The following is a 121,896-nucleotide window of genomic DNA, read 5'->3' on the forward strand; positions in this document are numbered from 1 at the left end:
AATTGATTACAACTAGGAGACACGCACTTATTACGCGGAGGATGAGTTAAAAGTGAAATGTTTTGCAGCATATGAAGAACACCAGAGACGGGTTTAGTGCAGGGGCTTCAAACTTCTGAAGTAGCGTTGGAGTACAGGTACACAGAGCACAGTTCACCAGAATCCCTGTGGGCAGATTCAGTCTGCAGACATAAAAAATCAGATTACCAGTTGACAATCCATGACTTTGATTGGTTTAAGTAGAAACAAATTAAAAAGCTACACCAGTAATAAGAAAGAAACAGGCCATTTAAATATGCAGGTTACTTTGTGTGGGGCAATGCTGCAAATGTTCATGTAGCTAGAAATGAAGACATTTTTTTTTCATTTGGCTAAATATATGATTATGCAACTTCAGTTGGAATCTGCAACTTAGAAACAAGTCACAAAAATGTACTTGGTTGCCATATTGTTTTTAACACTCTAGCTGTTTCCAGTCTTCATGCTAAGCTACGCTAGGATAAACTCCTGACTCCAGAGAACATAGTAAAGAGCATGATCTACATATTCATGTGGGTTTGTTGCAAAGAGGTTGGATATTGTGAGCATCTAGCAGGAAAATGCTGTTTAAACATGGACCGAGTAGCAGCTTTTCCATTTTCAGAGTGGATCAAATACCAACCGTATATTTAGATTTTGGTAGAGTTCACCTTTATTTGTCCTCCCATAAATAACATCAGTCTTTGCACGACTGTAATATCGTTGTTGAACTCAACTGCTCGTTAAACCAAGAAAGTTTTCCTGCTTTACAGAGTATCCAGAGTTACAGATATGTGTAACACACAAGAGACACAAGCTGAGGTTATAGTTACACCACCAGTGCTTAAAATAGCTTAGTGTGCAAAATTATGCTCACTGCCATAATCATATTCATATGAAACTCTGCGTTGCGACATGTAAGTTCTTACTACAGCTACAGAAGAATTGTGTGTGTGCGTGTGAGCGTGCGTGTCCATGTGGAAAAATACCAGTAAACTATATTTTTAGAATTTGATTTCATTTAATTTTTATTTCTAAAACACATCCCAGCAGCCGAGGCAAGTGAAAGGTGAAAGAAGAGGAGGCGTTCTGAAGCTAGTGTTTGTTAAGTTTATTAATCATAAGCTCATACAGTACGGCATGACAACACCTGTTGCTAAGTAAGTCACCTACAGTGTACGGCTGAAGCCCACGGCTTAAAATACCCCAGTATCTCTTTTTCAACTTTCTGTCTTTTGCTATTGTACATGTGACCTTTATGTTAACGTATAAATGTCTCAGATATATTACATTCTAGGCCTGTAATAAGACTTTTGTACCCACTGAGTGAACTTTAATCAGCAGTGAAGCGTTGACAGTATTTACTTTCTCCTGCTGTTTCCATCCAGAAATGCAGATTGGTAAATGCCTTGGCCTTCTCCCCGTCTCCTCTCTGTCTTCAGGTTGCTGTGGGAGGAACATGTGCGTCGGTGCAATGTTTGATTATCAAGTCTCTCTGGGGATGTGTGTGTGCGTGTGTGACAGTGTGGCCACATGTAGCTTTAATGAGCCCCAGTGGTGGCTCTCCAGTGGGCCTGTCTATTGATTATTAGCCTGCTGTCCACACTCTAATTTCCAACAAGCAAGAATCCTGTGTGTGTGTGTGTGCGTGTGTGCGTGTGTGTGTGTGTGTGTGTGTGTGTGTGTGTGTGTGTGTGTGTGTGTTAGTGTGTGTGTGTGTGTGTGTGTGTGTGTGTGTGTGTGTGTGTGTGTGTGTGTGTGTGTGTGTGTGTGTGTGTGTGTGATGATGCTACATCTAGCTGGGTGTTCAGAGCGTGCAGTCTGATGTGGAAAGCTAAGGGTTGATGTGTGATGCATGTGGGGAGCCAGCAGGCTGCCGCTACTTATTAGGATGTTTAAACTCAGAAAGGCAAAGGTTAGGAAGTTGTGGGGACGCCACGCTGGTTCGGTGGGCTAAGGCTGGCTTTAACTTTAACACGGATCACGGTGCCGTCGTGTAGACTAGACCCGCCTTCCTGAGGCTCACTGATGTGTTTCCTGCAGGCCAGAAACAAACCGATGCTTGCATCAGGAGACCTGAAGCTTGGGATGAGCGTGTGTTGGGTAGAGACGGGCTCAAGTTACTCTCCTGCTTTGTTTTATGTACATTTCAATGCTGTCTGATATCATACATGGAATTCCACAACTGGAGTAGGCTTCAGAAAAATTCATGCAATGTTCTGTTCTGACTCCATGGTTTATTGAACCACATTCAGAGGGTTGAGGTGGGGCTTCCCACCTACAAGTTGCCTTTTGAATGTAGACCCGAAGCAACATCATACAACGTTAAATACTACCAGGACACTGTCCACTTCCATAGGCAAGCTTCTACATTCATAAGGACTGTCTGGCTGTTCTGTTTATCCCACTGCTTTAATGCATTCATATTGACAAAGAGATACTTGCAAGTCAGAGTCTGGGAAAAATATGCGCCATTACGTCTGCTCAGTGTGTAAAGCCCAGATGTAGGCAGGTGTGTACGCACATCTGCACACACACTAGGCGCTGTTGCTCACACACACACACACACACACACACACACACATACACACACACACACACACACACACACACACACACACACACACACACACACACACACACACACACACACACACATGCACGCGATGCACCAGATTTCTATGACAATTAAAACGGCTGTGGTGAAAACAGGAGGGCGTTCGCACAGCGGGAGGCTAATGTGGATCCCTGCATGCACGGCCAGGTGGCTACAGTACATCCTCCCCCTTAGCCGCCCACGTGTGTGTGTGTGTGTGTGTGTGTGTGTGTGTGTGTGTGTGTGTGTGTGTGTGTGTGTGTGTGTGATGGGGAGATATCAGCAGAACATGCGGAACCGAGATGAACTGTGTCGTCCTGTTGTAAGGGATGCCCAGGATGAGCATCTTTAGCTTCTGTATATATCATAAAACAACAATAATTATAATGCATCTATGCAAAAAATATGGTCCCTAATGTTCACTCAAATTGTGATTGTTCACCAAAGGTTGTGAGACACGTTAAAATGAAAATGAAAAACTGCAAAATGACAAAATGAAAATCTTTATTTCTATGTCATTAAACCCAGTTTAATGCCAGGTCTTCATTGGGATCTCTCACTCCCATCCCTCTTATTAGACCTGGCTGCTGTTATCAAGACAATTTATATGCTTATGGAGCGAGCAGATTCCTCGGAGTGATTGGCGAAGGCGAAGGTTGAGGCTCTCCGCTGTCCGTGACCTGCGCCTCACTCGGTCCCTGGAGCTTCTGTGGATCACTCAGTCCTCCTGGATGGTCCATTGCCCTCCGAGCTTATAGAGGACAGTGAAGTGGAACCTAAAGCCCGTTAAAGCTGAGTGATAAACCTCCTTCCATTTCATCCTGCCACACTTTAGCATTCCAGTAGAGCAGCAGAGCCAACTTTATCTGCTGTGTGCCCGAGCCAAGCTATCAGGAAGTGGACTAAATGCACTTTTCACATTCCTTATATTATATAATATATACCATACATGTTATCATGATCATTTGAAAATGATCAGTACCACCAAGCTTTAAAAAAGACATTCTTTGTAAATACTGTATATTTAGGTAAATAAATAATAATTATTTTTACTCTGTTCTGTCCTGACACCGAAGCTTTCATCCTTTCATTGGAAGGATGATGGAGGGTTGATCATTGTGAGATGTCACATGTTCTCCATGATACAGTATAACTATTGCTCCACTGAACGTCGTAACATTTTCATTTTAAATTGGCCATTAAATTAAAGTACAATGAACTATATATGTTTCACCAAAATGTAACTACCAGGCTGTTATTTATGAAGGAACAAATACATACTGTGTATATTTAAGCCAAGTAGTGCTGTCCCCTAAAATTAAAGTTGTGCTAATCTTTGGATCTACGTAAACATTTCTGATGTGCTTTAGTCATTTACAGTACATCCTTAATAATGTGTGGAGTGACTAAGATTTGCCGATGGTGTGTGTGTGTGTGTGTGTGTGTGTGTGTGTGTGTGTGTGTGTGTGTGTGTGTGTGCGTGTGTGTGTGTGTGTGTGTGGGATGACTTCATTCACCCACAGGAATCGCTGATGCCTCCTCAGCGTTTGGTAACTGGTCTCCGGCAGGCCTCTCAGGGCCCTCTGTGGGTGTTGACTCAGAGCCTGCGTTGCTGAATAAGCAGTGATCTAATAAAGCCACAGTGCACGACCCGATCAGCTCCGTGATTCATTTCCTGCTCACTCGCTGTCATTGGGAGCCGTACTGCGGAAGCACCGGCATATTAACCAGGACGAGCTCCATTTGACCCAGCAGGAAGTGACTGGACCTGTGTTCAAAGGGCAGGGGTTGAAATGTAATGAATAGTAGCACGTGTGACAAGAAGAAAACAAGAGCGTAACTGACTCTCATAAAATAAACAAACTATTTATGAAAAACACAAAAACATCTGCATGGGTCGAGTTTGTCAAACGTCAAAGCTGGAAAAGCTGCTTGAGGACTTGTGTGGTTTTGCCACGCGTGTCTTTCTTAAAATTTGTACAAAAAGTAAATGATCGATGAGAAACCGCTTCCTTTTGTCAGGTTTTCGTTCTTGGTTTTATTTTAAAAGGACTTTTCTGTTTTTGATTCCAGTTTCCGGTTTTACTTTGTAGCACTTCCGTTTCTGATCACACACCAGCAGTTCCCGCTTCACTCCCGGTCCGCATTACACTCACCTGTTTTGTATAAGTAATCAACTCCTTGCATTTAGCCACCATCTGTCACATTAGTTCTCCGCCAGATCGTTGTTTTGTGTGTTCCTGTCGTAGTCCCGTCCGTTTATCTAGTCCTGCCGCAAATCGTGTATTCTGTATTGTTACTCCTGACTTTCGTGAATGACTCTGCCTGAACTGACCTCGCCTATCTGAAATAAACCACCCTTAATCACCGTCTACCTGTGTACGCTGTGCATTTGGGTCCTCATCCGAGCGCCTCCCGTGACAGAACGATCTGGCCAGACTTTGACCCAGCCAGCGCCCCGCCTTCACCCCGGTCAGTCGCCGCTGTCTCTCCTTTGTTTCCCTCTCTGTTCGGCTCCGTGTACAAGCCGCTCACCAGAGCAATGGATCTCGTTTGCCTAAGTTTACCGGAGGACATCCGTGGCGATCTCCAGGGCTTAGCCAGGAGATATGCGGAAGCACCCAGCCCCCAGGTTCGGCTCTCCGTGGTAGAACTGGCCATCGAGATACTGGAGGACGAATACTGGTGGCGTGAGTACCCCGGAGTGCAAGCGTATTTCGATGGGCTCCGACTAACGCGGAGGGACTTGACACGCGCTCTGCGCGTATCGCCTGGCCGCGCCTCCGTCGCCGCTCCGGCGGTTCCCGTTCCTGACGCCGCTCCGGCGGTTCCTGTTCCTGACGCCGCTCCGGCGGTTCCCGTTCCTGTCGCCGCTCCGGCGGTTCCCGTTCCTGACGCCGCGCCGGCGGCTCCAACCCAAGCTCCAGACGCCGCCGGTTCGGTTCACCACACGGACCCCGCTACAGAGACCCAGCCCCTGCCGCTCTCAGCGCCTCAGACGACGGTCAGCCGCAGGCGCCCCAGACGATGTCGGCGAGGGCACGGTTCCGGGGTCCAGGGCCCAGAGACCTCGGTCGCGGGGACCGAGCAGCCCTCTTCTCCGGCGGAAGAGTCCCTTGGTTTTCCGACTGACTGTGTTCCGTTTATAGCAGGCATCCCAGATGGCGTCGCACGGCAGATCCACCTCCACTGTTCTCCTCCGGTTACGTTCCTCTTCGCCCACCTCATGAACACCGCCGAGTCGGCAGCAGACCAGGGCACGAGAGAACAATTGTTTGAGGAGGCTGCCGCTCTCGTCCTGAGGGAACCGGTCCTGCGCGAGGTTCTGCAACTCCCAGGTCTGCGGTCAGCAGCCACACCAGACCCTGCTCCTCAGTCAGGTCAGTCAAACCATGCTCAGTCTCCAGTCCAGCCGCGCGCTGTTCAGTCTCCAGTCCAGCCGCGCGGTTCAGTCTCCAGTCCAGCCGCGCGCTGTTCAGTCTCCAGTCCAGCCGCGCGCTGTTCAGTCTCCAGTCCAGCCGCGCGCTGTTCAGTCTCCAGTCCAGCCGTGTTCCGTTCAGTCTCCAGCTCAGCCGTGTTCCGTTCAGTCTCCAGCTCAGCCGTGTTCCGTTCAGTCTCCAGCTCAGCCGCGTTCCGTTCAGTCTCCAGTCCAGCCGCGCGCTGTTCAGTCTCCAGTCCAGCCGCACTCTGTTCAGTCTCCAGTCCAGCCGCGCCCTGTTCAGTCTCCAGTCCAGCCGCGCCCTGTTCAGTCTGCAGTCCAGCCGCGCCCTGTTCAGCCTTCAGTCCCGCCGAGCCCAGCTCTGGTCCCGTTTCAGTCGAGCCCAGCTCAGGTCCCGTTTCAGTCGAGCCCAGCTCAGGCCCCGTTCCAGTCGAGCCCCGTCCAGGTTCCCGTCCAGTCGAGCCCCGTCCAGGTTCCCGTCCAGTCGAGCCCCGTCCAGGTTCCCGTCCAATCGCGCCCCGTCCAGGTTCCCGTCCCGTCGAGCCCAGTCCAGGTTCCCGTCCCGTCGAGCCCAGTCCAGGTTCCCGTCCCGTCGAGTCCAGTCCAGGTTCCCGTCCCGTCGAGTCCTGTCCCAGTTCAGTCGAGTCCTGTCCCAGTTCAGTCGAGTCCTGTCCCAGTTCAGTCCAGTCACGCTCCTGTCCCAGTTCAGTCCAGTCACGCTCCTGTCCCAGTCCAGTCCAGTCACGCTCCTGTCCCAGTCCAGTCCAGTCACGCTCCTGTTCCAGTCCAGTCCAGCCACGCGCAGGTCTTGTCCCAGTCAGAGGACACCACCTGTCGAACGGGTGCTATGCACACCCGATCAGGCCCGACGTCTGCTCCGTCGAGCTCGGCGGTTGCAAGCAGCCAAGCCGGCTCCGGAGCAGACGCCGTCTCAGTCGCTGCCGGCTCTAGTGAGGAGCCTGAGGGCAGCGCCGCCGGCTCTAGTGGGGGGCCTGAGGGTAGCGCCGCCGGCTCTAGTGGGGAGCCTGAGAGCAGCGCCGCCGGCTCTAGTAAGGACGCCGCTCCTGTCCTTGTCGGCCATGTTGAGGCCGTTCCTGTCCCTGTCGGCCATGTTGAGGCCGTTCCTGTTCCTGTCGGCCATGTTGAGGCCGTTCCTGTTCCTGTCGGCCATGTAGAGGCCGTTCCTGTTCCTGTCGGCCATGTAGAGGTCGTTCCAGTCCCTGTCGGCCATGTAGAGGTCGTTCCAGTTCCTGTCCCAGTCCCTGTCGGCCATGTTGCGGCCGTTCCAGTTCCTGTCCCTGTCGGCCATGTTGCGGCCGTTCCAGTCCCTGTCCCTGTTCCTGTCGGCCATGTTGCGGCCGTTCTAGTTCCTGTCCCTGTTCCTGTCGGCCATGTTGCGGCCGTTCCAGTCCCTGTCCCTGTTCCTGTCGGCCATGTTGCGGCCGTTCTAGTTCCTGTCCCTGTTCCTGTCGGCCATGTTGCGGCCGTTCCAGTCCCTGTTCCTGTCGGCCATGTTGCTGCCATTCCTGTCAATCTCGGAGTGGCAGTCCCGGCGGACCTCCAGGAGGAGGTCGCGCCAGCCGTAGTCCCGGCGGACCTCCAGGAGGGGGTCGCGCCGGCCGCAGTCCCGGCGGACCTCCAGGAGGGGGTCGCGCCGGCCGCAGTCCCGGCGGACCTCCAGGAGGGGGTCGCGCCGGCCGCAGTCCCGGCGGACCTCCAGGAGGGGGTCGCGCCTGCCGCAGTCCCGGCGGACCTCCAGGAGGGGGTCGCGCCGGCCGCAGTCCCGGCGGACCTCCAGGCGAGGGTCGCGCCCGTCGCAGTCCCGGCGGACCTCCAGGCGGGGGTCGCGCCCGTCGTAGCTCCTGCCGACCTCCAGGGGGGGGTCGTTCCCGTCGCAGCTCCCGCTGCACCTGCATCGGTTCCTGACGGCCCGGCTCCGGCTGCACCTGCATCGGTTCCTGACGGCCTGGCTCCGGCCGCACCTGCATCGGTTCCTGGCGGCCCGGCTCCGGCCGCACCTGCATCGGTTCCTGGCGGTCCGGCCGCACCTGCATCGGTTCCTGGCGGTCCGGCGCTGACCGCGTTTCCACGTCTGTTCTCGCCTCGGCAGCTGGACTGTTGGCCTTGCCCTCGGCGCTTCCTGCCATTTGGGTGACGCTGCCTCCTTCGGCGCCGTCCGCCTCGACCCCGCCACAGTCACGGCCGTTCGCCTGGGGTACGTCCCCTCCTGCCGCGACGATGGCGCGGTCTCTGCCGTCGTCGTCCGCCGCGATACTGGGATCCCCGGAGCATCTCCGTCGGGGAGGGGGCTGGGCTCAGCTCTGCTCGCCAGCCGTCGTGGTGGACTCTCCTGCCACCACCCTCGTGAGGGACCCCTGGACTCTGTTCTCCCTGTCATGGACTTTCGGCCCGGGTTATGAACTCCCGATTTGACCCTCCTCCAGTCCTCCCTCCGCCCACCCTGCTTGTTTGTTTTGTGGGGGTGGGTTTCGGTCCCTCCTCCGGTGACCACCCTCCGCCCGCCCTGGGTTGGGGGGGGGAACTTCTGTGGGCGCCGTGGAAGACGCCCTAGAGGGAGGGGTACTGTCAGGTTTTCGTTCTTGGTTTTATTTTGAAAGGACTTTTCTGTTTTTGATTCCAGTTTCCGGTTTTACTTTGTAGCACTTCCGTTTCTGATCACACACCAGCAGTTCCCGCTTCACTCCCGGTCCGCATTACACTCACCTTTTTTGTATCAGTAATCAACTCCTTGCATTTAACCACCACCTGTCACATTAGTTCTCCGCCAGATCGTTGTTTTGTGTGTTCCTGTCATAGTCCCGTCCGTTTATCTAGTCCTGCCGCAAATCATGTATTCTGTATTGTTACTCCTGACTTTCGTGAATGACTCTGCCTGAACTGACCTCGCCTATCTGGAATAAACCACCCTTAATCACCGTCTACCTGTGTACGCTGTGCATTTGGGTCCTCATCCGAGCGCCTCCCGTGACACCTTTGCTCGGAACGCTAACGTTAATTACCCTGTGTTGAGTTTGCGGATGCTTTTTGCTGAAGCTTTGACTAAACATAGTCAGTTTCAACCAATAGTAGCAACTGAGGATGAAGCTATTACTGTACATACTGTATGCAAGATTTGCTTCAAAAACATAAATTAAAAATCACATTGTTGTTCACCTCAGTTGCATCGGTGACTCAGAGGAAATGTCTGGACTTACTGTTTATTTCTGTTTGTTGAAAACACTGATTTAAAAAAAAAAAGAAAAAACATATATGAATGTGGATGGTTCCTTCTCTGACGGCAGCAGCCTGGAGGGCTTAGAGGAGGATAGGAAGGAGAGGAGAAAATGAGGAAGAGGAAAGGAAAGAAGATTAGGAATCCAGGAGGCAAGACATAAGCTACAGCCTGCTCTACCTTCCTCTCCTTCTTCACTTTATAAATAATTCAAAGCGTGGCACCCCCCAGTGTTGTGAAGTGTTTTTTAATGGCCGTGCTAATTGCAATAAACAGGAGTGGTGTTTGAGCCCTCTAACAGGCACAACACTCCTAATTAGCTTGGCTCGGCCTGATGGGACACTGAGAGAGTAGGGGGAGTGAAAAGAGAGCACTGTGACAGACGGAGGGACCGAGAGAGGGAGGTTAGATTGAAGGAGGACAAAGGGAACGGAAGAGGGAGGATGGAGAGACGGCGCTTTGGAGAGACACTTGTAGACAAGAGGAGGTGAAAGGAGAAAGCAGGGAACACTGACGAGAGGACGAGCAACATATAGAGGAGAGGGAGACGATGAGGGTTGAAGAGCGGGCGCTAAAATAAAGAGAGAGAAGAAGTAGGAGCCAAGGGACCGAGAGGAGGAGAGGTACAGTAGAGGAGGAGCCCATGAAAGGAAGCGGCCGCGAGAGGACGAGGATGTGAAGGACAGAATCATCACCCCGCCGTTATCTGAGGGCGGCTGGTCAAAAACCGACGCAGGGTGAATAGAAAAAGGGCTCATACATGCTATACAATGGTAGGATTTGGATGAGCGCTTGAATCAAGCGTATCTAAGCTGCACATACAGTAGCTACTCCTCATTCTTAATTTGCTGCGAGATGCGTTTTCATGTTTGAATTGGCTTGAGCTTCTCCATCGACAGCGTAGATGTCGGTCCAGACCAGTTGCGCTGCTATAGATGTAGATGCTGCACAGCTGCTCCTCTCGCTTCCTCCCTCAGTGTGCAGCACTAACGCACCACTGCCGTGCATGTCATTAACTTCCCATCTCTACAGGACTCCACGTTGAAGCAGACGACCTCCGTTCTACTTGAACCAGGGAGTTTTTTCCCTCCGTTGTTGCCTGGTGCTTGTTCAACTTGCATATAAACAGTACTCCATACAACTGCACTTTTGTGTTCTGCAAGGTCTTAAATCCTACTTTATGATGTGCATTGAGGTTTGTTGTGAATGTCTGCAGTATAAATAAGTGGTTCTCAGGGAACCACAACTTGCTGCCACATGAGCAGCCAAGTTTTTGTCTGTTTACAACAGAAGGCCATGGTAGTGGTTACCAATTAGACAATCGTGTGGTGAATTATGTTAAAGTAAATAGGTGGAGATGCACTAGAAGCTGTTTCATGAGATGGAGGAAATGTGGATTCAGTTAAAGTTTAACCATTTTAGCCCAGCACCAGAGCCTCTACTCTCCTCCCGAAGCAGAAGATGGCCGTCCACCCTCAGCCTGGCCAAGCTACTATGCTAACGTTGTTGCTTGTTCCATAGGCTCACAACGTGGCACTTTAGCACATGCTTGGCAGTGATACACCTGAAATGTCCGCGCTCTCACACATGACAAAAGAACACCCAAACTCTTTGATACAGAGCGTGATGCACTTCAGGCTAATGACGTCTGAAAGTTCTCCTGTCATTTCATGTGCTCTGCCAGCTCCCTGTTTTGCATCGGATCTGGGCAGGTAGCGTCGCATGGCTTTTTGGCTGAGTGTTTGAAGCCAGACTTTGATGTTTGGCAATCAATGCAGCCTTGAAACTGAAGGTGACCAACTAATGTGTGCAGATGAAAAGCTGGAAAGTCCACTTAGGCTGCATTCATGTCATATTGACTTTAGCGTAAATGCAACCTGAGAGAAAGTTCACACCAACTTTTTTTGGTGGGTGGACTCCCAGCCACAGCATCTGAAGGCACACGGAGGCAGGTGGGAGTTTCAAAGCAGCCACAACGAGCAAACATATCATAGGTTTTTAGAGAAAAATTCAGGATTTAATCAGGGCAGACCAATGTTTCTGGCCTCAGGCCTACTGTACAGGTATAGTACTGACTTTTTCCCAACCCAAAATAGTTTGAAAAGGAGCCACAGCCTGTGTCAAACTCCATCTGGTACCTCTCCTCAACCCGGTTGGCTTTGGACCCTGGCAACACGGCTCAGAACACCCCTGCACCGCATTAAGGCGCGTGTTCTTCTCTACAGGTGCATGTTTCTAGACCATATATTTTTTAGTTTCATATCTTATTAATATTTTATATCTAATTTCAAGTCATTTGATTTCTAATTTATGAGTCATTGCACGGGGAAATCAGTGATGGATAAATTAAATGCGCCCCGGTTGCTTGTGAATCACTGATCTGACACCAAAATCACCCATAATGCAATAATTATGCATAGGTGCCCAACACACATGAAAATAGCTTGTGAAGAAATATCAATATGAAGACAAGACTGACAGCAGATAATGTAATGTTGGACTCACTTACTGTATGCAGACTTCATGAACAGATCATATCATTTATTGTAGCTTTATAAATAATACATGAATATGTATTACATTCAACCAATACTGATGTGGGTGATCACCACACACTATGCCAGTTATCCTGCTGAAAATATCAATATTCCAATACTCAGATAGATGTGTGGATAATGTTTCTCTGTGTCTTTTTCCCCAGTACACCACAGACATTAAACATGGCTGGTCCCCTGGATGTGGGACTGCAGCATTTTGTTTTCCTAAATAATTAACCAGCCTTGTTAAACGTCACTGCAGTGTGCGGTTCCCTCTCTCTCTTTCTCCCTCTGTGTTTGCAAGATAGGCTGAACAACAACAGAGTCAGCCATAATGAGTCCTTCTAAGAGGATGAAGGGGGAGGAGTCAGGGAGGCAAGAAGGGGGCACAATGATGGACGAAAAGGAAATGAGGAGGACGGAGGATAGGAACCACAAAAGTGAAAACAAGGAGGAAATTTCATGGTTTAAGGAAGGAAGGAAGGAAGGAAGGAAGGAAGGAAGGAAGGAAGGAAGGAAGGAAGGAAGGAAGGAAGGAAGGAAGGAAGAGGACAATGTGATGTTAGGAAATTGAGAACTGAAAAGTGTGATGGACAAATAGAAGGGGTTTGTGAGTGAAGAAGCAGGAGGTTCTGTCGCATGAGATCCTGGTTCCTTCGCTAGTGCTGTTCTGTGGTTTGATGATTTCTAATATAAAATGCATTGGGAGTCTGACGCACCTGATGCACCACTAACCCAACTCCATGTGTGTGCACATCTGCCCCCCCCCCCACACCCCCACCCCGCCGTCCCGTCCTCGTCAGCACCCGCCTTCTTAACCGCCCTTGAGCAAAGCACTCAACCTCGCGTCTGAAAGGAAACCGAGATCCGCTGTGAAGTCGGATGAAAACGAATGAACAAAGCGGAAGGTCAAGTAAAAGGGAGGGCTGAGGAAATGAAAACCTTTGAACATTATTTCACTATTTTGATGGATGTCACGATATAATGATAAGTGAATCCTATTTTTAAAAGGTTGATTGTGCAATTAAAGAGATTTACAGTGAAACGCAGACATGGGGAGACGCGCGAGCACAGCAAGCAGGGAGGGGGAACAAATACCAGTGACATTATGTTAATATGGTGGAGTACGGCTGGATACACAGGCAGCAGGTGGACGAGTGGATTGGCCTTAGATGCTGTCAAGCCCAGAGCTAATACAGTAGGAGGACGGGGCAAGTGGGCACACGTGCAGTGCCTCCAGCCCCCGTGCTGGTGCCTCACCTTATTAACTCCTGCCTCTGTGGCTACGATCGCGGCATAAAATAAAACGTCCCTCGTCCTTTGGAGCTTTCGCCGTGACTCGTGTGGCCGGCAATTAGCGAGTGACTCGCACCTCATTCGAACCACACCGGCACTGAATTGCACTTCTGAACCCATTCGAACAGACTCTGGTCCTGTTGTTTTGCGTCGCTGGTCTGTCTGACTGCAGCAGAGTATGGAGTATTTATATTTTAACTATTTGGGGTCAGTTCATCAATCATCCTAACGAACATGTTGTATTACTTTGTCTAAGAGGGTGTAGCGATCAGTGTGGGCCATCACAGTCAAGCTCTCTTATTATCCTGCTGCTCTTTGTGAGACACAACTCACTAATCCTGATAATGGACGTGGGCTCAAAGAGGAGCGACAGTAGGTGGGCTCACTGTTGAACCGCATCGTCAGTGCGATGCCCATAAGCAGAAACACAGAGACCGAACGTTTTTCATTTCAGTTTGCACCTCACGCATTCTGCTGTACGTCAGGCAGGAGCAGAGGACAGAGCCGTTACTACTGTAGGCCTTCGCTCGCACTGTAGCGACCAGGCGTTGTGCATGAGACGCTCGCTGGGATGAACTTATCAATGAGAAGCGGTTAATTGCCAGTCATTTACTCACAGCAATCTGTTGCAGAGCGCTCGTCCTCACGTTGATACAGTTTACACAGTGGAAGCCACAGTGACTTTGAACATGGCACACATTATGTTATTATTATGTAAGAGTGAACAAGCAGGCTTCATGCTGCAGATACATAATTAAATACATATAAATATAACTTTTTATTCAGTCAAAGTCCAGGTTTTATCTTGTGTTCATAAATATATATTCTGCAAGGACAAGAACAAACAGTAACAGTCTGTGAGTGCAGCTATTTAAGCTGAACATATCTGGAAACACTTCATTATTATGATATTGTCTCTGCAGGGGGTGTTACTAAATTAAATATGTAGCAATCATTTCTGTTATTGGAGCATTTTAAAAAGGACTTTCTAGCACATTTGACTTCATATAACATTTAAACATTTCAAACTAAGCTGGTAACTAAATGAGTGGAATAATTTTGCACCCTGACCCCATTGACGCAGTTCCACACCTGGAGGCCTCCCAGTACAACCAGTCTGACCTGCTGGCCAGGGAGCAGGTACTACAGGTGATGCTCAGGTCGCGGATCCGGTCTCTGGGGAATTAGCTGCACTACCTTACTTTACTAACCACAAGGTAACAATACAGAACTATAGACTGTAAACTATAAAATCACATGAAATAATAAGTGATGATGCTTTACTGAGCTTTTTTATTATGCACATAACTGTAACATTGACTGTGTTTCTGATGTTTGTACAGTACCGTGAGAGGACGTGTCCAGTTCATTGTGTTCGGTGCCAGAACCACTGCTGAGAGCAGCTGGATGTGGACTCAACATGTTTGCATGTCTTCTGTGTCTTCACTCATTATCTCAGCACTCCAGCCTCGTATCACGCCTCGCTCCGGGTCCCCATTCATCTTATTTCTCACTAATTGATTAATAAAGCCTGCTTTGGTTTGTTTCTGCCAATGTCTGGGACTTAATTCGATTTCGTAGGCGACAAGGTGAGTCTCTGAAAGCTGTTGATAATTACACCCACTTTTAATTGAGTCCTGTCATTTCAACTCGTCTGTGTTGTAAAAAGCAGGTTATAAATTATTATGGACAGCTGCTGTCACATCTGTGTTGTGGTTTGTGTGCGTCCCTTACTTTTGTCCTGCTACACACTCAGAGAAAAGTACAATTTCCTATCTCATGTGCAGCTGTATTAGCAGCGATGACATTTGGGGCAAAGTAAAGTGGCTTGAACCATCTGTTTATCCATATTTCCAAGCCCACACTCACACAAGGCAAAAATCAATTATGAATAAACTTACTGTACTGTATGTATTGATGTTCTATTTTCTTTCCTTCAGTAATCACATGTGCAGATCCGTGTCCATATCCAGAAATCAAATTTCACCTCCATTGTAAGTAAAACATCCAAAACACATTAACGAGCCAAACTGTCCCTTCTTTAATCGTTTGACTCTCTAGAGCTCCAACAAATGCACCGTTTCTCCACAATGGTCCTGCACAGCAAGCAATGACGTACGTGCAGTAGCAGAAAAAACTCTCGGACTGAGCAAAATTTTGTTCTATTAAAGCAGCGTGTCGAATGCTGAGGAGAGTTTTTAGCGAACAGATTGCATCTTTGGATGATGTCCACTTATAATTGAGCGAGAACTCTTTCTAAATCACCATTTTTTTGTACAGGATCTACAAGGGGATATCCTCAGGGATCAGGACTGATTTCCATGGACACGTCTTAGTATGACTAATTGCGAGTCTAATTTGCTTTAAGCCTGCAGTGGTGGTAGAACCTTTACTTTTAGGAACACGGAGTTCATTCTAAGTAGATGTTATCATGTACAAACTGTTCCCTAGTTAAACTAAAACCTCTGCTGAGCAAATTATCTATTTTAATCTATTCCGTGCCCCCTCTCCATTCTACTGTAATACGCAGTTAGTAGGTGGACGGTTTAGAAAGACATTCAAAGGGCAGGCATTTTTCTTTAAAATTCACACAATAATGGCGTCACAGCGGTTCCTTTATTATTCCTAATTAACATTTCCACAGCTCTCAGGCTAAAATGCGTTGTTTTGGTCATTTTTCCGTCACCTGTTTAACTTTTGTTGCTTTAGGCAGTAGGCAACACGTAAACGTTGAGAGATCCATACCTTCAAGAGAATATTTAGCCCTGCACTTTGCTTCGTTTACACACAGAACCGACGCTTCCATCACGGTCGCGCCAACAGCGACTGTGAAGCAAAACCGACAACTCCTCATCCGCTGTCTGACAGGATGTGAGCGGTGGTTTCAGATCGCCGGTTGGGTTTTCCTCTGCGAAACGTATGTACTGCCTCGGTTTGTCGTGCTTCATGGTCTATGAGACGCTCTAATCTCCATCAGAATATAGACGGGCCCAACGACTGCACACCTGCTCAGAATCAAAACAGTTGTCTCTCCGTTTTGCCAAATACATTTAGGCCCATTGTGCTCACGCGTGTCTGAATAGCATCATCATTATGCGAGCATGTAAGCGGATGATGAAAACAATGAGATATTTCAGAGGCGGGGGGGTAAAACACTAACACAAATATGAAACTGTTTGTGTGAAGAGAAAAAAAAAACTTTGCCCTTCAACAGAAAAGCCCCTCTGGCCCACATACGGTCCTAATTAGAAGGCAAAGCTTTTTGACAGTAAATTGATTTTTAATTGTTCATTCCCTGCACACAACCAGGTGGCCAAACTCCCCCATTTAATCTTTCTCTCTCCCTCTCTTTAAGTGGAACATGTTTGGAGCTGCCTGCCACCGTTAGCAGCAATTTCCTGAACAAGAGCAATTCATTCCGCATTAGACAGAGAGGATAGATGGAGAGGAGGTGGCGGTGGTGGGAGAGGGTGAGGGGAGGGGGAGCAAAAAAAAAACACTGGAAACTGACAAACACAAGAGTTGGGCCATAATTGTCAGTAATGCTTTTCTACTTTAGTCATTTTGGACTTGGTACAGGGCAAACAGGCAGCGTGAATGTTTTCCATTTGCTTGGATTCTTTTTTTTCCTTCTGTCTTAGTGAGAAGCCACTCAGGCCTGTGTGGCCTAATGGCCGTGACAGTGTGTAAAAGCAGTTTGACAGCGCTGATCTACGTAAGCCATTGTTGGAGGAGGCCTGGGGATTGGCTGATCTGATTATTATGCTGCCTGTGGCTCTGCATAGATCCTGATGCTGCGCCAGCTATCGTATGAGCGGGGAACACGGGGAGCGCGTTACACCAATATATCCATTTGTCAATACTGATCTTTCCTCAGGAATAGGCTGTAGGAACGTCCAGCTCGCGGATGATGAGGCTTTTACAGTCGCATCAAGAGGTGGTCAATATGTTTATTATTGCTGTTATACACCGTGCGTCTGATCAAACCGTTTCATCATTGCGCTCTGGGAGGATTTTACTACACAAACCTGTAATAAAAACCTGCTTCACAATATTGCACTGGCCCAGTCAATAAAGACCGTATAGATCACTTCTGTTGTATATTCTCAGATAAAAAAATACGTTTATAGATTTGTTCCCAGTCCATAAAACCAGTGTGTGTAATGAATTACCGAAAATGGGAGGCACCAGTTAAACCAGGCTATATTCAGCAAATCAGGTTTATTTTCCAGAAATGTCAAAGCAGGTTTAAAATTAGTCTGAACTGTACAAAGGTATAGTACCTTTCAGCTAATTTAGTCCTGACCTGTGTCTCATGACTGATAAATCTTAGGGCAGTTATGCTTCTGGTGTTTTGCACACAATTACAAACCATACATTCATTGTGACACTGAAGCATAGTTTAGGGTTTATCCTCAGGGGAAAGTTAAATGAAAGGCAGGTTTAAGGTCAGCTATGAGCAGTTCTTGTAATCTCAACTACTGTAGGAAAAGCAGATTTATTTAACTACAGTACCACATCCTAGAATTATAATATACTGTACTGTAGTTAAAAGGAATATGTAATATATACAATATACTGTATATAATATTATTGTGCTAAAACACCAAAATATCTCAAATATTAGATACGGGGCGACACCACCAAATCCAGATGTGATTCCACACCTGTGGAGAGGAAACCTTCGTCTTTATAGAGGAAGAACCCTCCAGCAGAACCAGGCTCAGTGTAGACAACTGGTTGGGGTAAGAGAATTGAGAAGAGAATACCCTCGACAGAACACATGATGCTACCTTTACATGAGGACCGAGAGGGAGAAACACAAGTACTGGAAAAAAAGTTAGTCACATGTAGATCATGTAGTTCTCCAGGGTCAAGTTTCAATAAAGGTGTGACCACAGCCACCTTTAAAGTGCGGTAAGTAGGCTGTTAGTTAGAGATTGGTTTAATTTAACATGGACACACTGATTAAAGGTATAATTTCTTATGTTTGATTAACGGTATACTTGAGTGTTACAAGCGTGTGTTACGACCCTAAACAATACTGATTAGATAAGGTTGAATAAAGATGGAGAAGTAGACCTTCACAACAAAGCTCGGTAGCAGGAAGTGACGCTTACCACAGGCAGAGAAGCATCACGATCACCATCAGAGGCACAAAAAAGCCAAATGTCTCTATTCGAATCTTTGCGCCCGAGAGACTCGAGAGCGCTCCCCGCCTCCTTCTCCATCCTCCATCTCCTCCTCGTAGTCTGGCCTCCCTGCTTTCACTGTGAAAGAAAAAGCAGCCACAATGAGGCTTGGAGGACGTGAAGCTTTATTTTTAAAAATCAATCAGACAGACAAACTGGTATGAAATGGCAGGGAGATAATGCGATGGTGTGGCGTGGTGACCTTTAAACACGGCCTGCCGCTAGATACCAACCTCTGAAAAACCCTGACCTTTGTAGAACCATTACAGAAGCCTCTGATCTGAAAGGTGGGGGGACGAAACCCACGCACACGCATCATTTGCACATGCACACACACATTACGCGCAAGCGTGTGCGCCTGCACGCATGGCGACGGACACGCGTGTTGCGGCGCCGCGCGCGGATCGATACGTTTGCGCACAGACGCATGGAGACAATTAACGCAGGCGCAACGAGCGGGAGCCCAATCAGACCGACACACGCACACCAACACACCGATGCGCAGACACACTCAGCCGCCTTCCTGTTTGGCGGCAAAGGCCAGATGTGATAATGGCTTCCTGTATGTTAATGCTCTCGCTGCTCTTTCAATATTCCGCTCAGGCTCCACTCGCATCGTTTTGAATTGCAAAATGCCAAAAGTGGAACGACACATTGTTTGTAATGCCATTGGCAGTGTGCGTTTAGAGAAAGTACAGAGAAAAAATATCCCACGGAGTGTTTGAATAGCTAATTATGTGCTGTGTGTGTTTGTGCGTGCGTGCGTGTGTGTGCGCGCGTGCATGCGCTGAATGCAGACCGAGCAATCTGACTCAGGCAAGTGGAAGACAAGCAGTAATTGTTGCCGTAGAGGAGAGGATGGATCAATAGGTATAGATTATATTCTGTCCATTTAGGAATAATTGGTGATGTTTGAGCGAGTGGTGTGATGACACATGGACACGGGCGAGCGGGGAAGTAAAACAGCATCGATTCCCCAACAACATGCACAATTTGGTTTGGTCAGCTCAGTAGATGTGGCACAACTTGATCAGCTGCTGTTTTGCATCGTTGGAATCAGCCATTCCCAGTTTGAAATGTCCCCCTCAAATAATCGAGCATATTATTCCCATTACTGATGTTACTCAAAATGCTTTAATGCTCCAGTCCAGATCAAGTGACCACGCTGCTACAGTAGCTTAGTTTATTTCCTTCCATGTATCTTCATTGGGCAGGAAAGAAGGAAAAGGTACAAGTGTCCCATATATTCTGTGATTCGTGAATAGCTCCTCTTGATTACGATGCAGGGTGAGGTCTGGAGACACAGGTCGACCAGGACTCAAACCTCCAACGTAAGAGGGACCAGGTGAAACCGAAATGTAGTAGTTCGACATGAAAACAATCTCCAGATGACATCATCAGGACAGGATTTCAACTAAATGAGCAGAGCTGTATTTATGAAGGAACGTATAGTACCAATGATATACAGCAGCAAAACAGCACATTCTCAAAAAAGGTTCAATAACATTGACTGCAACTGTATTAAATAATGGTATGTGTGTCTAATGGCCAGTAGAGAAAGAATGAGCTGGCAGCCATCTTGTTGAAGTTTTAGCTACACTACAAACCACTGGCCACTGAGTTGGCTTTAAGTGAAGCTACATAACACACAGCAGGTCACTGATTCACTTTGCAGTTACACCAATGACACGCCCACATTTATAGGTCTCCTAAACAACGATCACCCATGAACAAATTGGAGGGATAATTTCTCTAGTAAATAACTGCCACAGAAAAAGCCTGACGGCCCCATGTGTGGTGATGTGAGGAAGGTTGTTGTATATGTTGACATGTGACACATACACTGTTACGTTGTTGCACTATCTGAGTGTGGATGGTTTTACCAGATGAAAATACTACCTGTCTAAGCTTTTTTTTGTCAAAGGAATAAATTCTCTCCTCCCGTGTGGAGAACCTTTTTTTTAAATACCCCCCCCTGATGTTTTCCTTCGTCTTTCGGGATGTGGAGTGAAGGAATGGAGACTGTGTGAGGCAGCAGCTGTGCTGATGAACATGGGGAGAGGAGTGCAGCCTGTGATCACTGGCCAGGATGGGTCTATCAGGGACAGAAGGGGGGGGGGGCACTGAGGCGTGAAACACAGCATGGCTTGTGCAACAGTGACATCTCTTGGTTCATTATCTGCCGGTGGAGCTGGGGCTGTCTGTCAGTGCAGCCCGGGGGCCAACCCCGCTGCAGTAAATAAAAATGATGGTAACATCATGCAAATGAGCGATCCATCTGTGCGCGGCAGCATCAGAGCGCCAGGGACGGCACTCGCCAGTTGCATTCTGACGGCGATTTGTGTTCAAGGCTGAGGGTGCGATAAGAAGAGGATGTGTTGTGTTGTTTTAGGCGCAGTGGGCCGGTTGGGCATGTAATGAGCTTTTACAGGTGTGCAGAGTCAGTCAGCTAATAAAAGCCTACACTTGGAAATATGGAATTTGAGCTTATTGGTTGTCTCACATCGTATTTTTTACTGTACATCTCACTCACATATTTGAATAAGGTCATAAGGTCTCTGCTTTGCAGGCCTACACAGAACCCAGCATCTCATGAGAAAACAGCAACAAGACGTCGTTGACATTTACTGATCTTCTCTGCTGTGACTCTGCTGTTGGTAGGAAAGGAACTGATCAGGATCATCTGCTGGGAGCACCACACTTTTACACCGTATCATGTTTTCACTGTGCTTGTAGATGATGCATGTTACCATGGTTACTAAATGCTTTTGAATACTGTTTACAGTTTACTCCACATTCAGATCGTGCCTGCACTTTGACATTTCCCTTAATAGGAACATATTAAGTGGCGGCCAATCTTTACAATTCCTGCTTAGATCACACTTTTAAGTATCAGAGATGTTACATAGTGTTTAGTGGTTTTATATACAGACATCAGGAGTGGAACCTCATTATTGAGACATTTCCTAATTTTCCATGATCCTCTGTTAGACAGTTACATGAACCAGGCCAACAGTCACAGCAGGATTGAACAGAACCTCTGCACAAGAAGAATTTAATAATTAAATTTCCATATACTGTAATACTACATTTGAACTATTTTCCCATTTCTGTATATCTGGCTTTCAGCACAGTCACAATTCTCCATGATTCCATCTGGATTGGTGGAAACTGTGAAGAAGCGCTGGAGTCTGCATTTCTCTAGCGCCAGACGGGCTTCAGTTGAACTGTGAAGGGAGTGATTTCTGCTGAGTCTTCCGCATTTGCGCCCTCTGGATTCCAGATCCTGAGAGCAACCTGTTTGATTCTCTGCTAAAATAAAAGCCTAGATTAACCGAGCCTATCATTTCACTTCACCTCAACCAGCGTTTAACCACAGTATACGTATATTTGTCTTTCTGCATTGAGTTTGAATGTTCTCCCTGTGCCTGTTTTCTCCAGCTTCCCCAGTTTCTATAGTCCAGACACTCAGATGCTGACCGGACTTTCTGGGAGTGAGTGAGTGACTGTGCTGTATGTGGTCCTGTGATGGACTGGCGACCTGTCCAGGGTAAACCCTCACTTTTGTCCGAATGACAGCTGTGATCTGCTCCAGCGTATCTGTGACCCCTAGGAGGCCTAAGTGGTGGAGGATGAGTGAGTGACTGAGACAAGTCACTCACTCAAGTGTCGGCCTTAGTACTTTATTAGACTTGGTATATTGTATAAGCAAGATTTGTGGAAACTGATGTTATCTCTCCCTCTGTAGCATGAAACAGAGATGATTCATTCAATTAGCCAAAAAAAGACAGGCAGGATTTATTTGGATAAAGGTTCAGCACTGCATAAGATTCCATGTAGATGTTTTCTGGAGGGTTCGTTTGGTACCAACACATGGGTCATTTATTCATGCAAATGTTACAAATCCAAATTTTAACTTGATATTAACATGATGTGGCCACTAAAAAGGCACAATTTTAAAAATGTATATGTAGTATATGGGCTTGATTATATTCTAAGCATATATTGTTTCTCTGAATTCCGTCATTGCGTTCAGTAGCTTTTACTGGGCTTTTACTTTGAAACGCTCTGGAGGAAGTGTTGTCGTCACATCGCCGTTGCTGCTGCTCTGAAGTTGTGCTGGAAGTTTCACCTCCCATGTCTGTCCGATGATCTCCGTCCTTTTAGGAAGTTTGCGAGTGAGATGAGCGAACAGACGGTCCCTGCGGACTTACCGGAACACATGTTGGACCTGGACGAGGACGACGACCTGGAGGTTTTCAGCAAGGTACTGTAAAGCAAAGCTCCACGACAACAAGCGAGTGTGAAGCGCTCGTCCGTCTCCTCTCAATGATCCGACGGCCTCCTCCTCCTCCCGTTCGTCCTCGCTACGTGGATCTCACCGTGTCGCTCGTAAAGCGACTTGAGCCCCAGCTTGTGGAAGGAACACGTTTGCGTGTTCGTTTCGGCGCGTGCACACGTAGAGAAGGAAGTGGGGCGAAAGGTTGTGGGTCAGCTGATGAGCCGACCTTAGAACCTGTCATTAAACGCAACGCAACAGAGACAAAACCCCCGTCCATTTCAAGCTAAACTCAACTATAGGCTCCATTGATCTCGTAACGTTTCAACTCTAACCCAATTTAGTTACTTTGAAGCGATCAGTTGAACATACGTGGACATACTTTGGTGGAATTAGTGGGTTTTGTTGATTTATGTAGGTGCAGAGTTAGGCTATTACACTCCGAGATTTAAAAAAGTTTTCGAGGATTGTTTTCCTGTGTCTTATAGCACACGCAGATTGAAGACCACCTTGTGTTGGGACTTTTGTCTATTCAGTTTGGTGCGACCTTACTCAGCCTGCGAGAAAGTGTGTGGATCAGGGCCGATCACCCACAAACGCTGTAGGAAATTATTTTAATGACGCTGGCTGCTTTTTAATAATTCAGACTGCCGTTCATGTCACAAACGTCCAGTATGACTTGTAAACCATTGAGCCACGATTTGTTGTTTTATTTTGAAACACTGAAAAATCTAAATAATCCGAGATTTACGTGAAACCTGAACCGGAAGATGTTTCAGGAAGTTGCCAGGTAGGGAGGGCGTGGCTGACTGGCCACGTGACTGCGTGCTGTCAATAAATATTCTTTCATATTTCCCAAACACTTCTTGGTGTGGGTTTCTGAAACTAGAGGATTTATCATTGGCAGTGAATAGAATGAGTGGCTTCCATATGCTACAGTGCGAGTTTATTTTTAATTTACAACCATTAAAAACATTATTTCCTAGATTTTCTATCAATTATTTGAGAAAATATCTCTGGGTGTCTTTATTATCAGCCTGATGAGCATGAGTGACAGTAATGTCAGGGTGAAATGAGCCATTAGTGCCTCTATTGGAAATGCATCAAACTACACAATCCTTCACCACACGTGTGCAGAGTTATAAAACCAGACTGGGCTACTGGTTTAGTACAGAATAAAGCCTTCAGCTTCCAGCCTGCTAAGCTGTCTGCTACTTCCAGTCTGGAAGGTGACTTTCTTCCTCCTCCTGCAGCTCGACGTCCCTGCAGCCGCTTTAACCGAGTGCGGTTGGAAAACGCGTTGGTCCTTTCCTTCTTTCTCTCCTCCTGAAGTCACTTCCAGCCACAGGTGCCTCCTCAGACGGACATGTGTCTGCTGCTGGAACTAAACAGGTCCTAGAAAGGTTACCTCGGTGCTACTCAGTGTCATGACATTTACAGAAATGCACCGTTTCTTTATGTTTACTTGGCAAAGTGAGATACAAGCAGACGCTCGTGTGGAAAAAGGTAATTCAGCAGCTTTTAGTAAGTATTAAAAACGAACTTCTGTCCAACTAGTGACTCAATTTGGGGAATATGGTTATTGGAAGAACCAAAATCTAAACCTCTGTACAGTGAGTTAACGTAGGTAACCATAGCAACATCACTGATGGAATGTGCTTCGGACAGTTTAGTTTTATCTCTGCTGTGAAACCTTCTGTTACAAAATGGCCTCAACAAGCGAGGCCATTTTCATCCGAGTTTTGCCCGAAGCTTCCTGTTTGCACTAAAGCTGAACTGAATGATGAGTGCATTTAATTTGGATACATTTGCCTGAGGGGCCTTTCGAAGCCATGTATAGCTTTAAACAGCTTTGGTGACAGCTCCGCTCTGGTGCGCTCCGGTCTGACGGCTGCAGACAGGTAGAGGCTGCTGCTGCTGCTGCTGCTGCTGCTGCTGCTGCTGCTGCTGCTGCTGCTGCTGCTGCTGCTGCTGCTGCTGCTGCTGAGGCCTTTTGCAGCGGGCGGCGTCGGCCCGTCACGCGGTCCGGCCGTGGATGTTCCGGCCGGTGCCTGCGCCGTGCGCTCAGCTGACAGCTGCATAGTCACGGCGCGTCTGTTGTCATTGTGCTGTGGCACGAGGCGGCACGAGGGGGTGGGGTGGGGGTGAGGCCGTCGGCTCTCTGCTGACCAACGCAGCTTCTCAGCCGGAGCGATGGTGTTTGTGCCGTTATGCCGTTTTCATAACGTGGCTCATTTGAATGTAAAAACTGTAGATGTCATAAACGTCAAATTTGGATATACTGTACCAAACATGGGTCCTCTCTGTCTCTGTTCCCATGGCTCTTCCTGGTTATTCCTGTATATGTAAAAATAAGCCTTGACCTTTGACCTCCGCTCTATTGGTGACGCCTTCTCTATGAATCCAGGAAACCTCTCGTTTAATTCCTTTCACCAGAGCACATTCAGCGCCGTCGAGTACTTTGCCCCACACACCGTCTGGATGGGTTCACACAGTGTAAATGCGCCCACAGGGCCCAGATGGCTTCCAGGGCTGGTCAGATATTCATGGTGTTCACAGAACAGCTAGTGCTATAAAAGAATTGTCATGTGATGTTTACAGTGTAGACGTTGTCCAGTTGTGTTCTCCATTCCATTATGTTAAGCTACTGTATAGAGTGCAATTTTCAGGGTACTAACGTACGGTAAACCTGATTTTAGGAATATTCAATGCCTTAATTCTGCATTGATTTGGTGCAATAGTTCTGTGTGAGACAGTAAAAGTAAAGTAACATGCTTTTTCAACTGCAAACTTGTTTCCTTTGTTTTTCTTCCATCAGAAGTAAACCACAGATTAACACAACCGCCTGGAAAGTCACCAAAAGACTCAGACGCACTCTTTCACCAATTAGTGCCCGTGAAACCATTGCCTCTGTCGACACACGTCTGGAACACAGTTGTTCATAAAGTGGCGGTTGTTGTTCCGTAGCAATTAAAGCGTGTGCAGTGTGTTGAAACCACCGGGCTTTAGCGGCGTAGATGGTTGGATTTAGTTACTTCACGCAGAGCTCAACTGGCTGGTTTCCCCCGTTGCAGCCGTCGTTCCTTGGCAGTCAGTTTAATGGACACACTCTGCAGTGGCTGGTGTCAAACGAGTCTATTTCCTGAAATGTTGACTTCCCGCTTTAACTTGAGCTGACATCGAAACTCAAAGTTTGGGCAAGTTTGGACTCTAATCAAATCAGTGGGTGAATGATGGCTTGGTTCTCTTCGGTCCAGAACACGTCCCTGGTGGACGGGAACCCTGTGCCCAACTCTCCCGGCTCCATGGTCAACCAGTACAGACTGGAGGAGGATGACGAGCAGCAGCACGATGCCAACGCCAAGGACCTCTTCATCACCGTCGACAACCCAGAGAGCCACGTCACTGCCATCGAGACCTACATCTTGTACAGTGTCGTAACCAAGGTGACGCCCTCTCATCGTCATGCACGTGAGCTCGACGTGTCCGAGCAGTGACGTTAGCGCTAGAATCACCTGTTGAGATTCTCCCTAGACCACGCGGAGCGAGTTCGACTCCTGCGAGTACGAGGTACGCCGGCGCTACCAGGACTTCCTCTGGCTCCGAAGCAAACTGGAGGAGAACCACCCGACGCTCATCATCCACGTATGCATCTCTTCCCTCTACAGGAGACCAGAGCGCTTCACAGGTCACACGCGCTCGCATTTCGTAGCTCTCTGGCTAATTGCTAAGTTTGGGTCCTTCCTCAGCCGCTGCCTGAGAAGTTTGTGATGAAGGGCATGATGGATCGCTTCAACAGTGATTTCGTCGAGTCCAGGAGGAAATCTCTGCACCACTTCCTCGTCAAGATTTCTGAGCACCCCATCCTGTCCTACAGCGAGCACCTCAAAGTCTTCCTCACTGCACAGGTGGTTTACGCAGAAATGAGGCGACGGTGTTTCCCTGGTGCATTTTACTTAACTCTCGAAGATGTGCGATTCTGCAGGATCTGACACCCCACAAGAGGCAGGGTACGAGCTTCCTGAGCTGGATGGGGGAGACCATGAGGTCGGTGGCCAACTCGGTGCGAGGACTGAGGAGCCGACCGGAGGAGGTCGTTCGCATGCAGGAGTACGTGGAAGACTTCAGCAGCAAAATCAGCTGCGTGGACAAAGTCGCCCAGAGGATCATTAAAGAGCAGAGAGGTACCACTGCACAGCTTAAAGATGCCGCGATACAGGCTGCGTTCAAGAGAAATCACACTCTTAGGGTTATTGTGGTGTAATGTTGGCTTTTAACGCATCCTTTGCGTTTCCAGAGTATCTGGAGGAACTCAAGCAGTACGGCCCCATCTACGCGCAGTGGGCCGGGCTGGAGGAGGACCTGGCCGACCCGCTCAGGGGTGTGGCCGGCTGCGTTGAACAGTGCCGCAAAGAATCCGAGGAGCAGATCCAGCATCTGTCGGGGGAGCTGGTTCCGGTCCTGCACGAGTACGTCCTGTGTGCTGAGACACTGAAGGTGAGTCCGGAGACAACATGTCTGATATTTACACGCTTTATGCATTTAAGTTTTTTTCCTGTGCTTCTAAAACTGTGGATCAACAAAGTAATAAATGAAAATCCGTTAATCCAAACTGTTAAGCCAACATTATTTCACACTCCCCCAACTAGCTCCTCCCAGGATACGTATAGGTCACAGCGCTGACTTTTGATTGACAGATTAACTCTGCGTAAAGGTCAAACAAAGATTTGTATAAAACCAAACAGACACTGCGAGAAATACCACTTCATGGCAAGTCATTATGGTTATGAATTCAATTTAGTTTTTGTGTTTTTATTTTATAAACGTGCACCACGTTCCAGTTGTTTGTTGATCCAGGGTTGTTGGTTCGACTCCCAGCTCCCCTGATCTCTGGCCACAGGTGGACACTCAAACCCGAACCCTTGGTGCTTTTAGGAAGCTAATTATTATTAAAATTGTTTATATAAACAACACGAGTGCACTGATGGTGAGATCAAGATGTGACTTTACTGAAGAAACTCTTCACGTGTTCATCACAGGCGGTGCTGAGACGTAGAGACAACATCCAGGCAGAGTTTGAAGCCAAGGATGAGATTCTAGCAACCAAAAAAGTTGACCAAGAAGCAGTAAGTACATTTTTTTTACATCCCACACACTTTGACAGAAAATCAGACACACACACACCCCTTCTCCGTTCCCGTTTGTGTGTCCTCCCATCCAATCCTCCAAGAGATTATGTGTAATAAAGTGAAGCATGAAGTGGGGCCTCTCTCACAGGGCCACCCTCAACTTATATTGGGGAGGAAAGAGGCTTCCTGGGAGGATTATCTAAATATCCCAGCTTGTTGACTGCAAGTCAGTCTTCAGCTCAGTGGGAATAGGAGCAGTCAATATTATTTCTCACTGTAAGCCCAGCAGCTAATCGTGGAGTAATGAAAATTCCCGGTATCATTTTTAGACAGCGACTCGCTTCAAAATGTCAGCAGACAAAGAATGAAGACGTGAAATTAGGCAAGCAAAGGACACAGCTATTTTTTAACACCTAACTCTGTGTGTGTGTGTGTGTGTGTGTGTGTGTGTGTGTGTGTGTGTGTGTGTGTGTGTGTGTGTGTGTGTGTGTGTGTGTGTGTGTGTGTGTGTGTGTGTGTGTGTGTGTGTGTGTGTGTGTGTGTGTGTGTTGTATCTGATATCAAAATCCATCTGTGGGATTTTAATTAAGAAGAAGGACTGAGATATTCCCCCACAGACTTGTATTATATCCCGGCTTTAATTAGCCACTTGTGTGTGTGAGTGTGTGCGCGGACATCGTTAATTCAGTCCTCCAGCTTCATATCAGTCTGCACTAATGAGAGGTGGGGAGAAAAAATCAAATGGATTCTTTTGTTACTGTTTTTCAGTGCGCTTGTTGTCAAAGAAGTGATGCGGCCACATGCTGAGCTGAATGAGCACCCAGGAAAAGCATGTGTTATTTCATTTACACTCGCCTTTGAGTTATTAATTTCTCAAATTAGGGAGGCCAACACTGTTAGTGGATAAATATAGTAATAGGGGACAATGTTTTTTTTAGTGAGCACGAGTCTGGGTTGGTCGGTCGTGCTGCTGTTCCTGTGGCACTTAGTCATAGCACTGTTTGTACACAAACGTCTGCTGTCTGTTCAGTCATAGCTGGAAGCCACTGTACCAACGACTAGAACCCAAAGAATGTGACGTCTTTTGTCACCGTTTGTGCGGCAGTGCACGTATTTGTAGCCGATGACAATGTTATCAGATCTGGATGAATGGCCATGAATACAAGCAGTCATGCAGGAAAGTGAGCAGAGGTTTCCAGCCATAATGTGCATTTCAAAACAGTATAGAAAATTGTCTGTGTAAACTTTAACATGAGCTTTTATTTGGAAAATTTAGTTTTTATTGAGGCATTAAAAAAAGATTCAATGACACATCTTAGCCACAAGGGGGCGATGTTGCTTTCATTTAAAAAGTTGTATGCCTGTTTGACTTCAGGCAATGAAGTATCAGTGCCACCACTGATCGAAATGATTTATTAATAATTTTGACATTTTTTTATTTCTATTTATTTTAGTAAATTACATTCACAGTAGTTTTCATAAAACAAATATTTCTCCGACTGTGTGCGTGTGTGCGTGCGTGCGTGCGTGCGTGCGTGCGCGCGTGTACTAGACATGAAACCCCAGCAGGCTCTGGGGCAACAGACCTTTGAACAAACAGTTTGTCTGATTACGTTTGTTTGTGCTGCTTCTGCACCACGGTGCCGTCAAAGTGAGCAAGAGTTGTCCTGATTTGTTCTCTCTGATGTTGGGTTGTTGATTTGTGTGTTTGACGGGCAGATGCGGGACGAGGTGGATGCTCTGGCCGACCGGGTGGAGCTAGCCAACAATGCCCTGAAAGGGGACTGGTCCCACTGGAAGAACAGCATGAGAGCGGACCTCAAATCAGCCTTTATTTCCACTGCTGAGAAGAACGTGGACTACTATGAGAAGGTGCGTTCAAGTGTCTGTTCTGGGGGTTGACTCCATGCTCTTTTGCCGTACAGTGTGTCTGATGTTTGGGTGTGTGCGTAATAAATACTCTGGAATCACAGGTGTGTGTGTGTGTGACTCGCACACAAGCAATAAACTAAAGCCACTCTCTTTATTTGAGGGAAAAGTAAAACGCAATAAAACAGGGATGAAGCACTGCTGTTCTCATACCAGTGTTCAAACACACGTGCAGCCTCATTCGCAAGCATTGGACAAGTAAAATTCAATTCACTCGTGTTCAGTGTGCATTGAGGACGTTTGAGGTCAAGAGGTGAATATTCCTCCCACAGTCCAAATACACAGTGAAGTTATTGGTGACTTGCTTAGTTTCCCTTAGGTGAAATTGCTTTGGCTGCACTTTGTACACAAACTGTCTGTTGTACATCATATGAATATACTTTTTTGCATTATTATAAAATACAAAGGAGGAAAACAGCAAATACTGTAGAGTCTTCCCAAAATCACTGCATCCTTTCTCACTGTTTAAAGAGCGAGATGGGACGAAGAGAAAGACCAGCTCCAGTTGCAGTGGAGACAATCCCACACTGTGTATGCAGATTAACGAGCAGGCAGCCCAGCAGAGACAACGGTTAATTACATGCAGAGAAAGAACAATGGGGGAAGCTGGGAGGAGGGAGCACAGCGGAGTGAGACAAAGCAATAATCATCCAGTCCGTTCAAGGTGTTGGTAGGAAGCTGCGCGCCACAGAAACCTGCCTCCCTCTGCTTCGGAGGCGGCACTGGAGTTCAGCCAGCAGAGGGTGGCAGCGCGTTAGGTTTAATTCTCCACCTCAAACTGCTTTTCAGAAGCCCTGTTTGTTCTGGGGGGCATCGCTGCTCGTCGGTGTAATGAGGTGAGCGGCATCCCGACGCCTGCCAGCATGAAGCCCCAGAGACCGTTGTGTCTTTGTGGGTTTGGTCCTTTCTCTTTAAATATATTTCTTAGCTTTATATTAGTCCAAAAGTGACTCCACCAGTGTTTGTGTGTGTTTGGCTGGACATGGGTTTACAGTGAGGGTAATAATAGCGGTTGTGCGTGTCCTTGTCATGTTTGGGTTCCTCTCAGCAGGGGCAGGCCATCTCTCCTGGCCTCTGCCCACAGCAGCGCTGACAAAAACGCTCATCACCACCACGGTGGCCCCCGGCGAAGCAGCGCGATGCAGCGAACGAGCACCAGCTGTGTGTGTGTGTGTGTGTGTGTGTGTGTGTGTGTGTGTGTGTGTGTGTGTGTGTGTGTGTGTGTGTGTGTGTGTGTGTGTGTGTGTGTGTGTGTGTGTGTGTGTGTGTGCGCGCGCTTGTAGAAGCCGCCAAAGGCCACTTGACCTCGGAATGTGAAATCATTTCTAATACAGTCATAGTGGAAACATAAGCTGGAGCCGCAGCGTTCAGACACAGGTTGGCCCTCATTGGCTGAAATGAAGCAAAGCTGCTTTTTGTGCACAATGACTTATACAACACATTTTTTCTTCCTGCATTTGAATATACTAAAAATGCTTTTAATCTCTAAAGATGCTCCCAATTAGAAGTTGAAAAGAGGTGTGTGTGTGTCTGTGTGTGTGTGTAGTGTGTGTGTGTAGTGTGTTTACACAGATTGCCTTCTTGTCTTATGGAGGATTAATTAAAAATAAACACAAAACAGGGCTGGGAGCTGTTCTTCAAGCTTAAGATGTTTCTCTACATGAAATTCTAAAAGCATAAATGTTTCTAATCCAAACCCTGTTCCTCGAAAAGTTGCCATGTCTTTTGAAATCCAACCCTTTACTGTATACACACAAACGGATCCCACACGGATAGAGCAAACGTCGCACGTTTGAATTCTGTGAAGATGATTTTATGAATTCGTTTTCAGTCACTGGAGCCTGTGCACGCGTGAGGTTTGCTTCCCCTCCACCTGTATTAATTACACCCTCAAACACCTGCTGGGTTCTGACACGCTTCTACGTCCTTGGAGAATTGATTCCAGCTGCATAATACCTGCTGTTTCCAAAATGTAGTCGGAAGATTAGCATGTTAGGAACTACAATGCACCGTATTAAGTTTCGTAGGTGGACTCTTGGATTATGTGTGGAGTTCCACACAAAGTAATTGACATCCAATTTGTTAATGATGCAGACGTCCTTTATCGTCTGTACCTCTTCTTCGCGCCCTGCTGGAGTCGATCCCAGCTCTACTGGGCTGCAGGTGGAGCTGGGGAAGACGCCGCCTACATTATGTACCAGGCTAAAGCTCAGGTCATACTTTGCATAGAGGGGTGTTTGCAATTTAAATGATCACTTTCCTGCCCGCAGTCATGTTGTGAGTCATCAGACTCACGAGCAGCTAAAGGAAGACGATGTTAAAGGCGTGTGGTCAATGAATTCCAACCAGAGCAGCCTTCAAATTTGCATTAGAAACAAAACATGCCCATTGCTTTGTATCGTTTCCTCCTTTAGGCAAACATTAGTCGTCTCCTGCTGTGAGCACGTTATGACATTCTGACTGATCGCTCGCTGCAAAATATCAAATCCAGATTAATCTGTTACAAGCAGAATGTTTGAAAAATCAGCCAAACTAAAGTCACTTGATTTGCTAATGTCCTATAACCCGTCATTACGTGTAGTAAAGTATGCTTTTATGAAATAAATTAATTTAAAGCTGTGACAGTGGTAGGAGAGGCTTGGAAAGTAAGTGCACTAGGACGAGCAGGAAGAACATTCGCAGCTAATTTGGTTAATCGGCAAAGGATCATTAATGTGATGGTTATAAAAAGAGAGACTGAGATCGTATAAAACTCCCTAACTCTGAAATCAACTGACGTAGGAGTTGTAAAGGCATGGGCCTTCAGCGGGCTGGGGTGGTAATGCCCCAAGATGACCTCAGACGACCTTCTCGCCACAGGAGCTGCAGAGGACGGTCATATTCTCCCCCCCACGTGTTAATGAAGTGTTTTCTTCCTCCTCAAATAAGCCTGGAGTCTATTATTAAGACAAGCGACGGTCACATCGCATTACGTTCCTCGTAGTGACTCACTGCAGAGCTGAGCTCAGTGTTGCACAACAGCCCGGACCGGTGGCGCTGTCCTCGGCTTCCGCCGCTCGGCCCGACCGCACCGCACCGTCCGTGCTGCCATTGTTATTCGGGTGCGGAGCCGGGCTTGTGCGCGCCCACGGGGCACGTGAATGATTTATCAGGGTGGAGCGGAGAAATGGCCTATGAGGATCTAATAAGACGGCGCACCTGGGAGGGTTCCTGCCACCGAGCTGCACACGAGGGGCAGGAAATGGGAGACAGGGACACATAAAGAAAAGGGCCGGAGAATAATGATGTCTGCGGGTGGAAACAATAATAATGTGGCGCCGGCCGGCCGGCTAGCGGGGGTTGATCAATCTCCGCCTCGGTTGATGCCTTTTCGGCCGTTTGAGTTTGTGTCTGGTGGGGTAATGTTCCACGCCCCATCGCACACCTGATGACGGAGCTGAAAGGAAACAATAGTGTTACACACGTCTAAGCCGGTACGCGAGCAGCTTTGCTTTACGCAAACGGAGAAATGCCTCTCAGTGGAGATTTAAAGAATCGTTGCATCGGTGGCTAATGAATGCGTCAGTAAAGAGAGCGAGTTGCGTTGTGGAACCTCCCATTGGGGCACTTGTTCCCATGTGACCTGCACCATTAGCTCAGAGCGAGGGAGGAGCCGGCAATGAAAGCGCAGCAGCGGCCTGTGGTCGAGGTGTGGAGCGGTTTGGACCAGAGGGCCCTGAACGCCTCCGTCCCTGTAGGTCACAGCGGCGCTGGGGCCTCACGCGCCAGGCCCCGTGTTCTCACAGTCAGTGTGCGGCCTTGCAGAGGAGACGGTAGCCTTCATGTGTCCCTATGGGCTGGTCCTTCAGCCACTTCAGCGCGTTAGACAATGGAGACACAACATGATCCTCATGGTAGCGTTGCAGAAATGTGTCCAGTGATGCACCAGCGCAGCATGTGTTGTTACAGTCATGTGCTTCAGCTGCTCAGTTCATGTGTACGTGGGGAAATCCTGAATGTTGGGAGTTCCTCTCTCTCTCTCTCTCTCTCTCTGATAATCCTTTGCCGTCCTTCCTTATGAATATCCTCCTGCTGCTAGAGACGCGCCGCATGCACAGCTGCGTGTGGAGTTTAAGCCGTGCTGCGAGGCCATTGCTGCGCGTGGGAGCAGCAGAACAGGGATGCGCTGGTGCCGTAGCGAGATACGAGAGAGGAAACAGCCAGTGGTTGTACTCAGCCGTTGATGGGGTTCAGGCTGAACACCAGCCAAACCCACGGCAACGATCAGCGCTGGGCCTGAGCTCGTTCGCCCCATCGGGTTCAAGCGTGAGCCCAGATCACACCGGCACCAGGCCTCAGTCATCATCGCTGACCAGCACACGTCAGCACAGGCTCAAGGCTTCCCCACATGTACTCTGTGAGTTAGCTAAGAGTCACAACTGCTGGCTGCACAATCACCGTGTAGATGCAGAGCAGTGATGAGCTGTGTTCCGCTCTCTCGTTCTTCCCCTCTATTGCCATGGTTACCTCATAGCAGCAGGGACTTTGCTTTGCCGGGGCTCAAACAGAAACGTGTCACCGTCATTTGCTGCTGTTGTGGGCAGCGATGGCACGTTTGGACAGCTGTTGCACTGTATTGCAGCAACATGTCACAGACCGGCGTCTTTTATAATTGAGACATTTCCCGTTGTAACAATGAGACACTGTGACTTCATTGTTAGTTGATTACATTTTGTAATCTCAGAGGAGGTGGTAATGGATTCAGATCAACAGCTCGGGATTATGGCCAAGAGTAAAACCTGACAGTGATTGGGCCGTTATGAAAAAAGTGGGTGTGGCTTAAATCCCCTTGATCTGAAACTAAATGGAAACATTTGGCAAACGATTGTCATAGACTTTCCATTGATTCAAAAGACACCGATTAGTGCAGCAAGTGGCCGGCATGAAACTTTAATGGAGCCGAATGGCTTTTTAAACCTGCCTCCGGGTGGAACAGATAGAAACACTCAGACCTTTGTTACCCTCAGGGTCAAACATGGACCCTGCAGAAGAGGCTCTGTGAGCTTTGTGGCTGATGGGAACAATCCTTTTATAAATGTGTTGCTTGTCCCTTCTCACCCTGTTGAAATGGAAAAGGACGAGATTGAGATGGAGGTTTTTACAGTAGCAGCGCTATCAACATCTGTACACATGTTAATGAATGTGTGTGTGGATCGTGACAGGAGATAATGCATCTTTTCCAGCTGAAGAGAATTCCTCTGTGTGTGTGTGTGTGTGTGTGTGTGTGTGTGTGTGTGTGTGTGTGTGTGTGTGTGTGTGTGTGTGTGTGTGTGTGTGTGTGTGTGTGTGTGTGTGTACATGTGTACGCTGCCATCTGTGTGTGCTTGCCCTGATTTCCTGTGTTTACCTGTTCGGCACCAGTGAAGCCTAGAGGATGGCCGTCAGCTGATTAGGCTTCTGCTTTTCTGATGATCCTCATAATTAGAGCTTGTTTGTCTGCTTGACCCAGTGTGTGTGTGTGTGTGTGTACCTTTGTAATTAGATGGTGCATGTATTTGCATTTTTCATTTTAATTTCAAATACATAAAATTCTAATCCTCGTGCACTTACTTCATAGTTTGAATGTTGACACATTTCAGACTGATTTAGATGATAACATGTAGACAAGACATGACTGGAGGAGAGATTGGATCACACTAGATTGGATTCAAGTGGAAATAGTTGAGAGGCTTCTCCAGCAGAAGCTGGGCACATTTAGCTGCATCGTTATGACATATCATAAAACATTATGTAGAAACCAGCCTCACTCAGTGAAAACCTCAGCGCAGCTCTTTTTTCCATGTAAACTAGAAATGAATGAATCCAGTTTTTCTTTCCAGTTCTATTTGTTCCCAGATTAATGCGCATCGGTTTCCTTGTCTCCCGGCTCTGTGTGTCGTCCTCCTTAAAGAAAGCTCTGCTGAGTCGGCAGCCTGTTAAATCCAGGCTTCTTGGACAGATTTAGTGCTCCACTGGAACATCTGAATCTGCTCTGTTAGAGGCGTCCTTTATGCTGCGCCTGCTTCTGGAGCCAAACGTACAGTAGGAGATCTTCCAAGCGGTGCCGCATGAAGAACAGCTGGTGCCGTCCACGCTTCATGTTGTTCCTCGCTGCGTTTAATCACTGTTTACATGGAACCAAAATAGGCGTTTTTCAGGAGAATCAAGGTCTCAGCAGGTGTGAGCATGTATGTGTGAAGGCGGGTCCTTGGGTCCTCATGGTCACGTTCACGCTCCTCATCTCAGCGGCGCTCCATCATCATAATCTGATCATAGGAAGACATAGTCCTATGTTTGGTGTGAAGTGAGCAACGGGTCACGTAAGGAGCTCGCTCTGGTTAAAATCTATCTCATGAGACTACTTTGTTTTCTATCACTATAGTTCTCAAGTTATAAATTTAATACGTGTCCTACCTGTTTTTTTGACGTTTTGATCAGTGACATTTCTGCATCCTAAAATCATTTCTGTGACCAACTCTCCCGCCGTCCAAGGTTCTGTGGGTGCCGCTGAGAGGAATTGGCTGTTAAACGGAGCGCCGGCGAGCCGAGCCCCTGACTTATTACCACCTCCAAACAAACCGCCGTTGCCTTGGAAAAAGCGTCGGCGCCTTATTGATGCGTGTTGACAGAGTTCACAGATTGGCTTTTGAGTGTGTCCGTGCCCGTCGCTGTGTGCTTGTCATTTCCACTCTCTGTTTGCATGGATTGCAGCCTCCACCGCTGTCGACTTAACTGCTTTTATGCCATAAAAGTGTGATACGCTTTGTTAAGTCTTCTTCCACACAAACGCATGCGCGCGCGCACACACGTATACACACACACACACACGCACACTGGGACTTCTCGGGCGCCTCTGTCACTGCAATAATGTGTCTTCACTGAGACAGAAAGAGGGAGACGGATGAAAATGGAGCATAAAGAGAAGTGCTTGCTTAGACATTTGGGAAAGTTCCTGGAACACACACACGCACAACTTTTTTATATTGGTTAGAAAAATATAGTATTGTACAAAGCTTATTTGAATTTACTGTAATGCAGCAGTAGATCTCAGAAGATAAACCTGCCAAAGTACTGGTTTGAGCTGATCTTGTGTAAAATACGGGTCTGACAGCACCTCACTTTGTGTCTAAACCCTTTTTTCTTATTGGAACGTGACCGACAGGTGTGTCACACCGGAAGCAATAGCAGCTGACAGCAAATGTATGGTGCGACGTGCAAAGAAAGACCCTAAAGCAGCGGTCAGTCACAAGCAGGAGGTGAAGGTGTGACGGTCTGCTGTTCACAAAAGACTACACGAACAACAAGGATGATAAATGAAAGTGTCTCGTTACAACAGAAATATAGCTTCCTGTTATTCAAGCTTTGGGGTCTCTGTGTAGGTCCCTTTTACATCATGAATACAACTTTATAGGAATTGATCTTCACATGGAGCATCTTCCTTAAAAGAAAAGCATTGGGATGGAGTTTGGATTTAATCAAACACTGTGATGCTCAGGTTTTTTGTAGCAGACACAAAATCAACATCCAGATGAAGTCATGTTTCAAGGCAAACGCCCTATCTGCCTGATGAAGCGGACGCGAGTGGTTGAAAGAGCTACGTCCCTTTTTTCAGAGCACGGCCCAGCGGTGAACTAGACGCTCTTCGCATGAAGCATAACGAGGACTCTCAGTTTAAAGGCGACCTCCATCCGCCGCCAGCGTTTTAATGATGCCCGTTGCGCTTGTGTTCCAGTGTCTCGCCGTGTGGGAGGCGTTCCTCCTGACGCAGAAAGCGGACGGCGGCGAGCGGAGGGAGGACGTCTAGCGCGGAGACGATGAAAGGATGGACGCACGGCCCTCCCTCCCACCGTCGCCCCACCACAACCTCCACGTACGGACTCTGGACCAGAGTCCACGAGGTCTGTCTGTGTTCAAAACAAGCGCACCCTTTCTCAGTTCCATCGTTCCAGCGATGATCGGACGTCACCAACGCCTCCACTGGGATCCAAACGCTCACTCATTAGTGTTTACAGGCCTTTAATGTAAGTGCGCCAAACGTTGAACAGCTGTGTGTCTCATTTCTCAGTGCCTTTATATTCTTTAGCTTTGGTTGAAGGGGGGTTAATCAGGTTAAAACGCATCCAAACAAAACTTAAAGTCATTCTCACAAGTAGGTATTTTAAAATCAGCATCATCCCCTCATACTTCATAACGTGGACCATAGAATTGATGCTTAACACACGACCACTGATCCATCGCGCTTGTTTTACATTCTTTGTTCCCGTTTCTAAAGCTTTAACAAGATGCAAATCTTCAGCTTTAAGACTTTATTTCATTATTTGCCTTTCGTGCAGCATGGAAGTACTCGATCAGTTCAAATAGAAACGCATGGATGAATAACGGAAGGCTGTTTTCTGAGGGCTGGGTGGAGTTTTAAGCTAAGATCATTACACTACACTCATTGGTCTGTTGGTCCAATGTGACGTTAGAACCATGGTTCTGTATGTGAGCACCAACCCATGAATGATTATACCTCTTCCCCATCCAACTAAATTATTAGACTTTTTTAACTGTGCCTTTATCTCAATGCAGTGTTGGTTTGTTTGTCAGTTTCCTACAGCAACTGTATTGACCAAACAAGTTAACGTATGCCAATGAGATTACTATTTTAATTTTAGGCTAACATTATAAATTCCACACAGTCCTAATGATTTGCTATTTTTGAAGTTTAGTGTGCCAATGGAGAATAATGCATTACAATATTTTATATTGATATAATTTTTTTTTGCTGAGCTCCCTGTTTTTTTGCCCTTTTTATTATCAAATGTGTAAAGATTTTGTAATAATTTTTGAAGTGTTGTTATAATAATAATGAAAGTGTAAAATAAATAAAGACTTTCAGTGATGAAGTGAAACACATAAACTGACTTTTCAGGCTGATTATTAACAACAGCATATTTATTTTCTAGATTCCGCCTCTGTTTCGACTGCTTTGTCATTGTGCGGCTTTTGACAACACAAATTCAGTCGTCTGGGGGAAAAATACCGCCTACAGTATGTTAGCATTGATATTACTTTTCTGTAAGAGCACTTTGTTTCTATGGTCTGGCGTGAGATTCGTGGGTTCGGGAGTGGAAGTTCCATGAGGAGAAAGGAAAAGGTGTTAGTCTGAGGGGAGTCGTCGGTGGATTCTGTAAAATCGTGTGGCACAATGTGCTGCAACAACCACGTAGCCGCGTGTTTGTGGTGAGCGCTCGCTGTCACTCATACAGTAGCTATGGTCTCAGTATTACTGTGTCAGTGACCTGCTTCTCTCTGTGTGGAGGGGACGCTGCGACTCCAAACGCTACGTTCTAAGTAGGTTATCCTGCACTACACACTTAATCACATTAAATATTAAACAGGGCTCTTTACATAAAGCAGTGCCTTGCACTTCAGGTTCCCCACATGTGCTTTCAAGCGATGGGGGAAGGAAGTAACACGCCTGTGTTCAATGTGCTGACGCTCCCTCCATGGAGACGCGCAGTGGACGCATGGGCTGCTTTGTTACGGGGTTTTGTGGACGACATATTGATGTGAACAGCACTAACTGCAGCCCCGGTATCGGTTTAAATGTAAAGATGCCGTCATGTGGCTCAATGGGCGGCGCCTCGGCCTGGGAAGCCGAAGGTTGCCTGTTCCATCCCACCAGGTGTGTCCTGGAGCAAGGCACTTTACGCTGGCTCCCTGGGGTAGAGGAGCCACTGTGAGAGCTACAGTGCATACATTCAGGGAGCTCTCATCTCATATCAAGCATGTGTGATGATGTGTACGGTGAGAAGTATCCTTTTGAACCTCTCCTCACTGTAAAAAACAATGCAGACTGATCAGGTGTAGTTTGAAGGAAAAGAAAATGATTGTTCTATTATATTTAAAACGTAAAAAAGAAGTGTCCTCCATTACAATTAATACTGTAACTACATCAGTGGTTAGCACCATTATGAGAATGTTGAGATCACATGCTGCAGATGAGCCTATACACTAAACCTTACCTCCAAAGTTTATCATGCATTGTTGCCATGGTTACGCACAATAGAAATAGAACAATAGAAACCCACTAGACCATCACTCTGACTCTATAAGCAACAGTGGGCTTCCGTATGATCCCGACCTAGAGGCGCTGGGGTCACATGACCTCCTCCCAGAGTGCACACGGCCGCTGATGCTAAAATGACCATCAGTGCATCAGGCAGCTGCTGCAGACGTACAGCGAAGCACCAACAGCCACCAATAGCATCTTACATAACAGTGAGGCCACCTGATGCAACCGCGTGTCAACGTATCACTACGCTTTGAAGGGTTACGTAATGGTCCAAATCCCCCAACTGATGAAATTCACTTAATTAAGACAAACACATCACATGCAGTTTAGATTGTTGTTGTGATTCCAGGTCCGCTAAAATCCAACATCTGATGAAAGCTCGTTAGAATTAACTTAATGTGGATGTCAGCGTGAGTCTTTCCTTTCTGAGGCAATGTTTTATATATTCAAGTAAATGGAATGGAGTTTTCAAGGGCAGCTCAAATGGTTTCATTAAAATGAAGTACTTCAAGTTAAGTCGGCCTCCGCGTCTCCTCCAATGACTGACGCTTCCAGCTTCACAGAATAAAGAGTCTGCAACTGGGAATTTTTGAAGAAAGCGGCGCTCCCTCGTCGCTTCGGCCTGAGGCTTTCGAACAAACACCATCACTGCACCAACTCAGCATCCGAATAATAAGCCAACTGGATTTTTATTAGCATTCCAGTTTGCACAAGTCTGTCATTTACTCCAGCAGTAAATTATGATGTGAGTTCAGTTTGCATGACATCAGACAGTAAAACCGCTCTATCAGGCATAATTAGGTTTATGTTTCTATGTGAGTGATCGCACTGACTGCTGCTGCTGTGTCCTTTCGTGAACCGCGCCCCGTCTTCTTCAAAGTGAGTTATCGCCATCCTCCTGTGAAATCGCATCCGGCGCAGGCCGACGCCGAGGTCCTGATATCATGTGAGTGCTGCGTCCCACGCAGTGGGCCCCGAGGCCGGCCGGGACCCGGCCTCAGATCGGGTGTGACATAATGAGACCTAATGACTGCGGCGGTCGCTGTTGCAGCCTTTGCTGCTCCGTTCCACGGCGCTGTTTGTGCTGAATACCATTTATGTGTCAATGCGGGTTCCGTCCGTGTCCGGCGGCTGATCTCAACCCTCTGTCCTCAGCTGGGACTGTGAGCGGGGTCGTTGTAGGTCTGCGCTCTGTCTGGGAGCCTTGGAGCCGAACGGGAAGATGGGGACGAATGTGAAACTGTGGAAGTGCTGCACGTTGAGGCCGGTGATTCATCAGCTGCAGAGCTCCAGGGGCCGAAGGACCTCGCTGACTGTAGATGAATGGACAGGAGAGCAGGGGACTTATCAATGCTTCCAATATGGGAGATTTGGTAGTATGTTATTTCATAAATTAAATATTGGCCATCACTGTTGGGAAAATGACATTCTTCTCAGAACTTGTGGATCATGAGTCACCTTTTTATTCCAGTGTCTGTATCTTGTTTAGGTACTGGACAACACACAAAAAAATGGCTTCATCTGCTTTTTGAGGTCGCACGCACACAAACTAAATTGACTCAGACATTAAAATCCCAGAAGCTGCTTCTACCTCGTGTGCCTCCTTTTGCACGGCCTCGTCCCCGGAGTGTGTAACACAAAACAGCCGGCAAGTCTCAATGTATCACTTAGTTGACAGCCACAGTGACCGCGTCAGTCAGTGTTGGAGGAAAAGCTCCCGAAGAAACGGTCTCTGATGCACAGACAGACCCTGACAGGTCAGCGTCTCTGACCTTTTAATATGCTTCCTATCCTTCCAATTTAGTAGATGATCAGCGGTTGTCATGGGAACCAGCAGCAGCCTCTTCAGATGCCGTGGGGGGCCTTTGAATAACTGGATTACACAGTTTAGAAAAGCTAATTCTCTATTCCCGTAGCTTCCCACCAATCCAGCTGTCACTCCGCATTCGATTCACACTCCGCTTTGTTCCCTGGAGAGGAAGGAAAGAACGTTCCAATAGGATCGTGACAGTCTCAGGAGATAAATTGCTGACACGGCAGCAGTTAGGCAACTTTTCATCCAGGTGGTGAGGGGAAACCCAGTAAAGTCAGGGGGCAGATGAAGCCAACTATTACTGTTTTCAACCGGTTTTAACTAGTTATATTTCTCTTAATAGTACTGTAAGAGTCAGAACTGTAAAACTGTGTGTCTTCGCTGCTATTGGTTGCACTATTAGGAGGAGGATGTAGCTTCTCACATTGACAGCTGCAGTGTTTTCTCATCGATCCACCACCTAAGAACAAACAGAATGAATTCAAGAAACCGGCATCTCAGACTTACGGTGTTTGTGTTTAACAGCTGCCAGCGCTCGCCTTTCTTCCCCCGGCGATGCGCTCCAGAGCTCCTTTGATCTGCCCACGGTGTGAGCACAGCCATCCATCAGGGTCAAGGTGGTTTTACAGTGGTGACGCTGGAGCTTCAGGCTCAAGCACAGTTTCATCTAACTGGGGAACGTGGTGAAACATAAAAGGCCGCGTGATACTGACTGGAATTATTTGGGTAGTGATGGAAAAAAATCCTCTGAAGCTTCTAAGCATGTCTCCATGGCAACCTTATGCATTACAGTCACCACCACAAACTTTTCTGTTTCCATCATCATGGCTTCCTTCACTTTACACGTCTTCTTCTCCTTGCAATGATCTTCAATGAGTCCCCCCTCATCAGGATCTTTCCTGGTTTCAACCTTTACAGAGAAGATTCAGAGCAAACATGACTTTCATTCTCTTCCTCCTCACGTCGTCATTTGGAGGTTTTTTTTCTAAGCCCCTTGTTTTGGTAGACTCCTTTTACTTTTCTTTGCTCCAAGATAAAGTTAAGCTTCAAACTCATGCTTCCCTGTTTCTTCTAATCCCCAAGAGTTTCTCTCCCTCCCTGATGATAAATAATTGAATCTGCTACAAATGAAAAGAAGCATTAGATTTATATTTGGATCTTTGGTCAGCAGCTCCAACAAGCATAAATAAATACAAGTCAATTAGTTAATCAGAGTACATTTGGATACTTACAGTATATATATTATATATTTAATACATAAATCGATATATACATTTTATATCATTATCATTATTTAGTTCTGTCTTCACCATCACTGACTGGAACTGATGCTGCTTCCATAAACTACTGTATGGTTCAGGACTCCACACAATTAGCGTCATAATAACAACATTTTCTGCGGGGAAATGATCCACTCCATCTTCCGTGCTGCTGGATCTGCAGTGAAGCAGCAACGCAGCGCTAACGCCCACAGATTACGCTCATCCAATTCACATCCTGTACGTACGTGAATGAAATAAAGGATTTCACACGCGTCGGGACGGTCTGAACGGAGACGTGAGCCGCAGCAGAGGCGCAGGCTCTTCATCCGTCGGGTCCAGGAGACGCCCGGCCTGCATGGACCCCCTGCTGAGAGCAACGCGTCCATCCCCCGGGTGAGGCCAGACACTTCCTCCAGGATGCGCCTGACCTGAGACTCAGGCTCTGCATTATCAACCTGAGTCAGGTCCATCAGCGCGGATCCTGTTATTAAGTTACAAGAGGCTGATAGATAACCCTGCAGTTTTATTATCTCCACGTGGGTTCATTATAGTTCATTCCTCCACCATCATCATCCATCTGTCAGCGCTGCTGCAAGATAAAGCCATGACCATCATCGTGGTGATCAGCACCTCCGGTGCCTCCATTCCAGCTTTTTATGTTCTATATTTAATGGCAGTGTTTCTGCCTTTCCCTTTGACATTTCGAAGAGCATGCTGAAGTCGGACTGTGCTCTCTCTTTTGGAAACAAATCAGGCGAACTGTACAGAGGGAGATCAGCAACTCAAAGGGCTTCGACGTCCTTTGATGTGAAAGATGTGAATAGGGCTTGAATAAAAATCACAAGCGTGTTGTTAGGAGTAATGTTACGCAATCGTTGCTCAGAACTGCTTTAAAGTTAAATATTGAATGTTTTGAACACCACCTGACATGTATTTGATCAGCAAAAGCGATTTATGCCTGTGCTTTTATTTTGACAGGCACCTGTTTGACGTTCACCCTGCACAGACTTCTGTAGCACTCAGCCCTGTTTAAAAACGGTGATTTTTCACATGATGTCATGCTGACACTGATGCAGCACGATTCCTCTGATTTTTTTCTGTAAACTATATATATACATCACACTAGACAAGTGATGATGAAACTGGGTTTCAATTTACATCTTGTTAAAAAGACCCCTTACAAAATGTATCTTCCCTTAGCTTTTAGAACATTTATATCTTCAAATCCTCAACAATTTATCATAGGCCATCAAGTGATCAAGCAGCCAAGGAAACATCTAACTTTACCTACAACAACAAAAGGTTTGAATCACTTTTTGTGCATTTTTACTTCTTAGACTAATAATGATATTAGACAAAAACTAGTCCGTTTTCATTCGGATGATTTGAACTTTGACATACCTGCTGCTATGCATGAACCGCTAACATGACTGTGGCGTGTGGCATGAGCTCAGGAGCAGGACATCGCGCTGCACAGACCAGGATACTGTGCTCTACAGCGTGTGTTTATGTGCTCTCTTACTGTTTATGTCTTCGATCAGAGAGCGCTGAGCAAAGGCCTCGGAGATTTAACGTCCATCACTCTGCCAGTAACGCTTTTCATATTTCATTCCCGTCAGGTTAACTGTCGCAGGTTGATAGATTGCTGAAACTGCCTGTTTTTGCAGTTCCCTGTCCACGTCTACTATATGTGGGATACTGTGTTACTGTACAAAAGCAAACACAGTGACAGCTGCAGTGTGTCAGTGTGAAACCCACCAAGGTCTAAGGGTTTATTAGAACACCGACGGCGTCTTATGGAGACAATGTCGTTACTGTAGCCACAAGGTCCTCGTTCATTTCACTTCAAGGGACTCAGGGGAAAAGGTCACTTACTAATGTGTCTTCCTCCTCAGCGATGGTCTGGTTAACACAACGTTTGAGAAGATTAAAAATCCTACACTCCACTCGACAACAGACTGTACTAAGTGATTACACTTCTACAAATTAGTTTAGAGGGTTTTGAATCTTGAATTTGAATCTTCCTTTGTCTCCTTTGAGTTAAAAACAAACAAACAAACAAAAAAATCCCATTCTAATGTACTCTGAGACAGCTGATGAGCTGATAAGTCATATGTTTCTATAATAATTAGGTTCACCCTCAAAATTCATATTAAATGTATTTTTTATTCAAAAGCTGTAAATTTCCCTTCTTCTACAGTGTAAAAGGTCACAGTCAGAACTGAAGTTGAAAATAAGAACTATGCAGAGAAGAACTGAATTAGAAGAAGAGCAAAACGTCCATAAAAAGTGACAACAATAAATATATGGTTAAAAAAACAACAGTATAACTTCGCTGACGAATGGCTCACAACAAACTTGTGATATAAGACGGGAATTCCACAGCAGAGTAATGAACGTAATAATAACATAACATGGAGTTCACTATTCACAAAACACAGTAGAAAACGCAATATTTGAAATGCAACATGAACTATACTTTTTACTACGTAAAATGACACGATGAAGCAATAACACGTATTTGAGGGATAAAGGATATTGTGGACAATCACACAGTGCACAGTCATAAGAAAATAGCAGTAATGTAGAATAAGACCATATATATTCATTTTAACATATACATTTTTACAATAATCCTTTAAATATTCTAGCAAACCGTAGTACTGTAGCTGTTGTGGTGCACATTTGAGCTGATTTCACTTTTAAGTCCGTCCTGAATGTTCTATGCGAAGTTTGTCTTCAAGCAGCAGCAGCAGCAGCAGCATCAGTGGCCATTTCATTAGCAATGAGAGGAGTTAGAGCTTGATTTAAAGTGCTGCGCTTTGCTAGTTCCTGCCTGGAGTCGCCATTCAGGGATCGTTACAAAAATAGAGCTTTAAAGGGGACAGAATCAGACGTTCAGTGTTCTTTACCTCTGTCCTGTATGAGAAACAAAGGCTGACATTTTATTGCTATGAGGACTGAACACAGGATGGCACTTCTATTATGAATCATCAATTGGCTACATAAACAGTAAGTTCAAGACAAATCAACGAAGTGACCTGTTAAAGCAGCATGAATGAATTTTCTGTCACTAGTGGGCAGAAAAACACCACATCCACCCAATGCCTTTAGAGTTGTGTTCATGGCCTTCAGGTGAATTTACAATTAAAGTTCACATTTTCTTGGGTTGGGTTTCATTTCTGCATTTGTGCTCGGCTATAATCGCCACCGTGTTCCTTGTTCCACTGCGTTTGAAGACATGATCTTACTGTACGTGGCAAATACGCAAAAGACGCACTGGCTTCACAGACCGCCAGCGTTTTCTGTTCCATCGCTTCTATCTATTGACGGAGGAAAGTCCATCATTCCATGTATGATTCTAAACGCCTGTGACACGATTCCACCAGATGCTTATTGCCTTTTCTGCGCTGCTTCAGATTCCACCGGAGCGCCTCAGAAGTGTGGCAGGTTTTAGTGGTCCTAATTTTTCCTCATCTTTCCCTTCGTTTCTTGAGCCTCTCTGTGTAGTGTAAGTAGTTTTGGCCGTTTAATTACATTAAAGTGTGGTTTCTCTAGAACTTTCTGTTCGTGTTCCTGAACTGCTAATGTCCAATTTTTTGTCATCCGTGGTTGATCTAGTCTGGTGACACGAGGTGTTAACATACATGTGTACTGTAGGTTAAGGTATATAACAAGCTCATACAGTAAGTGATGTTACAACACAAGGCCACAAACAAATGTAACGGGATGCTGGTGAGACCCAACCATTGACTAGAGTGGGAACAGAACAAATCCACAGCTGGATCCACAGGCACTCGGTTGTACTGGCTGTAGGATAGCTGGGAACAAATTCCAGATGTCATTGACTGAAAGGCAGGGCAGACCCTGGACAGGTCTCCAGTTAGTGTTATCTCCTTTTATCAAAAAGCAGAGAAAAGTGATTGACTGATGTGACGGGTCAAGGAAGTGGAAAACAGATGTTTAGCATTCTACTGTAGTTAACCATCATTGGATCATTCATCCGTTTGACTACAGTATCCTCGCTGCTGGCCTCTCGTCTCTGTGCTAGCTAAGAAAGGCTACCGCTCTTTGTGTGGTTAGCACAACAACAACAACAGCAGCCCGAACTAAATCTGATCCAACTCTGGGGAAAACGGCGAACAACGGATTCCTAAAAGTGGCGAAGCGTTTCGGTAAACGCGGAACTTCATGCCCAACAGTGTTCCTTCTTTCATGTTCAGTGTTACGCCGGGCCGCACCAGAATGTTTCAAAGGGGAAAAAAATTGTGCAACAACAAAAGTCGTAGCCTTGCTGATGATCAAAGGCATTGAAGTTCTGGGCTGCTCCCCCGTGTGACGCCAGCCCAGAACAACGCTACGGCTCCCGTTCCACGGCGCAGGCCATGAATAAATACTAAGAAACAGGAACAGTTGTTCATCTGTACCCTGATATAACATAGCACATACTGTGTAGCACAAAGGAAAGTATTGTGAGCACATGTGAGTAATAAAAGCATACAATAAAATCACACTTATGGCCTGTGAGAACGTCTGACCTTGTTTTTTTTAGCTCTCACTTTAGGGAAACTGCTCTTGCAAATAGGTGACAGTGGGGCGCAGAGTGCTCTCCACATCGATTCCATTGCTCATGTAGAGCGCAGCGCTGGATTACACAGCTGCTGCTGCACATCCTGAACCGAGCTGCGACCACGGGACAGAGAGGGGAAAGGGAGGCAGTGATTGTCTGCTGCGAACAGGAAACTCACGGCCGCGCTTCACTGGCTGCAACTGACTGTTTATACTGTACTGTACATACGCTCTTGGAACAAAACCGCACTACGGTTGCGGCCTTTGCTACTCTGGCGTGAGTTTAAAGAATTATTCAACACTACTGTACACGTGTATGTAAAATAGGAAGACTGGCATGAAAGACTGCAGAAGACCCTCGGAGCTGAGACGTCAGAGTCGCACGGAGGCAGACGGGCATGGATTCACCTGCAGTACAGGCACCCAGGTTGTAATGAAGGAGCCCGGCAGCTTGGTGTTATTTCACATATCATGTAATCATGTGAAGGCTGCTTCCCTGCCGCTTCATCTGCCTCCAACATGCAACGTGATCATAACTTAATTTATAGTGAGGCCTTCTTTAAAACAGGTGGTCAACTGTAAACATGGAAAGAGAGAGAGAGGGGTTCCTTTTTCCTTTTGGACTCAACTCACATTAGTGACCACTTAAAATGCAAAATAGCCAAACTATAAAATAACATTTGACCCCGACGGAGTTGAGATGGTGGATCCAGCTTGTTTTTCTCCTGTCCCATAGTGTGCAACCCGTCCGCTCCAGAAGAGTCTGGTGAAGGTCTCAGAGTAAGTGCATAGATTGACAAAGCAGAAGCAACGTGTCCCACGCTCCTTTCTTGACTTTTTTTATGTTTTGTTTTACTTAAATACGAGAAGCTGCAAACGACAACGGGGGCTCGGCAGAGACAACATAGAACGACATACTGCACACAGAGGATGGGCTTTAGCGCTGGATGGTGAAGAACGTGGACGTCCAGTGAGTCTGCCACACGGCCGACTCCACGTCATGTGACCTCAGCGAAGGCGATGTGATTCTGTGGGGAGGGAGCGTGACAAAGAGGAGTCAGAACGGGAGCGGGCAGAAATTCAGTCTGTTCCATCAGGAAACTTTTAGTTTAATGAATCCTTCAGAACTCATTCCCGGGAGCCGGAGGAGACCCTGGAGGCCAAAAACATCTGATAGGATGAGTCGTACGCTACAGATGCACAGAACGTGTGAGTAAAAACACTCCAATAACATAATAGTCAGGTGGTTTAAAAGTCTGAGGCGCAAGTGTGAGTGCAGCCGGTATGGTTTCATCAGCTGGTATGATGATAGACGAGCGTCCACGCACTTCCTGTACGGAAGCTTAAAGATGACCCAGTTTCATAATGCCACATGTGTGTTTCTGCATAAAGTCATCTAATCTGCCTTGACCCATGAAGGCCCCATGAAAGCACATCTCTGATACGGAGCTCATTTAGGACCTAAATTTGACTTGTGATCTTCCCCACAGTGCGTGTGTCTTGTGACGCGCTTTCTGAGCAGACGAGCGCATGCATCTCTTCATTAGACTAAGGGGAGCTGTCGACGCTCACATTATACGTTATAGCTCCCACATGTGTTGGATTCCTCATTTTATGTTGATGATAAAACAAGTAATAATTCACACAGGCACTTTCCCCCCGTGTTCTTCATTAAAGCTAGTGACTAATCTGTTTAATTTTCTATACAGCTGATCCAGTACAAGCACCTGATCAAATCACTGATGCACTCCCTACATTTATCTTTCAGGGAAATTAGAATCAGCCTATGGCGTCTCCCAGCAGAGTTCATCATGTGATATCATTCCGCTCCACCAAATAAAAGTGTGATTCATTTTATGTTGCTCAAAGGCTCCTTCCTGCTCTGGCATTTTTGTTCACTCTGGCTTGTTTGGCTTCCAGGCATCTTTAGGCCGAGCTATTTTTAGGGCAGGCAATTTTCCGGTCGTGGCTGAGGTGAGAGTGTGAGATTTTCTGCCTCTTGTCAGACAAGCGAGCGCAAGCTCTTTCAGGAGGAAACTGCGAATTGAATCATCAAATGGGAGCTGTGTGTTTTTTCGGCTAAATGGGTGCCTTGTTAGGGGAGGGGGAGGAGAGACACAGCACGGCACGCCAGCAGGAACACGTGAGTTCAGCTAAATTCACAAGACATGAAAACAAAGACTTTCTTCACATGGAAACACTCCAACCAACCATATGGAATAGTTTGGCCTCTTCCCTTTAGCTTCACTGGCTACAAGGTGGTAGAAGATGGCTACAAGCCCAACAGATGGGCAGACAGTAGGCCAAGTACCAGGGTTTGACTAGAGCACTGTACATATGTGTAAAGAAATTTCCACTTCACTGCTGCTTGGTTTTGTATTTGCAGTTTCGTCCATAACGTCAGAGGGAAGGATATGAATGTGAGCTGACAATCAGACAGATTGTGCAGGTTATCCAAACCGTTTTTATCTGGAGGTCAAATTCAAAAGGTCAGGAAATGCCAGCATGAGCTCTGACCTGGCAGAATGATTATCATGGGTGAGGACTCAGGACGCACATCTCTCCAACCTCGGGTACCACGGGCTCCAGTGTCTGATTCTCCCCATGACATCTGGACAAACACCCACAAACAATGTGGCTATTTTTAGATTTTCACCCACGTGTCACTTAGATATTCAGCAGCAAAACTTCCCTGCGCATCCCTCATTGTTGATGCTGTTCTTCATTAATTCATGCTGGTGGCTGTCGGTGTTAAATTTTAAACACTCTCTGCGTGTTGATGATTTGGGGGTTTTTGCCAGCTTTGGGAGAATGTGAAGAATGTACGTAAGCTGGGCATTGTTTCTAGTGAATAGGGAGTTGTATTGTACAGTCATTACTGTGTTGTTCTTATGGCTTGTCTGTGTACAGTAGCTTCACACTGTCCTTCTAACGCCAGCTTGCGTCAGAGTGAGCAGAATAGGACAGGTGCATGCTGGTTACGTTGTCCTGCAGGGTAGCATTCAAATACCAAGCACTTCTGACCTTTCAATTCTGACTCATAAACAGGCACTGGACCAGAACGATAGCACAATGTCAGCCAGTCGCACTGGTCAAACCCAGAACTTTAAAGAACAGAAACAGAGACACAACAAGACTGCGTCCTGAGATTCAGAAAAAAAACTCAGATTTCAAAGCAAACGTTGTTTGTTGCCTTTTGTTTCGGAGTCTCCGGAACCAGTCGAAATCCCGCAGCCAACGCAGGAAACCTAGCAGACGTTCCTTAATGTGGCAGGACTCCTCATCCTCATCATCCGTCTCCTAGCAGCATCGTGTGTATGTGTAGTGCACAATTGGTTCCATGCAACATTTGCATTATACAGTACTTTTAATTTTGTAGAGTTGCATAATATGTTTAGAACAGTAAGTCAAAGCCAATGTGTGCAGTAAAGCCGCAGCACAGGCTACCATTGCTAGAACAGGTGAGACCACCCGATGCACAGCAGCATCACGTGTCATACAATGCTGAGTGATGCCAGGTCATCACTGTCTATCTGTCACAAAATGAGTTCAGGTTCAATTCAACTAAATGTGACACCTTCACTATGACTGCATCAGACTTGGACTGTAGGAGCACGGGTCGGGCGTTTAGTGATCTTTACATCTTTACAGTAACATATTGCAGGATACTGGGTTGCCATGACTATCTAAATATTACTGAATGGAGATCATAGCAAAGTCAGTAGTGAAATATTGCAATATTTCATCATGACAAGCTGATCATCTGGACTCAGTATGTGTGTAATGCATGTGTAGCACATTGTGCTTCGCGCCACTGACCTGGGAGGCGATGTACTTCTCCAGAGGGCTCTCCATTCGACCCATGCTCAGCAGGGCTGCGTTGGGCCGCTGCTCCGCTGGTGACTCCTCACTCAGCAGTAACTTGCCTTTGAAGTTATGCACCACACACACCACCTGCAACACACCACAACAAATGCCATACAGTACACACGCAAACGGAAAACGGACCTGCAGACTAGCAATCGCGCACATGCGTGACAACGATGCGCGGAACTGAATTTCTAGGGCTCGGAGACTTTTGATTTCGGTTGGATTAACAGTGCGGCCCATGTAGGTCACATATGTGTGTATTGACTTTTTCCTGGGGGTACTGCTGTAGCTGTGATGGATGTGGGTGTTGCATGAGCTCCTCTAATAAGGAGCTAAGCGTGGCTGTGAGGTTCAAAATGAAATAAGTCATTTCGAGTTGGCTGAGCAAAGAACACAGACACCAGGACTCTGAGGACTGCATTGCTGCCGAGTCCACTGCAGAGCATAATTTCATAAAGGTCATAAAGCTCGCGAGCAAAGCCATAAACCACGAGCTACCACTCAGGTTTCTCCTGTGTGCTGTTCCATAAGCCAAGGGCCAAAGTGGCGCTAGCGCCACTAGAATAGACTCTTAATTGCTTTCGGTAAGTCCACATCAGGTGTACGGTCACCTCCATGGTCTCAGCCTCTACATTGTTAATGTTGGAGGGACTTGGGGGAAGATGGTTTTAGATCCTCTTGTGATTTTCTTTTCAAACCTCTTTACAGTCACAAAATAAACGTGGGATAAACTGTGTATCAGGGAATTCTTTAACCAACACAGAGTCTGGAGACTGAAGAATTGTGTGTGGTCTCTGTTGTGCTATCAGAGGTCACATACAGACAGACAAGCAGTCACACCCACACCTACTGTAGAGGCCATTAGCCAGGCTGCATGCCTTCAGACTGTGGGAGGAAACCACACACCCAAATCCCAAATCCACACAGAGGATGGTGACTAAACACTACACCACTGCGCTGCCTTCACTAGACCATGAAACCTTTTTCTTGGAATGAACCAGACTGATCAATTGACACGTCGCATGTCGCTGTTCAAGTGTTAGATTTAATGTTTGTGGAACCACTTTTTATTGAAATGCCAAACAGTACAGAGAAGCGTGGAGTAAATAACGATGCAGTCAGGACCCATTTGTATATGTGAAATACATTTATAGGTTGAGGTTACAGTGATAGGTTAATGATGGTATAGTCGGTCTCATTAATCTGTCTGAGGAACTATTATCTGTCTTTCAGTGTAAATTAGAAGCCCAGTATTTGTGTGTAATTTTCTAAAACCACTTTGTCATCCACCACGGCCCATTCGCAGGATTTACTGCATCTAATATATCAGTTGTCTCTTTGAGAGGGACTCTGTATATATAATGTATGTAACAAACCCTGGACCGAGCTAGTAAGCTCTTTAATTCAACAGTCTCTGTGTTAAAGGCGGCTATTAGTTTCTGTCAGCCACATTAAAGGGACAGAAGCGAGGACGCGCGATGAGAGACTTTCCCTCTCTTGTATTACAATAAAAGGCGTCTTGGTGTGTACTGGTGTGTTTTTAATACTTTTGTTCATCCCTAATGGCTTTTCTGGGGTTTTTTAACCAGGGCCAGCATTAATGGAACTTTGTGCGAAGACACAGAGTAAGGTCTTATCACATAACCAGCTCTCCCTCCAAGTTCTCTGATCACAGCAACAGAAGCAAGCGAAAAGGAAAAAAGACGGCGTGGAAGAAAAATACCATGATCTTCTTTTGCCGATGCTCGTTTTTAGCAGCCGTTATCGAGCCCAGCCACCGTCGCTGTGTGTGTGTGTGTGTGTGTGTGTGTGCGTGTGTGTGTGTGTGTGTGTGTGTGTGTGTGTGTGTGTGTGTGTTTCATGCTAGCGTGCAGGACTGTGAGTGGACCACAAGCCTTGATATTTAGCTTTTTTTCATGAAAGAACATAAGCTGTATGAAAACGCAAGGCCAGCCAGCGCAGACCTGTCACTTAGCACTGTGACCATGTTGAATTAGTATTTGGTGTAAAGCAGCAGTCCTTGGTTTAATGTCAAGCCCACCGCTGCGCTACAAACCCTCCACTCTATAGCACATGGCCAAAACAACGAAGCTAATAGTTACTGGACATAATAATTCTTGTTAAATTGAAATAAATTCTGTGTTTCGTGGGCGTGAACCTCACCAGGAAAGCGGCGATGGCCGTGCCGATGATGAAGCCAGCGATGACGTCCGACCAGTGGTTGCGGTACTCAGCCACGCGGTTTAGGCCGGTGAGGAAGGCCAGACACATGAGGCCCAGCGACAGCACCGGTTTGGCCAGGCGGGTGCCCTTCGCCTGCACCGTGCACGTCACGTACATCTGACAAACACACACACACACACACACACACACGCACACACACACACACACACACACACACACACACGCACGCACGCACGCACGCACGCACACATACACACACACACACACGCACGCGACAGAAAGGTGTGTTACAGGTCAGCTTTAATCATTTCATCACTGAAGTGAAGGAAAAAGCAGAACACAATCATTTTCACTCCTGACTGAAAGAAATTATTTGAGTCTGACATACATTTTCAGAATTGTCTTCGTCTTCATGAATGTTTTATAAAAAAAGAAGAAAAAAATCTGGTGATATTCTAGCTGACAGCTGTTACTGCATGTAAATATGAGCTGATATTTTAAGTCTCTCCTTAGGGCATTTTTCTACCCCCCCCCACCCCCCTGTATTTAGAGAAGTGCTGGCAGATCTGTCACTAAAACATAAGGAAAAAAATATATGTGGAAGGAAACCAAAAAAATATTAGGAATAAAAGAAACAGGTGAATGGATAGAATACAGGAAAATAACAGGGAGGACAGTAAAAGGTGAGAGAGAAAAGACACCTGTAACCTGTAAGGACGGTGAGGTGAGAAAGAGAAACAGGACGCTAAAAGGAAGAGAAATCCGTGGAGAAATGTACAGTAGGTCCAGAAATACAGTATGAACTGACCTTCATAGCATTTTAAGACAAAGTGACACAATTGCAGATACAGTATAATTGTTAATGCAACTCGACACTGGGTCTCTCTGTCATTAGTTGTCTTCTGTGAGGATTGGCTTGTGTGGAGCGAGCGAGTGAGAGAGAGAGAGAGAGAGAGAGAGAGAGAGAGAAAGAGAGAGAGAGAGAGAGAGAGAAGGAGAGATAGAGGCCTGCAGTAGCATCCGTCTCCTCCTCCTCCTCTCATTCCCTTTGCTCCTGACCATCTGGGCCTTAGATGAACTCTCGTAAATAATACACTGCAATCATACAGGCTGCTCACTAATCTCTATTTACAGCGGGTTTGTAAAGTCATGTCAATAATTATACAAGTTTAAGTCAAGTCAAATTCTATATAGCTCAAAGTTGCACCATAAAGAAATGCACTACAGGTATTTTTGAAAGGAGAGAGTATCAAGGGAATTTATCTGAAAATAGCTTGAACAAATGTAGACTTTCAGCCTCTTACATCATATTGTTCAAAAACTACAGCGTGGCCATTTTAGCTTTTACATAATTGTCATTCATGTCATGAGTGGCCAAGTGTTCGCATGGCTGGTAGGCAATTAAATATTGTTTATTTTCATCAAAGATTAAACAATAGGGACACAGTTACAGGTCGAGACAGAAAGTATCAAAACACCTCTGTCCCAGAATGCAGCAGGGTTTTCAACAAGGCTCAGGAAGAACAAGGCCAATTCAATGTTGATGACATTTAAAATCGTGCAATGTTTCCAGTGAACATGTGAATCAGTTGACAGTGTAAACGTGGAAACCTCCTACAGAAGACTCAAAGCTGAGACTGTTGCCAAAGGGCCGTGTACAAAGTAGAGTTAACGGTCTCAGATACTATGATCTGTAACAAAGTTGCAAACATTTCTAAAAACATGTTCATGGTACATCCATATGCAGAATGACTGTAGGAGGAGACTGCACACCTGCATTTGTACTGTACTGTGACGGGAAAAATTGTTTCTTCCTTATTCTATGCAGTTATTATACAGTATGATTTAAAACTTATGCTCTGCAATTAATATCTTGTGCTTTGTTTTACATCTTCACCTAGATTGTTCAATGGTTGTCTCTGCCTAATAGACTCTGGACTCTAGGTCCCAAACCCAAGACCGTGGAGCTGTGTCTCTTTAGTGTTCTGTCTGATAGACTTTATAAGAAATTTCCACCACAGACCACCAAAGACCTTTGACCCCGTGGGCCTATGAGATGTGGCTTGCTCTGCCTGCTGAAATGCTACAAATTTGCCTGTGGCTCAGAGGGTCAAACAAATGAATTACATCATTACATAACTAGTGTAAATACAGTTTTTACAGTGTAATCATGTTTATTTAATGATTATGACTCACCATGTCATGTATTAAAAGATGACTGTTGTCACTCTGTAACCTGAACCCAACCTCCCAGTTAACAGTTTTATGAAAATATATAATAAATATGAAACACGCTAGGCTTACGGAGACTCTACTCTACTGTTGCTTGAAGAAGAACCACGTGATACTGTACATGCACGCTGATCTCCACACTGCCCTGTTTTGGTGCCCCTCTATAAACCTGTGAGAAGCCGGAGAACGGAGGGGCAGAAGGAGAACAGACAAATATAGACCAGAGAAAACGTGTCTGTGTTTGGCTGTAATTACTGATCTGTTGGTTTGCGGCAGCACAAAGTCTCCGCGGGCCTAATTGTGTTTTTCATTACAGTGCGCAAACCCCTCGAAGGCCAGATCAAACGCTGCCATTTCTTCCTCTGCACTTCATTTATTCCTTATTCCCCGCGACTATTCTGGGTTTGAACATATCGTGTGTTTTTCCTTTTGCTGTGAAACGGCTGAGCAAAGTGGTTTGCAAAGCGCTACTGTTTTCTTTGTTAACGGGAGAAGGAAAGCGCTGCTGGAACCCGCAGAGCTTTAAAAGCTTCTACAGATGATCATGGAGCAGCTTTTGATTCCAGAAATTTACAGTATGTACTAGGAAAAACTGTATACGGTTTTGCTTGTTATAACTCCATCTCTTTAAACTCTCTCTCTGATATTATCTACTTAATTTAATTCAGTCACATGCTAAAAAAACAATCTGACAATTTATGAATTGTAAATGAAACTTAAAAAATCTGGCTAATTTATTCTTCATATATATTTAATTTTACAGCACAGGAAAACCAGGAGAAGGTGATTTTCCCCACGTGGCTTTGTTGCTTGCATGAGCTGTCGGTTCAGTACTTAAATGGACAGAACAAGCTGTGACCTGACGTCTCTAAACCACACACACATAAAGGCCAACACTTGGTTGCACTTAATCTGACCTGAGGAGTCTCAGGTCAGCGTGATTTGTCTCAACAGCCTTTGCACGCGTGTCACAGCTGGGCGCACACGCTAACCTATGCATCCCACTCAGTGTCAGACATTAGCAGCTGTTGGCACGCTCACTATATCTGAGGCCTGTCAGCTAAATGGAGAGGGAGCGGCATGAAAAATTCAACCTGGGGAGACGGCGGCTGAGCAGCCGCGTCCTCAGCTCGGCGCTGTGACATCAATCTATCTGTCTCGCCAAGTTCAAATGATGTCCGTTGGCATTGCTGAATGGGACACACACACACACACACACACACACACACACACACACACACACACACACACACTACGTTGGAGAGCCTGAGCAGACTGCTGTAATAAATCAGGCTGCTTTCAGTTAGTTTTTATGGCACAGATCCGTCCAGATACAAACTCGTATAACAAATAGTATGTCCCAACTACAAACATATATGAAATCTATGTTTTTACTACTCATTGTAGTTGCTATGCGCGTTTTCAGGGATTGGCTCTAAGCAGACACTCTAGAACCTTTTATAGAGAACAAAAACCTTTGAAGGAGGGACTGGTTATTTATCTTTACATGCGAGAGGAACCAGGGTCTAAAATTAATTTCAGGACCACGTTGTGCTGCTCTAAACACTCTCAGTCCAGATGGTGGTACTTGTACTCCAGGAACTGAGGAACATGAGGATGTCTGCAGTGCTAGAAAAACTCCTCAAGGTGCCTCAAGCAGCCTCAGGAAAAGGTTTCATTTACTGTATGAGGTGCCGAGTACTTTCAAGTGAAATTAATTTTTTTTACTGTTAATCCAAAGAGTATTCAGTACAACAAAACTTTACAGTACATGCAACATAGTGGACACTAATGTCATGATGCTGGTGTTTACTGCTCAGATGATGACAGATAGTGCAACACACTGTGTAACTTTGCTGGTGGTATTACATGGGAAGAGATTCTGAGTGATTGGCTTCTCCATAATTGCAGATGTTCATGCTTGACATGCTGTCAGATGCAATCACAGCTGTCTTGTCTTTCTGAGGAGAAGTCCTCTGGTGCTCAGGACAACACGCAGCAGCTCCGACTTGTGTTGAAAAAGCAGGAGAAGAGCGGAGGGGCGATTTCCAACGTGGCTGAATAGACGAAACAAAACGCCGCCTTCGAAAATCTTGAACTAACTTAAAGTGAATGTCAGACAACAATGGCGTCGCTGCCCACACTGAGGAGCAACACCATGGCAACTGTAAAACCGAAGCGAACGCAACAAGCTCACAGCTGGAGAGAACATCTATTGACAAACACAGTCATGTCGCACAGTCAACACACACTCAGCCAGTCTATAAATGCCACAATGTATAATCAATAGCCAACAATGAGCATTGACACGCACACCCACTCTGCAGGGTGCCACGGCTTGTATCCACGATCACAACAACGGTTTAAAAGCGACAAATCGACAAGGTGACGCTCAATAGAAATAGGATGTGAAGTAAAAGTCTGTCCTTCACGCAGCAGATCAACACATTCACTGGGGTTTAGGCTTCATGTTTTTGCAGTATTGTGTTTTTCCACATTTTTCTGAACTACATGTTTCACACTTTCTCTTGGCACCACCTTAATATGTAGATTGAGGCCAAAAAACACACCAGAATGAGTAGCTATGCATTTGAGTTGCTGTTATACAACCATGTCAGTGGGTAATTACAGCATCATTGCGATAAATCCTTGGGTTCAGCGGTCGTTACGTGGCCGCGTTTGGCCCTGGCATCGCTCTAATGACACAGACGATGAGTCTGAAGAGGGGTAATCATCATCTTGTAAGTGCTGCAGGCGTGTGTGTGTGTGTGTGTGTGTGTGTGTGTGTGTGTGTGTGTGTGTGTGTGTGTGTGTGTGTGTGTGTGTGTGTGTGTGTCTCTGTCTGTCTGCCTTCACTCTGTGCACATGAGGGTCTGTTTGTGCAAACCGCATCAAACCACACACCCCTGCTCATGGCCACTTCAGGACACCAAAAAAAACCAAGGCAATCAGATCATCGGCAAAAATCACAGCCTTTTTGAAGAACGTTTGATTTGTGAGTTGTGGTGAAAGGGATTAGGCCACACTGAACGGCTGTTGGTCTGCAGGACATTGGGTTTCTGGCCACAGTGTAGTGAATCAGTGACAGTAAACGCTACAAAAGAATTAAAGAATTAAAGGTCTTCTATGATCAGTAGCATTTTTTATTGCTGATTGCTGAAATAAGCAAGACAAATATGGGAAAAAAAACCTGCACTTGCATCAGTTCATATATGAGTAGACAGCACTACATTTTCATTATATATTTTCATGATGTATTTGCCAGGTGAGGAAAGATGTGATTCGGAGCCTCCAAATAAGCAATAAAAAATAAACTACTTGAGCAACAGTACTTCTGATGGAGTTCCTCTGGGACTTGTGACTTGTTTTGATGGTACAGGAAGTGGGAGAACGTTGATGTTATTTTCAAAAGTTATAAACTCCAAAAACTTAGGAACAAAAGCCAAGTCTGGCTTACACATACGGAGTGTTACTAGCAGTAAAGATAATAATCATGATTCAGTCAAGTTAAAAAGGGCAAAGTACAGACTCATCATAAGGCATTACAGGTTCCCACAGCCATGCTCATATCTGAAATCTGTGAAGTGGGGAAGGCCTCCTCTTCAAAGGATCTATAACTTATCGCCGATTCTCTTTGTGTTACATGAAACAAGTCAGAAATTAATTTGGGAGAAAAATGCAATGATCTCGTTAGACACTATACAGATGAGACGGAGACCTGCAGAGGAACCGGACAGGGGCTGTAACCACATACAGTAACAAACGATTGACATAAGGAGATTAGATGAAGAGTAAAACATTCAGCCACTGTATATTTCATTGATATCACAGCGTCCTCTTACTGTTTGAATCCCAGCTACTGGGTACGTCCTACTTCAAGGCAGACTACTGCTCATACTATGTGATACTTGTACATCGTACGCATTAAAAATACTCAGACAAAGCAAGCTTATAGTGTTGTGCATTGTTTGTTTCAACTCTTGAGAAACTCTCTCAGACACTGATATAAATAGATTATATGATAGTTTTGTAACCTATAATCTCAAAGTAAAGTAACTGCCAAAGAAAATAGTTTTGCATTAAAATGAATAAATGCAACATTTATAGACCACTAACAGAAATAAAAAGTATGAACTTGCATAATGTAGCAGTGAAGTTCCATGTAGCATTTCAAACTACTTGCAAATTCTGATGGGCCTCTGTCTTGAGTGCTGAACAATGAAACTATTTCAGAGTTTTGTGTTGGGGATTTTAAAGACTCGGATGCTTTATGACCTCAAGCTTTTACCAGTGTATTTATTCCATTTGTTCCAGAAAAAAGCCGCTCAGCACTGATTATGACCTATAACACTATCACACATTCACCTAAGTGTGAAATCACTTGCAGAACTTAGATCAAGGTCAGGTCGACTTTACCCAACTTCTTTCAATTCACACTTGGATTTTAGCAGATATTGATGGGCCAGAGAGGCACTCGTGCTGAAAATAGGAAGAACCGAGCAGAAAAATAGTGAGCTGTTGTTGCACCTCCCTGCTTTGTCTGTACTGTATATTGGTATTTGCAGCTGTACTGTAGGTCAACAGAACCAAATAAACCAGCTGTTTCAACACCCACCTTGCAACAGCATCTCAGGCTGAATATGATTTGAATAAATTTATCACCCAAAAAATTTAGCAAAGATATATTTGGAAGAAAAAAGCTTTCGGAGTGGAAATTGTTGGTCTGACTTAATACATAACTAAAAGAACGCCCACACATCTTTTTTCCTCAGCTCTCCAGTCATTATCTGACATTCAGCACCTACTGTGTCTGAACCTTTCCCACTTATCATCCAACTTACACACCAAATCCTCATCATCCCTTCTGTGAAAGAAACACTTCAGCATCTCGAGCAGACGGCCAGAGTTAGGTGGCAGTTCCCTCACTTTAAATGCCAGCAGACCCACATCTGAGCAAATCTCCCAAAGAGAAATAACGATATTAAACCTTTTAGTTTCAGCAGACGTCAAGGGAGGAATTATAAAATATATAACTATACACACACTCCAGTGGCCACAGGTAAGCCCACAGTTAACTCACAGCCAGGTAGAGTGCAGCATAGACACTGAGCGCAGCCTCTTTGGACGGGAAGGTTTTGCGAGCCCGCAAGATGTCGTCCTGGTTTCCTGTGCAGGCCTCCTGGTGGCTGATGTAGCGCAGAGCCTGCTGGCAGCCCAGCGCTGTGTAGTTTGGTTTGCAGACGGTCAGGAAGTATGGCGCGAGGTTGCCCGTCACCACCTGGCCTGCGTTGACGAAGATGTCGACGGTGAAGAGGCCAAATGTGTAGACTCCTGTGGAGAAAGAAAGAAATTGATGAAGTCGTTGTTGGGGGAAGTGTCAGGCTACATCATTTTTTTATCTAAAACCCATGAACAATACACAGCAATGCTGAACTAAATTACTAAAAGAATATTTTAAGATCTAAACTTTTGAGAGGTTTGTTTGTGGGTTTCTGTTAAAACACTGTCTTCAACACTGTGAAGACTTGACATTATCAGCCTGATTGCGCCTACTGAATAATCAGCTGCACATCTGGTATTTATTGGCTGTTTTCTGTCACCCGCTGTGAACGACACTTCCTGAAAATGGCTTTTGAGTAAAATCACAAGCTAGGAACTGACACCACTACTATTTGTAGTAGGATGTATTTACTTGTAAATGTGGTTAATATCAGATCGCCTGATTTAATTCAATAAACGGTAGTCAGTAATTACTCTAGGCTTTTTATTAACACACCACTGCAATACGACAGATTTGCTTTGAATGGTGCATTGTTTTAGAACACATTAAGCTTTAAAATGATCTAAAGACAATATGCAGTGGGAGGTTAAGATGGCCATTAGACAGAAAGTAATTAGCTGATTTAATAATAGCTTAGCACACTGATTAATCAACAAAAAAAAGTTATTGTTAGTTGCAGCCCTGATGCCACATCAACAGCAGTTATAGCTGCAGCTGTCCACCTGGAGTAGTCTAATGATAACGTCTGACAACCAGCGACCAGACAAATCCTCAAACTCTGGAAACACACATCATTCCGCACGGCGAAGCTCAAACGCGCAACTGAAGGAGAAAAAGAACCCCGACTCCTCTCTGATTGGAGAGGCGCCGCACTTGATGTGTTTGTTTACCGCTGATGAAGAAGTGGTTAATCAGACACGGGCGAAAGACGCTCTCGGTGTGTTCTCTGTAGTCGTACAGTGAGGCGTAATAAATGCAGCTGCGCTAAATGGCTGCGGTGGCTCATCAGCGACAGGCGTCCACCCCTGACCTCCGCACCACACCTGCCGTCATGTTCACTCTGCAAGGCTCTAAATGCACACGTGCACATGGTCGTCTGACATCCCTTCATGGCGGGTGCCTCCGCCAGCCTCTGGAACAACGGAGAGCGCTCCAACACACCAGCATCGTAGTGGCTGAGTCTTCCTGTCTGCTAATCTCCCTAACCTCCCCAACTGAAAAAAAAGACACATCACGTTGGGACAGTGGCAAAGTGCCTCCCAACACAAAAAAGACAGGACATAAATCATTCAATCAAGCTGCATTTTCAGTGTGAACCAGCTCCTCTGATGCTCGGTCCTGCTCTTCCTCACACCGTGTGGCGCTGCAGAAATGAAGGCCTGCTGCCCGCGCTACGGTCCTCTGCCGTCCATTCACACTCCCTCTAACCAGCACAGACAGGCTTTACATCTCAGTGATTGAAGGACTTAAAAAAAATAATTGCCTCCTTCCTTTGAGGGCCCGGTACCGTGTCACACTAAATTACCAAACTGGAGCTTCCTACGACAGCTCTCTCAGACAACACTGGAAGAGGTGTTCACCATCACACACACACACACACACACACACACACACACACACACACACACACACACACACACACACACACACACACACACACACACACACACACACACACACACACACACACACACACACGCGCGAGGCAACAATAACTGCTTTTCCACTGTCATGTGGCTGGGCCGTCTTGAAAACTAATTCGATCCAGGCTTTGAAGAGCATTTAGCTGGGAGACATTCATTACAGGCAGCAAGGCATCACAGCTGTTGAGCAAGCAACTCTTTGTTCTTCCTTCACAAAAGTAGTTGTTTTAAATGTCATTGTCTCGGGTGCTGCTATACTTTTCCTCTCTTTTTTATCAACCGCACAAAGGAGCAGCGCGAGGCTCCAGATGCTGACAGGTCTGTTTCTTAACACGTATCGGGTCTCGTCAAGCACCGTGCAACTCGCTCGCTGAGAGCAGCTTGTCCCACTTTCAGCCATAGTGTGGTGGAACCTGGAAATGTGGGGGCTGTGTTTTTATGGACTACTTCCAGTCTTTCTCTACCACCCCCCCCAGACTGACTGGCTTAAGTAACCCAGAGTGCGAGAGGACCAACCAACAATTGCTTATTAGGGCATAAATGTATTTCAGTTTGCCCGCTTCAAACAATGTCATGATCGGCTGCAGATCCTGTGTGTAGCCATGCATGTGTATGTGCTCTGGAATCTAAGCGCACATGCATATTGCATGTGTTCATTTGTTGAACAGGTCATTCAGCATAATTACTGTGAGGACGTTTTTGGACATGGTCTCCACAGAGAGCATCAGACTACTGTATCAGACATACATTATTGAGTGTTTAAGGAAGAGTCGGGATAAAGCCGTACACCTACTTCAGTCTGGTGCCAAACTCTCCACACTACTGCAATTTGAAGCACAATTCTATCAAGGCTGCTCAAACTCCCTCTGCACTCGCAAACACTTCAGTACACACAACTCATAGGTAGAGACCACAGAAAAGCAGCTGAGGATGGAACTTGAATATACAGTACAGTATGTAACCAAGCACAATGGCAAAAGACAAGACGCTGTACTGTATATAAAAGTGAATTTATGTGCCAGTAAAATGTATTTAAGGTTGAATTCTACACATGTTCAGTATCCGGAGTACACAGCACTGTCAGTGAAGTCTTAAGATCTGTGGTTGTGGAGAAATGAGAGACTGACATTTAGTGGACAGAATGATCAGATGAAGTGCTTTTCTGGTGTATTTTCAAGGTTTGTACTGTAAAGTTGAATTATAGCAACTGGGATTATGGTCATTTGCAATTTCCTGGGTACTGGTTGAGTCAACATCACACTTTGATTGCACAGATAAATACAGGTTGTAGAAAGAGGCCTCTGACATTCACCGCTCAGCCATCACTCCCGCTGCTTCTAATTCACCTGACTTTTCCACTCTGTTCTGTGATCCACCATCCAGACAAAACAAAAAGCATCAGTCTCAGTACAAGAAAATCTATCTAAGCCCAAGTTATCTGCTGTCAGTCTGGCTAATGGTGAGCTGCCACCCTACATACAGTACTGTATCCTGTGAGAGCTTGGTACTGCATTTATTCTCAAAATTCCATTTTAACACTATAATGAGTTTTCCATTTGGATAAATGATGCAAAATCTTCTGATTTGATGGCGCCACATGAGTGAGTTTAATGATTTAATTTAAGAAATCATAGCAGTTCCATTAGGGTTTACTGAGCTCCCAGACTTCCTGTCATAGCTATTTGAGACTGGAACACAGAGACACCTACTGTACTGCAGTACTGATAACCTGACATCTGTTCTCTGCACCATGCTTCGTGACTGACTGTGTGCATATTAAATAGATCTTCGTTCTGTAGACCGACTCCAGAAGACGACTAAACGAGCAAGAAACAATCATACCCTGCTAACCCTAAACTCCATATAAAAACCTAATAAAAATACCCAGGAGCCAGTGGGTGCAGCGTGAAGGACTGTGAGAAAACAATGTGCAAATGGGTTTGTGGGGAACAAAAAAAGCCATTTTCGAAAAGGAGACACTTGAATGAGAGCTTGAGTGCGGCTGAGGAGAACGGTTAGAAGAGAACAAGCAGACGCTAACTCTGCACCACAAGCTTAGCAGTGCATCAGTCCTTAGGTGTAACTACATTAACATCACCCAGAATTTAGATCAGAAGAGTAGCATTGTAAATGTATATAAAATACGTGAATCTGTGATTATAATATTATTCATATAATGCATTGATATTGCATTTGACTGTAAGTGACTATATAAATAGTGAGTACATAAAAGGAAAAACAAAAGCTTTAGTTAGGAAAAATCACCACCACAAGACACTGATGTGACACACATCACTTTGCTTTAGTTTATCTCAAACGTTTTTAACGTTAGAGTAAAGCTGAACTTAGAGTCAAGACAATGTACAGTGAGAGAATTTGTGCCCTGTAATGGTTTTAAATATTTTTCCTATTGTCTGATGATTTTTTTTTCATCTTTATAGTCCTAGATTACTACAGCATATGGGTGTTTACCGCTGCACCATTAAAATGTACAGTTGGGCCTGCAGATGAGCATCATTACAGCAATTAGCCATCCAGTGTTGATACGATGGACTGCACTGATACCAAAAAAGAAACTGCACAAATGAGCATCATGACATGCACCTCAGTGTTCCCTGCTGCTATTGTAAATTGTTCTGGAAGCCCAGAGCTGTACTTTCTTTATAGCAGTTGGTGTTCGATGTGCTGTAGTACAGTCACCTGTTTGATCAGAGCACAAATATATGCCATTGTTTGAGATAAACTAAAGTCCCATTGGATGATTACACTATGGATAAAATCTGAAGCAGAAAGGCAAGAAATTCAGCAAGAAATATGGTGATAGACATTGAGGAGGCTGGAAGTTTTAATTCTGGGAGACAATCTTTAGAGTTAGTGTTCAAAGAAGACTCCAGTGCAGAGCGACCTTTCAGAGGGAGGTTGAACCAAACTGGAGGAACAAGGAGGGACGTTTCTGTGCTGTCAGGCTGTCGGAGAAGAGCCGTGCTGCATTCAGCAGCCACAAACAAACTTTAACATCAGCAACACTGCGGTCTCTGGAGACGCTGCTCTTACTGGCAGAGGAGTGTGACATAGATTATAAAACGTTAATGCAGAGAGGTAGAGGAGTGTGTGTGTGTGTGTGTGTGTGTGTGTGTGTGTGTGTGTGTGTGTGTGTGTGTGTGTGTGTGTGTGTGTGTGTGTGTGTGTGTGTGTGTGTGAGAGAGAGAGAGAGAGAGTGAGAGAGACGTAGAGGGGAACTCTGTACTTCAGCCAACTGTTGATTGTGGCAGACAGCTCTTTGTAAAATGAGCTGCTGTAACCTGCTCCTATATTTGCACAGGCTGCTGTATGTATTTACAACTTTAGCTCCCATTGACTCATACAATGTATAATCAACATGCTTCGATCCAATTCATCTTCCTAACGCTGTAGTTTTCAATTTCACCTTGTAGTACTTCAAAATTCATCTAAAGGTGTTTACATCGTGGTCCTCTGCTTAGTGATGAATAGAAGTGAGCTAAAGCAGTCTGCTCTGTTGTGTGTCTGTTCCAGCAAGCTGCAGAAAGATGCCGGGCACGTTGAGGACTTGGATGACATGTATGTCCCCTGCTGTTTTCAGTATAATATCAGGGAAAAAAATCTATTTAACGAAGCTCCTAAAGCTAATTGTACAAGAGCGATTTAAAACTGAGAACTAACAGGTTTCTCAATCCCTTTAAAATATTATGTTGTGTGTGCATTTCTACACAACAGACAGAACATGCTGTGCATGAACTTCCTAAATCGAAAGCATTTAAAGGCATGTAGGTAAACATGCGCTGCTAAGTGCAAGCGCCGTGACCCACGGCTGTGTTCCAAATTTACCCTTTCTGACAGCACAGCCCTGTGAGTCATCAGGCGAAGCAAGGAGGGCCACAGAGCTGCGAAGGGAAATGGCTGCTGCGTCACATGATCACCAGCAGCTGGAAAGCACGTGCAAAGCATACACATCCTGATGCACAGGAGCCGAGGACACACACCGAGGAGCGTCTGAAGGCGGCTACACGCACAGTACAGTGAGATGCATTCAGCTTATGCAAGGCAGCCATTGATCAGGCACGTCCATATAGGATTAAACGGTCATGTCTAGTACTCTTCTTTTTTTGTATTTCATCAGTAGTAGTGTCACATCAACACACAGCTGCTTCCCCATCTGTTTGGATGTTATGTGTCATCCTCACTAACAGTCACTCCGCGCAACATGTAATTCACCCTTTGACAAGAAGAAGACAACAACATTATTCATTTTTTATCATTGTCAAAAACTGTTTTCAAAGCAAACTAGGCAGGACCCGGGTGCTAGTCACAGTGTTTTACAGCAACTCGTCCCAATTCCTTTAAATATTACAGTAGGCCCCATTGGACAAGACATGACCCAGAAATAATCAATCACATACGTAACAGTATGTATTCACTACATGTGCTATTAGGCATTCAAATCACTGAGTAAACAAAAGGAAAGGGTTAATGTTTTTTACAGCATCACTCTGATCAAGAGCAGCGGCACTATTCAGCCCAGGGAGAAACTAAATGTCAGAATGTCACCACCATAGTGTTTGATATTTGAGTCTTCTGGTGATGCTGTGGAAAACTGGAGCTGCGGCTGGGCCTGGGGGCCTTTTCACTTCGCTGTGTTTACAGGTCTATGAGCAAAATAGTACTCTGGGGTCTGTGCTTTTGATCGGTGACATGGAACACGTTGCAGAAGTTGTCAAACCGAGCGAGAGAGAAGCCGTGACACATACTCTGAGCCATTTCGCTGTGGCAGCATAAGGTGTTGTTTCATCGAGGGCGGTGTGAGCTGACCTCAACCATGACTAATTGCTGAAAAGATGAGGCCACTTCATTTTGACTTTTCTTACGATATATATATATATTTTTTTTCTATCAATTTTCATTTGCACGAACCCAAACCACAGCTCCAGTGCTGCTCTCCCAGCAGGTGCTGGTATCCCCCCCGCGGAGCAGGCCAGTTACAGTGTTTCTATCCCGGCCTCCAGCTCTAAAACCTCTGAACTAATGCCCCACACACACACACAAATCCTTAAATCCATAAGTCAAAACAATTCAGGGCGCTTGGCTCTGAGCCCCGCGCGGAGACGGTGGAGCAACACCCATGCGGCTCAGCGGAGCACAGAAACCTGCCGCAGCCGCGTCTCTGGCTGGATTTATTCATGTGCGCTCCCCTCACTGGGCCAACAAGCCTGCCAACAGTAGTTATCAATAGCCATGGATCAGGAGCAACATAAAACACACAGGCAGAAACCTTGTGTGTAATTGGATTTCCAGATTGTGTATGTTAAATAGCGCTCTGTAATTTGGGATAACTGCTGTATCTAATGCTGTTGTAAAGAGGCACTGACAGCTCACCACAGACCCATTAGCTGACGCTGGTAAAGGGAAGCAAATGCTGCACCTCTCGCACAGTTTGCTTCAGTGAGCTGCAAGCATTTAGTAAAAGGGCAAAGGCACTTCACTGCAATAACATTAAAAAGACAACTGTCTACAGCTCTTAAGCTCTGCACAGGAGTCGCAAGCCTCTGCGAAAGTAAACGCCACAGATGGGAAATACTATAATTGGCATGAACGAAAAATTTAGAATCAAAGTTACTATGTTTCAGTTTATTTCAGGATGTTATAATAACTAATAGTTTAGATCCACGGCATCAGTTGTGTAAGCTCACTTTTACATGCGGTTGTACGAGCGCTTTGTGATTGAGGGATGAGCACAGACACCTTTCAAAGAAACATCGCTTTGTTACTGTAAGAGTTTCAGTCGCTGCCTGGTGCCAACGACAGGGTTTAAGGTAGGAAGGTATCCTGGGATAACCCCGACGGGGAAATACCATTTGTATTCCAGAAATGAGTGTGACACAGCTATGATAGCTCTACAGTCAGTGAGAGACATCAAACCTCAGGGATAATCACAGAAGCATCTTGAAGTCCAATTTATTTTCATTCAGCCAGATTAGATTTGCTTTAATGATTGTTTCCTACAGCAGTAACTGTCTTCCTCAAAGCACCGCAGCCGCACAGAATAACGCGGCCAAAGCCATCTACTGTACTGCACGACGCTTCCTCAGCTCTGCAGACAAAAAGAATCGCCACTAAAAGTGACATCAATTAACACTAAGGCGTAATCCTCATTCAGACACATTGCGGCACTCTACCAGCGTATAATACTTGATAAGCAATTCCAGTGAATCCCTTAGAGATGAAAGAAGCTTGAGCCTGAAATGAGAGGCCTGTTAACATTAACGAGCTGTGTGAATGACATGCTGGATGTGTAAATGCGGGGGTAAAGCCAGGCCACCAAGTGGATTCCCCCTTAGGGATCTAGGTAATAATCCTCTTCTGCAGCTTTATCTCCTGTTCTCATTTACGCGTGTGATAGAGCGAGGAGAGGCCAGCGTGTGACAGACGGAGACTCTGAGTGCGTGTGCCTATTGCCATGATATCTGTAATGATGTATGTGTGCTTACAGGTCTGTGTGCGCCTCTAATGTCAATGCCAGTAGTAGGATGTGAAAGGAATAGACAAATACACACTCAGGCAGTCTGATAACACAGATATAGTATTTAAATGGCTTTGTGTGTGCGTGTGCTTGACTGTGGTCATGAATAGGAGTACCTTCACCAGAGCCTCTCACCTGCACATAATAACTTATTTTAACCTCATGGATATCTGTGCATGTGTAGGTGTGCACTCGTGAGATTTAATTATTGGAATAAAAGATGAGGAAAACGATTTCTATGGCCTGGAGTTGCTGTACTCCTACAGGAAAGCAGGCTTCGTTCACAAAAAGCAAACCCACAAGTAAAGGATTTGTCAGATTTTAGCGTCCATTTGTCTGCATCAGTGTCGTAAGGGGACCCGCAAAAGCTTAGGACCGTGCCGCATTATGGAGCTTAACTGTGACAGTGAAAACACTCCGTGATTAAATAAGTGGCGTGAAGAGAATGTGACGCACGAGACGACTGGCTAATGTGCCGAGTTCTCTTAAATTCCACTTATGTGCTACTGAGAAACTAATGCTGGCACAAATGCCTCTCCAAGCCCCCAGTGTCACAGGTGGCACCGAGGTGATGCTTCACTTCTACAGTAAGTAAAGGTTGACAAGCCACTTTCATTCGAGATTTCTTGAAAAAGTATTAAAAAAACACTAAAAAGGGCACTGGAGGCCTTTATGAGCATCTTGGTGGAAATCTTTGCTCAGAATTTATTACAGATCTCTGTAATGCTGCTGGTGTCGAGCTGCATATCCACTCAAAGTAACCAGAAATGGGTTCAGTAGTCTCCATGACAACTAAGCCAATTCCATTCAGTGAGATCATGAGATACAAAAACAGCTCGACAACAGGCAGGTGAGGCCACGAATAAGCTTGAACCGAGTCTGTGTGTCAGGACTGTGGGAGGAAACGTGTCTGGAAAACTGAACCCACTTGTTTTGAATGGGCTCCTGTGCCGACCCCTCAGAAACCTCTGCAGTTTGTAGTCATTTAAAATGAGACTTACCAAGGAAGCGGAAAGTCCTGCGCACCAGCGGGTTGAGGTAACAGCAGTCCCCGGTGGCCACCGTCTTCTCTGAGCGGTCGAACTCTTTGGATGTGTACTGGACCAGGAACAGCACGGTCTCCGTTATTGTAATCTGCCAGAGAGAAAGACCACAGGCCCACAGTGAGCAAGAGGAACTTTGATCAACCGAGTGACAGTGCGTTTGTGAGTCAGAGCCGCCGTTGTTGGCAACTTCATTTTCTCAAATGTGCCACACAGCCGCAAGCTTGTGTGCGAGTTTTCTTGCTGGGCTCCATCTGTACAGACACAGGTGTGGAAAGCATGGGAGCATATGGAAGAAAGGAAGTCAGCAGTGTGCGTGTGTGTGTGTGTGTGTGTGTGTGTGTGTGTGTGTGTGTGTGTGTGTGTGTGTGTGTGTGTGTGTGTGTGTGGGCTGTTTTTTATGACATATACTAACAAAAGTACCTGCTATCAATCCCCCGAGGGCCATTCCTGCTGGACACCTGCACATATACTGTATAACATGCTGATAATACAGGCTTTTCGATGCCTTGTCCAGTGTGTGTCTATGGCCACTGAAACCGTGACGCTGTGGTAAGTATGCTGCCAACTACAACACAAGGCACGTGCTTTTAGCTTCCTTCCAGCACCTTCCAGATACAGTAGATTAAAGTAGGAGCTCCCGATGCACATTAATGTTGTATATTCATTCAAGATTGTGTACTAGTAATATTTGAAAAAAAAAATCATAATATGCTTGGTGGGAATTTTCTGACCAGCGCAAACATTTCAGATGGTTTTCTTCAATGTTTAATGTGCTGGCTTATGTCTGGGGGCCTGCTGATCAGTTCTGCCAGAAGCAACGGGATGCACCAGATTCACGCAGCCCCTCGAGCAACAATCAAGCACATTTACAATCTAGAATATCACATTCAAGAAAAGCAGCAGGATCATATTGTGATTTTTATGACTTGTAAAGACCTTCAACTCTCTTTTATGATGCAAAATAAGGCAAACGGAATTTACTGACAGCCAGGATCTTTTAATTTATTTAAATGTGAAACAGTCCAACCAAACAGACAATGCTTTAATTTTGGCAGGAACGGTCATGTCCTCTGTATTTATCCCTCATTCTTTGGCTGCGGCACCTTTGAATGTTACATTTGTCAAATTGTATCTGACAGTATATTTACAACACAACTTGATTAAAATCATTCGCTCCAGAATCATTTTGTTTAGATTTGTCTCTTTCTATGTTGCCAATATCCGTCCAATGTCAATATGTGACAGCTGCCGCACTTTGCTGCCAACAGCTTCACAGATTGCCAACCACTCACACTGCAGCCATTTGCGACCTCGGACATTATGGCAACCACCAGTTCAGCATCTACTGCAACACTAGTGGCTCCAAGATCAAAATTGCGCTGTGTTACCAGAGCGTCTCCTGTTTAAACCGTAAACATGCTGGCTCTGGGGGTTAACACCTACTGGAGCTGGACACCCAGTCATCACAGCAACTGGCTGTAACAATACATAGTTCCATGAACACCCCAGTCACGTCTCATGTCTGCCATGATAAATACATGAAGACTGGGTCCTTAAAGCATCTGAGCAGTTGTAACCCATTTGGAAAGATTTTTCTTTTTATGTTCAACCAACAGCAGCACAGATGCATAACCATAATGTCATCAATATCAAAAAATCAATACATCACAATACGCACTACTGTTACTGTCCCTTTTAAAATGTGCGGTGATAATACAAAAAAACACACCACCACACATTATACTGTATTTAAGCCCATGAAATTCAACCACTGCCTGTCCGAAATCCTTTGCATCAACACAGTTTTCCAAACAGCATCACAAAAATAATAATAAGGTCATATTTAAGTGGATAGATATTTTCTGTCAAAGAAGACTTTTTATTTTGGTGATGCTAGAAAGTTACCAGTACCTCTCAAATACAGACTTACAGTAGCTGGTAAGTAAAGGATCAGAAGGGAATAAACATGTGGTAAAAAATTCAGCATCATCGCTTCCCATCACTGCCTCGGCACCTCCCATTGAACGCTCCAGGGCCAACCACAGGGAGAGAGGTTCTGCTGACTGCTCATGTCTATAAGTGAGAACATCCTATAATTTACTGATGAATACAAAGGGGTCACGAACAAAGACTTACATTATAGAAGAACTGTGCCCACACCCCTGTGCGAAAAAGTCGTGAGTTCAAACTGAAACCAAACAGCTGAGTGGTGGGCTGGAGTCTATCCACTGACAGCAGATCAAATCCATCAGATGGTAACAGATAAAAGCTATTGGCACGTCAGGAGCTAAGATAAATGCAGATTAAAGTGACATTTCTGCAGTTACTGTAAAGTGTAGGCAAGATGACATTCTGCGTGGGAGGACATGCTTGTCAACATTCTGATGAATAAATTGTGTATGAATTGTGGAAAATGTTTAACAAAAAAAGAAAAAAAAGAGCCAAGCCTCTCTAAAATGTGGTCTTTGTCTGAGGATGTTCTGAGAGAATATGAGATGCAACACAGTCTGCTAAAGTTATTGTTTCCACAAGTAAAGACAAGCCAAAAACACATTAGTACTCAATTAAATGTAAACGGGACAAACTCCTAATGCATCAGTCAACTGAGTCTAATAATAAACACAGCGCTTCACTAATCCTTTCAGATTTCAGAAGGATAATAATAACGGTCTAGAATTAGAAGGCCTAAATGTGATTTATATTCATGGGAGCAGTGGGGAAAGGCAGCCACTATGATTGGCTCAGCAAGCGGCTGCATCTAAAAAAGAAAGGCCTGCTACTGTAGGTGCTGGAAGTAGAAACTCATTTTGAGTTGCCATTGGAAACCTGCATGTGGAACTGCACATTTACTCATCACATTGCAGCAGGAGAGGATTTATCAAGCCTTGGAAGAGGCGGCATGGTATAATTGCAGTGTGTGTAGCTACTGTAACCTCTATGTTGTGCCAGCAAGGCGTTTCCTGACCCTCGTACAGTAGATGACCAGACTGCAGGGTGTGACGGGCACAAGCCTCTTCTGCATGACGGCCAAGAGTGGCCTGAGGGACTAGACTCTACCTTAAATGCTCAACCCTTGGTTCTAGTTTTATGATATACTGTACTGTATATGCCTGTAGTTGGAGTACACACATTATCTGCAACACGTTACGCTAAGTGCACCATAAGTGCCAAAATTGTTGCTCAGTACTTTATTTTACAGAAGCATGTGCTGATGAGGCATCGAGCTCGTTAGGGCGCCTGAAATGCTAACAGCTTCAAACGATAAACCCACGAGGTCACTTTGAAAAAATGAAAAGTAGCAGTGCCCAAAGTAGCAGCGGCATCATTCATATGCAACTGTCCAACATCAAATTCCCAGAGGGATCAACAAAAATAAATGAATCAGTCTAAAATAAGCCACAGAGTTTAAAAGGGATCAGCAGAGAGCCATAAACATTTTCATATGTTTCTCCTCTTCTCTTCTATTTCTACTTGCTGTGATTTCCATCAGTAAGCATCTGCTGCCAACCTGACCAACACACATTCTGCACTCTGGGAGGACCATTTCATCCTTTATCACATGTCTTGTAGACCTGGAGATTTGGGAGTAAAGTACTGTGAAGAAAATGTCTAAGGGCAATTATCAATCTGTAGACTGTATGATTTCAGTCAGTTTTACAGAGTATAACATTAATTGGGCCCATGACTCTAGGCAGTAGCATATGTAACGTGGTTTTTCAAATTTAAAAAAAGTCAACATTTCTCAACATCTCTTCTGTTAGTGCATTAGTCAGGAGAAATACAGAAGAAGAAGAGGGAAGAACATTAAGTAAAAATCTTTTCAGTTACAGTAGATTACGCGTTTGCTGTCTGATAATGTTGCAATCAAATGTTGCATTAAAATGTCTTTTTGTGGTCCGGCAAAACATCCACATATGCAGAAAATCAATAAAGCAAAAACCGCATCAGTTATACACACACACACACACACACACACACACACACACACACACACACACACACACACACACACACACACACACACACACACACAGTAGTGTCCCACCAGGAAAACAATATAATATTACATTATACTGGAAAATATTAATGCCATGTACTGTAAATTCTGATTCTGAACAGTTGCACAGATCTAAAATTAAACATTTCTCAACTTTCTACTAGACAGCAGCAAAGCTCCTGTTGACTCCATAGTAATCTGCAGATCAACAAGCAATATACTCTATGTATTATGTGCCAGGTGAGTATATAAAATAAATTCTATGACTGTGTAAAAAACCATGAAGCTAACTCAAGTAAGTAACAAGCTGACGTAAGGTACAGCCAAGAACTGCTGATCATCATTCAATCACTAGGTTGTGCAGTCATCTATAAAAGCAGAGATTTTTGGAGTTTGCTCGTCTGGATCAATGGCTTTAGATAAGCAAACAGTGGTGCACATCAGTCTGCAAAAGGTTACAGAATAATTTCCAAACAATCTGGCGCTGAAAGTTGCAACTCTTCTCAGGAAGGTCAAAGCATGCAACCAGTTACATCTTCATTTACAGGCCTCAATGAGCATGTTACTGTTAAGTCTATGACGATCACAGGACTGAACTTGAATTGAATGGACTGACAGGAGAAACCAAGGGATTTGGATCTGAACAAACCACAAGACCTCTAGAAACAACGCTGAACATCTACAGTAGCATCACGTTGGGCAAAAAATAAACGCAGGGGCTGGTGATGCAAGTGTGCTTTGCAACCACAGACCTGGGCACCTTGTGTTAAAAATGCCTTAAAAGCTAAATTGGGTCATGCAACAGGAAGACGTTTTAAGCAAATAATATGTTGTTGATGCTGGAGTTATTTTGGTCAATCTAATTTTCACTTTTGCTCATCATATTTAACACAGCTGCTGACATAGTAAACACTTGCTCTGAAATCCATGTGATTTTTGCAAGACAGACATTTGCAACAAGCACTAGAGGCCTCGTTATTGGCAACTGAAGGTGTGAAAACCCAGCACGGCTGTAAACAATCTGGGAACAAGACGCATGTGGAAATCAGGTATTAACAGGGCTGTACATCCAGAGTTTCACACCAGATCCCTGAGTCTCCTCAGAGTCTCATCAGTGTGCTGGAGTAACGATGGCGTGGCAGGGTGCTTTATCACCCACCACTCACTCTACCTGCTCTCTGCACAGTGGAAATGGATTTGATCGCCTCACACACGCCGAACAAGACATTAGCAAAAATATATATGTTACAGTCTTCAGACTCAAATCTATTTTTTCAAACAAATCCTTTTTAACATTTGAACACGGTTCTGCTATTATATAAAGGTTGTGCCTTGACATATTACATTAGCAAACGACGGCAGTGCTCAAATGATATGTGGCAGGTGCAGGAGGAGTAGTTCCTCTGTCAGAGAAAGAGGAAGAATTGCCCTTGGGTCTTTAATATGAGACAGTGCTGACTAATTAAAAAAGGAAATTCAGATAAATAATAATCTTAATAGCACTGATTTAATTCTCAATTGAAGGTCAATTGTTTTTAATAAGGAACTGATTATACAAGTTCAACAGTTTACACTTTACCATTACCTACATTACTATTGATTGTGTGTACCAGTGCTAGTCTCACAAGCGTATTGGTGATGTTATTGAGAACATCAAGGAGTGGCTGAAGGGCTGCCTGATTTTTCAAACAGCCTGAGCAGCACTGTGACAGCCGCAGGCCATTTGTCCCACTTTTTCATCAGCTATAACACAATCTGACAGGGCCCCAGTGACAATGTGCTGCTTGTTTAGTCCCTTAACTACCTCCCTGCCCTCTCTCGCTCTCTGTGTCTCTGTCTCCCTCGCTGTAGAGTGACTCCCCGCTGGCTAAGTCAAGCTGACAGGGCCAGGGTGACCTGCGCTGCTTATTTACTCAACTGTTTCACTAGTCAGGACTGGACTCGTCCCTCTCTCCACTCTCTCTCCCTTGGACTCTGATTTTCACACCAGTTTTTGCCATTATCCACATCGGGAGGCTGATCTATCTTCATGAGCACTGCAAGGCGAAGTGCAGCCAACAGGAAAAGCCATTGGCATTGAACCAATATTTGGCCAGAGCATCGCAGGACTGTATTTGTGCCTCTAGACACAGTTTTCACAATAAAGCTCAATGTCTCAATACATCTCCATTTGTAAGCTAATTGGGCTTGCAGTGGCAACAAGTTTAAACAGGAGTGAGTGAGGGCGAGGAGCCTGACATGCGAACAATAAAACGGCTGGAAGGAGACTCCAGAGACAAAGAGGGAACAGAGTTTTCATTTTTAGCCGCTGATGCATGAATTGAGCCTGCAGCTTCTGTAGTCCGCGGTGATAGATGGATGTCATTTTTCAAAAAAAAGCTGTAAAAGCTGTAACCATTGCTCCTAAATCAAGCAGGAATGGCTTCTAGGAAACGGAGCCAACCCAGAAGTGCCCTAAAATGCAGCTCATCAAATGCCTGAGATGCAGAGCAAATGGGGGAAATATCAGATCAAACCAAAGCTAATGGTAGAAGATCAACCATGTGTGGCAGCGGATGATGACTGACCTTTTATCAGGGTCTTAGGTCCACGCCACATATGGGCTGACTGTTCTGACACGTCACTAACTGAAGCAAACAGGAAATCAGTCTCTAATAATCACCCCTGCTACAGTATATTACAATCTGTGGACTTCTCAGAGAGGTTCACTAGGCTTTTACAAATGAGTACTCCCTTTTTTATTATTATTATTATGCAGAGAGTGAGTTGTGCACACCTCTGTTGGCTTGAAGCAATGCTTCAAATACCCTTGCAAATCTAGGTTGTCTGACATTGGACGATCAGGGAATTTGATCAAAAACTACACCCATGGGCTGGCAGGACACGCCAACAGGAGCGTATCATAACCAGTGTTCAGGTATTAGTCGTCCAGCACCCAAAGCCAACATTCAAATACTTGAATTGAAAAAAAAACTGTACAGTAGGCTGCATTCATCATCAATACTGTGATAGCAAGCAAATTATGCTGTCCAATGAAAACCCAACAGGAGGAGAATTCTTTTGCTACAAGCTTCAGACTGTAACAAACTCCACTCCTGCATGACTCAAGGTTTAAAAACACATCAGCGCAATATCTGAATTTACAACTAATACTGTTTTAAGAAGGCCAAAACTGAAGTTTAATAAAAGATAATAAAAGCACATTTATGTTCTTCTTAACTGTATGTAGCGTCTCCTTTTAGCTTCCACTGCGTTTAACCTTGTCTTTTTGGCAGAGCTACAGGGAGACACTATTAAACTGATAAATATAATGTTTCACTGGCTGCAGTAGGAAGCAGCAGTATGAGTAAGTAATGTGAGGTTGTCCACAGACACAAAAGGTCGGGTCGGTTGAATGGCTCAGTCGTACATCACATGCTGTTAACGTCTGACTCTTAACAATGTTGTTTCCAACCATGAGTCAGTGTTTGAAAGCCACGCCATGATCACATCAGTCGGCCTATTAAGAACTTCATGGAATATTAATTTGAACCCAAGTCATGATGGCTTGAAAAGCCTATCCGAGATGTTTGTGTGCTACATCTAACCGAACATTAACTCTTCAGGTGTTTCGGTCATACAGGTCAAGGCTTCATCTTGAGGTTTATGAACAAGTTCTTGGCTCTTGAAGATTCCTAACCTTTGCACCAGCTCCCCAGGCGCCTTGTATGGCAGCCCACTGCCCCCCCAGGGGATGGGTTAAATGAAGAAGACCAATTTTGTTGTTACATTGTATGTGATAATGACCAATAAAGGCTTTCATCTTAGTAGCTGTCATTTTTAAAGACAGTCAGCACGAGCTGATTTCTTTCACTTGCAGATTAAACAGATTTTACACCATCTTCCTTGTAATGAAGTGAGTAATATTATTAACAGCCCAGTTAATATGATCTGCTGTAAGAAGTAAATGCATAATCCATGAAGATTTCCAAATCAGTAACTCAAAATGGAGAAAGTTGTGAACAGTTTGTTCACTGGCACAATAAAGCATAGTCCATCTATTAGGTAACAGCTATTACAGCTTCAGTTCAGACCTACATCTGAGGATTGGATTGGTTGCACCTCGTTTCACTAAAATGTGAGTCAGTCTCTTCTTTACTCTGGTCTGTCTCACCTTTGCCTGTCTATTTATACAGCACTGCGTACTGTAATTTTCATCATGTTCCTCAATGACCTTAAAGACTTAGTCACAACATAACCTGTCTCACATGGGCTTTTAGCTCTTGTGTATTGCAGTGCGTGTGGGTGCAGAAGTCAGAGAATCTCCCTCTGCTACTAAAGATTGTTTCTGTCTGGTTGGCTTTTTGTAGGAATTTCAAGTCTTACATTTTTGTTCACATATCTTTTCAAGGAAAAACACAAAAAAGTAACAAATTGAAAATATAAAACATTATACAGTAGTCGCCAATTATCATTTGTAACCTCCCTTTAACATGAACGTCATTATGTTTCTGTACAGTAAGTGGACATCATAGAGACTGGGTTAGCATTAGTTAAAGTCTGTTTCTGGCCTGTCACTGGATTCACCGTTGCTACTGACTGTCTCTTATCACCTCCTACTGTATGTATCTGCTCACACAAACAGTTCTTGTCTGAGGCCCTTTGTAATATAGTTGAGTATTTATTCAGTGATGCCATGTCACACAGTTTTAAGATGGCTTTTCTTCTCAGTGGATGGATGCTGCAGGCTGAGGCTCTCTGCCAAACCCAGATGCACATGCATCCTGGCACTTTCATTCTTGGAAAGAAAACGGTTTACTGAGAACAGCGGGCGCTTGTCTACTGTAACTCACTGTAATGTTTGTTTGAGCGGTGCTGAAAAAGGATATGGATGCAATGTTGTCTTCCACAATGCTCGAACAACTGCATAATAATTAGAGATTGGTGGATCTGTTTGTGTGCTTTGGCATTGTTGATCTAATATTTCCAGGAAGCAGCTGTTAGGAACACTGGCATGCATCATGAGGTTTGCAAAAATAACCTCAGACCAGCAGGTTATACATAGCATAGAGGCTGTATACTGTACAGGCAGTGATGAGTCAGACATACAGTACTGTATTAGACTAAACTATACCAAATGTGGAACATATTGCCAACACTAAACGTATAGTTGAAGTTTATTTATCTATATTTCCCAAATGAGGTGGAAATTTGCTTAAATCTATACAACCAAACTGCTCAAGCTACTACAGTTAGTAGCACACAATATAGTGTATTACCTTGCTTCCATGTACCCAACTATTTGCCTGTGCCTTCCATTCTCTTAAACTAGTCTAGCATTCATTCAAAAACAATACAAAAATGTAATCCTGGTTTTAGTTTGGTTCCATATGAATGTCAGAAACAGGTGAAGTAGAACACATGCACTGTTCTGTGCTGGGAAAGCCACTGGTAAAGCGGAATATTGCACGGGTCAGGTCTCCTCTTAGCCCCGGGGAGCATACGTAAACCAGAAACAGTTACTGTGCCAGAAAAACGTGAGAATTCAAAATAAATCTGTTGAGAGTGAAGCTTCTTAGCTGAGTGACAGGATTCAGTTGCATAAGCAGAGACGTGCAGAGAAAAATTGAAGGCTGACGGTTGATAATCGTGTATGCACTGTGAAAATTCTCTGCTCCTCATAACCTCTCGACTCCGTTTTACACTAACAACACCTGTCTGCTTTCAGCCGTATCTGTGGTAATCACAGTGCTGGGCTTGTTTTGCTAGGCAGCAGAACCTGGGAAATCATCAATGAATAAACTAACTAAAACTAATCAAACTCTCCGTCTGAGCTCAACGGCAGCTCTGAGGCGTCCAACTGGCCGACAGCTCTTCTTTGGTCTTTGTGTGAATCGCTGATCAACAAGTGCTATCACAGTTTTCCAGTTTGTGTTCCTTGTGTGCAGATAGACACATGGCCTCATTGGAAAGCAGTCCAGTGACACCTGTTGACAGTGAGTCAAATTCTTACTAAAAAAGAACAGTGTACGACACCCAGATTCATTGATGCTACCAAAATATGTGAACCACAGAAAAAGAAACAACTGTGTTTCTTCCACATTATTTTAACATGTACAGTATATGTATTCTCTACAGTAACTGTGGAGGAATGAAGAGTAGGGGCTGTGAAGGACACGCAACAATGGCCTCAGGCTGGTACTTTGCAGCGCTCGCATTCCCCTTTTTATCTGTTGTATCCAGACCTTACTATCATTATTATTACTGTCAGCATACTACACATTAGAATGCATGTTACATACATGTAGCTCCAAAAACATTATCCTTCCTGCTGCCAATAAATTCTAAACAGCAAGGAAGTGAGTTACTGACATCACATTTAACATCACAGTTAAAGCACAGCAATGTAGAAGTGTAAATGTATGTTTGACTTCATTTAAAATAGATCGGAGATCATTCAACAATTTCTGAATGCGGATAATACAATGACCCAGCAATGTGAACTTTCTGTCACGGCCCCCAAGTGCTAATACAAGGCCAGTAAGGGCCAAAAGGGTTAGCTCCAAATTACTCTCTGTTCTGTGCTCATTCTCAAAGTAAAAAGAGGGGGATCTCATTCATTGATCAGCAATTACATCAGTCCTAATTCTGTACTGGAACGTGCAGGATAGTGAGTGCGTGTTCCTCTTAATCATTACATCACAGCTGCTTGGTAAGCTACTCTACTGATGGTTTTAACCGCTAGTGAGATTTAGCTCATTTATCACTTTAAAATAAAAAATTAATCATCAATCTTCTATCAAAGTACTGTAGAAAACAGAATCCTGGCTCATCTTATCTAGTAGCCTGACACCCAGTCTCCCACTTTTTTAAGGTAAATTAAGTAGCTTGTGTGTTACAGCTACATTTGAAATGCATGGAACTGCAAAGAACTGCAATTCCATTACTCCTAAATTATGCAAAATGTTGTCTGTGCAGTGGTAAAATTTCTCAGTTTCACTCTGCAATAGGTGGTTTACATTTATGAAGAATCTCTTTATATATAAATGTTTAATATATCAACAATAGGAAGAATTTATTTTCAGTACGGAGACTAAAACGTTGTCTGTACTGTACTATATCTAATAGTCCACACATGTGTGTGTTGCACTACCGCTACACTGCAAGCTGGGAATGAATGAGAATACCCTAACTTAATTATATGAAGAAGTAGTATGAAGGGTAATTAAGACTGTGAATCACTGCGAATGAGAAGCTGAAGAGATAAAGGGAAACCTGCTATGTGCTGCCAAATCTGGGTGTTCACTACTCCCAGTGATTTTAGCTCAGTGAGTGCATGGCAGGCAGAGGTGCAGCTAAAATAAACATCCTATAAACTACAGACTATAGCATGCCTGGGTAGGGTCACTGTGCACAAATGCTCAGCGTGCGCTCTCAGCATCAGACCAGCCACTGCAGCACCAATCACTGCACTTAGCATTCAAGGTGCACTGCGCTCCTGTTGTCTGCATTTTAGAAGTTCATTGCACACCATCAGCTTGTAATTGGCAGCGCTAATGAAAGCACATTGAAAAATAATTTCAGCTTTAATTAGTCTAGAGCCGTGCAGCTTTTAGGGTGAAGTACAGTAAGCAGTCCACATTAAATCTGATCCTGTGATTTGGTTATTATCATAAGAGTTAGTGATCGGGCACAAATCAGCAGTAAGGAATCTGCAGAAAAAATCTGTGTTTAAAGACAAATCATTTCATTCTAGGCATGTAATGCCGACACTATGCGATGACAACCTGCTGACTAGTAACCCCTCAGATTGACAAAATAAGAAAAGACATCCTGTCATTGCTCCAGCGTCAAGAAAGAAGATCAATACATTTATACTGGAAGATTTCACATTTGATCTTTTTGGCTGAGTTCAAATACAGAAACATTATGCCGTTTTACATTTGAGAGTGAGTCTCATCCAAACATATGACGTGATCTACAACAATAAAATGTGTTTAAAGCTGCACTAATCTATATTTAACAATGCGAATGATGTAACCTACGCCAGTAAGCCCCTTCTGCAGTAACTTTAGACTCTCATTAATTGGTACCAGACACAGTAAGCGGTGGTTTTCAGTAAAAAACCTCTGGTAAAGCAACTGTACACTATCTGCTCAGCACCAAACAGCAGATGTCAACCGACAACAAAATTAGAGAGAGCAGCTGGTGAATAACAGTGGAGCATTAATAGCTAAGAAGCTGTTTCTCTTTTAGGATTTGGAGGAAACCAAAATCAGAGCTAAAAGGAGCGTGACATCAGCATGTGTTCATGTCTGTGTTGTGTGTTAAAACATTCACTATTATCAATATCACCACCATCAGGTGACTTCAAACCTCCAAAAACTGTACAGTATATGCTCACAGCTTCTTAAACTGCCCTCTGGTGGCCATACATTTTGTATTGCAACTTAAAAAAATGGCTAATGACTTAATTGTCTTGTCAATAGAGATCAAGCGGAAACCTTCAAATTTAGTCAACTCCTATACTTTGATATAAAATCATAAAGCGGCAAATTAGTGCTGAATTATGTGAACGTAACATTCCTTGGCCATGGTCTAATAATTTACAGTACCAGACTGAAGTTTTAAATGTAAACTAATGCACTGAATTATGAAAGAACAGTCCTGTTTTTAGCACATTTTACATTGGATCTTTTCAGTATCAGCTATTCAATCACTATAACTTTAAATGCATCAATTTTATTTGTTTTATTGTCAGGCCAATGTCTTGGAAACAATAATGACATTTATAATGATCATAATTTAAGTTTGGTCAGCAAAACTTTGATGTTTAGCCATTTGAAGGTGCTCTGACTAATAAACCAACATTTTGTGCTCCAGTAATCATTATATAAAGGGCTAACAGTCTAGAGAGGAAGCAAAAAGCAGATACATTTATCACATACTTGAAAGCAATATCTAGAAATAAAGAATTGATGAGTCTGAGTGTTTAGCGACCTAGAGTGTGTTTAATAATTGACTTAACTGGAGGTGTAGCGGGTGAAGTTTGCTGATGAAGCGTGCACTCACCAGTAGCGTGGGCAGCCCGGCCACCACGGCGTAGAGCAGGACAGGCGGGACGGCGCTGCTGTCCTCCGGTCCCAGGTAGGGTTTGGTATAGGCGGTGTCATAGCAGAAGAAGCCCTGCACGTGCACGCTGAAGGTGTCGGTGTACTCGAAGTAGTAGGCCAGCATGACGGTCCCGGCCATGATCACCAGCTGGAAGTACAGCATGATGCAGACGGAGAGCGGTAGACATTTAATTAGAATGAAGCCTATTCACCCTTCTGTCCCTCTCCCTCTCTTGCTCTCCTATCCAGCCTCCTCCTTCTCCCCGGCGGTACCGACTCCCACTGACCGGCTCATGACGGCTGAGCTGCACATGAGGAGCCGCTCCACAGTTGCGGTAGAGGCTCACTCGACCTGCCTTTCGCTGCTCTCTGCAACTGCAACTACAGACTGCGTGAGTGTTGGCAAGAGGGAGCGAGAGAGAGAGAGAGAGAGAGAGAGAGAGAGAGAGAGAGAGAGAGAGGGTGTGTAAGCGTGTGAGAGATGAGGAGGCTTGGCCAACCCCCCTTCCAATGTCTGTGTGTGAGTGAGCGAGACAGATTAGAAAGACATGTAAGCAAATCCCCCCAACTGTCTCTACCCCCTCCGCATGTATGTATGTGCGTGAAGTGGACATGCGTTGCCATGTTTAATCAATTTAGGAGAAGCCAAGAGGAATGCAAGGGGAGAAAAAGCACGTAGAGATGGAGAGAGGGGGATGGATGTCATACGTGTCTCGACCACCACTGAGGCGCTCCGCTCTAAAATCAGCTCATATTCTATCAGAGGAATGAGTCACTGAGATAAAGCTGAAGGAGCAGAAGCCTTGAGATGTCACATCCACCAGTGCAAAGAAACCGACAAAGGTGAAGCAGCGTTTCCTCTGTTTCCTACAGTACGTTGCTGCAAGATGATGATGAAACCACTGTTTTAAATATGCATCACAATCCCTCCAAGGCTAAATGTAGGGTGGCACTTTAGAAGTGAATTTACTGATCACAGAGATGATGACATTTAGGCCTCGCGTCCTAATGCACATCTAGTGCATGATGGAGGAGCAAAGCAACCGGTCTCTGAAACAGCACAAGGATTTCTGTCATCATCATGAGATGTGTGGAAAAAGGAGGCCCCCAGTGGCCACTCGCACTGCCACAACCAGAATCCCCTCACACCACTAAAGGCACTATACCTTACACCACTGATGGGTCGCAAAGCTCCTGAGTAGCCTCCCGTTGTACTGCAATGTGATAGGTGGATGCTGTTGGCTCCAACAGCTAATAGCACTTACACATGTAGCTAACGACCAGACCAACAAAACAAGGAGCAACAGTCAGCACAGAACAATATCATTGTTTGCTCTCAAAGCATGCTGAAGTAATCAGTAAAATCAGATGTTCGGTAGAACTGAAACTTCTTTTTTCACTATCCATCCCTACCTTAGTTTGCTGAAGTCTGGGGAACAGGCTTTTGCACTGAAACCCCCATTTCTTACTCTGGAAATGCATTAAGGGACCTCTCAGCAGCCCGTATGGACAGGAAGAGTGATTACGGCAAGCAAACAGGGCCCGTGTGGGAGTGATGTTTTAAGACTTGTAATGCAAACCAAATATTTTCTCCTGGTGCTCGCGTCTCCACCTCAAAGACTTTCAATTGGTGAGAAGACTATAAAGTTAAAGACAAATCAGGCCCGTAAATGTAGACATTTTCTCTCATGATATTTTTTTTAACTGTATATATTCTGTGAAACACCTTAAAGCATAATGTTTCATTCTTCACACAATATTCATAATTCATAATAATAATTACATAAGTTACTTGCTCTGTAAATGTGTTATCCTACTGTTTATTCTTTCCAGTATTTTGCCATTGCACATAGCAATTATTTCCACTTCCTGACACGTTGGGATGATTGTATCGTGTTCAATGCCCCCCACTGGTTCTGCTGTTATTTTAAGCCTTTCCTCCTATTTTATTGTCGCTGCTACTGCTGCAACCCCATTTCCCCAAATGGATCACTGAAGACTTGTTTTATTTCATACTCTTCACTCTCTCTGTTCCACACTGGAAACACATTTATCTGCTTCACTGACACGATAGAATCCATAAGTGAAAGCTGTCAGAGGAGACGAAGGGATGGATGTAGATGACAGACACACATAGATGGAGATGGAGACGCAGAGGGCGCGTGGAGTCAGGTGGGTGCACGCTGACATCTCTGAGTAATGGCTGTCATTACGGTGTCACTCTGTCATTACTCCTCGTTTTAATACTAACTAGGCCAAAACTATGTGCTGCTGGTTTCGTAGTCAGAATAACCAAAAATCTGTATTGTAATGCATTCGCAAGATTTGTATACGGGTGGTCCCCGGTTCGAATCCCTGTTAGGGCAAATAGGCATCCAGTGTGGGTCCTTGGGCAAGACCCTTCAAGCTACAGCCTACCTCATATCATGAGAGACAATGAACCACATGAGATACCGGCTCAGACGTCGCCCGGTGTTGGGGAACCAGAGCACCTTGACGAGAAATGGGCTACTGGAACAAGAAAGAAATGGCTGAGATGCGAGACCAGAGAACTGTTGGAATGCTACTACTCAAGTAACCCTAGTCAGAGGGGTTACATGAATAGAATGTGTGGCGAATGGGAACGGAGAAACCCACATTCAAGACTGACTGCGAAGCAACTAGTAGCTCAGTGTTCCAACATCCACAAACGGCAACTGCTATCACAACTTGAGATTGACGAGATACAACACAAATGCTACGGCAAGGGGGAGCCAGGACGGCAGGTCAGAGGGGAGGTTTCACCATCTCCCCAACCGGAAATTGGGTATGAAGCCCCAATAAGCACAGATACGCTGAGCGAGGCAGCGACTGACCTGAAAGATAAGATCATGGCGAGATTAAACAGGCAACCCCGAACCCCACTACAACAGCTAAGTGAAGTACCATCAGAAAGTCTCATGGAAGATGTGAATGCAGCAATGAGAGTGATCCCTACCTCAACAATCACAGAAACCAATGAGCTGATATATGCTTCAGCATCAGTGATCCTAGAGGAGCTTGGCTATAAGAGCAAGAGCAACCATGGGAGCCATGAGAAACAATACCCACCATGGAAACGAAGGTTGGAGGCAAAAATCAAGGCAGCTCGGAGGGAAGTGAGCCAAATGACAGAGGCCCAGAGAGGTGCAATGAAAAGACCGATGCCCAAGAGATACAGCCAGATGCCCATACCCGAAGCACTCCAAACTGCCAAGCAAAGGCTACAAGCCTTGGCCGGCCGACTAAAGAGATACACCAGAGACAACGAAGCCAGACGAATAAACCGGCTGTTCGCAACACAACCTGCGAAAGTGTACTCTCAATGGCAGGGTAATAACAGCAGAGCAGACCCACCAAGGCTGGAAACTGAACAGTACTGGAAGGGTATATGGGAGAGGGAGGCATCACACAACAGCGATGCACAGTGGCTGGTGGATCTGAGGGAAGACCACAGCAACCTCCCTGAACAGAATCCAGTGACTATCACAGTGGCAGACATCCAACATAGAGTCTCAGGTATGAAAAACTGGACAGCACCCGACCCTGACATGATCCACGCCTACTGGCTAAAGAAGCTCACTGCAATCCACGAGCGCCTGGCAGCACAAATGAACCAGCTGCTAAGGGATGGGACTCACCCTGAATGGCTAACCGAAGGGCGAACGATCCTGATAATGATGGATCCCTCAAAGGGTGCAGTCCCACCCAACTACCGGCCAATAACCTGCCTCTCCACAACATGGAAGCTCATGTCAGGCATCATCGCAGCTAAGATAAGTGGGCACATGGGTCAATACATGAGCGAAGCACAGAAGGGCATTAGTAAGGATACCAGAGGAGCCAAACACCAACTCCTGGTAGACAGAACAGTCGCCCAAGACTACAGAATGCGACACACCAACCTGTGCACAGCCTGGATCGACTACAAGAAAGCCTATGACTCAATGCCACACACATGGATCACTGAATGCTTGGAGCTGTACAACATCAGAACAACAGAACTCTAAGGGCCTTCATTGCAAACTCGATGAGGTTGTGGAAAACCACCCTTGAAGCCAATGGGAAGCCACTTGCCCAAGTATCCATCAAATGTGGCATATACCAAGGAGATGCACTGTCCCCACTGCTGTTCTGCATAGGTCTGAACCCCCTCAGCCAAATATTAAACAAGACTGGCTATGGATACCGACTCCGGAACGGGGCCACCATAAGTCACCTCCTCTACATGGATGACATCAAGCTGTACGCCAAGAGTGAGCGAGACATCGACTCGCTGATCCACACCACCAGGATCTACAGCTCGGACATCGGGATGTCATTCGGACTCGAGAAATGTGGGAGGATGGTGACAAAGAGAGGCAAGGTAATCCACACAGAAGGGGTCTCACTCCCAGAAGGAAGAATAGCAGACATTGAGGACAATTACAAGTACCTTGGAATACCACAGGCAAACGGCAACCTTGAACAGGCAACAAGGAATGCGGCAACAGCCAAATACCTCCAATGAGTAAGGCAAGTCCTAAGAAGCCAGCTCAATGGCAAGAACAAATCCCGGGCAATAAACAGCTACGCTCTGCCAGTGATCAGATACCCTGCGGGAATAATAAGGTGGCCAAAGGAAGAGATACAGACCACAGATGTTAAGACACGAAAGCTCCTCACCATGCATGGAGGGTTCCACCCCAAATCAAGCACCCTGAGACTGTACGCTAGCCGCAAGGAAGGAGGCCGAGGACTAGTGAGCGTGAGAGCCACTATCCAGGATGAAACATCCAAGATCCATAAGTACATCAAGGATAAGGCCCCGACAGATGACGTCCTGAGTGAATGTCTCAGGCAGTGGAGAACAGAGGATGAGATGCTGGAAGAGGGACCATCATGGGAGGACAAGCCCTTGCACGGGATGTACCACCGGAACATAACTGAAGTGGCTGATCTCAACAAATCCTACCAATGGCTTGAAAGGGCTGGGCTGAAGGACAGCACAGAGGCACTCATCCTGTCTGCACAGGAGCAGGCCCTGAGCACCAGAGCCATAGAGGCCCAGATCTACCACACCAGACAAGACCCAAGGTGTAGACTGTGCAAAGAGGCCCCAGAGACGGTCCAGCACATAACTGCAGGGTGTAAGATGCTGGCAGGGAAAGCATACATGGAACGCCATAACCAAGTGGCTGGCATAGTATACAGGAACATCTGCGCGGAGTATGGACTGGAAACCCCAAGGTCAAAGTGGGAAACACCTCCCAAGGTGGTAGAGAACGAGCGAGCCAAGATCCTGTGGGACTTCCAGATCCAGACTGACAGAATGGTAATGGCGAACCAACCAGACATTGTGGTGGTGGATAAAGAGCAGAGGAAAGCCGTAGTGGTGGATGTGGCAATACCAAGCGATGGCAACATCAGGAAAAAGGAACATGAGAAACTAGAGAAATACCAAGGGCTCAGAGAAGAACTGGAGAAGGCTTGGAAGGTGAAGGCCACAGTGGTGCCTGTGGTGATCGGAGCACTAGGGGCTGTGACCCCCAAACTGGAGGAGTGGCTACAACAGATCCCTGGAAAAACATACGAAATCTCAGTCCAAAAAAGTGCAGTCCTAGGAACAGCAAGGATACTGCGCAGAACCCTCAAGCTCCCTGGCCTCTGGTAGAGGACCCGAGCTTGGAAAGTGGATGAGACCACTCGCGGAGGGTGAGAATAGAGTGTGTATATATATATATATATATATAAAAGATGTATATATGTATATATATAAAAGATGTATATATATATAAAAGATGGAGAATGTCTTGCAGTGAAATCCAACATTGCAGCTTAATGTAACGTTTGACACAACCACCAACTATTTTTCACCTTCAAACTTTGCCAAAGGGCAGATGGGATAGATGGCAGCACACCAGGACACAGGGCTGTGCCACAGGACACCAGACTTTGAACGCTCCTATTGATGTACTTGTTACGGTTGCTATTGTCACAATCATGTTTCATGTGATGCCGGTAAAGTGCAGTTAAGGAAGCAGTTATAATACTCTAAATACTATATAATACTAAAACCTCAACAAATCACTTTGCTTACATATTTGTTCGGTGTTTTTCAGCAATATATCAAAGGGCTACATATACGCAGACAGAGCAGTTGTACTAACTTTGCTCACAATGAAAATTCAATAATGCTATCAGTCATCACTGTGTTAAACTAATTATCACTAAACAGAATATACATTATATACATCCATATACATGGATTAAATGGGCAAATTCAACGTTTTCTAAAAGAATTGTTTTTCCAAAGATGTTTGGAGAATATCTCACAGCAGTTTTATAGCTGTGAAGTCCATCAGCCATAAAACCTCGGCAGGTGACGTGAATAACATTTATTAGCTCATTTCAGTGGCGCCTGAAGGACATATAAGGTAGCAGGCCAACATGCATGAAAAATGGGCCAGCGTAACCATCTGACAAGAGCATGGCTATGCGACACTTTCGAGGTGGCAGGTGATGGGGGTTGCTGCCCCAGCGACGACCGGTAAACTGAGAACAGGGCCACCGATACCCAAGGCTCTATGATGAGAAGGCAGAGTAAAGGGCAATCTGTTCAGAAAAGCGCAAATACTGTGGAACTGCTGAAAAACGTACTTTCCTGTAGCAGGATACAGTTCTGCTATGGTGTAGAGGTAAATTCAGTGCTACTCTACTGTAGCAGTGAGGAGCTTTAAATTCAGCTGAAGCCATTTCAGGCAGGTTGGCCAAAAAGACATTTGCAGCCTTTAACACTTCATACACTGTACATGTGAACATTTCCCTGAAAGTCCCAAGAGAGTTCCTCATTTGCCTCAATACAACTGAATAAAATAACTAATATTTAGTATTTATGTAATGTAATTGTTACAGTTACAGTAAAATAATGTCTTTGTCTACTGTCTGTTTCGAAATAATATAGAATATCAGTCCTTTTTTGAACCACATCAATGTCATAAATGATTTTTTTTACACACATGGATTCCTCTTGTTCATATGCAGCGTGTGCACAATTTGTTACACAAACACGTGTGAGCAGTCGTGCAGAAAAGCCAGACAAGCACATGTGTGAACACAGTGGAGTCCTCTGTAGAGCTTGAGGTCCATCTGTCACTGTCCTGGTCAGCAGTTTATAATCTAGGTATGCTTCAAAGATGAGCCTTATGATTGTCATGTTTTCTTGCTTTATATCTGTGCTGTGTGTTTGTTTGTTTGCACAGAAAATGTATCTCTGTGTAAAGATGTAAATCACTACAAATATAAAGACGGTATTGCAGTGGGCTTTTCAATAATCCTGTAGAAATGATAAGGAAATTAATATCCCTATGAAACCAGTGACACCCCCAACTAAACTGTTTTCCAACATCGCATTCCTCACAAAAAAACTAGCTTAGTTGCCACAGTAAATGAGATGAGAGCAAAGCATGATGGTGAGCATATTTACTGTCCTCGCTCTCTCTCATAAGGAACCGGAGACTTCCATGTTCTCCCAGAGGAGCAACTAATGAGCTTTGTTGTGTGCTGAATACAGGTGTCACACTGAATGGCTGCATTAAAGTAAAACACTTGTGGGCAACATGAAAGCACAATCAAACACACTCTAGACTTTGGGCATGAGCACGTTAAAGTGAAATCAAAGCAGGTTTTTATCACTAATACAACAGAATGGAACCCCCGGAGCAGCTTCAAACTCTAAGCAGCACAAAGCTGCTCATTTTTTCTTTACTTCAATTATAAATAATTCTCTAATACCTAATTTAAAAACTCTATTAACACAGCATCAGATCATGTTCAGGGAAGATTAAGAGATTCTAGCCTTCGGAACCCATTGCTTCTATGAGCTGCAATATTTCAATAACTACAATAATTGTTTTTTAATATTCATTTATTCAGGTCTGACATGTACTTGTGCTGGACAGTAAACGATTATTATTAGGTACAGCACATTCTGCGTGACTAAACCTTGTGTGTTGCAGGTACTGTAGAAGATAAAATATGAAAATAAAACAAATAGGCACTCGTAATGTTTATATTCTTAAATATTCACAAGACATTTTTCCAAACAGCTTTAGTAGAATATTAAAATATCCGTAGATCAGGCTTTCCAATCTTCTAAACTACAGTTTCCATTAATGTTATTCTTAAACCAATTTAATACAGTAGCTAAAGAAAATGCAGAAAAGAAACTAGCCTACAGCAACAGGCCGCATCAAAGAACTAAGCAGACTTTCTGCTGTAGCTATAAATACAAAGTCAGTACTTAGTACAGCGAAGTACTGTGGCCTATGGAGGTGCTTAACTGTAATACGGTAATGTTGGTCATATTAAAATCTGCTGGCACCACATATAGCATAGCCTGCTTACATTGCAACATTATATTAACATCAAGTCTATTTGTATATCTCCGTTTATTGTTATAACGTACAGAAATGATTAGTGGATAATATGTAGTATTAATGTTATTTTGTGTGTTGAAGTATCGCTGTTTTAATGACATTCATTGGACTTCATCCATTTATACTGTGGAATGACACAACTTCCGTGCTTTGCCTAAGAGCTCACAGTCCAGGTGAAGGAACCTCTATCAGACGAGAGAAAGACATTTTTACATTTTAATTGGCTCTTTCCCACAGTCACAATGCTCTCGTGTGCAGCAGAATGATTGGTGTAAACTTTTGACTGAAGTCTGCCCCCAATCACCCAGGTCTCCTCTGCAAAACCTCTCAAAGCCAAATGACACGCTGCCGCGCTCGCGTCGACGAAGTGAGAATCTGCAAATATGCATGTTGTGGTTGAGACATGAGAAACGCTAACATTGTGTTTTATTACAGCATCGTGCTGTAGGCAGCAGCGCGACCCAGATACTGTCGATACAACGCAAAACAAGGCGGGCAAAAATACCTTGGATAACAGGCGGCATGTCACTTTGAAATGCATCAATCTGCCTGACACTCAACACTAATTAACACCAAGGTCTTTTTACATTGAACTACACAACAGCTATAATTAGGGTGAAAAAAAATGTCAATTATCATGGATGCAGTCCAAACTGTATGGCTTTCTGACTTCTACAGGGGAGTGTAGCACAGCAGATTTGATTTCATCATCGCATATGAATAAACATCTCTAAATTAAAAGGCAAAGCGGCAGAGGAGGAAACTTCAAAGTAGCATGCTTCAAGCGGCCCAGTCTTATCTGGCATGTCACACTTCATGAGAAATTTATGCAGTGTCTTTCTCACAAGCCGCTGATTTGAAGGCGGTTCCTGCAGGCCCCTATTCTTGAACCAGAGTAATTGTGGCAGGCATGGGAGGAAGTGGAGATTGAAGGCAGGGCCAGCTCTGCAGAGGGGAAGTGAGCGCATCCCCAAAGATGAGGTGCTTCGCTTCCAGACCTCTAAGCACCAAGAACAACTGGTGTTACGCTTGTTGACGCCTGCAAAAGCACCAGACAATTACGCTATTACAGCTCGCGTGTTCTAATTTTGGTTAACAGAAAACAATTTATTGTTTTACAATACTTTCTAATTTGAGTATGAGAACAAATCTACCAGAATTTGTAGACCTAAAAAGGGGAAACTGTGAAACCTCTGGGCAGGAATATATTGATTACTTACTGGATCACTGTGAATAATTTCTGAAACAAAAATGCATATTTTTGGTTAAAAGAAACTGAGAAGAAGCTGAGAAGTTATGATAATATGATATTTATCATCTGTGTGCCACCCTGACTCCAGCAGACTTGGGAACATGTTGTGCTGTGTGAGCCAACGGCTGTTCATTTATCTCCATTAATATCGGTGCACAATTACTTTGAGTTAGAAAGTCGATGTCTCTCTCTCTCGGTCGCCCCAGGAGGAGCTGCGCTCCTGGCAACTGGTGAGCAGATAATTACAAAGTACATCAAGACTCTCCATAGAGTTATTAGTGTTTCAATTAATGATACAGCCTAATAAAGGCTTTGTGTTTCCCGGGATTGCTTTGCTGTTTACCTCCTTGCACTGTTAAGAATGCACAGCCATCTCGTTTGATTACCAGAAACAGGCCGTTCTTAGGGGTTTTAGACATTTTGCTGTATCAGGCCTCAGCAAAAGAGTGTATCCTCTGGTTCCTGCACCATTCCAATAACCAAGGAAAATCTACTGAGCAGTAGTGTATGTTTCATAGTTTCTGCTCAGCCTACAAGACTACCTACTTTATTACTGTATTTGTGCAGTATAATGACATGAGTCATTTTCTAATGGTGTAATGGCATCAAGATTATCAGCATCATCACATGTTTACTTGTGAACTACAAAGGCAAGTAACTTATTGTAAAAAGAAATCTACTAAAACGCATTGGATGAAAGAAAAGTGCTGTTTAAAACACAGAATCAGCACTTCACAGTAAAGGTATTTTGGCTTAGTGGCTGTCAAATAGGAGCCAAAAAATATATTTAATTACATGCTTTAGGACTTGTCTATAAATCTCTATATAACCAGTTTTATAAGGAAGTAAACTCCTAAACTTATATCTCATTGATCACACAAATGGTTCAGCAGCCCAGAGTCAAGCTCTGTGTTTTATTGTGACTGCAGCTAAGACTCTGGTGACTGGGATCAACGCTCTTAAGATGTCTAGCAGATTAGATCACTCTTATCATTAGCTTATTATACAAGCAATTAGACAATTAGAGTGCTGCTCCATAAACACTGATCATGTTGTTTTGAACAATGACACAATGGCAAATTAATTATTTGATAATGACAATTACATCAGGTTGTAAACAGCAACTGGCATTCTGGGCAGGAATAACAGGGAGGAAGAAGGAGAATGCTGTTATTTAGCTACATGTACATCTGGTTAATGACACGTGTTCAAATGGCTGATTAAAATCATATCTGCCTCTAGATGGCTTTAAGAAGTTTTTATAAAGGTGGTTTTAAAAAGTGTGATTTATTTTTACATTGATCTGCTGTTTGTCTTGTTGTTGTGTATTTTTGTTATTTCAGGTTGCGCCAGGCTGGAGTCTAGAGGCAGAGCACACAGTGAACACATCAGCGGACCACAACTCGACGCCTTCAGTGACTGAAGTAATGTTCATTCCACGTAAGGACGTGCACACACTGTGCCACCCAGTGGTGAGTCCCTGAAAGACAAGATCTCGAACTGCTTGTCACAAATTGTGGAGAAGTCCCATTTGAATTCTCAACGCCAGAGAGCACGATGTGGCCACAACATAATTATTCCCCTTATCCTTGTTGTTGAACCTTATGCAGCACCGCCAATGATTACCTCATTAATCTGTCCCACTAACAACAGAAAAAAACATCACATATATATAAAAAAAAAAAGGAAATGGCCTAAAGCTGTGCTGTACTGTGTCAGGATACACAATAAGGCTATGCTCCTTTCTGGGTCTGGGTCTACATTGAATACAGTGCGTCCTAGAATGGACTATGCTAGAATGTCACAGGAGACCCCAAAATAGGACACAGCTGTTGTACACCTACACGTGCTGTACAGTGTATGTGCTCATAAAAAATGTTTCTCCTTAACTGACAGAATGTCTGCTGATTTATTCATTGTTCTCTGCAGAGGTGACTCACAAGAAGAAAAGAAGGAGCTGCGCTCACGAAAACACTGGAATATACACAGCACACAGCGTAGCTATTATTTGTACCTGGACACCTGGCTACTAAGTAGTTTCTGGGGCAGCTCTGGGTTGTTCTAGTTGATCATGTACCAATACTCTCATAGTGTGCACTACAACAGCTACTGTAGTCTCCTTTGCCTCCAAAGTACAGTATTTGATTTAATTCACCTATAACAAAGAAAGGAATGATAGAAAATACAGCTGCATAATTAAAGTATGTTTATGATGGTCACAGAAATCCAATTCATTTGATTATTTAACTATTTATATTTTATATTTATATGGTTAAATTTATTTACACTCTTCATAGTGCCCTTTGCAGAGTCCTGTGTACACAATTAATCCTGATTGGCTCAATGTGGAGCCAGTGAAACAGGCACAGTTCCACTAGTTCTCCCCCTTTCATTGGATGCTTTGTCTGACTTGTTACCCTCAGTGTGACTTTGCCTCGTCTCAGACTGCAGATACATTTACATCTTGGTGCTATGCAATAATAATGAGCTTTGTTCAAGTCAAGAAAAAGACAAGGGAGCGAGTACAAAAAGATTTTTACCTCTTATCACCTTCATACTGTTGTAAGGCGGCACTTAAAACAGCCTGACAATAACTGAGTCAAAGTCACTTTCCAACAGAGTAAAGTAACATATCTATCTAGCTCTATCTACTTTATCTCTAGTATGCCTGTGATGGAACAGAGCATGAACACAGACCTGGCAAACTATGCGCACATGCTGTTGTGGATTAACATTTGTTGCAGAGAGTGGTTTTGCATGAAATCATTTTCAAACACTTTACGCTGTTGTAAAGAAAATAAATATTTGATCTATGCCTTGCTGTAGCAGAAATGTTATTCAAGTCTCTTGTCACTAGATGGTGCCATGTTGCCATATGTTTATAAAAAGCACCTGTCCTTTCTGAGAAGCACCAGTTCTACATGTATGTGCCCTGTAGAGTTGCATGAGCAACAAATGAAGACTGAGACTGAACATCTTTATGAATGCATCTTACCTCCATGGCCAGTGATTTGTACATTCTCCTTTGCTGTGTTCTGAGTTGTTTTGAAGGCATATTGATGGCTTATCTTCACAGACATGCACTGTGAAGAGAGAACACCTCATTAGACCAACTCAGTCACAATACGAGTAGTCAAATACCAAACACAGCGTGTCAGAAATGATTTGAAGGAAGCAATAAACAATAAAGATACTAGGTCGACTGGGGCAGTCGGTTTTCTTTGGACCACACCGCACGCCCATGCTCACTCAAAGCTTCCATTAGCTGCTGGCTCCCTGTGGAAAACATCAAAGCTTCCACAATCGAGTTTTCTGAAACTCGCTCCTACTGTATATTCAGCATGTACTGTAACCCACGACAAGATGCAAATAAGAAAAGCTGAGGGACAACATTTAGTTTCTTAGAAAATGTGTAAATGTAAGCTATGCAACTTTAGACTGACCCAATAAAATCATGACAAGGCCAAAGTGTCTTTAATTATCACGCTATTAGTCTATTCTTCTCAGTCTATTCCATGAAAATAAAAATATTTATTTTAGTCACGGTGGTGTGTTTTAACATCTAGTGCCAAGTGAGCTTTTGCTGGAGACATTCATGTGGCTCTGTGACCATCATTATATTATACTACATCTCATGTCTCTTCACTGGTAAAAAGGCTACGGAATATTTGTACTACTTTTGACAGCTGAGCAAGTTTAGGTAATAATATATTATTATGGTCTTTATAGAAACAGCAGCTCCCAGGACGAAAAGGACTTGAGGAGAGTGATCAGGTGTGCTAAGCACATTACCACGGCTAAACTATCTGACCTGCATGATATTCAGATCAGGAGGTGCAGGTCCAGGGGACAGTACATTATGAAATACATTTACCACCCTAAACATAATCAGGCAAGATAATCCGTTCAGTCAAGGCACAAACTGCCATGGGTAGTATACTGTACGGTTGTTTTTATATATTCTTTTACATACTTATTATATATATATATATATATATATTTATATATATATATATATATATATATATATATAGATATATATATATATATATATATATATATATATATATATATATATATATATATATATATATATATATATATATATATATATATATATTATATATATATATATATTTTTTTTTTTTTTTTTTTTTATTATTTTTATGAGAGTTTTCTTTCTCGTTTGCACTGTCTGTAGTATGGCACAACTGCATTCACTACTGTTGTAGCTGTACAACCATGTATGTGACAAATTGAATCTTGAATCTTAAATCTTGAAAACGCATCACTGCGGTTTCAATTTGTTTATGCTGCCCTCAAGTGGCCAAACAATCCTTTAACGCACCTTAAAGACTGTGCTTGGGCCACTAGTGCATAATTTACAACTGGCTCAGATGCAGTTATGTTTGTACATAAAGATTGTGGCAAGCACTGACCTGGAAAAGATGAAGCAGTGACAGTAAAATTGGAGGCTAAAGTCAAGCTGCATATAGAGCCTTGAACAAATCATCAAAGAGTTACAGCACCTTCAACCCCTTTAAGTTGCCTTGAAAAGCAGTGGAAGAGGCAGGATAGCTTCATCCCAGCATTTGTGTAACCCAAGGTGGCATTGAATGTTGGGGGGGGGGGGGGTTTGTGAGAGCTTTACATTGCATAAATACAGTTTGGACGAGCTACTGGGGAGTTTTGAATAAGAAAATGTTGGCTAACGTGAATATGTGTGCATATTCCATAACTATTACCTTGGCTCCTGCGTCCTGTGTCCATGTCCACATCTCCAGTAACTGAGGATTAACCTCTCATATGGACACAGGTAATTGTAGAAAGCAGCTGAAATGCCTAATTCATGCACATTAATGATTGAAGGTAAGAAACAACCACCAGATCCATAACAGAAGCTACCGTACCTGTGTGAGTCTGTCTATACAATCCTGTATATGAGGCTCTGTGATGGACTGAAGACCTGAGTGTAACCCACCTGTGAATGATTGAGTAATCCATTCAACGAGTTCAATATTACTATAATATCTCTTATTGTTCTTACATACGCTAATTTAAGGGAAAATAAGTAGAACTATCATTTTAGGAGGCTCCAGAGGCCTCGGACGAATGACACTAGTTAGCGTTAGCTTTGGTTGAGGCTGTTGTTATTTGGTACTTGTTTGCCTGACAACAAGTCTGAAGCAGGTCATAATGTGGCCACCAGGAGCCACCTCTTCTCTTCAGGACTGTTTTGAGAACACTGACTGGAACATGTTTAAGGAGGCTGCACCCTATGGCGACTCCACCGACTTAGAGGAGTACACGCCATCGGTGACCAGCTACATCAACATGTGCACCGATGACGTCACTGTCTCCAAGAACATCGTCTCGCATCCCAACCAGAAACCGTAGGATTACTGACGAGGTCAGTGCACTTGTGAAGACCTGAGAGAATGCACAACCACTTCAGACACAGTGGTCACACATTATAATGAAGTTCTTTGAGCAACTTGTCATGAGACACATCAAGACCCTGATCTAACCGTTCATGGACGATGCCACCTCCACCACACTCCATTTGGGCCTGACACATCTTGACAAGAAGGACATTTACATTCAAATGCTGTAAACTGATTTCAGTTCAGCATTCAACAACATCATCCCCCAACAGCTCTTCTGTGGAGAACTTCACCTGGTCCCTCAACACCAGCTTCCTGCACTAGAAGGCCCAACATCCTTTTCTTCCTAGGATGGCTGAGGAAGGCCTAGCTTCCACCACCAATCCTCACCACCTTCTATAGAGGCACTATAGAGAGCATCCTGAGCAGCTGCGTTACTGTCTGCTTTGGAAATGGCACCATCGCGAACGCAAGCCTCTACAGCGGTTCACCCTCCTGGCATCTGGAGAAGGTACCGACGCATCACTCACACACAGACTGTGTAACAGCTTCTTTCCACAGGCCATTCAGTACGTCTCCTCAACAAAAATGGACTGGACTGACAAACATACCCAAACACACAAAAGCACGCTGATCTACAACTATCTTGCAGTTGTTTATACCTACCAGAACTGCTGTTTTGCACTTTATTCTATTACTTGTTATTTTTATTGCAAGTATTTCTCCATCATTGATGCTAATTTCAGAAATGTTTCTCCTCCCACTACCTCAAAGTATTTAAGTGTCACGTGTGTTATCATTCTGTAGCTCCTGTCTGCACATGTGCACCTTATGTTGTCCGTTGTCTCTTGTTGGCTCTGTTGTACATTTGACTTTCTTGTATTGGAGATTTAGATTTACTGTGAGTGTCTTGTCTAGTTAGCTAATTAAGGCTCTGTTAGCTAGCCATTTATGTTGCATGTACATAGCATCTTGATTTGATCCTGACGGAACGATTCACTGTACTAAACAGTATATACTGTAGTGTGTGTACTTGACTTGACTTGAGTAGAAGTTAGCAGAACCGGAAATCAACAACACTGATCAATATCGACATTAGTGTCTTTAGACTATTGTATTTCTGTCTCCTTCAGTATAAGCATTAAATAATTGGTTTATATCGTTATGCTCAGCCATACTTTTGATCGTCATTTCAGCGGCTGCACGGTTCAAGGGCACCCGGCGGGAGAGCTCCTTACCTTGGACAGCTCCAGGAGTTAGTGCCGCCTCTCTGGAGTCTCCGCCGGTTAGCAAATATCAGGCGCAGGAGGCACAAGTTTAACCGTGCGACAGCACCGCTGCCCCGGTGTCTGAACCTGTCACAGTCTCCCCCCGGTTCCAGCGGCTCCTGCTATTTCGCCGTAGCCGCTTATCTCTTCACACTTTTTCCGCATCTTCGTTGTTACCGGATACTTGGTAGTGCACGCGCGAGGATTCAGACGTAAGGACGCATGCGCCCCTCAGGTCGCTCTCCGTCGGGCCGAGCGGAATGCTGCCTTTCCGAACATCGGAAATTTCCCCATCGCAAAGTTAAAATGAGATTTAGCATTTTTAACATTAGCAGGTGTAAACTGTAGATACGTAATTATATCAGGACCAAGTAATTTTATAGTGCTATTATTAACTGCAGTGTTTTGATATGGTGGCTGATTTTAGTCTTCAATGCTTCTTATCAAATCACCCACATTTTAGTGACTTTAAGTATGTCCACATGTTTTTTTTTATTACTTCACTAATTAATGACGTGGCAGTAAAATTAATTAGAAGTCAAACATGTTCAGATTCTGCATTTGCTTTTATTACATGTATGTGACTAAACAAAACAGGGAATGTCTTCTGCCTGGGTCCTTCGACCCTCAAACACTGAAGGTTAGACGTCTGAGCTCAGACTGGACTTCGATAGCAGCATCGCAGCAATACATTGAGCTACTTGTCCTCAGCAGTAACAGGAGGCCTGTTCCCACGCTGGCCTACTGTGCATGTGGTGTCCACTTACTTGGCCAGCAGTGGAGGAGCAGTGGGAAGAAACCTTGGCGAGCAGCTAGTGTGTCAAAGCTGAGATGTTAAACATCACGCTGGAACATAGGCTCCGTGATGACAGCTTCGCTCATCATCCCAGCACACGCGCTGCCACGCTGACAGTTGGAATCAATAATGAGCATACGACCATTCATTCAGCATGTGTCTGTGGAGAAGTTTGTCCAAATCGCTGATGCCGGTTTATGGAGCTTTCGCCACAGATTGTAAGAATAAAAGACTGTACTGTAGTGTATGTCAAAAAACAGACCTGACAATATGTACGTCCTCAGCCCTAGGTTGTTTGCATGCAGGCCCCCATTTATGAACTTTGCCTTCAGTACACATCAGAACACATCACTGCCCACTGCTCTTTAAAAAGCATGTAGAAATTACCCATACATTTAGCAGAATGTTTTTTCTACTGTAAAAAGTCTAAATGCTGCAATTTACTTGGTAGCACCTCTGATCTCGGTGTGACAGTGTGAGTAGAACCTACAGGCTGTAATATTAATAAATACATAAATACTGTATATAACTGATTTACACTAGTACTAATATTTTGCCTTGCTCAACTTGACTCCCAAGGTTTCAATAAGGTGAACCCATACAGACATACCATTGCATGATGCAGCTCACAGTATAGAGTAGACAACAGATTTGTCCATTAATTAGAGATTAAGAATAATATTAATAAATAAGGATTTCCCATGCTTTGTCACTGACCACTGACCTCATCGTCCTCACTACATGCGAGCTGCACATGTAATAAACCAGGGTGTCAGCCGTCAGAAGCGTATGCCATCCGCCAACCTTCCTCCCCAGTGCGCCTGCGCGCCCGCGCCGCCTCCCTCCCTCCCTCCCTCCCTCCGTCGGTGTCGTTCCGTTCTGTACCTGACAGCTCGCTGCGAGACATGCACAGAACCGAGGTCCGGGCTCCGCGCTGGCTGCGATAAAAGACGAGGTTCGTGCGCGCGTGGGTTCCGGGAGCGCGGCGTGGACAGTGAGCGGCTGTTCGTCCTGCTGAGCCTCCTGCTTCGCGCAGACCGCGCCATGGAGCGCTCCTGATCCCGGCAGGGCGCCTGGAACAGCTCAGCCATCCTTCCCTCGTCACGTCTCGGATCTGTGTGGACGTTCGGAGGCCCGATCATGTCTGCGAGAGAGAAGGGGATCCCGACCAAAGACAGCGTCAGCCTGCTGCCCTGTTTTTATTTTGTAGAGGTGGGTTCACGCCGCGTCTCCGACACGGCCACGAAACAATACTACGGCACCAAACATCCATTACTATCGGTCGGACCGTGAAGATGAGCCTCATATCTTGTTAATAACGCTGCTTTAGTATGTAGGTCAGAATGAGGGAAGACAATAAAAGGACCGCAACTGGATTCTACACAATACTTGCACGTTTGGTGAATTCAAACGATTTTCACGCAGTGATTCAAAGTAAATGATATGAATAGATGGCCTTTATTACATAAATAGCGTAACCATGTGTACGGTTTTAAAGTAAAATGAGTTTACAAGACTATAAAGATGAGTGTAGATGCTTTTCAATATTAATATAATATAGGATATAAGAGTTTTATGTTTCAGCTGGACCAGAATATAGTCTATGCAGTAATGGCATTTGAAGTTTGTGTCTTTAATAGGAGCACACAAACGCGCATCACTCTCATGCGCCTGCACGCACACACACACACACACACACACACACACACACACACACACACACACACACACACACACACACACACACACACATTTTCATGTAGGTTTGAAAGCTACTTACTGGGTAATGCATTCTTTCATGTGTGAAAGCGCCAAACCCAGTTTAGCCCTTTCCCTAAGAGGAAGGTCTGTGGCCTGTGGAGGTCGCAGGGACAATGCGTAATGTCCTCACAACGATGACAACAACATAAGGCTTCACACAAAAAATCTATTATGAATCATTTAAATGCATCTAAAGCAGCATGTGAGGCAACAGACAAACCAACAAGCAAAACATAGTATTATATTAACGTTCATCATCTACCGTCATTTATATGACCTTTAAGGAGACAATACTCAATACTAAATATAAATACTGTATGCATTTTAATAATCTGCATCTTATTTTAGTGTTGTTAACTGGGGCCCCTCTGGCCGAAGCCCCGTCAAATGACTCCACACACACAGTCTAAGCAAGCAAGGCACCGGGACTTTTGGGGCATCTGGGTGGAAGCTTCATGGGAAGCTCGACTGCTAATTGACTGCTGATCTGAAACATTTAGGTGCAGATTGCATGCGGCTTGTGGTGACTGTCACTCATTCCCCTGCTGTGCTCTTTACACACGCTCTAATTCACCGCTGGCCTGTGGCTTGACACCGTCAAACTGGCGTGATGTAAAGTGGCTTCAGAAGGCCTTCACACCCATTCACCTTTTACCCAGAATCAGTTTGCAACCTGTAAAAGAAGTCAATACATGTTTTTTGAAAATGATGACTTTTATTAATTTTTAAACTGCAATGATTTCAGTAACTACAGTATAAAAGCTTGATTGATGGTTTGCTGCTGAGATTCTGTTTTGAGGCTGTTAATGACTTCTTGGTCACCTTCATGCTGTACATCTAGGAGTGTTTTGTTTCCCAATCAGTGAGGCAGCTGTGCTTCTGGACCACAGAAAGCTTCAGAAATGGTTTGGTATTTTTGCCCTGGGCATTTCTTTTTCATGGCTGTTATAGAGGTCGACAGACGGTTCTTCTGGCATTTTCTTGAGCAAAATTTCAGAATAAATCTCACAGATTTATTCGGGTGGCGACTTAATAAACTGTGCTCAACTACCGTAAATAAAAGCCACAGGTGGGATCCAGTGAAATCAAAGATAATCAGAATGCGCCTGACAATATGGCTACTTCTGCAAAAGTCATCATTGGGGCATTTGATGAGTTTTGACTCAAAGCAGGTTGAAATATTTAATGAAGCCACTGCGTTGGATTTTCCGTCGTTGCTGGACAATTTTCAGGTCAGATGATCGTCCAATCCACATGCATTCTTCTCTCATGGGTGACTAGGGATTTCCTCAACTTACATTCCCCTGCATCCTCAAAACAATGACGATCCCCAAACAACAAATGTCAGAGCTTTTCACATTTCCAAAGCGGCTGAAGGATTTTTCTCCTTCGCCCTCTGTTTCCACAAACAGCAGGAGACATTGAAACTAGGTCAGCGCTCAAAGTTAATTCTACTCAGTGAACTACGGCACTTGTGCATATAATTAGGCGCACTCGGGCCCGCTCCCTCGGCGTTCGTGTGTCTGTGGCTGGTTTCCAGAGAGCTGAGGTGGTGACCCGTTCCGCTGAATCCCATCCTGCTCTCCCGTCAGCCGTGACTACAGTGTCACACAGTAGATAAGGAGAGGAACGCCGGCGCGGGCCGCGTGTCCTTCCTCCCTGAAATGACTGCAATCAGGAGGCACGGCTCTTCACCTGTCACATGCAATTGTAATGCCGATAGCTTTTAGCGGAAGAAAGGAGCGGCTCTCACACCTAAGATTCAAATTTCATGTGTCACTGAGGAGAAACTACAGATATGATCTGTGTATTCCCTGTAACAGGCTGGCTGCTCTACTTTAGTTTAACTGTGAAGCGCGGCGAGGCTCACAGTGAAGCCTCGGGCAGCTTTTCCTGCGAAGAGGAACAAATGGAAGCACGATGAGGGCTGAACAACTGTTATCTAAAACAAAAGATTAAATCACATGCATAATGGCGGCTTTCATGGCGTGGACAGAATTATAGATATGTGGTTATGGGAGATGAAAACAGGCCGTCTGCTGACTTAGCAGCAGGCACGTGCTTGAATCCCACAGCATCACACTACAATGCCTCTTATTGCTGCAGTACTTTTTAAGTGGGAGGCGTCTTTATGAGTTGCACAGGGACTCAGTGTGTGAGGCCTCGCTCGTTGTAGCCTGAATCTTTGTAGCCTGACAGTGAGCTGATTTAGTTAGACTAAGTGGAAACATCCATGTTTGTTCCAGAAGACGTGTGCGGTAAAAATAAAACCACCTTAATATTAATGCTGTTGACTGGTCACAGTGCTTCAAACTGGACTTGAGGGTTAATTACGCGAATGGAAAAATAGCTGCGTGGCAAATCAAGCGGCTCTTGCAAATTGGACGCCAAGCTATGAGTGCGCTGCTGTGCCCAGACACGGACTTCTTCTATTGGAGAGCGCACAGGGCTTCAGGCATCAGTCGTTTTTCAAACGACGACAGACAAGATGTGCCTCAAGAGCTGCCGATGAAGCGGAAGTTATAACCAATCAGGCGAGATTTGGGATTAAACGCATGCTTTTTGCAATTAAATTTATTATTAACATTAATAAAAGTATCAGTTTCAGTATATTTTAGTAAAAGAACAAACAATATATTATATATAACTTCTGAATGTTTAATTTATATGAACTGATTTTTTCCGCTGTATTTATTTTTTTATTTTTTCATTTAGCAACCTGTAGCTCCTCTGGGTGACATCATCAAGTAAAAAAGCCGGGCAGCGTCTCATACATCTTTGCCCAGTGGGGAGAATGTAAAGAGTTTCTCAGCTGATATTTTGATATAAAGGAACACCATCGTCATGCGTCATACTCTGGAATGAGGTGATCCTGTCAGTCTCCAAGTGAATTCATGAGACACGCGTGACAACGTGGCTGGTCACGCTGACGCTATGATTGCTCGGAGCACTGGAGTTACTGTCTAAGAAGATCACACACAACGATACCACCAGCAATTTAGATGTGACATCATCATCATCATCATCATCTCATTGCTGAACTTAAATGTACAGTAGCTAATAATAAGCACAATGGTGGTCTGTTTTTTTTTTTTGTCAGATGTTGATGAGCAGCATCTATTAAAGGCAGATAGAGAAATGAAAGCAGATTTAAGAAAATGACTCATAGTCCTGCAGGAAATACAGCTACTGTACCACTGACCAGAACCACAATGACAGCGGGCTGTGTGTTTGTTAGAGCTGACAATACCACCTGAGTCTATGAGGACTGGCTCCTAGAGGTTGTGCAGGCAGACCAGTCTTTTCCCTGTAGACTCTGCAGCCAGTTCCACTTAATGTTATTATAGTGTTATAAAGAAAAATGTGACTGAGATAAAGTTATGTACAGTTGGAGATGAGCATCTAATGCAATGTCCCAGAATAAGGTTGATTGAGCATTCGTGTGATTCTGAAACACCCATCGAATGTGGGGCCAACAATGACTGAATGAAAGCCGATGACACCATGGCTAATAATGCTTTTCCTAAATCAATCATGACTCATTTGACAACTGGCACGTTATAGGGAAGAAAGATGGAAGTGTGTTAGAGAGACTGACCAAAGGAAGGAAGTCTGGAAACAGAAGCCCTCTGTTTGGTTGTGTGTGTGTATCAGTGGCTGCGCTCCCAGCGGGGGCGCGTTGACTCCATGAGATCCCTCCATTGCAGGGCTCCTAGCGGGGCCCTCCTCCACCGCTTCCCGTTCGCTGAGCCGCCGCTCTAGCAGGGAATCGGGGTATTAAGCTGCGCGACGAAGCCCGGGAACCTGCGGGCCAGATTCCACTCCCACTGACGCAACGCTCCGCAGTCCTCTGTGGACGCCGTGCTGCCTTCAATTACGCTTTGTGCCTGCACAGGCACCGCTCTCCGGTGGCGCTCCTCAGCGGGGACGCCTCAGAGCCCGGGGGTCTCCTGAAAACATCTGGGAAAGTTTAAAGTTGTCGACATCGGAGTTCCTCTCGACGAGAAGCGGCTCAGAGCCATTTTAAGTTTCTCTATTTTCCACAAGAGAGTCGCAGCGTTATTACTGAAGCAGCCTTTTATTGACTTGTACTGTACAGTAGTTCCCGTTTGCTCGACGCAGTTGTGCCATTTCACTCCACTTCTTTTCTCGTTGGTTGGTTTTCGTATGGGAGTTATGAAAGCTTTGGTTGTAAAACACAGAAACGTAGCGAGCTGATTTATAGAGACTGGGGTGAACTGCTGCGTTCACTTTATTAGAAATATAAACTATGTGTTTGTCGTTTTCCTTATTGAGATGAGGCCCAGATCTGAGCTGAGATCAGTGAGAGCAGTTGATGTCCTAAGCAATTACTTCCACAGCCCAACCCCCACTTTTCATGCCTCCGTCCTCGTTATCAAATCAAATTATCCCGGCCACTCAACGATAAGGTTATGGGGACATTTGCGGGGTCCATCGGGTTCATCTGTTTCTGCAGTCGTTGCCAAGCTCTTAAATCTCCTATCTCCACTGTTTGTGACCCTTGTCTCTTTTACCTTGCGCCCGTCGGTAGCTGCCCATCTTGGTGTCGTCTGTGGTCAGCCTGTACTTCCTGGAGTGGACGGATGTATTTAAGCCAGTCAAATCTGGCTTCACCTGCCATGACCGCAGCCTGAGTCTGCCCTACATCGACCCCAACCATGAAGTCATTCCGCTCCTGATGCTCCTCAGCCTCGCCTTCGCTGGACCTGCCATCACGGTATGTGAATCTAAATATTCAGCTACAGTACAAAGTGTTTGTTGCATCTGGGTTTAATAACGGCTGACTTTTTAGCAGCACTGACGATTTTGAGTCATATTCTGTTCTCGTTCTCGAGATCTCTTTATGATCCTTACAGCTGTGCACAAGCGGCTGGAGTGCAGTGATTCTCAGTCATTTAACCTCAAACACTGCACACAATGTGAAAAGCCTCTGGCCGTTGATTCTTCTAACAATCCCCATTAAACTCCCCAACACACGCCTGCACTCTGTGGACGCTGGCGCTTGAGCTGTGGGTCAGAAGGACGGGTCCCCCCAGGCCACGAGATTTCTTTCATGGCATGCGGGCAGTCATGCATGTCCTCATGCACACGTGTGTTTATCTATAGCTGCAGGCATACTCACCCACGTATTATCCACTCACCAGCCCTTTACTCTAATATAAACCACATCCAAAGCCTTAATCCGAATCTAAATCCAACAGCACTTTGAAGGTGTGAACGTCATCCTATTGTTCTGATGTTAGTAGATGCTGTAATACCCAAGCCGAGTGGAACCAAACTGGGACACGTGATCTCTGTGGAAATATGTCTAGAATGGAGATGAAAAGTAAAATATTCCTACAGCTCCTCTAGATGAGATTAGACCCATCAGGTCTCAACATGTCAGGACCCAAGCTGCCATGAACTCCATCCAGACACTTATGGCTGATTCTGTAGTAAGTGGGGCAGACTTCGGCAGACGACGTACAGTAGAAAGAACTGAACCCCCCCGTAATTAGATGTGCAGCCTGATGAGAGGAGGCTCGGCATATCTCACACAGCCCCCCTCACTCATCACACACGTTTGCCATTTTCGCCGTCGGACGTTAATGGCTTCTGACGGCTCTTATCAGGTGATAACACAGTTTTCCTCAGAGATCCGTCTCTCTGAAACTCGTGGGGCCGAGGACGAGCGGAGTGTTTGGACTGTCACTCCGCGTTAGCGCCGCCTATAGCTGGCACAGGAAAACGAGCTTGAGTTTAGTTCAGATTATTCTAAGTGAAGTCGTGCTCCCCCGGTGAAGTCACGTTGGCCCCATCCAACACCCACCTTGTACTGCTGCCATGAGTGAAACAATGGATGCTGTCTACCTTAAATGACCTATGCTCGTCATGACCAAGCATTCATAGATGCCTCCGCTGACTGTTCCTTTTCCAGGTACATTACCTGCCACCAACGCTGTCTGCTATGACACTCTGCTCTCTCCGGGGTTTGCTCCCGCTGCTAGGAGTGATTAGCATGCTATCCTCAGCGCTCGCTGCCTCGCAGGCACCAGTGGGAGGACTGCCACCAGCAGGAACATCAAACCAATAGCTCACCATGTCTAATCATGCTGCCACCTTTCATATGTGGAGCCACCACAGAAGGCTTCTGTTAGTTCTGCTTGGTATTTTCACTGCTATACTGTTTATAGCACTTGGCTTATAGCGCTCTATACATTTGTTTCTTTGTTTGCTTGCCAACGCAGTCGTCACAGTCAAGTGGCAAGTGTAATACAGAACATTACCCTTCACAGGTCAGCGTTGGCTCGCTGCGCCACCATGTAATGCAATGCAAAGGGGGCGTGAAAGCTTCAAATTGAAGCCTTAGTCAAGACAGGCTGGTCCTTCGGGCTCCACAAAGGCTTTTCTCCTACGGGCCTTTGGGCTGGTTGCATTACGAAACCACATCTGTACCATCGGCCCGTTAGAAACAGGGTGACAGAAAGAGCAATCACACATCATCAGGCTGGTAAACAAGCTGCTAACGAACTTTAATTAAAGTGAATTAATAAATAAGACAGATGGCCATTAATTGACAGCAGCATGGCTGCCAGGCAGACTGACGGCCGACTCACAGTAGGCTACTGTACGTCTTACTTTCTAATAACGCAGTTATGAGTATGTCGAGTTTTACAGCTGATTAGTAGCGTCCACTAGCATGAGTTGACGTTAATATGCTGTACCTGGACAATACAGTAGCTTGTCTTTAGTGTCTTTATTGTATACAGGTTCAACCCTTAGGCAGAAAGACTCCAACTAAACTCGAGAAGGAGGAAAAACAGAAACAGCTGAGAGACATGTTCTCAGTATTCTTTATCATTATAGGAACACCCTTCAAGGCCCCTCTCTGATTATTCCTAATCCCTCTCACTTGCTTATCAGTTGTCAGTGATCTGAAGTGCAACGCAACATAATGGCAGCAGGGTGTGGTCGTTGTTATTAGCTTACACCACGTCTCAATGTCCTGACAAACAGGCAGATCAAAGACAGCTCAGCCCCTCAGGATATTCTGATCATCAGATTCCTCTTACTGCGCTGTGACAGATAATGATCGGAGAGGCCATCTTGTTCTGCTGTCTGTCCCGGAAGAAGAGCGGCGCCGGGGCCGAGGCCAACATCAACGCCGCCGGCTGCAACTTCAACTCTTTCATTCGCAGAGCGGTCCGCTTCGTTGGTACGGTGACGCTTTGGTTTTCTGCATTTACCAACAATGGTTAAAGTGAAGCTCGGTTAGTTGCATGGAGACCCATTCTATACTATAACAGCAACAGCCTTAATTTGGAAAGGTTCAGCTCAGCCAAAGTCATCAAAGCCAATATTTATTTAATATAAGGAATGAATCAAGCTGCCTTTTCATCGCATGGGTTTCTGTCCTCAGGTGTTCATGCATTCGGTCTTTGTGCCACGGCCCTGATCACCGACATCCTCCAACTGATGACGGGCTACCCAACACCTTACTTCCTCACCGTCTGCAAACCAAACTACACCACGCTGATCGTCAGCTGTGAGCAGAACCCCTACGTTATGGAGGACATCTGCTCAGGGGCCGACCCTGCAGCCATCAACCAGGGCAGGTACAGAATGGAGGAGAAGATCAATACGGTTTATGCAGGTAGAAGCAGATTCATCTGTAAATAAAAGTCTGTTTGAAGCTAAGGAAACTAACCCAGATACAGTAGAGTAAGCGCATAAAATTGCACACTCACAAACTGAGAGTTTAATTCCGTTGCATGAATCTCTGTGACTCTGCATGATTTGCTGTATTTACTTAGAAGATCCCAGGGGCTGCTTCTTCCTCCTCAAGCTTCCTTTTACATAAGTTGGCTTAATCTCCAAAGGGTGTAAAACTAAAAGGAGGAAAACAGTCCACAAGTAGCAGCAGAGCCCTTAGTAGGAAACAGTGAAGTGCTTCAACTGAATTCTACAGTACTTCATGCTCTTCTAACACCTTTACCTTGATGGAACATATGTAGACGTGTACATTATATGTTTGATATAAGGGTGACGCAACCATCAGTAAATGGGGATTGACTGATGCACTAAATAAAATGTCTTCGTAATGGAAAGCAGAGTGGTTACAGCAGGAAGAAAGTCTATCATGTTGTGGAAATAGACATTCTCAGTCAGATCCTGTACATTTCCAATTATAAAACCATTGCCAGCTTTCACCTTGCTTGTTCTCAATGGTGTGAGTTAAATGAAATTCAAGGCTCTCCAAACAAGAGATCTGCATTTTGACATTCTTGGTAATGAGACAACCTGAGCGACCAGAGCGACGGTTCCTCTGACAGACGCCTCTCACAGTCACCGTTCACCGCTGGAGCTCTTTCCATTCTAAACCTGACAGTCTCCAATTAACCCAGGAACATTAATGGAGATCGGATTGGCTTCAATAGAGCACGTCTCTCGTGTGAGTGTGCAGGTCTAAATATAACGTACTGCTGTTGGCAAACAGCGTCTTCTGCTCGCTCTGTTCCTGATTTAGCTCCTTTCCAGAACAGCATGAAAAGTGGTTCTGGAGGTTTATTAACCTGTGAAGTACCTGTCGTTCTCTGGCAACATAGATTTCATCCAACTATTTAGGTTTCATAAATTACTATTTCCTGTCATCATCATAAAGTCACTAAATACTCCAAATGCTGAACAAATGAACAGAACCTGAAACCTGGAGGATCATATGTGCTCTCTCCCAGAAACAATCAATCTGGAAATGGGAATGATGGGATTATCCAGCTTTTAATTTAAGATACTCAGAACCAAACACTCACCTCTACTGGACAGTCTGAGTGACAAATCTAAAGTTTTCATTTAATTACTGAATGTATACAGTAATAAATATATATGTATCTGATGATTGAATGAGCTAGCCAAATAAAATAGATATCTTCCAGCTGATGCAGATCCATGTTGGTTATTTTACTGCAAAACCTGGGTCCGTTTAGAAGCAGTAATACAAGCTTTCACATGCGGATGAAATTTTTATGACTGCACAGATGCTGCTTTAAGGAACCCGCAGCTGTAGTGCACACACACACACACACACACACACACACACACACACACACACGGACAAGGTGCATAGATGCACCACAACGTGCGCCCGCACACAGATGCACAGTCAGGAGTAAAGCTGAGAGCTGGTTGGAGGAGCGAACACCAGGAGTTGTCAGAAGTAGGTCATTGGGCTGCAGCTCACTCAGAAACAGGGTCACATGTTCACTCTCCGTACCGTTTCGTCTCTTACAGAAAATCCTTCCCGTCGCAGCACGCCACCCTCGCATCCTTCGGCGCTGTCTATGTTTCGGTGAGTAACGGTCCGAGCCGTGTCCCCTCTCATCGCTTTGTTTTAGGTGCCGCTGTGGATGATCTAAAACCACGGACGCTGCAAAGAACTCGGATGATTCACTGGTACTATAGTGATTATATATCGTTCAGACCACCTTGATCATGACTCCCATTTAAACAGAGAATGGCATATTTCATCTTAGTTTCTACTGAACGTGTGACTAAAAAACATGAACCGTTTAAGTTCTGGTTGAATAAGTGACCAGAGGAAGCCTACTCTGCCTAATCTGTCTATAAGGACTCCAGTGCTTTCATCTTTCCCAAGTAAAACGTTACTGACGCTGAAGATGGTGACTCACCCGTTGCAGAACGTTGCCAACAACCGGAGTGAGCGTCCTTTTCAGAGGAGATTATTACTCCCTGAGCTGTAGCCTCCTAAAGGCCAGATATCGCCGCACGGCACAGAAACAACAACAGGAAGGACGTCATTGAATGTGTCGTGTGTCTGCAGATGTATTTCAACAGCACGCTGACGGACTCATCCAAGCTGCTCAAGCCCCTGCTGGTCTTCTCCTTCATCATCTGCGCCATAATCTGTGGTCTGACCAGGATTATTCAGTACAAGAACCACGCCGTCGACGTCTACCTGGGTTTCCTGCTTGGAGGAGCTATCGCCGTCTACCTGGTAGGGGCCAGTCCCATCCACAGCTTTCTCTCCTTCTGTGATAATTGGGTCTGGGTCTTCTTTTAATGCCAGTAAAACCTGGTTATTTGGTCATTACAACGGTTAATGGGAGTTTTTAAAATTTTAAATTTGGTCTGACTTACAGTATACAAAGCAGAGGGATGACCTAAAAGCGCCTCTAACAAACCCCATTTACAGCACGCTGCCATTCTGTGTGTGCCAGATTAATTCCTTCAGACAGGCTGCGGCCAGCGCCTGTGAAGCCTTAACATTAAATGACACGTGGCCCAAAGTCGATGCTACTCTGGTCAGATTGAACTTGTGTCACGTGTTTCATTTCAACTTCACCTGTGTTGCTGTTCAGTCTTCTTCTTGTACTTAATCCATTTTGGCGTGAATATCCTGCATAGAAGAAGAGGCAACTTATAAATGTCTTTCCACTGAAAAATGTACAACAATGAACAGGAACTTGTCAGAGCATTGTTTCAAGTATCAGTTACTTGAATTTTCTGGAGCTCTTCGGAGGCGCTTCATTTACGTTACCAGTGACACTTAAAATCTAATCCTAAAGCTACGGCGGTGATTCTTTGTGTCCCACTACTAATTCAACCTGCTCCACTACCAACCACTCTTTCTGTTACTCAGTTTCCCTCATCTCTAGCCTTTTCTGGACGAAACGGAGGAGCCATAATAGCCTATTCTACCAAAAAACTTTGTTTATCTGCTTTTATGTTTCAAACTGTTTAGCTCATAGCAGCCGTGTATCTCAATTAAGCTGGGATGAACCATGTTGAGCTCATTGTATTATCACTGTATTTCTTTAGCCAGAGGATGTAAAGAGGGTGTTGCTGGGGCTTTGGGAGAGGAAAGCTGTCCCATTCTTGCCTGATATACTGCAGGAATCAGCTCAACAACTCAGAGTTATCTCTTTGTATTTTGTGTTTGAGGATTTTTCCGGGGCAGCTTGAGTTTCTTTCTATTATGACATATCAAAGCTTTTCCTAAAAACGATGTCTGGAAAGAATTATATGCTGACAGAAACCTAGACATACAATGATGGTGCCTTTCCAAATGTGCAAGCTTTGTCCCTGACAGAGCGATTTCTCCAAAGGTTTTTCATGACAGGAATTGACAGGAAAATGTATAAAATTATTCCAACTCACAATCAGTAACCATGAGATGTTAAATAACCTGCTGTTTATATGCCATAATCTAATGACTCTGTTTCGCCTTTTGCCAGGGGTTGTATGCTGTTGGAAATTTCCAGCCAAATGAGGAGGCTGGCACCCCCCCTCCCACAATGGTTCATCGACCCCACTGCTCTTTGCCTCATATTAGCCAGGAGGCTGTTTTCCACCACTTGCAAATGAAAGCCAACATGGCCCGGGAGCCAGGCATGCCCACCTCCCACTCCGAGGGCCTCCTCCACCGAGGGCTTCAGCAGCCGAGGCCCGAAGACAGCATGAAGTGCTCCGGGGCAGATGCGGAAGTGATGTCCGCCAGCAGCTCCCACAGCAAAGATGCTATAATGACCTTCAGCCACACGCTCCCACGAGTCCACACCCCCCAGGCCATGGCGGCGTATGAGGAAGCGGCCAGACGCCATGCCGCAACCCTCCACCACGCCTCCATGGATTCTAGTCGATCCAAGCAGCTCCTGTCTCAGTGGAAAAGCAAAAACAATAACCACAAATGTTCCTTGCAAGTCCCAGATTCTTTCTCATCCTCGATAGACTCCTCATCTGGCCATTCCTCCCAGCATCCCCACCACCACGGCAGCATGGAGCTCAGATCCAGCTCCGAGCCATCAGCCATGAGCCTGAGCGGAGGCTTCGATGCTCCTGCGTACATGTCTAAACTGGCAACAGGTGCCAGCACCACCCTGCCCAGTAACTGCAGCGGCATCACCGGAGGAACCCGGATATCCATGCAGTCCAGGCCTGGGTCCTCACAGCTGGTCCACATACCCGAGGAGGCTCACGAGAGCTACAACACAACCTCCTCAAGCACCATTGGAGCAGGGAGCGACGGGATGTTGACAGTAAACAGCACAGTTCAGGCTAACTGGCAACGAGCAGCAGAGAAGACAACCGGCTGCAGGACTAACGATAACGGACAGAACACCCAGCCACGAATCATGCAAGTCATTGCCATGTCCAAGCAGCAGGGCCTGCTGCAGACCCACTCCAAGAGCTTAGATGAGAGCAGCATAGGCTGCGGCACCACTGGCAGTTGCCAGGGCCCTGCTCGCTACCGGGCATTAACTGATCAAGAACCCAGCTGCACGACGGGGCCCAGTTCACTAGGCAGCACCACAGGTAGCATTTCGGGCAGTACCGGAGCGATCGTCAGAATAGAGGCTCATCCGGAAAACAACAGGCCCGTGATCCAAGCTCCGTCCACAGATGGAAGCGGGTCGTGGAGGTGGCGCTCTCTAGATCATGGCACCGGAGCAGGTGGAGGCCCAGGCACAATCGGACCAGGAGGAGGAGGAGGAGGAGGTGGGAGCTTAAGGCAGTCGTTTGAGCTTAACGATCTGAACCGAGATTCTGAGAGTTCAGACTCGATACGAGAAGGGTCGCTGGACAGGAAGCACGCCAACCACGTCGTTACCACCACTGCCACCATCAGCATCCCACCCATAGTCACTGTCCACACCCAGAACACTAGCCAGTCCGAGCAGAGGCTTCAGCCTCAGGGCCATTCCACCATAAGGGTCACTCCTGGGGACGCTGGCGGTTCTGGATCTGGATCTGGAGGCGGAGGCAGAGGTGGAGAGAGCGCCTCAGAAGCCCCATCAGTGACTTCTAGTCGTGAGTCCACCCTTCGGAGAAAAGGCAATAATATCATCCTGATCCCAGAGAGAGCCAACAGCCCTGATAACGCCCGGAATATATTCTACAAGGGAACGTCCATCACTCCTGTTTTCAAGGACTGAAGTATGAGACGACTGCAGACTGAGTAGATGTAGCGTGCAATGCAACCAAGCTGGATCTATATCCGTGCCAACTGTTAGTACTGAATACCGCTGTACATATCATGACGCCAAACATGACAAGAAAAGATTTTCTTCAGCATGAGATTTTTGTACGTGTTTACACTAAAGCACAACCTTTTCAGTGTTGTAGAAATAATCACTGTGTACTTCTGTGGTCACCCCCAAGGAAACCTATTGTTACTATTGCTGATCCTGTGACGGAATCTTTTCTAAAGATGTTTTGGATATAAATCATGACACACACAAAAAAAAACTAAGTAGCACAGTGACGTTTAAACTGTAGCAAACTAATGCAAAATAAATGTATAGCTGTGAATCCAGTGTTTACTTCCCTGCACTGTTTGTTAAAAGGGTGCTACACCAGAAAAGAATATTTCCTATACAGAAAAATGTAAAATTTGAATAGATAAAGATGGAATTATTTTACAAAGAGTGATACAATGATGATATTAGTATGTGACAGAGCTATGTTTTCTATTTGGTCTCTTTCTGTACAGATGCCACATACTCAACAGAATACTGTTTTGAACCATAAGTGTGCTTAGCATTCCTTCTGTAGCTACGAAGTCAAATATGCTGTGACTTGCACTGAAACATGTGTTTACTGTACATTGTATACTTTAAACCCTGACCTTATCTTTCTACCTTGTACCGACATGTCATTCATCTTCATACCATGCGATGGAGAAGCTGAACTTTGGCAGGTACAGTAGCTGTGGACGTCTGCTGCTGCCAAACCTAATATTAGAGCAGTGAAGTAGTGTGGGGTTTTTACCGGATCAGGTGGAAGATCCATCTCTTTATCTCTTTATCTGATTTAAAAAGATAAAAAAAGCAAAACATACAAGTACTTGGAGACACGTCCTGGAGCATATCAAGCAGCCCAACTTATGGGTATTGTAGTAAATATTACGGATCGTGTGTTTTACGTACTGTAGCTTATCTCAAAGATGCAGCTGCTTGTTGTATTTGTGCCAAAGACTTCTTGGTCCAAGATGCAGACTTGACTTCTTTCCTGTTAGGTTTGACAACTGAGGTGTGTCCATTCCATTGACACGTCCACACCCTTCTGTTTACTGTCTACCTATGCCTGCCACTAACCTTTGACTGGAGAAGCTACTGTACACGGATGAGTAGCAAAGTTCAGCTGATATGACTCAACTTTCTGAAAACCTCACATGGGAGACGCACATGCTGAAAGCATCACTATACCGGCCCCTTCTCCAGTCAGCCATAATATTCCAGTCGCTGACAGGCTGCTGATTGACATTATTCATCCCAACACAGTGGCGCTCGTCAGCGAGTGGGACCTTCTAGGCAGCAGTTAAAGTTGATGTGTTGGATGCAGGAAGAATAGTGCATATGTGAGCAGCTTTGTCAAGGGCGTGTGTCAGAGCACGCATCACAGCCCACTGCATGGGAGGTTGCCTCGCCCTGGATAGGCCAGATGCCAGCGCTGACCCCTGTCCACCACTAAAAGCCCCTACGGCGGGCGCGCGGTAATGATAGACGGTGGTCTGGTCTGACCAATCCTTGTAAACGGCTGTGGGACTGAGGGAGGGCGGCATCTGAGCGATATGGATGTTAGATTGACAGGAGCCATATTGATTGTTGCAGATCAGAGGCTCTAAGGGCAATGTGCGCTTACAGGAAATTAATACACAACAGTGCAAATATTATTCAGAATGGTTTGGGAAACATAGTGTGTTGAAGATGTCAGCTTTTCTTCCTAATTCGTCTAGAGGTTCAGGTATCAGAAGACGTCAGGACGTTGATGCTGGTGGCTTTGGGGTATTTAATACTGGGCCTGATGCGTGGAAGGTTTGGGGTTAACGTGGTGTTAGTCGTAACTGCATCGCAGAGATAATAGGTTTTACTAAATATTGCCGGAGCTTAGTGTGAATCAGTAAACTGGGGCTCAAGCAGAAAAACAGGACCAACGTTCTTCCTCCACTCCTTTCTTCATCTTCAAAGCATTTGAGCTGAGTTTAGCATTTGACCGCTCTGTACCACACTGTGTTCTCCTCAGTAGCCGATTTGCTGAAACCTAATTGTACACAGACATTTTTCAGCAAGATTACAAATATGGACTATTGTTGTAAAGTTGTATTACCTCAGTAATATTCCAATGATACAGTGTTTTTTTTAAAATGAAAACCTTTTTAATTCCACCGTGTGCACTGGAAGACGGCACCTTCCTTCGGTTCTGTGCTGTCGTTTTTTTTGTGCCATAAAGTAACCAGCAGATTTAAACTTCAGCGAATATATGAATATCTGTGTCTCTTTTGTCTCTACATGAACACGCACAGCGTGTGTCAAATGTGGACTCTAGTTGTGTACAGTCATTTACGCTCAGTGTTAAACAAGCACCGTCTGGATATAAAGTCTGTTTGACAGAAACACTAGAGAATTGGCATCGAATATATTTTACTAGAGTGAGAACTGTGCCAAAGCTAGACTTTTTCATATGAAATAAAAATGTGATCATGAGATGTATGTATGGTTTCCAGTATTTGTATACCGAGCCTGCATTATACTATGAAGATGACTTATTCTGTGCTCCCATAACATTTGCATGGTCACTTTCCTCACAATACTTTTATCATAACTGTGCTTTTTTGTTTTTGCATCGACATAAATGTTAGTAGATCTGTTCTTTTTCTCTGTTGCAAAGTGAGAGTTAATGACAATCTGTTTTATCCAAGTACTAGTGCCAGTGATGAGTCGCCACTGCACATGTGCGAACACGTGCCAGATGGATGCAGGTGGATCCTCAATATGAATTTGGGGGGGCGGGGCATGTAAACTGTGACAATTTGGTGTGAGTCTGTAAGTTTCATGTGACAAGATGTGGGTGTGTGTTAACTATGATATCATTTAATTCAACAGTTGACACTTTGCTTTTGCAGTGCAACCCAACTAAATAAATTCATTATTGAACTAACAGCCTGACTCCAGTCTGTGGCCTGTAACCTGATCCCCCAGTCTCCTGTTCCATCCTCAGCCATAAGCTAAGGGTGATGGAGGGGGGTGACTGAGGAGGAGGGGAGCTTCCATCTTTAGGAAAAGTCGCCGAGGATCTAATGGAGCTTCACAGGGAATCGGGACATGAGTTCATAAATATGAATTGAGACTATTTCAGGAGAACAGCTATTTATTATTGAATAATGCAGTGTATTTTTCCTTTTACTGTCATTGCTGTGGTAGTAATTTTTTTGGTGAGTGTGTTAACAAATATCTCTTGCTAATACAAAAGTGGAGTCATGACTGAGGAACACGTAAAGGACAAAGTAATAATCAGTAATCAGACACTTAAGGTAGCTGAGTAAGCAGTTTACACAGTGACTGTCTAGATTGTTAGTGTAAAAATGAATAATGGCCAAGATCTTCATGGATCTGTCTTGTCTCCCATCATGATAAGTAGTTTCTGCATTAATAAGTTGGTCATTACATATTATCTGGCAATGTCGTGAAGGTTTTCTGGCAGCTGACGTCCCTTATGTTGTATTTCTTTCTCACATTGAGTTCAAAACCTCTAAATGTCCATTTACTTTTTGTTTTTGATTGAGATGTTTTGACATTAGTCGCATCCTATTGCCTGGAGGTTCGTCTGCCGGTTAGCAACACATATGACTGAGTTGCTAGAAGAAACACACAACCACCTAACCAACAGAGAGACCCAGTATAATGGGTTAAACTCTAAATACAATACTTAAAACTGGCTGTTGAATTATATATCTTGTTTGCAAAGTTTCAGCAAACAGAAATGTTGCAATGAGACCCGATGTTCTTCCCGATCATCAATCATGATTCTCCATCAAAGTTGAGAGATGTGATGATGTAACGTCTCCAGTATGTTGCATTTGAATGAAAATCTACTGTGTGCTTGTAATGTGGAAATCAAAAATCGACTCCGGGCCAATGTGGTTTCCTGAACAGACACGTGGTGTGTTTGAAGAGCGAACCTTGGGAAGCAGCGCTTTAAAAGCTTTACAGGCTGCTTCCAAACCGTACAGTCACGTCAGGTTAGCGGTGAATAATTCAAATCGCTGCAATCAATCATTTAAAATTACACACTGGAAATGTTCAAGTCGTCTCAATTCAAAAGGATGAAAAACCTTGAAATAATTTAAAGGTGCGTCGCGCTGTGTCCCACATTGAGTCTATGGAGACCGTCGCTGCTTTGATTGAGGAAAAGGGACGTGATGCACTGTGTACAGTAGCTTCCAGTTAACACGCACAATATTAATTAGGTGACTGTTGTAGTTCCTCTGTGTCTGGATGGATCATTGAACTGGGCTACGCGTGGGACTTGTATGTATTGTTAGTGGAGCCTCACCCATTTGTCACTGGGATTTGTTCAGTGACCTTCTCGCCGTATTAAACATCCAACGCAGACGCCGTGACCCGCAGCCATCGGTCATCTCTGTGGCGGCTCCGGACGACCCGCCGTAATAGGACGGCTGTGATAACGGGCGCCGTTCTTCAAACAGCTCCGGTCCCAGCTGTCAGCAGCTAAAGGTTGCGCCTCAGTTTGTTAGCGCTCACATACTGTACTGTACGCAAAGTGTCTGTGCTCAACCCACGCATGTCACAGCAGCTTCTACCTGCCCTGTCCTACTCATGCATTGGTTTCCCCCCATGTTCAACATGATTCTAATGAAATGCATGAGTACTGTTTATTTAAAGAGAGGCACTATGCATAATATTATTATATCAGAATGCTATTTTACTGCACTGGATTGTGTTGACCCAGCGTTGCAGTGCTTGCGTTAAGCCTGATGAGATCCGCCTACATTGTTTCCTCCAGGGCAGAGGCTTCACACCAGCTTTACAGTGAGCACCAGCATTGCAGTATGTCACAGTGGTTTAACCAATTACTACATGAATCAATGATATTATTATAAAATGATGTTCCAATGTTACAGGTGAACTGGCAAAGGGGGAATTGAGGTGTGAATGGGTTTAATCAGGGTTTTTAGGGGTGCACTGTGTGTAAGGCTGCAGTTTTTTATTGGTCAGTTGTTTTTAATGGACCTTTAGGGAGAAAAAACAAAATCATGGAAGACGCTACAAGTTCCTGTGATGTTGCCACTGGTGCCGGGTTTGAACTGAGCAGAGGTGATGAAAAAGAAAGTGTGTGCGAATGAGCATCCCAAACAGAGCTGTCGCTAAACCGACTGAGGGCCCGTCCGACGCCGCTCTCAGCTACAACCAACAAATCGAGCTCATGTGCAGACGGGTTCTGTCAACACGCTGCTCTTTAAATCTTTGCTCTCCTTAAAAGCACTCTGACAAATTGTGGGGTGTAATGTTGTTTTTACTGCGGTGGTTTGATCCAAAGTGTCACAGCGTGAGACGGCGGGTGAAACAAACATTCCCTCTCACTCGTGGCCCATTCAGTCCTCATTTTAATTAGCCCTACTTCTCCTCTGTAGCCATCTCCATTTTTATTCCTGGGGTTGCCATAGCAACAGAATCCCCGTCCCCGTATGTATTGTCTCTAAAACGAAAAACCAAAATGCTCCAGACCTTGAGCTGGAAGCGCGTGCAGACTTGACGGTGCCCACTTTGACCACGCCAACAGTGACAACCGCAGCGGAAAGTATACAGTCGCCTGAATTTTTAAACAGCGCGGAGGTGAAACCGAGTTCATTTATGTAACACAGACTCAAGCTTTACACCCCCCTCCCTCCTCCCTCTGACTTCTGATGGCAGTGAAAACCGAACAATTAGCACCAGCTGGAAATTATTATAACAATACATTAACAATATAAAAAACGCCAAATAAGCATTTTATTTTTGTAAACCAACTCCTTTGTGTTCAAGGGAGTTATCAAGAATGAGTGCAGAGGGAATGCGCTTCCCTCCGTCTCCTGTGGGTCTCACAGTGCAACTGCTGGCCTTGTCCCACTTTCTCTCACTCAGATGGAGAAAGAGAAGCTGAAAACACCAGAGAGCCGTGCACTTACACAGACGTGTGACAGACGCCTAACGTCTCGTTTACATGTACATACAGTAGATCCATCCCACAGCGAACTTAGAGCAACATGGCTGTAAATTCACAATCTTTTACGCGAGGTCCAAACTTGCACACACTGTAAGTGAATTTGTTTCAGCTACGGTTTACTGGCCGTTTCAGTGTCACACTTTGTTTCTTGACATGTACATATTGACATATACTGTACACAAACCTGGCTCGTTTTCCTGTACGGGTTTTACAGTATGTAGTCATGTAGAACAGGATTTGGTTCCATTCTTCATCTGAGTTCAGATTTCTTCTGTCTATGGCAACAGCAGGGATCCTATTCCTATCAGCAGCACTGTTAAATCTCAGCAGGGTCTCAGCAGTGTAGCCACAGAGACAGAGACAGTTTCCTCGTGCTTTGTTTTATTTTTTTCTGCTTTTCAGTGAGACATTAATATTCAGGTTAATATTTGATGCTCCCACATTGAGTGCAATGGGCCCAGAGAGGCAGGGAGCCAACACCTACTGTACCTGCACAGTAACGAGAAGCCGCCTTTATAACTCAAGGTACCTGGGGATATATTGGCCATTATAGAAACACATGTGTTCCTCCCACTTCTCATTAAAAAGTTTTGTTACACATTTTATTGCATTTTTGTTTTGTCGTACTTTATTTTCTACAAGCATTTTGAGGGGAGAATTGCTGTGTACCCATAAGAAAGCCAATGAATGTCCACATTTCGCTCAAGTGCTGGTTTCACACTTCATCGACT

The 121,896-nt window shown here is 44.9% G+C and overlaps 3 protein-coding genes and 1 long non-coding RNA gene across 8 annotated transcripts; 3 read left to right on the forward strand and 1 right to left on the reverse strand.

The window, feature by feature from the left end:
• Positions 1 to 22,388: 22,388 nt before the first annotated feature.
• On the forward strand, positions 22,389 to 38,567 carry snx7 (sorting nexin 7). The gene is made up of 9 exons (XM_029148020.3): positions 22,389 to 22,577; positions 25,847 to 26,035; positions 26,124 to 26,234; positions 26,339 to 26,497; positions 26,575 to 26,773; positions 26,887 to 27,086; positions 27,629 to 27,715; positions 29,438 to 29,590; positions 37,398 to 38,567. Exons 1-9 carry the CDS (start codon positions 22,494 to 22,496, stop codon positions 37,467 to 37,469), a joined length of 1,254 nt encoding a protein of 417 aa, XP_029003853.1. The 5' UTR covers positions 22,389 to 22,493; the 3' UTR covers positions 37,470 to 38,567.
• A 6,379-nt stretch (positions 38,568 to 44,946) lies between these two features.
• Positions 44,947 to 99,793, reverse strand: plppr5b (phospholipid phosphatase related 5b). Of its 5 annotated transcripts, XM_029147298.3 has the most exons (9): positions 99,559 to 99,793; positions 95,932 to 96,019; positions 83,537 to 83,637; positions 83,209 to 83,397; positions 70,116 to 70,248; positions 60,736 to 60,986; positions 53,403 to 53,579; positions 51,189 to 51,323; positions 44,947 to 48,397 (listed from the first exon to the last, which is right to left on the reverse strand). In XM_029147298.3, exons 2-9 carry the CDS (start codon positions 96,014 to 96,016, stop codon positions 48,368 to 48,370), a joined length of 1,101 nt encoding a protein of 366 aa, XP_029003131.1. In that variant the 5' UTR covers positions 96,017 to 96,019; positions 99,559 to 99,793; the 3' UTR covers positions 44,947 to 48,367. The 5 variants fall into 5 exon arrangements, with proteins under 5 accessions (XP_029003131.1, XP_055364007.1, XP_055364008.1 ...); XM_055508032.1 differs by lacking the exon at positions 83,537 to 83,637 and having other exon boundaries at positions 99,559 to 99,789; XM_055508033.1 differs by lacking the exons at positions 83,209 to 83,397; positions 83,537 to 83,637 and having other exon boundaries at positions 99,559 to 99,790.
• Positions 85,127 to 95,102, forward strand: LOC129603972 (uncharacterized). The gene is made up of 3 exons (XR_008694431.1): positions 85,127 to 85,421; positions 94,280 to 94,408; positions 94,866 to 95,102. It is a non-coding gene; the product is annotated as an uncharacterized LOC129603972 (long non-coding RNA).
• A 1,449-nt stretch (positions 99,794 to 101,242) lies between the features above and the next one.
• LOC114853848 (phospholipid phosphatase-related protein type 4) lies at positions 101,243 to 118,101 on the forward strand. The gene is made up of 7 exons (XM_029147674.3): positions 101,243 to 101,596; positions 106,698 to 106,883; positions 109,232 to 109,361; positions 109,566 to 109,761; positions 111,434 to 111,491; positions 111,984 to 112,157; positions 113,398 to 118,101. Exons 1-7 carry the CDS (start codon positions 101,525 to 101,527, stop codon positions 115,093 to 115,095), a joined length of 2,514 nt encoding a protein of 837 aa, XP_029003507.1. The 5' UTR covers positions 101,243 to 101,524; the 3' UTR covers positions 115,096 to 118,101.
• Positions 118,102 to 121,896: the final 3,795 nt, after the last annotated feature.

This window comes from Betta splendens, chromosome 4, assembly GCF_900634795.4.
Source record: "Betta splendens chromosome 4, fBetSpl5.4, whole genome shotgun sequence".
Classification (NCBI taxonomy): Eukaryota; Metazoa; Chordata; class Actinopteri; order Anabantiformes; family Osphronemidae; genus Betta; species Betta splendens.

Bases quoted from the DNA above. Each gene is read 5' to 3' on its own strand.
- snx7 (XM_029148020.3), top strand. From the start codon at position 22,494: ATGAGCGAACAGACGGTCCCTGCGGACTTACCGGAACACATGTTGGAC. The intron at 26,774-26,886 runs GTACCACTGCAC...TTGCGTTTCCAG, and splicing joins GATCATTAAAGAGCAGAGAG to AGTATCTGGAGGAACTCAAG. The intron at 29,591-37,397 runs GTGCGTTCAAGT...CTTGTGTTCCAG, and splicing joins ACGTGGACTACTATGAGAAG to TGTCTCGCCGTGTGGGAGGC.
- plppr5b (XM_029147298.3), bottom strand. From the start codon at position 96,016: ATGTCTGTGAAGATAAGCCATCAATATGCCTTCAAAACAACTCAGAAC. The intron at 83,638-95,931 runs GTAAGATGCATT...ACACTCACGCAG, and splicing joins ACAAATCACTGGCCATGGAG to TCTGTAGTTGCAGTTGCAGA. The intron at 51,324-53,402 runs GTGAGGTTCACG...GGTGTGTTGCAG, and splicing joins CGGCCATCGCCGCTTTCCTG to GTGGTGTGTGTGGTGCATAA.
- LOC114853848 (XM_029147674.3), top strand. From the start codon at position 101,525: ATGTCTGCGAGAGAGAAGGGGATCCCGACCAAAGACAGCGTCAGCCTG. The intron at 106,884-109,231 runs GTATGTGAATCT...GCGCTGTGACAG, and splicing joins TCGCTGGACCTGCCATCACG to ATAATGATCGGAGAGGCCAT. The intron at 109,362-109,565 runs GTACGGTGACGC...TTCTGTCCTCAG, and splicing joins CAGAGCGGTCCGCTTCGTTG to GTGTTCATGCATTCGGTCTT.